The 106003-nt window shown below is 38.2% G+C and overlaps 2 protein-coding genes across 8 annotated transcripts; one reads left to right on the top strand and one right to left on the bottom strand.

Moving 5' to 3' along the window:
• Nucleotides 1-1377: 1377 nt before the first annotated feature.
• RGS11 (regulator of G protein signaling 11) lies at nt 1378-21171 on the top strand. Of its 2 annotated transcripts, XM_012543205.3 has the most exons (17): nt 1378-1606; nt 4037-4133; nt 4979-5029; nt 8417-8523; nt 10776-10827; nt 11312-11370; nt 11608-11684; nt 12162-12243; nt 13263-13331; nt 15329-15358; nt 15650-15711; nt 16038-16151; nt 16430-16545; nt 16956-17043; nt 17719-17857; nt 19152-19234; nt 19731-21171. In XM_012543205.3, exons 1-17 carry the CDS (start codon nt 1544-1546, stop codon nt 19867-19869), a joined length of 1428 nt encoding a protein of 475 aa, XP_012398659.2. In that variant the 5' UTR covers nt 1378-1543; the 3' UTR covers nt 19870-21171. The 2 variants fall into 2 exon arrangements, with proteins under 2 accessions (XP_012398659.2, XP_031801555.1); XM_031945695.1 differs by lacking the exons at nt 4037-4133; nt 4979-5029.
• A 2037-nt stretch (nt 21172-23208) lies between these two features.
• Nucleotides 23209-94376, bottom strand: FAM234A (family with sequence similarity 234 member A). Of its 6 annotated transcripts, none has more exons than XM_031945692.1 (13): nt 94180-94265; nt 90817-90922; nt 54928-55215; nt 52578-52700; nt 51037-51225; nt 42408-42538; nt 41409-41541; nt 38154-38283; nt 34833-34973; nt 33846-33921; nt 27743-27883; nt 27406-27508; nt 23209-25144 (listed from the first exon to the last, which is right to left on the bottom strand). In XM_031945692.1, exons 3-13 carry the CDS (start codon nt 55190-55192, stop codon nt 25029-25031), a joined length of 1548 nt encoding a protein of 515 aa, XP_031801552.1. In that variant the 5' UTR covers nt 55193-55215; nt 90817-90922; nt 94180-94265; the 3' UTR covers nt 23209-25028. The 6 variants fall into 6 exon arrangements, with proteins under 6 accessions (XP_031801552.1, XP_031801549.1, XP_031801550.1 ...); XM_031945689.1 differs by lacking the exon at nt 23209-25144 and adding an exon at nt 25388-27214; XM_031945690.1 differs by lacking the exons at nt 23209-25144; nt 90817-90922 and adding an exon at nt 25388-27214 and having other exon boundaries at nt 94180-94376.
• Between the last annotated feature and the right edge of the window lie 11627 nt (nt 94377-106003).

Genomic DNA, 106003 nt, shown 5'->3' with positions numbered 1-106003 from the left:
TCCATCTTTCTTTCTTTTTTTTTTTTTTTAAAGCTTTTTATTTTCAAAACATATGCATAGATAGTTTTCAACATTCATCCTTGCAAAGTCTTGTGTTCCAAAATTTTTTTCTCCCTCCCTTTCCCCACCCTGTTCTCAGTCTACAAGTAATTGAATGTTAAACATGTGCTATTCTTCTATACATATTTCCACATAAATCTTTCTGTCTGTGTCTGTCTACCTATTTATTTATCGCTCTCCTGATGTCTGTCTGTCTTTATCTGTCTCCATCTCTGTCTGTCTGTTTGTATCTATTTCTGCCTGTCTCTATGTACCGATCTGTCCATCCATCCATCCATCTATCTCTTCCTTTGTTCATTTCTTTAGGATGGGATCTCTGTTTTTACTGATCTAGCGAGCCCCTGGTAAGGAACCCCACCCCTGCTGAGCTAGGAGCACCTCCTTTGACATCTGTGCTCTTTAAAAAGCTGGCTGTCTGAGACCAAGGAAAGGTTGGATGCTCAGAATCATGCAATCAGGAGGCATCAGAGGCAGACTTGACGTCATGTTTTCTTGATTCAGAGGCCAGTTCTTTCTCTTGTTTCTATACGATACTGCTTTTCTCTGACATATTCTCATATTACAAAGGAGGTGACAGGGGTTGAGAGGGGAGCTGACTGGACCAAGGGGATGCACAAATAATAAATCAGGACTTGAATCCAGATCCTCTAGAGTCCTTTGGCTCTTGCCATCAGACCTCAGTGCTACATGATGGGGAAAGAACACCGGCCTGACTGGCCTCCAGGCTAGAATCTTGAGTTTTAGCTCCGCTTTGTCACCGATTGATTCACTGAGTGGCAATTAATTCCTCTGAGCCTTGGTTTCTTCACCAATAAATGAGAATTATAATAATCAGAAGAGCAGAAAGTCTCCCGTGGGTTGGATTGTTTTAGGAGGTAGGGGGCTGGCCGTACTGACCCCTCCATCTCCCTCCCCAAAGGCGCTAGGTGAGAAGGCAGAGATGGTGGGGAGGGAGAGAGACGATTATTTTCCTTAAATTGGTTCCGGACAGCACGACAGACAGTGCCTGGGCTGGAGTCAGGGAGACCTGAATTCAAATGCAGCCCCAGACACTTAGTAGCTTGGGACTCTAAGCAAGTCACTGATTGCCTCAATATTTTCATCTGTAAAATGAGCTTGAGATGGAAGGGACAAAGCACTCCAGTATCTTTGACAAGGAAACCCCCAAAGGCGTCGTGAAAAGTAAGTCATGACTGAAAATGACTGAATAACCACAACAAATGGGGTTCCTTTCCCTTCAACCGCCCCAATTGACCCATCGCCAAATGTCCAGCAGGTGGCAGCAGAACCGCAGAGGCCAGTGGGCGGGTGGGGCAGTAGGCGGGATGCCCCCCGGGGCCTCGGGCTCAGCGCTCAGCATCCCGGAGCTCTCGGTGGCTTGGGTTGCCTTCTTTCTCTCTGTCTCTCTCCTCCTCCTGCTGCTGCTCCTTCTCCTCCTCCGCCCGATCTGCCTGACCCAGCCCTGCCAGCGCCTGCTGGGGCCATGACCATCAACACCCTCCACCAGGCGGGCAGCTACAAAGTCCAGATGCCATGTCTGAGCAAGGTAAGGGAGCAGGGGCCTGCGCCCATCCTTGTGCCCGAGATCCCAAGGTCTCCCCCTGGGGTAGGATGAGCTCATCTCTCTTGCCTACGATTCCCTGATAGAGGGGTCTCAAGAGAGGAGCCGGGGTAGTGAGTTCTTTGTTGGGGAGAAGCCGTAGGTTTGGAGCACTTTGTGTCCTGGGGATGGGAGGGTCCCATGGCCCAGAAGGACTTGGAGGGGGTTGGAAGAGAAGGGATTCTGTTCCTCAGGACAGCCTCAGCTTGGAAGGGCCTGGGTGGGGAGTGCTTTGGGACCTCTAGACAGCTCAGAAATTCCTTCTGACTGGGACCGAACCCAGGAAAGGCTATCCTGTGCTCCAGAGGATCCCAGAAGGGGATGTGAGAGGAACCTGGAAAAAAACCATTTCCCTAAGAGGCCCTTGGAGGTAGCTCCCCCTGCTCTCCTTTTTGCACGAGGAGTCTTAGCTTGGAGATACCAAGCTTTTGGTCTCAATTCCTGCAAGATCCCTCCAGTGGCATCTGGCTAAGTGGTGCTGAGTGATCTTAATTAGCTTCCCAAGAGTCATTGCTCTATCCCACCCCCACCACTTGCCTTCAAATTGAGAGCCTTTCTCCCCTGTTCCTGCCCTCCCTTTTCTTCTCGCTGGCTCTGGGTTCCCCTTGAGCAGGTTGATGTGTGTGGGGGGAAAAGGGTTGCTGCCGCACCCCTGTGGGAATGGCAGTGTCATTCCTCTCAGCCCTGTCTCTGGTTAGGTGAGGGGCTCTGGCTTCAAACATCCTTGACAGAGGCTTCCATGGGTCCCTGATCTGGGCCCCTCCAGAAGCAATGAATTCCTGCTAAAGTCTTTCCGGGTCTTGAGACTATTCTTAAACCCTTACAAAACTGGGTTAGCTTTCATAAAACTTAGGGTGTTCAGCACTGGAAGAAACTTCAAAACATATAGCATCTCAAAGCTGGAAGTGACCTTAGGGCAGAGAATATAGAACGTCAGAGCTGGAGGAGTCCTTAGAACACAGAACATACATATCAGAGCTGGGAGGCACCTTAGGAGAAAGAATATACAATATAGAATATGAGGTGGAAAGCACCTTAGAACATAAAACACATAATGTCAGAGATGGAAGAATCTTTAGAATACATAACAAAATATTAGAGCTGGAAGGGACCTTACAAGAAAGAATATAGACTAACATACAACAAAGAATATCAGAGGTGCAAAGAATGTCACAAGTGGAAGTGTCCTTAAAACACAGAACATAAAATATCAGAGCTGGAAGGCTCCTTAGAATATAGAATATAAAATGTCAGAGCTAGAGGAACAGGAAATATTAGCTTTAGATGTGGAAGGATCATAGATACCATCAGTCAGTCCACCCTTATTTTTGCAGGTAAGTAAACTGAGGCTCACTAAGGACAAAGTTCCAAACTTCTGGTTTTGATTGGCCATTTTCCTACTCTGTGCTTTAAACAGCTGCTCCTTCTGGGTCCAGCTCTCTTGCTCTCTTTCCCTGGTCTCCTGAATCCTTTAGCATGGACTTTCAGGCTTGCCTGGGTTTCCTCAAAGTCCTCTCAGGACACTTTCCCAGAACCTCTCTGTCCCCAGGCCTCTCATTCCATTGGCTTTTTAGAGAGGCCTGGCTGTTGATCTCTGGGAAGGAATAAACAGCTCAATAGCAGAGCCATGGGCTGATCGGCGCCATCCTTCCCTTGGCCCTGGAAAGAGCCAAACTTCTGAGCTCGGAAGGCATTTAGTCAAAGTCTAAAAATAAAAATAGCCTGCTTTGTTATAGACTAGACTCCTGCCCCTGGCCCCCAGGAGGCAGGACTGGAGGAGGGGGACCCCTGCTCTTACTCCTGGGGGGGAATAGGGAGGAAAAGAGAACCAGGAGCCCTCCCAGGAGTTCTCAGCCCTAAGGACAAAATGTTAAAAAAGGAGTTTGGTGTTTCCTCCACCTCTGGCTTGCTGCCCAGCCCTAGGCAGTCCCTCCTCCTTTCCTCCCCCAGGAGCACAGCTCGGGTGTCCCCTGGAGAGGAGGAACAATTTTATACAGAAGCAAAAGATGAGAAGGGAGGGGGGTCTGGGGTGACATCAGAGACTCTGAAGCCCCTCCTATTCACCTCCTGCACCAAAGAGAAACCTCTCCTGCTTAGTATGTGGTACCTGAAATTCTATCATTTAACATTCATTCATTTGACTTGATTTGTAAGTTAAAATGCAAACATTCCTGGGAGCAGACTTGGATAAAGGAGAAACTGAGAGAATAGTGGGTCCCTAAAGTGCAAGGAGAGGTGGGGTCCACTGGGAGAGAAAAAAGGTGCAGGAGTGAGGGGGTTGAAGACTGAAGGCAGGCAGACTTTGCCTCCTTTCCCAAACTAACAGAAAGGAAGGCCTTCAGCCTTGGGGGACCCTCTTCTCCTTGTGTCCCCCAGATGGAGCGTGTGATCGTGGGCATGCAGGACCCAGACATGGGGGTTAAGATGCGGAATCAGCGCCTGCTCATCACTGTCATTCCCCATGCCATGACAGGTGGGTCCCGGAGTTTTGAGGGGATGGGGAGGAGAAAGTCTCTAGGACATCCAAGTCTCGCTTAAATCCTCTCTCTTTGAGAGGGACAGCAAAGGGCGGAGGGGGGGGGGGTGTCTGTCACATACACTGAAACAGACCGGGACCCCGCTGCTCAGTGAAACCCTAGTCTGAAGTCCCTGGGGCTGGGTGGCCCATCCCACCAGCCCCCACTCTGAAAGGGCAGCTGCTCTGCCCTTCCCCCATAGCTTCTCTCCCGTTAATGCACTTGGTTATCAATTATGTATCACGGCGGGGGCAGGGATTGAACTGAGGAGAGCTTGGGGTCCAAGGCTCCATCTTCCCGTCTCAGTGGAGAGCAGCGCTGCCCTCATTCCGCCCCATTCTCCCTGGCTTTTTAACCCCACCCCATCCCATCTCCATTTTGTGCTTGGAGCCTCGAGGCTCTTCGCCCAGCTAACAGAGCAGGGCAGGAAGTTTTCCTCCTGGAGCCTCCCCTGGGACCCCGGGGAGGAGAAGTCTCCCCTCTCCGGCTGTGGCTTTGGGCAGGGGATGCAAGGAGGTGCAGCAGTGACGTCGCCATTCCCAAACCCCTGCCCGGGGCCTGGGTACTTGCTTTGGCGGAGGGGGCCCCAGCCCTGCCCACACCCATGCCATCCTTCCCCTGCAGCCGCCCCTCCCCCGGCCTGCCTGTTTCCCAGCCTTATCCGGGCTGCCAAATCCTCACTCTGCACTGAGCAAGCGGGGGAGGGGGACAGAAGGGGAACCGAGATGGGACCGGGCCGGCCTCGTGCCTCCTGACTGGGCTCAGGTTCATTTTCTCCTTCTCTTTCTGTCCCTCTCAAAAGGCAGTGACATAGTGGAATGGCTCATCCAGAAATTCTCCATCTCGGAGGAAGGTAAGAGGGCGTCCAGGAAGAGCCGTTCCCTGCATCCCGGGCAGGAGGGCAGACTGACCACTGCCCCTGCACTCGCCGCACGCCGGAGCGCGGAAAACCCGCTTTCCTTCGCCCGTCACCAAGGCCCGAGCCGGGCCAGCCCCAGCTGCAGTCGCCACTGCCGTCCCAACACGGCCCTTCCTCCGCTCTTGCCTTTCCTTCCCCACGAGGAGGAGGAAGCCTCGGCCCCACCTTTGGGACCTTGTTATTTTCTAATTTAATTCCTTGTTAGGAAGTGTCATCCCCGAGGCGGGCAGCTGGCCGCCACGGTAGTGAGTGTCCCAGCGCTGGGGGCACTTGGCAAAGCCGGACGGCAGCTCGGGTGGGTGGGCTGGGGGGAGATGCCCCGCAAGTCCCAGCTCTGAGATCCCTGTAAAAGGAGGGGGGGGGGGGCAGATCGGCAGGAGGAGGGGGCGTCCCCGAAGGGCCGGGGGGCTCCTGTGGGGAGGGGCCTCCCCCGGGCGGCGGGGGCCATGGCCCTGCGACCCCCTCGGGGAGCCCGACGCCCTCCCTCCGGCAGCCTTTAATGGGAGCGGGAGGCAGCCGCATCCCGTCCCCACGGGGACCAGAGCTGAATCCGCTTGCTCTGTGCCCACTGCCGAGAAAACAGGCGCTCCTCTCAGGGGACTGGCGGGCAGCGAGGGCCCGAGTAAATAGCAGCAGGGCGCTGGGCTGGCACAGACGCTCTCCCTGGTTCCCCTGAACTTTGGGATCACCCTGACAGAGCTCATGCCCCGTCCTCTTCTCCTTTCCTCTCCTTCCTCCTCTTCCTCCTCCTCCTTTTTTCTTTCTCCTTTTTCCTCTCTTCCTCCTCCTTCCTTTCTTTTTCTTCTCCTATTCCTCCTCTTTCTCTCTTTTCCCCCTTTCTTCTTCTCCTCTTTCCTCTCCTTTCTTTTCTAACTCTCCTCCGCCTCCTCCTCTTCCTTTTCCTTCTTCATCATTCTTCCCCTCTCTCTTCCTCCTTCCTTTCTCTTCCTCCTCTCCTTTTTTCTTCCTTCTCTTCCTCTTTCCCTTCCTTTCTCTCCTTTCCTTCCTCCTCCTTCCCTTTTCCTCTTCTCTTCCTCCCCCTTCTTCATTTCTTCCTCTTCTCCCTCATCTTCCTCCCCCTCTTCTTGTTTCTTCTCACCTTTCATCACCTCCTCCTCCTCCTCCCCCTTCTCCCCTTTCTCTTTCTCCTCCTCCTCTTTCTCCCCACTCAAAGCTTACAGAATCATGGGATTCAGTGCAGACACACACCAAATGCTTCATCTAACAGATGAGAAAATCTCATTTAGAATCCCTTGTTTCCAATCTCAGCTCACTCTGGCATCTATACAAGGCCTCTCTTGATTCCCCCTGGTATCTAATGCCTCCCCACCCAAAAGTTACTTTGTGTGGGTTTTGTTTTGTTTTTTTTCTTGCATTCTAATAACATTTAATTTTTTCCCCATTACATGTAAAGACAATTTTCAACATTCATTTTTCATATTAATAGCCTTTTATTTTTCAAAATGCATGCAAAGATATTTTTCAGCATTCACCCTTGCAAAACCTTGTGTTCCAAATATTTCTTCCTCTATTCCCACCTCCCCTTTCCCCTAGACAGCAAGTAATCCAATATGGGTTAAACATGTGCGATTCTTCTAAATACATTTCCACAATTATCAAGCTGCACAAGAAAAATCAGATCAAGAAGGGGAAAAAATGAGAAAGGAAAAAAAACAAGCAAATAACAACAAAAAAGGTGAAAATACTATGCTGTCAACCACATTCAGTCTCCATAGTTCTCTCTCTGGATGCAGATGGCTCTCTCCATCACAAGTCTATAGGAATTGCCTTAAATCACCTCATTTCAATTCATTTTTAAAAAAGATTTTAAGTTTCAAATTTTTCTGTCTCCCACCACTTCCTTCCCCCTCTCCTCTTCCTCCCCAAGATTATAAGCTCTCTGATAGAGGTTATATATATGCAATAATGTAAAACATATATATATTTTAAATAGTTATAACTTTTTATTGACAGAACCCATGCCTGGGTAATTTTTTACATTATCCCTTGCACTCACTTCTGTTCCGACTTTTCCCCTCCCCCCCTCCACCTCCTCCCCCAGATGGCAAGCAGTCCTATACATGTAAAACTTATATTTTTAAAATCGTTTTGATGTGTACATATTTTCTCCCAATAGTTTGTGAGCTCTTTAAGGGCAGAAATTAGACAGCTGGTAGAGTGAATTGTGGGGGATTTGGAATAAGAAAGACTTGAATTCAAATTCTGATGTGGTAACCTTCTAAATTTATAACTCTAAACTCATTATCTAATCTCAGCCTCAGTTTCCTCATCTGTAAAATCTGATATTAATAGCATCTACCTCACTCAGTTGTGAGGATCAAATGAGATAATAAATTATAAAGTGCTTACAGTGACTGACATATAGTATATACTATGTAAATATTAGCTGTTGTTATCACATGGAATATTATAGTTATTTATATCATATATTATTTATATATTATTCAGACATTTACTGGCTGTGTGACCCTGGGCAAATCATTTAACCCTGTCTGCCTCAGTTGCCTCATCTGTAAAATAGACTTCAGAAGGAAATAGCAAATCTGTTATCTTTGCCAAGAAAATCCCAAATGGGATCACAAAAGATCAACTGAACAACAAAGCAATATCATTATTAGATAATGTGTCAAATGTTTTCTGAACATTTAATGTCCTTTATAAATGCTAGATGGCATTATTGTGTCTGTAGCCATAGTGCCTGTCACATAGTTTTTTTGTTTTTGTTTTTGTTTTTTGACCAGAGCTATGATTTAGTCAGGGCAAGGAGTTATTAAAACTTAAATAATAATCTGCATGAGGCTTAAAATTGCATTAAAACTTTTGGGACATCCCGTATTATGGTTTTCTTTAGAATTGAGGAATATAGTGTGGGTTATCTATACATTGTTAGATTTGTCTGAAGGACTGAGAAAGAATTGAGAAATAGACACATTTATAGAATTACATATATAATATCTTTTATACACAGATATATACATATATATACTACACATATATTTATCTCTAATCTCTAGGGTAGAGAGAGGGAAAAAATAAAAAATAAATTTACATGATAACTTTATTATATTTTTTAAAGGAGCAGCAAATTGTATATAATAGATTTGCAGTTTCGTCTGCAATCATTTTTTATTATACTGTTATAGAAATGCTGATTTTATCCAATTATATATATAAAAAAAAAGAACTGAGGAGAGGGATAAATTTGTAAATGAAAGTTATGTAAAAATCAAAGGTGTCAACACGAAAAAAAAAGTAGATATATTTTCCAGAAGTGGTCCAAGCCCAAATCTCCCTCTGCAGAGTCTCTCCACCTGGGGAACCTCATTGTGAAACACGGCTACATCTATCCCCTGAAGGACCCTCGCTGCCTTGTACTCCGAGCAGATGATTCCCCTTACAGGTTCCAGGTGAGGCTGCTGTCCAGTTCAGCTCATCTTTGTATAATTAAGGGGATCAAACCCCAAAGATACAGCAGATTTTGAATGCTTTGGTGGGGAGGGTGGGGGGTGTCCAGACCTCGGGTGGGATACCCTCCAGCCAGCCAGCCTGCCAAGCTGGCAAAGGACCAGGGGACCTAGTTCCTGGATTGAGCTTCAGGGAGGGAAGGGCTCTCTAGGATTAGTGCCGCGGGGGCTGGGGCTAAGACTGAAGAAAGGTACAATTCAGCTCCTCTCTCCCCCACCCCTTACTCAGGCCTCCTGGATTGCATCTGGCCCCTCTCCCAGTTCTTCACTTAAAGCCAAAGACCTGATTTGCATTTTTCACATATTATTTTTACTTTATAAAAATGGCAAACCAGAGGGAATGAGGTGGTGGTGAGGACAGCTTATTGGAAGTTTGGGGCCCACCTCCCCCTTCCTAACAGTGTATGACTATGGCCTTGTCAGATAAAACTCTTGGAACCTCAGTTTCCTCCTCTGTAAAATGGGGCTAATATTTGAGCCACTTATCTTATGGAATTGTTATGAAGCAAAGAATTCTGTGGGCCACAGAATACAGAGAAAAGTGAGATTTGTAGTCTGAAGTTCTGGGATCAAATCCCAGCTTATTATATATTATCAAGGTGTGACCTTGAAGAAAGCAGTTTACTTTTCTGGGATTTGTTTCTGCAATTGTTAAGTGAGGTCCTGTCCAGTTTTGAATGTGTGACCCTATTATTATTATTACTACTACCTGCTCCTCTTCCTCCCTTTTCCAATACCTTTCAGCCTCGGTGCTAGGGTGGGAGATGGGGAGGTTCCTTAGCTGGAGGTATCTCTAACGCTGACTGGGGAACCTATTTCCAGACAACTTTATTGCTTTATTTAATAGTGGGCTGGGAGGGCACTTAGTGAAGAAGGGTGGGGGCCAGAGTCTGCCCCACCCTCTTGTTGTGGGAAGGGAGTGGTAGCCATAGGATGTGAGTTGGGAGGGAGATAAGGAACCTGATTGTTTTAGTGCCAAAATAAGCTTTTGGGCCTCCCTAATAGGAAGGGATGAAATAGGCTGAGACTGAGTTTGGGGTCAGATGGGTTTCTTTGGGACTTTCTAGTTAAAACAATTCATTTTACAGATGGGAAGACTGAGACTCAGCTAAGTGAAATGCCTTAGGGGTGGACAGAGACTCAAACCTAGAACTTGTAACTTCAAATTCAATGTTGATTCCCCATTCTTCCATTGTCCTTGGGCTAATTAATGTCCTCCACTGCACTAGTGCACTCCTAGGAGGAGACCAAAGGACTTGTAAATCTTTTCGAGTCTTAAATACCAGCCTCTCAGAGCTTTCAGAGCACATTTTGTGTGTGATCACTACAACCTTGTGAAGCAAAATGAGCAGGTATTGTTGTTCCATAACATTGTTGTTCGGTCCATTGTCGGACAGAATGAAAACTGAGCCCACGGAAGAAAAGGAATTTGAATTAATGGCAGAGTAGGGGCCAGAGCTTCATTTCTTTGCTCTTTTCTTTGCCATGTTAGGGAAAGGACACGAGCAAAGGCAGGTATTCAGAGAACAGAAAGGATCTGTCTGCTGTGGTGGTAGATAATATTAGAGGAATAGTTTGGGGCTCTAGTCTGAGTGTCAGAGGGCCTTGAAGGCCACAATTAAGTGAGTAGGATCGAGCACACATACATGCTCTTGAAGAGGCAGGGATGCTGTCCTTAGAAAAGAGCATCCTTCTGCTTCTTCCTTCTGCTTCTTCCTGCTTCTGAAAGAGCATCTGGCTTCTCCCTAAGGTTTAGGTTTAATTTTTCACTAATCCTATCTGTCCACAGTAGCCGGCTCTGTACTACTGTGTACAGTTCTAGGAATCGGTATGTCATGTTATTTGAGAAGCCCTTTCCCTTCAGTGCGGGGGCTTTCCCTAGGAGATTACCTCCCAGGTAACCTGTAAATAACTTGTAGGCACATAGTCATTGGTCCGTTGTTTCTATATTAGAAAGTAAGCTCTTTGAGAGCAGGGACAGTGGGGTTTTTTGACTTTCTTTGTATCCCCTAGCCTTTAGCACAGGGCCTAACAAATAAAACTTTAAAAATAGAGTTTCTTGACTTGATTTGGCTACAAGTTTGGAGTAAGGTCTGGCTTCCTCCAGAATGGCTTCCTGGAGAGGAAGGGGGTTGGGGGAGTCTATTCTGCTATTTCCACCCATGATGTCCTGCTCTCCACCCCTTCCCCCCTAGACACCCTATTTCTGGATGAGCACTAAATGGCCAGCTGCTGAACTGGATTATGGTAAGTGGGTCAGAGCCAGGCAAAGCTGTGGCTAACAGATTTTTGAATGATTTGATAGTGTGTGTGTGTGGGGGGGGGGGGGGGGGGGGGGGGGGGGGGGGGGGGTGGTGGTGACCAGAGACTGTCAGATTCACAGGAATACAATATCCCAAGGGGCCCAGGAGGTCAGGCAGTCCAGCTCCCCTTGCTACAGTTAAGGGAAATCGAGGTCCTAGAGAGGGAGAAGGACCCTAACCCGCCCAACTATTTCCTGAAAGGCTCCTACTCCATGGGGTCTCGACTGTTCTCCCTTGATTCCTCCCACACCCTTAGATGGTCACAGTAGGTGGGGAGGGCCCAAATTCAGCACTCCAAAGTTGGTGTGGGATTCCTGGCGTGATTGGTGCTTAGGGCACTGCTTTTCTCTGCCTATGGTGCATGTGCATGTGTTGGCAGGTGCACGTCCATGCACACGTGTTTGTGCTTACCATATCTGCCTTTCCAGCTATTTATTTGGCCAAGAAGAATATACAGAAACAAGGGGACCTGATTGACCATGAAAAGGTAGGGCAGCCCCAACCCTCACCCTTGGAGCCCCTAGCCCATAGGGGCTTCCTATTGATGGGGACCCTCACGGTGGAACATAAACTGCCTTCCCTGCAGATGACACACTCCTTCCTCTCTTGGCTAGGTGCTCTCGGGATCACCTCAGCGAAAGCCAGGGGGCATGGGTGGGGCTGGGGCTGGGGCTGGGTAGGGGGTCTCCTGACTGAAGCCCCTGCCTTCCTCTTCCTCCTTCAGGATTACTATAACCAGCTCCACAAGAAAATCAATCACACATGGGACTTTGTAGTGATGCAGGCCCGGGAGCAGCTGAGGTGAGCATCTCTCTGCCCTTCTTCCTCAGCCCCGCCCCCCCCCCCCAGTACAAACTCTGCCCCACACTGACCACAGTGCCTGAGTCTGGTCCAGTCCAAGGACTTCCTAGCTTATCTCCTGCCACTGCTGGGGTCGAGGCTGGAAATCGGGAGGGAGGGATCTCTGGAAAGATACAGAATTAGGAGCTAAATCACTCAGCTGGGAGAGGAGAGGAGATAAAATGCAGCTGGCTCAGGCTTTCCAGATGTTAGGGGAGAGTGTCAGCTAATCCAACAGCCCCTTGTGCTAGCCTGCCCTTAACTCCTCTGCTTAATCTTCTCTGATAGCTGGGATTGGAGTCATGCTTTCCCATGAGATCCACATCTCCCCAGCCTGCTCTGACTGACCCAGCACCAACCCGGCCTGATCCCTGACTGACCCAGCATCCCCCCCTCCTCTCTGTTTAATCTCTCACTAAGTATCTTTCTTCCCTTCAGAGCAGCCAAGCAGCGCCGGAAAGGGGACAGAATTGTCATTGAGTGCCAGGAGCAGACTTACTGGCTGGTGAATCGCCCCCCGGTGAGAGATTTCCCCCTCAGACCAGGGAGCTTTGTGATGTTGGGTCAATCACTTGCCCACTCTGGGCCTCAGGATCCCTTCCCTATGAGGGGAGGGATCTGGACCTTAGAAGGGATGAAAGTGGAGAAAAGGCCTGGCCGGCAGAGGGAGAACTGGAGATGACCCATGGGGAAGGGGATTTAGGCGAGGCACTCAGAAGACAAGCTTTTTCTGAGACCACCTGAGTAGGGACAGGGGCTGTCAGGGAAGGGGCGGAGACAGGGCACAGAGTTAGATGGATGAACTTTGGAATAGCATCTGCTTCCTTCAACCCTCAACTCTTCAGGCCAGTCTGCCTCAGTGCTACTCTCTGTCTCCCTCTGCTGTGACTGAAGGTAACCACAGTCTCTGCGAGCCGTCTGGCAGGGTTTGGGGAGCTGGGACCCAACAGCATCTAGTTTTTAAGTGGTTCCCTGCCCTGCCGCCACCCCCCCCCAAACCAAGTCAATCAGGAATCTCGTTCCCCTTTCCCTCTCTGTGAAATGAGGGTTTCTTGGCTTGCAGCTGACTTCCTTCCCGCCCTCCACCAAAGGGCGAGGGGCTGTGTGCCTGGAGGGACGCTGCCCTACGGTCCTGGTCCTGGGGAGTGGGCAGCAGAACCTAAACTCTTTGAGCCACAATATGAAGGATAATTAAGTTGATGATAATGAGTATCTTCAGGAACAAGGATTACAGAGAATGAAAAGGGACCTGGGTTGCCACTTAGTTTAACTCCATTTTCAGTTGGGATAATTGAGACCTGGTCTTGATCATATATCTATATCTATATCTATATTTTTTGATATTATATATATATATATATATATATATATATATATATATAGGCACAGTTCTAGATCTCCTGACTTCAGCAACAGTGTTTATTCCACTGTTCTCCAGGAGCTAGGATGTGGAGACAGAGGGTTTGGGGAGGGTAGACAATAGGAAGCTGAAAGTTGACTACTTCTCCTCCACCCCCCCACCCCCCATTTCTCTGTCAGCCAGGAGCCCTGAATGTGATGGAGCAGGGACCTGAGCGGGGTAACTGCTATACCACCAGAGTACAAATGGTAAGTAGCCCCTCTTTGCCCTGGTCTCCTCCATTTGTTGGAAATTATAAGTGTCTTCCCAGTAGAGGAATTATGAGGAAAGCTGACCGGCAGGATTTCTGGATCCATACTTAGAGCTGGACTTTTCCCCTCTGCTTCCCATCTCTTTTCTTTCCTCTTCAGTAGGTTCCAGTTCAGGCTTTGGATCAAGACCTCATATACCACTAGTTCCCTCCCCAACCCCTGACTATGCCTAAAGAAGCCACATTGTGAAGGAAGATTAAGAAAATGAGAAGCATTTTCAGGAACAAGCATCCCGAAGATTATATATTCTAAAGCTGAAATACCATTTGGGCTAAACCCCAATTTTACATTTACATTTCTACATTTAGGGAAGCTGAGACCCAAGTCAAGTGATTTGGCCAACACCACACTGCTAGTACGCGTAAGAAACAGGTTGTAAATGATGTGATTTGAGAGGCAGTGCCGAGTACCCCAGGGACTAGGAGCTATGAAGCCCCAGATGGGAACAGAAGGTTTGGGGAGGGATTGGACAACAGGAAATTGTCTCGTGGCTGGTGATGGCTGATTGCTTCAGAGAGGCCTGGAACGGCCTGAATTCCTAGTCTAACTTTTTTCTTTTTTTTAACCAAACCTGTGATTTTTATTGGCACATGATACTTCTAATGAGAAAGGCCCTGGAAAGTAGAAACTTCCCTCCTTTCTCCCAGAACCTTAAATTAAAATTTAAAAAAAGTCCCAGAAACTTCTTCCCTTGCAGCCAAAGTCAGTCCATTATTTATTTATTTAGTGCTGGAATCTGAGACCTTGGGATAGTAAATGGTGGACCCTAAAACTAGATATATTTGATTCTATGGCCTTCAGCTGTAACTAGATACTGGACTATTCACTGCCCCCCCAGTCGCTCTCTGGAATGGAAGAGCTGAGATGTGACTACAGATTCCTGTTAACACTTGATTTATTTGATTTGACTTTGATCCATGTGGATGGGAGCTAAAAACTTGGTCTCCAACCTTCTATGTATCTTTGGGCAAGTCATCTGAGCCTATTTGTCTCAATTTGCCCAGCTATAAAATGATCTAGAGAAGGAATGGCAAACTATTCCAGTATTTCTCCCAAAAAAAACTCAAAGGGCTCACAAAGAGTGAGACATGATTGAAGTGACTGAACAACTATCACAAGGTTCTCTAGAGTTCTGAAATTACAGAATTTATTCTGTACATACAAATTTATATATGTACATATATATATATCATATATACATACATATATATTTGTATAAATACAAAATTTATATATATCATATATGTGTATATTATATATATATATATAAACACATATATTTGGACTTGTATATGTGTATGTCTATATATACATATACACAAATACACACAGATATATATATAGATATCTATATATATCTAAGGCAATGACCTCAGATGTATCCCCAGCTGCAGGGGATGGCCTCCACTGAGCTAGCCACACTCTCTCCTGGTCATCTTAATGATCAGAGGCAATGGTATAGGAAAGGCTGGTAGGATTAGGAGTCAGATGGGGCTTGGGGGTAGGGAAGTGATCAGAAATGAAAAGAATACAAGCTTTTGCCTGCATCAGCATTTGTGGGGCATTCTATCCAATGATCACTATAAAAATAGCTAGCATTTATTTTAATCTCATGAAAATCTGGTGAGATAAGAGCTATTCTTATCCACATTTTGCAAATGAGGAAACTGAGGAAGACTGAGCTTATTTGTTCAGGATTCTGCAGCTAGTTACTCTAAATCCGAATTTGAAGTTCTCCTGAGTCCAAGCCTATCACTCTATCCACTATGCCACATGGGTAATTCATTCCCTAATTATGCTCACTTCTCCCTGATTCTGGTTGTGAATGGGAGGGAAGGAAAGAAAAGCTATTCTCCTTTGAGGTCTCTCATGTCCCCTCCAATCACCAGACTGCTCTGCCTTCCCCTCACCCTATTTGTTTTTATCTTTTCCAGACCAAAAATATGGACTTTTATAAGCGAGAGGTAAGCCCTTAGAATTTCTTTTGATTCTAAGGAAGTGGGAGAGGACACATTGTGGGGATGCTTTAGCCTAAAATCTGCTGGGAGAGAGAGGACAGCAAGGTTATGGGAGGAATGCGGTTACCTCCTGGTTTTACTACTCCACTTTACAAATTTTGAATTGGGCAAATATGGACAGAGATTAAAGGGAGGTGCTACTGTCTCCATCCATCCAGCTGGAAAGTTGTCTCTGGATAGTGTGGCAGTTGGAACTGATCCAACCCCCCCCCCCCCCCCCTTTGTGTTTCTGCCTAGATTGAGTATTGTAAGAAGGCCATGGGTAGAACCAGAGTGAAGTCTTCTATCTGCCTGGAAGCGTGAGTGCCTTCGCATTGGGAGGGTCAGGGTCTGGTCAGGGTGGGTACCTATGTCCACCTCAGATCTCTCCCAAACGCTCACCTTGTCCCCACTGCCCATCACCCTGGTTCTCACCTGGGATTCCCCGGGCTTATTCTCACCATGGCAGCTCTTTCCTTTCTACAAGGCCTTCTTGAGTGGTGAGGGTTCCCCCAAATCACCTGAACTCTCTGGAGCTGCCTTTGTGGCCACCCCTTAATTTCCTTATCTGCACTATTTGACCTCCAAGTTTCCTTCTGGCTCTAAATTCATGTTCCTGTCATCCCTGTGGGCTCTCTCCATCCAGATACCTTAAGTTCAATGAGCAGTACATGCCCCATGACCCCATCATGTCTGGCTGCCTGCCCAGTAACCCTTGGATCACTGATGATACGGACTACTGGTCGATGAACGCACCCACGTGAGTACCCTTCCTACCTGTTGGGGGCAGGTGGAGAGGGCTGGGCAACCCAGGCATTCTGCTGGTCTTGGGGGGATCATGGGCAGACACAGGGAATTTGGCTCCAGATTTCCTCCTCGCTCAAGCTGGGTAAGCCCTAAGGAGGCTTGACTAGTAAGATTCCTCTGATTCCAAAGGGCAGGAGTTATGGGCAGATACTTGGGTTTTTTCCTCCTTGGGTAGGGGACAGAAAAGGAGCCCCCCCCACCATACCCACCACATACACATTTATTGCCTAGGGTGGCTATACCTACTAAGCTGCGGGTTGAGCGTTGGGCCTTTAACTTCAGAGAGCTAATGGGGGATCCTCTGGGCCATATCCAGTTCATGGAGTTCCTCAAGAAAGAATTCAGTGGTAAGACAGCTCCCCCCAGCTCTGCACTCTGGCAGGAGCATCCTGGATTATAACAGCTAGCATGTCTAGGGGATGAAGGTGAAGTATCAAAGGTAGGATTTGAATTCAGGTCTTTCAGTACTTTCCTTGGTCACTAAGATGCTATCATGGGGGGCATGATGATGATAGTCCTTCCTGCTCCAGATTCAGCACTTTTCTTCCCAGTTCCCAAGAGCCTTGTCTTTTCAGCACGACATTGAGAGCCAAGGACTCCTTATTCCTCCCCAGTCAGTGGGGGAGGGTGGGAACACAAGGATATTCAGGAAGACTAGGGATATGTAGTCAGGGGCTCCATTTCACTCTGCTAGGGGCTTCTTCCTGAACATGTTTCCCATTTTGTCTCTGGTCACCTCCTCCTCCTTCCCACCCAGCTGAGAATCTGAGCTTCTGGGAAGCATGTGAAGACTTGCGATATGGGGAACAGTCCAAGATTGCTGAGAGTGTCGACGCAGTCTACCAGTGAGCCTCCCCTCTTCCCCCACCCCCAGATGCCGTCTCTAGGTCCTGAGCTCTTGAGCTTCACTCCCGGTGTGAGGGCCGGGACTAGACAGGGTCATGGTGTTTGGGCAGAGGATCTTCTGGTCCATTCCTCAGCTGTCTCTGTGTCCCGGTCTCCTGAGATAAGGGTGGGATGGGATATTTCTGACACTGAGTCTAGGGGGCAGACTGCCTCTCCTCCACTCCACTGAGACCAAATTGGCTGTTTCATCCTTCCTTTTGGGAATGGTACCCAATTTTCACTTTCTGATGAAGGGAGAGGGATTAGCCAGACAGGGGTCACTGGATGTGATGAGGTGTTAAGGGATCCAGCTGAGCTTGCTGAATGGTGGTGGGATGGAGTATACAAAGACACAGCATCCTAGCAATAGAATAAAAGGGTACTCTTTTGCTGAGACCTAAACTCACCTAAAACTATGGGAGGATCAATTTAATAGCCAAAGAACAAGGAGCTACATAATAGGTATTTAAAAGTGGGGAAGGAAAGAGACTGATCAGAGGAGCAGAAGAGCACCAAAGATAATTTTTGAATTTTTTCGCAGTGCCCTGATGGGCAACAGTATCTTAAAAGGGCAAGCCATAGGGTGCAAGCCCTTCTGCTAATTTGTCCATATTTCTCTATCTGTTGGGACTCAGGCAGTTTCTTGCCCCAGGGGCCACACGCTGGGTCAATATTGACAGCAAGACTATGGAGAAAACGCTTGAAGGGATCCGCAGACCCCATCGCTATGTCATGGATGATGCCCAGATGCATATCTACATGCTTATGAAAAAGGTGCTGGGGCTAGGGATTCAGTGGAGTTGGGAAAAACAAAAGGGCTCCCCTCTTAAAGCATCAGCTCCCTGTTAGGGCAGTGAAAGGTAGCTGGCCTGAAGCTAGAAAACCATGCACTTTGTCTTAAGAGAAACGTAAAAGGGGTTCCCCATGGATCCTCACCCTTGCTGATCTTCATGCCTGCAAGGTCAAGTAGCCCACTGGCAGAGAACCTTAACTAAAAAAACTAAAATGCTTGGGGCTTGGAATATATGCATTCATTCACTTATTCACTCACCAATTTCCAAGAAAGTTTTAAGTTGCCACTATTTACTTGTGGAAACACATGACAAACGGAGCACAAAACCCAAACCTAAAACAAGGGCCAAAATCAGTTATGACACGAATAGATAGGATTGGGCATCTAAGCTGAGTTGTTGTTGCATAACTGTTAAGTCATTTCAGTCCTGTCCTACTCCTCCCGACCCCATTTGGGATCTTTTTGGCAGATACTGGAATGGCTTGCCATTCCCTTCTCCAGCTCATTTTACTGAGGCACATAGGTGAATTGACTTATCCAGGATCATAGCTAAAAAGTATCTGAGACCAGATTTGATTCCAGGCTTGGTACTCTACTCCCTGAGTTACCTAGCTGATGAGATGTTAGATTCAACTGTAGAGCAGAAAATTATAATATGAAAAGCACAGAGTAATGGAGCCATTAATAGGCTTTCCTCATAAGTTGTTCCTAGAGCCTTTCAAATTGGGGAGTGAACGGGGGGGGGGGGGGGGGGGGGAGGATTATCAACTTGAGGAGGAAGCTGTGAACTTGGACAAATTTTTTTGAAGGCATCTATCTTAAGGAGCTAAATACTTTTATAAAGGACAGCATGGGGTAACAAGACCTCTGAATTTGTGTCTTCTACTACTTCCTATCTATAACTTTGGGCAAGCCATAAATCTCTCTGAGCCTGTTTCCTAAACTTTAAAATGAAGGGATTAGAGAGTAGATCCCTAAATCCATGATTCTATAATTATTCAAACCATCTCTTTTTGACAGGAAAGTACATTAACTACATTTTTTTTTTTTTTTTGCTGAGGCAATTGGGATTAAGTGACTTGCCCAGGGTCACAGAGGTAGGAAATGTTGTGTCTGAGGCCAGATTTGAACTCAGATCCTCCTGACTTCAGGGTACAGGGTTCTATCCACTGTGCCATCCAGCTGCCCCAGGAAGGTACATTTATGGTCCTGGTAAATAAAAGTACAAATTTCACAACTGTGTTAAATAATGCTATTGGAATAATGTCTTTTTAGGATTCCTATCCCAGATTCTTAAAGTCTGACATATATAAGACACTCCTGGCAGAAGCTGTGATTCCACCAGAGACTAAGAAACGGTGAGCTTCATCCACCTCTCCTACCTCGATCCTATTCACTCTATTTCCTAAACCTCCAAAATTTTAGAAGCAAGTCTTTCTCTTGGTCTTGGACCACCAATAACTATTCTACCATGTTAAAGAACTAGAAATAGGAATTATCATTCAGGTCATAGTCACCCTATCTTATTCCATGGAATAGGTCCACTTGGAGAAGTCTCTTATTGAGCCAAGAGAATGAGGATAAAAATGGACAACAGCCAATACTCTCAACCATAGTCCATCCTGAATATCCTTTTCCTCCTCATAGCAGCTCACAGGAAATAATTATGTACAAATTACCAATCTCTTCTCTCTGCTCTGACCCATTGGGGAAGAGAAATAGCAAACAAGAAAGTAGCAGCAGTAAAGCTAAAGGCTTTAGATGACCCAGACCCCATGCTAGGCCTCCATGTTTGTACTGCCTCTGGGGGTCCCTGCCTTCATTCTTTCTTCCTCTCTCTGCTTCTTTCCCCAGTGTGTTCCCATTCATGAGGAAGCAGCGCCACTCCAGCCCTAGCCCCGCACTGCTCCTGCCCTCTGAACAGGAACCTAAGGGGGAGGACAAGGGCAAGAACCTGACTTCTGGCCCCTCTCCTGGGGAAGAGCAAAGCTAGCAAGCAGTCCTCCCTTCCCCTGCTTTTCCCTCTCCTCCGGTTGGCAACCTGGAGGATGTCACTCAAGTGGGAGGGAGGGTGGGGGTAGGTGTGGGGAAGGGAACAGTGAGAAAAGCTTTTCATTAACTGAGATGGTTGTGAGGGCCCCCCTTTCCCCGCTCTTCAGTCCTGCCATCTCCAACATCCTCCTTACCCCCAACTCTAAGTCAGTCCTCAGGCATCTCACCCAACCTAATCTTGGGGAAAGGAAGCAGGATGCTGGTCTTAACTGTTGCTAACTTCAGCCTAACATGGGGCAAGCCACCCTTTGGGTCCCAATTTCCTTCCTTCCAAGTTACTTAAAGCATACAAGGACTTGGATGAAGGTTTCTCTTCTTGTTCTAAAGTTCTACTATTTAAACTCTAGTCTGGCTTGGTGACTTGAAAGTAGCTTTTCCATAGGCTCCCTTAGAATGTTCCTGATTCTGTAGGTGAGTAGTACTTATTTTTTAAAGCTCTTTGAGACCAACTCATCAGGGAGCAACTGTTAGTTACCTGAAAGTCTCCAGGTACCCTTCATATCTTATGTGTGCACACGAATGAACACCCAGGAGCATACTTCAGTTTCCTGGATAAATAGCAGCTTCCTCCTCTCCCTTCCCATAGCAGGCTCTCATCATTCCAAGAGGTGGCGAGCAAAGTAGCTTTGTTTAGCCACTTTCCACAGTAGGGTAAGGACGCTGGGTTTGTGGGGAAGAAAAAATAGGGCAAAATTTCCTGCTTCCTCAACATCAGAAAAGATTGATTTCTAGTTTGCCCCAAAGGGAAACATCTCCAAATGAATCTTGGATTTGGAAGGGAATTCAGAAATCATTTTTTCCTAATCCCTATCTGAACAAGATTCTGCTCTACCTATCCAACAACTGGGATATCCAGCCATTTGAACTTTGTTAGACAGAGGAGAGTTCACTATTTCCTGGAGTCCATTTTACTTTTGGATAGCTCTAATCTTTACAACACTTCAAATACTTGAAAACAGCTATGATCAAGCATTCTCCCAGCTAAATATCCCCAATTCTTTCCATACAACCAAACACACCATGATTTTGGAACTCTTTACCATCAAAGTGGGGCAGCTAATGGTGCAGTGGATAGAATGTTAAGGCCCAGAGTCAAGAAGGCTCCTCTTTCTAACTTCAAACCTGACTTCAAAACACTTATTAGCCAAGTGATCCTGGGCAAGTCACTTTACCCTATGTTGCCTGCATTTCCTTCACGTGTAAAAAAACCTAAGAGAAAGGAATGGCAAACTGTTCCAGTATCTCTGCCAATCCCAAATGGGGCCACTAAGGATAGGTTATGACTGAAAAACAAGTGACCCTCAAAGTTGTCCTCTTCTGGATAATCTTCAGCTTACCATTGCTCCCTAAAATGTGGTATTCATAATTGAACTTGATACCTTAAATGTAGGGTGGTCCCTCCTACCCAATAGTGCTTCTCTCAGTGCTGCCTAGGATTACATTTTTTTTTTTTAGCTGCCATGTTGACTTGTTGAACTCAGTACACTAAGATCCCTAGATCTTTTTCGGATGAACTTTTGTCTAGCCATACCTACCATCTGTAGCTTGCACTTATAAAGTTAATTTTCTGGATTCAAAACTGAAAACTTAATTTATCCCCACTAAAGTTTATCAAATTAGATTTGGCTCAGTACTCCAGCATGTCAGAACCTTTTTGGATACCAATATTATCATCCAACATGTTAGCTTTTTGAAGGCAAGCCAAAATAAGTGTTGGCTACTTTCATTTTTGGCAGAGCACACTAGCACATGTCTATATAATTGGAGTCCTCTGCCACTATTGTACCATGCCTCTCTGCCAGGTTTAGGATGTTTCTGAAATTTCTCATTTCCTTTTTGTCCAGAAAAGATGTTGCAATGACAATATCAGTTCTGTTCCTGTCTCTGTTGATCTTTATGCAAATGTTTTCCACCATGTTTTCTTCCTCAAATTCCTGAAGTTTTAAAAATAGACATAAATATCACAATATACAGTGCTGTTCTCTATCCTGCCCTCTATCTCCATCCCTTTTTACCCAGCCTGATCCTCTTGAATCTTTCCAAAAGCTGTCACAGGTCTCATTCCACCAAGTCTCAGTAGTGACCCATAAGCAAATTTTGCTTCCTTTATTATCACTTTCTTGTCTTTGCCCCCAAAGTATCTGATTTACAAAAGCATCTGAGCCCATGGATCATTTCTACTCCTTTTTTGGATTTTACCTCTTGTGTACTTCTGGGTAGCTCTACTGCTGTTATTGGTAATTAAGGGATTTCCTCCTATCCTTTTTTTTTCTTTTTTCACTTAAATCTCTTTTGAGAGAGGCAGCATGGGGTAGTACAAAGTATCAAAGACAGGGAACTGCAGCCCAACACTCCTCCAAACCAGATTAAAATGGAATCAGGAAATATTAACAAAATAAAAATACATCAGAACATAAATAATGTCTATATGTATTTTTCTAAGTGGATACAAAGCCCACAGGCCCTGTTTCTATTTACACCACTGTTGTAGTGAATAAAGCAGGCATCTGAGCCAGAAAGACCCAAGTTTAAGTGTGACACATACTGTATGATCCTGATCATTAATCACTCAGTGCCCACAGGCAACTCTCTAAAACTATAAAATGCAGATGATAACCTACAATGGCAGAGGGAATTTCCTTATCTCGAAGTTACCTATGTAAATGAAATCACTGGTCTAGTTCCTGTCTCTATTAAGTAACTAGATCTACAAGGCTCCATTTTTACTAGTCTCATTAGGTCAATTTCATCCTTTAAAAGAGCCCATCATTCCTATGTTTTAACCTGTGACCCAAAAATCTAAATCTATTTCTACCTTGCCAGTTGTTTACTTTCTAAACTTACCTGTTTCTTTTTCCTTCCACTTAATAGTATTTTTTTTTTTTTTGACCAATTACATGTATGGATAGTTTTCAACATTCACTTTTATAAGATTTTTAAGTTCCAATTTTTTCTCCCACCTCCCTTCCCTTGACTCCCTTTTCTCCTACCCTTCTTCCCCTGATTCTTCCCCAAGACTGCAAGCGATCTGATACAGGTCATACATGTGCAATCATGTTAAACATACTTCCACATTAGTCATGTTGTGAGAGAAGAATCAGAACCAAAGGAGAAAATAATGAGAAAGAAAAAACAAAAAAGGGAAATAAAAGGGGAAATATAGTATGCTTCTGTATTTGGAAAAAATAAAATACTACTAAGAAAAAAGAAATAAAGTATGTTTCCCATCTGCATTTGGACTCCATAGTTCTTTCTCTGAATGTGGATGGCATTTTCCATCATGAGTCTTTTGGAGTTGTCTTGGATTTTTGTATTGCTGAGAACTTACCTTTTTCTTCTGAAGGCTTTACCTTCTATTTATTGGCAGACAAATGAAAAAGACCACTCACATTTGTGCCTGTCAAGTTATCACTTTTGCAACCTCGACTCGGTAGTCCTTAGCAATGAATTCTGGTGGCACCGTTAATTGGGTGGTGCAATCCTTGGGTTTGACAGCTTTGGGGAGGTTCTCAACGTTTCAGACTTCTCTAGGACCAATGGCAAGAATCACTAACCAATACTAACATTCTCTCTTTCCTATCATTGCAGCATTTTTTTCAAGTTTGCTCACTACCTTTTCTTCTAAGGAAGATCTGCTTGCCCTTTGAGCATGGATAGAAGTTATCTTTTCATGACAGGAAGATAAATATTCTATGAGAGTTTTGCATAACTCACATTTACCCAATGATATAGAAAGTTTGCAAAAGCATAGTACAAATCTCACACAAAGACTTTTATCACCCACGTTTTCCAGATGAGAAACTTGAGATTTGGAGCAGTAATTAGCCTATGTTAACATAGGTGGGTTATAAATCCAAGTTTCCTTGACTTTATCTACTACCCCAGTTCTCCTCACCCTGTACAACTGCAAGGTTTATAAAGTAAGGTAAAAGTTGGCTTTAGAGTTAGGAAGAACTTGAAACTTTTGGTGCTTTAAGCTGCAATGAGTGCTGATCGGCAAAGGTAAAGTATGTTTGTCTCATCTGGAGTTGCCTATTGTAATTGCAATCCGACTTCCATCCCTATCCTCATTCTCATTCTCATTCTCCTTACCACTGCTCACCTTCATTAGTAATTACACCTCATTTTGTGGCTTTCTGAATTGGGCTTGAAATCAGGAAGTCCTTAGATGCTTACTGTAAGACCTGGGAGGTCACTTAACCTGTCTGCCTCATTAGTTTTTTCATCTGCAAAATGGGGATGATAACAGGACCAATCTCTTGGGATTCTTGTGGGAATTAAATGAGATAACTGCAAAGCACTCAGGACAGTACCTGGCACATGGTGAGCACTATTTAAATATCAGCTATTATCATCATTTATCCCTTTTCACCTGAATTCCCTTGTGAACAACATGGAAGGTGATTAGCAGAAAGAAAGCCTATAGTTTATAACTCAGGTTGTGTATATGAAGCCTCAGCCTTAGTACCAAGCAGATCCTATCCCAAGCTGACTAAGGCCCACTTCGAAAAGTTGCATGGAACCCCACCCCTCCACTCCCGGCTCCAAGTCTCTACACTAAGACGTAGAGTTCCGCGTATACCCCTACATTTAAAGAGCCCTGTTCTGCTCAAGGGAAAAGCAGAATGGCAAGGTTTGGGGCAGAGGCCTATTTCCAGCACTGGGTATAATGATGGATATAAAGCACCTAAAGCTCAGCAGGAGGAAGCCAAAGTAATTTGTAAGAATGAACAAAAGGATTCACAGATGTGGCAAGTGAAGCATAAGCAAAGCTGAGTGAGAAGCCAAGGTGGGCCTTGTCCTCCCTGGCTGGAGCAGTGACTGGGGAGGTGAAAGGTGGCTTTTCCAGGTAACCAGCTGGACACCTTCTCCAAGGTCCTCTACTTGAATTTAAGGCAGTAACAGGGGAATTCCTAGAGTCTGGAGTGGGTGACGGGGCACAAGCACTTCTAAGAAATTCCCTCCTCTTGCTTCTGTGGGTCTCTTATCAGAGGAGAATAATTCCAGGATCAGTTCACTGTTCAATTCAACAATTTTGCAGGAGATGCTGAGTGGATGAACACAGACCTGTAAACATCCCAAACTGTGATTCAAAAATCTTTAGATGAGAGTAAGACATGCACACGAATAAGTGTACTTTGAGACACTTGGGGATGATCCTCTTTGGCTAGGATCATCACAGCAGGCTGTAGAGAGGGAACAAAGCCAAGGTAGACCTTAAAGTAAAGAGAGGATTTTAACAGTTTATGAGTGGGAGTGGGGAACATGGACCTGAGAATATTTTCAGGAGGTAATTTATCAAAATTCATCTGGGCTGAAGGGCAGGTCGGCAAACAGTGAGAGCTGGGCCCATATCTTACATCTGTCCCACTGAAAGACAGTCCCAGGGAGGTCCACTTCCACAATGGGGGCATTTCCAAACAAAGCAAAAACACTGACTGAAAAAGACCAATGGAGACTGCAGTGTTCAAATAATTTGTATTAAGTTATAAAGGCCAAGCTCTGTGATCTAGGGCATGTCCTAAGCTGCCCTGAGAGGGGCACCTTAGTCAGTCCTTCATTCTATAAGCCACTGAGTATGGGGGAGGAGGCCATCATCTCAAGCCTCCATGCAGAAGTGCTGCTCCGGCCCTGAGGGACTAAGGAAGTGGCCATTATTGACTTCACGTTTCTGACTTCAGCAGATGATTAGTCCAGTTCACTTTGATTTCATAAAGAAATAAAACAGCCAAGAAAGCCACTGTTTCCTATTGATGCTGGTGTAAAGAATTTTCCCGAATGTGTGTCCTCTCTGCTGGGCATGATTTGGAGTTTATGGCACAAGTATCCTACATGTATAGATTTAAAACCACTGAATTCTGTGAGTAACTGGCTTCACCTCAGTGCTTCACCACAGCCACACAGAGACTTATCACCTCCTGCTCATCAGCAAGCTGATGGGAACAGTGCTGTCCCCTGCAAACTGTAACTTTGGAGTTTCTAGAGCCCTATCTCCTCACCGCCATCTCAGAATCCCCAGGACTGAGTCCAAGGAGTTCCTGAAGTTTGCCACTGGACCAAGCTAAAGAAAGCTCCCTGCATGAGGGTTTGGGGGTGGGATGAGGTTCTTGAACAGAGGAGCTAATGCAACAGCCACCAAAATAGAGTCCAGGGCCATCCTGGAGGTGAATACAATCTAAAGGGGCTATAAACAGGAGAGAGGGCCAGGTGTCTCTGCTGACACCTACTCACAGGAGCTGGATGTTCAGATCTTAATCAAGAGGATGCTGCTGTCTGAACAGAGGTACTTCCACAGCAAGTTTGGGAAAGCTGGAGAAGGGATTATCATCTGCTTCAGAATTTCCTCAAAGCATCAGTACTTGTCATTCTATGTTACCTTATTTCCTTTCTCAGGACTCAGGGACTTGGCTACATGGAGATGCTCCTTGACAGAGATAGGAAAATCATCAGGAAAGCATCCCACCAACCCCAGCCTAACTCAGGAGCCCCAGACTTTATATTCTGTCAAGGAGGAAATCTTGGCAGAAATGGAATAAATTGGCCCCAGTAAAGTAGATGGCCTCATCTTTAGCTTGGAGGGCTGGGCATGGCTGTCTTTAGGAAGTTTTGGCCATGGCTGTGAATGAGAAGATGGGAGGGAACCCGTTTGGAGAACTGGTAAAGCCTTAGAGAGAATCAAAAAGAGAAAAATCCCCCTTCCCTTACCAAAGGCAAAGGAATGAAGATACATGAAGAAAGTGGGATTAAATACTATTAAAGGTATAATGGGTTAAACTTTCCCTGAGTTACCTTTCCTAATTGTTCCTTACAAAATGCCATCTAAACTCTGAGGCTCAGAGTAAGGCACCCGGAGAAAGATGGGATAAATGACTCCAATTCTGTCTCCACAAGAGAAGGAAAGTGCACTTCTGGCCTATGCACATGATAGGTCAGTTTGGAGAACATGTGAAAAACAGAATTTTCTTGGATTTTTATAGCTGTGTTTTATAGCTGAAAAGTTTTCAGTTGATTTCTGAGGGAGGAGGAAGAAAAACAAGAGGGGAAAAACAGATTCCGTTCTCACTGCTGAGGAGAAGTTCATGTTTCCCTCTTGTATCTCAGCTCATAAAACCGGTCCTTAATGGTCTGGTCATTCTCAGGCCTCGTCTGCCCCAGCCAGATCACCTTAGCATTTAGGACGCTCTCTTTCAACTTTTCCTTTGATAGAGACACCTGGCCAGGCAGGTCCGCACTGGTAGGCCCAGTCAGCAGCACATAAGAAGCATGGTGCTTCTGCTCAAATATCACTGTAGTGGGGGAGACATGAGGGGTTGGGTCTCTCTGAGGTCCCTAGAAAACCAGCCGTCCCACCAGCCCTGCACCAAAGGCCCTTTGTTTTCTCCCTGGAAAGCCCACCATCCCAGGTTGCCAACAATTAAAACCAAAGGGGAAATGAGAGATGAGCATCCAGGTCTCTCGAGCAAGGGTTTCTACTTACCATTAAAGGCCACAATGTTTTTGGTAGTATTGGTAAGTTCCAAAAGGACATAGGGTAAAATTGGGTGGAACATATACAGGGTTTTCCGATAGTCACCAGTTTCCTATGAGAACAAAAGAGTCAAGAGATAGTTAGTGTGCTGTCCATCTTGGCATGCTCTGGCCTCCTGGGCACCTCTTGGGGCCCCCCTTTTGCTCCCTTCCTGCCACCCCAAAGAAATCAGATACTTTAGTTAGAGGGAACCTTAAAGATAATTGATTTTGCACAAGAAAAGTGGCAGAGTTGGGACCTGACCCATGGCCTCCGAGGCCAGGCCCAGTGTGGGCTCTGCTCATACCGTCTGGTTCCTGCTGTCCCAGAAGAAGAAGGCAGAACGCTGATCTATCGTTGTTACGCTGGTTATCTTGGGAATCCCTGGGAACGAGTTTAGAGTGAGGTTCCAAAGGATCTCTCCTGAGGTGGCGTCCACAATCAAGATCTGAGAGAAGAGGAAGACGCACTGGGGGCAGGTACTACACAAGATGGGAGGGGGCAGCTCATGGGGCTTCTGCCAGCCTGGGCCAGTGACTGCCCACATGGAGCTGCTCCTGACATGTTAGAGATCAGGGTGGGGCTCTGGGGCAGAGGATAGAAAGTTGGGATTAAAATGGTGATATTAACTCTGCAAAGTAGGATCTATTATCACCTCCACTTTATGCAACAACCCTGGGAAACAGGTACAATTACTATCATTTCCATCTTACAGTGGAGAAAATGGAGGCAAAAAGGGATGAAGTGATTTGTCCAGGGTCATGGAACTAGGAAATATATGAGGGAGGCTCAATTTGAATACAAACTTCTGATTCCAATGCCTGAGCTACGTCTGCCGTAAGGTAAGGCATGACCTTCTGCCTTCATGGGATTTACTGTGCCAAAAAAGGCGATGACACATTCACAAATAATATAAAATAACGTGGTAGGTGGATCTTGGGATCTATCCATGGGCACAGAGGGATTTCATATAGTAAAGATAGAATTTCCAGGTGGAAAGAAAGTCCCTCCACCATGACAGATCAGTGTCTTCTCTGCAGCAGAATCTAACAGAGCTGCCAGAGGAGCACTGAGAGGTTAAATGATTTCTGAAGGCAAATAGTCTTGTCTGTGTCAGAAAGGGATCTCTAGCAAGGTCCTCCTGGGTCTGAGGCCAGTTGTTCTGTCTCCTATACTGGGATGCTTTTTAGTAAGGCAGGGAATTAGAGAGCTGGGAGCAAAGGAGAAAGAAAGAGGTGAGAGAAAAGGACAGAGGAAAGGAAACTTCCTGGAAGAAGTAGCATTTGAAAAAGTGGATTTTAAATGAAGGTAAACAAATTTCTTTTGTGAAACAGATATGATGATGATACCTAAAACAGGAAGGGCCAAAACAGAGAAAAAAATTACAATTTCCCTAATGAATATTGATGCAAAAATATTAAATAGAATATTTGCAAAGAGATTACAGCAACTTATCACTGGGATAAAACACTATTACCATAGTGGGATTTATACCAGGAATATAGGGCTTGATTAATATCAGAAAAACTATCAGCATAATTGACCATATCAATAACAAAACTAATAGAAATCACGTTAACCTCAATAGATGCAGAAAAAGCATGTGACAAAATACAACACCTATTCCTAATAAAAACATTATACAGAATAGGAATAAATGGAATTTTCCTTAAAATGAAAAGTTGCATCTATCTAAAACCCTTAGCAAATATTATATGTAATGGTAGTAAGCTAAGAAGCATTCCCAATAACTTGAGGGGTGATTGATACAAGGTTGCCCATTATCACCACTATTATTCAACATTGTACCAGAAATGTTGAATAATAGTTACTGAAATATTCTCAAATTGAAGGAATCAGAGTAGGGAATGAGGAAAAAACTTTTTATAAATGATATGATGGTATACTTAGAGAATCAATTAAAAATCTACTAGAAACAATTAACAACTTCAACAAAGTTGCAGGACATAAAATAAATCCATAGAAATCATTGACAGTTCTATATTTGCCAAAAAAGCCCAGCAGCAAGAGATGAAAAGAGAAAACCCATTTAAAATAACTGTAGACAATATAAAATATCTGGGAGTCTACTTGCCAAGACAAAGTCAGGAACCATATGGACACAATTACAAAACACTTTTCAAACAAATAAAGTAGGATCTAAACAACTGGAATTGTTCGTGAGCAGGCCAAGCTAATATAATAAAAATGACAATTCTACTTAAATTAATCTACTTATTCACTGCCCTATTAAACTCCCCCAAAAACTTCTTTATAAAAAATGAGAAAATAATATGGCAGAAACTAGGCATTGATCCACACCTAATACCCTATACCAAGATAAAATCAAAATGGATTCATGATTTAGACATAAAGAATGATATTATAAGCAAATTAGAAGAGCAAAGAATAGTTTATCTCTTAGATCTGTGGAGAAGGAAGGAATTTGTGACCAAAATATTGGAGTTCATTATTGAACACAAAATAAATAATTTTGATAACATTGAGTTAAAAAGCAGACAAGATTAAAAGGGAAGCAATAAACTGGGAAAACATTTTTACATTCAAAGGTTCTGATAAAGGCCTCATTTATAAAATATAATTGAGAACTGACTCAAATTTATAAGAATTCAACAATTCTCCAATTGATAAATGGTCAAAGGATATGAACAAATTTCAGATGAAAAAATTGAAACCATTTCTAGCCAAGAAAAGTTGCTCTAAATCACTACTGATCAGAGAAATACAAATTAAGATAACACTTAGATACCATCACACACCTGTCAGATTAGCTAAGATGATAGGAAAAGATAATGATGAATGTTGGAGGGGATGTGGGGAAACTGTGATAAGTGGAACTGTGGACTGATTTGACCATTTTGGAGAGCAATTTGGAATTATGCCCAAAGGGCATTCAAACTGTGCATACCCTTTGATCCAGCAGTGTTACTACTAGGCTTATATCTCAAAGAGACCTTAAAGAAGGGAAAAGGACCCACATATGCAAAAATGTTTGTGGCAGCCCTGTTTGTAGTGGCAAGAAACTGGAAACTGATTGGATGCCCATCAATTGGAGAATGGCTGAATAAGTTATGGTATATGAATGTTATGGAATATTATTATTCTATAAGAAACAATCAGCAGAATGATTTCAGAGAGGTCTAGAGAGACTTTCATGAACTGATGTTAATTGAAATGAGCAGAACCAGGAGATCATTGTATATGGCAACAACAAGACCATACAACAATCAATTCTGATGGAAGTGACTCTTTTCAACAATAAGATGATTCAGATTAGTTCCAATGATCTTGTACTGAAAAAAGTCATCTACACCCAGAAAGAAGACTATGGGAACCGGTGTGGATCACAACATAGCATTTTGATTCTTTTTGTTGTTGTTCTCTTGCATTTTATTTTCTTTCTCATTTTTTCCTTTTTAATCTGATTTTTCTAGGGCAGCAAGATAATTGTATAAATATGTTTGCATATACTGGATTTAACATATATTTTTTACCATGTTTAATATATATTGGATTACCTTCCATCTAGGGGAAGGGGTGGGAGGAAAGGGGGGAGAGGAATTGGAACACAAGGTTTTGCAAGAGTTCTATGTTGAAAAATTATCCATGCATATGTTTTGAAAATAAAAAAAACTTTAACAAATCTTTAGAGAGCTAGAAAAAAATGACAAAATTCATCTAGAAGAACAAAAGGTCAAGAATTCAAGGGAAGGGAGCCTATTTGTACCAGATCTAAAACTAAATTATAAAGCAGTGTCCATAAAAACCATTTGGTACGGGCTAAAAAATGATAGTGAATCAGTGGAATAGGTTAGGTTCAAAAAACACAATAGTCAATGACTATAGTAACCTAGTATTTGATAAACCCAAAGACCCTAGCTTCTGGGATAAGAACTCACTATTTGACAAAAATTTCTGGAAAAACTGAAATATATGTAGAAAGTAGGCATTCATCAAAATCTAATACTTTGTACCAAAATAAGGTCAATATGGGTCATGAGTTAAAACATAAAGGATGATTATACAAGAAACTGGAAATTGAGTGGATGCCCATCAGTTGGAGAGTGGTTGGATAAGTTATGGTATATGAAGGTAACATAATATTATTGTTTTCTAAGACATGATAAGCAGTCTGATTTTAGAAAAGCCTGGAAAGACCTATATGAACTGATGCTGAGTGAAGTGAGCAGAACCAGATGAACATTGTACATATTAACAAAAAGATTATGTGATGATCAACTGTGAGGAACTTGGCTCTTCTCAACAATGTAGTGATTCAAGGATGGAAAATCCCAATTGCATCCAGAGAGAGAACTATGGAGACTGAATGTGGGTCAAAGCATACTATTTTCATCTTTTCTTGTTTGTTTTTTCTTTCTCATGTTATCTTTCCCTTTTTGGTTTGATTTTTCTTGCACAACATGACCAATATGGAAATGTTTAAAAGGATTGCACATAATGAACCTACATCAGACTATATCAGAGGGGGGATATAAAAAAGAGAGGGAGAAAAATAAAAAATAAAAATGAATGTTGAAAACTATCTTTATATATGTTTGGAAAAATTAACACTAAACACGTACTATTAAAGAAACATAAATGATGAGCAGGAATTCAACAGGAAGAAAAGGGGAAGAGGGCATTCTGAGCAAAGGCCAGGTATGACAAAGAAAAGGTTATGTTTGGCGAAGAGACTATAAAGAGCAATGGTCTGCATAGCCATGCAAGCCTTGAAAGGCCAGGCCAAAGAAATTCTGTTTTATATAATGGACAACACAGAATCTATATAAGTTTTCTTTTCTTTCTTTCTTTTCTTTTTTTTTTTCCTGAGGCAATTGGGGTTAAGTGGTCACACAACTAGGCAGTGTTAAGTGTCAGAGGTCACACTTGAACTCAGGCCCACCTGACTTCAGGGTTGGTGCTCTATCCACTGCACCACCTAGCTGTCCCACTTAAAAGTTTTCTAAAAAATCCTCAGCTTCAGCCCTGCATCACTAATGACCTATTGAGCATTTCAAAGTCAACATAGCCTACAATTGACCTGGACCTGGATCCCGGAAGACTGGAATTTAAATCCCATCTTAGACACCAGCTGTGTGATCTAGGCAAGTCACTTAACCTCTGTCTGCTGATTTCCCATTTGTAAAATGAGGATAAAAATATCAAACTACCTGCCCAGAGATAATGTTTGTAAAGTGATTCATAAATGCTAAAGTACTATATAAATGCTACTGGTTATTATTAGTCACCTCCCTATTCAAAAAACTCCAATGGTTCCCTATTATCTCCAGGATCAAATATAAAATCTTTTGAATGGCCTTCAAAGCCTTCCCTGGACTCTTCACAAACCTTCCTCCTTCCTGCAGGCACTTTGTGATGAATGACAAGGCATCCCAGAGGGTACTCTCAAACTCTGGGCATTTTCACTAGCAGTCTCCATCCCTTCGATGCCCCCTTTCTTCCTCTTCAATCTCCCACTTTGCCTGAAGTTTCAGCTCCAGTCCTTCCTTCTCCATCTCCAGGGAAGGCAGCACAATTGCACTGGTTTCCCAGGTCCATAACCTGGGCGTGAATCACGCCTCCTCACTCTTAGGAACCAGACAAAGCACTTGACAGACAAAGCACTTGACATTAGTTAGTCCAGGACAAAGCCCTTGACCTTTCTCTCCTTTGGGTACCTCTTTAAAATGCTGGTAGAGAGAGTACCTTATGACAATAAGAACACAAGTCTAGTTTATATACCACTGCACTTCCATTTTTGTTTTTTTTTAGTTATGTCTAATTCTACTAGAGTAGTTTGCCATTTCCTTCTGCAACTCATTTTACAGATCAGGAAACTGAGGCAAACAAGGTTTGCCAGGGTCACTTGCCCAAGGTCACAGAGATGGTAAGCAAATACTTACTATTTCCCTCACTAAATGGACACACCTTGTTAGGAGACATTGTTTTATTTTTTACATTTGTCAAGAGAGACCACATGAGACCTAACAATATTTCTCTTATTCCTCTAGTTTCTCCAACTTAGAAGCAGGAAAGACACAACCTCCATATCCCCTGACCTTTGTGGATGTGTAAATCATGACTGGGTAGTCCCAACTGGCACCAAGACCCACAGGAAAATCCTGCTAACAGAGGGGACTGTCTCTGCCCATCTTTATGTTCATCCCAAGAGGCACAGCATGACAAATCCTTCCCTGACCCTGGGTTACCATCTTTTTTTGCCTTTTCTCCCTGGCACCTTCCTCCATCACCCAGGTCCCTCTTACCCCAGAAGGTCTCTTATTCCTTATCCAATGAATATACTGGATCCCATCACACTCTGGCTGCCCAGATTTATCTGCCTCAAGCTTCAGAGAAAAAGAGGACTGAGCAAAGGAGTTGGTTCAAACCTTTCTTTGGAAACCGGTTCCAGCTTCAAGGACTATAGCATGTTCCCCTGGTTTGTAGTAGCCAAGGACTGGTTTTCTGGAAGGATAAAAGAAGGGAGCTCAAAATTGAGATTCCTAAAGAAGAACAGAGAAGTAACTAACACCCAGGAACACACAGCAGATTCTCATAGCCAGCCTATACTATGCCTATACAGCAATTTAAAACAAATGCCCAATTGCAGTGAATGCCCGAGCTTCCACTGCAAAGAGATGGTTCCCTGGGCAAGATAATGCAAGATTCGTTGTTCCTAAGCAAACAGGACTCTGGCAGCAGAACTCTCTGGTTAAGTTGAACCTGAAAAGGCAGCCCATGATTAGACATCTTTAGGCAGCAGCAGGTTTAATGGCTTTCCTTTTTCCACACTTTGAGCAGCAGTCTAATGAATAGGGTGGTGGCTTTAGAAGATCCAGGTCTAATCTGAGCACTGCCACTTCCTAGCTAGGTGATCTGTGGCCTATCATTTAACAAGTCTCATTTCTCATCTACAAAATGGAATAATTCTTTACAAAAGGACCTAAAAATGTTTGTAAATAGAAGCGCTGAACAAAGAAAAGGTGATAATGTTATTGCATAAGGCTTCTTTCTCTTAATAATCAAAGGTACCTCCCTCCCTAGAAAGGAAGGAAACAAGTACTTATTAAGCGCTTACTCTGTGCTAGGCACTGTCCTAGGCTTTAAAATGATCTCATTTGGTTCTTGAGGCAACCCTAGGAGGGAGGTGCTACTATCATTATCATCATTCCTGTTTTACTGCTAAGGAAAAAGAGAGAGGTCAAGTGGATGGCCCTGTGTCACCCAGCTAAGTCAGCACAGACAGCTTCCTGTCCCCACGCTCAACTCTATCTAATGCACTGCCCTGCTGTCTCAGGATACAAATGTGTTCCCGGTTTTTTGAACAATCTCACAGATAGAATTACCAGTCCCATGCTTTAAGAGGCAAAGGATACCTCACAACTTCAGATGCATTGAGGGTCCACTGCAAAGAAAACATCTGCCCATCGAATAGCTCACATCTATCCGTTTTCACAAGGAGTATGTCTTTCTTCTTAAGCACTGGAACATTTATCAGGTAGCGGATGGTTCCCGAGCTAAGTATAAATGTAAAGGGAAAAACCAGTAAGACAACAGGGGTAAGGTTTCTTGGTTCTACAATTAGATCAAAATGTTTCCAATTCTGACAAAACTGAATTACAGAAGGTGAGAGGTGCTCATTCCAGTGAATGATCAACGACATTTTAAAATATAGAATAAAATTATCGTGCAATCCCCCCTCCCCTTTTTCTTCCCTCTCCCTGAGATGCCCTGGCCTTTATTACACACACACACACACACACACACACACACACACACACACACCCATTTATTACTTCTTTCTCTGGACACAATTAGCATCGTCTTTCATAGGTCCTTTGTAGTTAACTCAGGTATTTATTCAAATATTCAAATTTGGGTATTTAATCAACATCACTTAAGACACTCAAAGTTGTTCTTAAGACAATATTGCTGCTAATGTATATAATGTTCTCTTGGTTCTGCTCATTTTGTTCTTCATTATTTTGCACAAGTCTATCCATGTTTTTCTAAGATCTTCAACCTCATCATTTTTTATAGCACAATAGTATTCTATCATGATCATATACCACAGCTTGTTCAGCCATTACCCAACTGATGAGCAAATCTACAATTTCTAGTTCTTTGCTACCACAAAGAGCTCCTATAAATATTTTAGAATATAGAAGTCCGTTTTCTTATTCTTTCTTTATCTTTGGAAACAGACCTAGTAGTATTAGTTCTGGGTCAAAAGGTATAACCTTAAAGAGTTATTAAACTGTTTCCTTTTTTAAAAAAATCAATTTATTACACTGTTATGCACGGTATTACTATGGAGAGAAAGTGTTCCTAATCCGATGGGGAAATATTTCTATTTTTATAATCAGAATCAGGTACCTGGGCATAGTAAACTTTTTCTCAGGAGCATATCTATTCTGTAAAGTGAAGTAGATTTGGTTCCACAAACAACTTATTTCTTGATACTTTCTCATTCCCTTAAAAGACAATATTTTAAAATCAGGTATTTTAAAATGCCTGATACTAGGTATTTTATTTTATTTAGAAATTAGAGTTTATTTCAACTTAAATTACTGAAGGATTTAATTTCACACTTGGTTAAACTCTTTTGTATGGGATAGAAAGTTAAATTATCATTGCAAAAAAAGGGAATATACTACTTCCTCTGAAATTTTTCTGAGCCAAGATTAACACCCTATAGAATGATTCCAGACAATGAATAATGAACTGCATTGAGACTGTTTTCAAATCTTTGGTAACTATTTCTTACTAACGTGATGTAGGAGGAAAAGTGCTGGATTTGAAGTCAAGAGGAGGATGACACAGCCATTTGAAACTGTCCCAGTTCCCTCTGTGACCCTGAGAAGTTCATCCAATATTATTAAGCTTTTTTCCTGACCTGTAAGTGCTGTCCTGTCCATTCATCTCATTCAATTTGCAAGAGAAAAATAACTTCATTTACATGGAAAATTTGGGATTTATCTGCTATTATAAAGCAGATAAAGATGATTATCATCTGCTATTATATCTGCTCTTTATCCCTTTCTGCTATTCTTCTCCATATTTTTTACCCTTTTCAACTGCTATTTTCAGTCAAGTATAAGTACCAATATTAAACAGGCCAGGCCCAGCATGGGATCTGATCACACAACTCCCCTATGCCAGACTCCCCACTGATCAGCACAGGATTTTACCCTGCAGACAAGCTCTGAATACTGCTACTGGAGGCTCTTCCCAATGCCCCCAACTCTTGGCTTCCCTTCATCCTTCCCTCAATATTACTTCACTTCTCATTCTATTCTCTTCTGTCAGGGCTTACAATGCCCTCTGTCTCTGAAAAACACCTCCACTCCAAGCTGGGTGTGATCTTTCTCCAAATTTCACATTTTATACTCTTTTTATTTATATTAGATTTGTGTGTAACCATGTTTTATCACCTCCATGAGATTGTATGTTGTTGATCACTGGAACACATCTCTTGTATGTATCTCCCTTTGTGCCCAGCATTACATATGGTAGGTACTTAGTACTCTAGATGGTCAATTCCTCTTTATTTATCTTTTTTTATTTTTATCTCTACTTTTGTTTGTTCTTTGTTCCTTAAGCCCTGAATGATACATAACCTCTTTCCTTTAAATTGCTTCACAACTTGATCTCTCCATGGTCTTTCATGTTTTTACATAGGCTTCCATATACACCAAAATATAGCTGCACTTTTTGTGGTAACAAAAAAATGAAAACAAAGGAAATGCCCACCAATAGATGGGTATAGCACTCTATGGTACATGAAGATACCATAAAGTAGGACTTGTTAATCTTTTTTAAGTCTTGGATCCTACCCTTCTGGCAATCCATTGAGGTCTATGAATAAGATAAACTACAAAGAACTTCAAGAGAAATCAGCCAAATTCCAAATAATAATGGAATATGATTATACCGTAAGGAAAAAAAAAGAAATGATGACTCTAGAGCAGAGCTTCTTAAACTTTTTTTTTTTTTTTTAATAATTGGCGACCCCTTTTTGCGCAACCCTATCTCAAATGTGAGCTAAGGTGTTTCTGGCAACATTCGTGCATGTTCAGTGCAAAGTATACCTATGTTCAGAACCAAGGCCGTGTTGAAGTCACAAAATATAACATGGGTAAGCATAGGAAGAAACATCTTGAATTAATTATGCATTTGATTTTGAATTAATTTTTGATCTTGTATTCAAAAACTTTTTACTGTTGCCAAATTTTTCATGACTTCCACATTTAGTTATGTGACCCCATATGGGATCACAACCCACAGTTTAAGAAGCTTTGCTCTAGATGTAAACCAACAAGAAAAGAGAAAAAAAAAAATCAAATTGAATGTTATGGGACTGTAATGTCTAAGCTTGACCTTCAAGAAGGCACTTTTTTTGCAGAATAAGAGACCTGAGGTATAGAATACTTTTATTATAACATCAGACTTTTTGCTAAACTATTTTTTCCTTTTTTTTTTTTAACCCAGTCATCATAAGGGATAATTATTTGGGAATGGGAGGGGAAAATATATTGGGAAATATAGGCAATGTAAAATAAAAACTACCAGCAATAATTATTTCAAAAACATTTGCATAAGCTAATAACTGTCTTCAGCAAAGAGTTCTCCTCCTTCACAGAGAAGTATCAACCACACAATGGAAGTACAAAAAAATGTGACTACACAAAATGAACCTGAAAGGAAGTATTCTGTGGGTAATATTGTCAATCATTTTCTGCCAGTAATTATCTTCCATAAATAAATCTTTTCCTCCAGTCATTTCCTCATAAAGATCCTTCAGAGGGTATGCATAGATATAAGATGCTGAAAAAGACAAAAATGAATGAAACATCTGAGTCTAAGAAGTGGCTTACAGGATCTGGGGCTAAGGAAAGCCAATCTTCTACCAAAACACATGTACCAAAATCTTAAGGGTCTTTGGGTTGGGGAGCACAACATGTTTCAGACAACAAAGAATAGCGAAATTAACTCTGGACTTAGGAATAAAAAGGACTGGGTTAGAGTCAGGGCTTTTATACTTTACTAGCCTTGTGATTATAAACAGTTCATTTTTAGTTTGAGTCAATTTGTTTCTCAACAAAATGGAGATAGTAACCCGTTTTGATGGGGTATTACAAGAAAAGTATTTTGTATTAATAGGAATTGTCATTATTATCATCATCATCACTCCAAGAGGTTTTAAAGAATTTTTACACAATTTACATCAGAAGAATCCAGGGGATCTTTTTCAGTAATGGTCAGAAAACCAGCAAAGACAGAAGAGTAGGAAGAAGGAATATAATTGAGCTTTCTCCCATAACTACTGAATGAGAAATAGAGAAAAAAACCTAAAACCAAAAATAATTTGAGAAGTTTTTCCAGCACATTTTGTGAGCAGGAAACAGGCAGAGAAATCTGCAAGATCTGGAATGGGGTCTAGCCAGGAATGGCCACAGCCTAGTCCCTGAGAGAAAGCCTTCATGTGACTGTGTACAAGGGTGAAAAGGAATTGAACTAGGATCGAGGACAGATTGAGGGAATCTATACACAAGGGTGGCATTTTAGCTTCAGCAGCTGATTCAGGACCTTGGCTATTCATTTAGTGTAGAGCAAATACAAAAAGCAATCAAGAGCTGAGTGGCTCTGGTCCCAGAAGAGCAGTAGATCTAGCCCTCATCCAGGCTGAAGCATCCAAGGAAATGATGAGTTCAGTAAACCAAACCAAAAGATAAGTCATTTGCAGTTCTGCTTTTCAGTTGACTGATGGTTCAGACCAACAGGGAACTCCAATCAAGGGTATGCCTATGGTCATACCCAAAACAATTTAAGGAACTCCTAGAACTTGGACCAAGAGGCCAAGCAACTACACTTTATTTTAGATCAGACCATTTTTGGAAGCAAAGTTAGAAGGTCCCTAGCCTAAACTATTCCTGAGATCCTAGAATTACATAATACCCAATAACTTAAGAAAGCAGCCATAGGACCAAATGGACACAAAAAAGGATTAAAGACAGCCAGTCATTTCCTCCAGAAGCACAAAGCATCTGGCCCTAAGACAAAATCCTAAGTCAGACTAGAAGGAGAAGCAACCAAAAAAAAAAAAAAAAAGAATTTCACCATAAAAAAACAGTGACATAATTAGTCATGGTGACAGGAATCCTTAAGACAAATCCAGAAGAGGAGAATAACTCCAAAAAGTCTACAAGCAAGCCTTAAAGAAAAGGCCCAGGTAGAGAGAATTTCTTGAAAAGATGAAGCAAGAGTCTGAAAAATACTTAAAATCATTTGAAAAATAAAATGAGTATGCTAGAGAAAACAAGTGAAAAAGAAATGAGGGGCAGGGAGAAAAACTGGAAAAGAAATGAAAACTATGGAAGAAAGAATTGGAAAGAAAATTAGCAGTTTGGCACAAGAAATGTAAACCCTTATCCAAATGAGATGTCTTAAAAATTTGAATGGTCCAAAGATGAAGTAAATGATTCTATAAAATCAACATGAAACATTAAGACAAAGCCAACAGACTGAAAAAATAGAAGCATAAGATATTTCATATCAAAAAGCTTACCTGAAAACAGAACATTGAGAGGCATATTTAACAATCACTGGATTGATTAAAAGCCATGAACCAACAAAACAAAACAAAATGCCACACAAAAAAAACTAGAGAGCAAAATAAAACTAGAGAGAATCCACTGTTTATCTCCTCAGAGAAATACAAAAATGAAAACTCTCATCAACATCATTATAAAATATAGAGTTTCCAGGTCAAAGAAAAAAAAATATTGCAAACAACAAGAAAGAATGAATTCGAGTATTGTACCCAAGGAGCCAATAGTCAGGTTCACACATAATCAGCAGCTACCTTGATGAAGTAGCAGAGACTAGAATATTCCAGAAGGTGGAGAATCTAGACTAATAACCAAGAATAATTTACTCAACAAAAATGAATATAATCATATAGGGGAAAACAGAACATTAATGAAATTGAGCTTTCTTGATGAAAAAATCAGAGCTGTGTAGAAACTATGAAAAACACAAAGGAGTCAAGAGAAGCATAAAAAAGGTAAACATGAACAAGCAATAAAGGATTAAGCAAGGACAAACAGATTATATTCTAATAGAAGATAGGTAAATTTTTCCTCAGAACCTTACTGTCATCAGGAATTACAAAGATAATTTAATAAGACAGAGGGCTTCATAATGGTTTTTAATGTTTTGATGATCTTAAAATAAAAAGGAAAGGGAAGGAAAAGGGAATGCACTAAAAGGGGAAAAGAGAGAAAAAGGATGAGGAAAATTAACTGACATAACTTGGGGTGCACAAATAAAAGACCACACAAATGAGGAGGGAAGTCGCGTTTTCATCTAAACTGGAAATGAATCATACAGTTGGCTGAAGAAATACATGCCACTTAACATGGACCAGGAAGGAAAGGAGAGAAAGGAAAGGGAAGGTAAAAAGGAGGTCTAAGGGAGTGATTAATTCCAAGCTAAACAAATTTTCACTAAAGAAATGATATGCCCAGAATCAGAGGAAAGGGTTTTTTGTTTTGCTTTGTTTTTCCCCCGAGGAAAGGGTTTTAAAAGGAAAAAGCCATGTGACTGGCATACAAAAGCAGAATGTAGCAAAAACCTAGACCACTGATATTGAGAATGTATCTTTTCTCTTATTATAAGGGAAAGGGGGAAATTCTGATCAATGCAATAATCAACCAAAGACTCAGGATGAAACATACTACTGTCCTCCTGAGGCAGAGGTGTTAGACTTAACATGCAGAATAAGACATTAATTTTTACATAGCCAATATGGGAATTTGTTTCACTCAACTGTGCATATTTTCAATAAAAGATTTTTTTAAATAGGGAAGTGAACATAAATGCTTGTTAATTGATTTTTTTTTTTTTTTTTAAACAGAACGGACCCGTAAAAAACAAAGTAAAAAAAATACCAGAATGAAAAAGAATGTAGTAGGCTCCGGTGTATGTGATATGCATGAGATAACCAACTTCTCCTTCTAGATTTAGGTAACTCAAGGAACCAACCTGGTCACCAGTATTGCTTGAAAAGAGGTAAGTTTTAATCTGGAAAACAAGAGAACCCCCCCCCCCCCAAAAAAAAAATCAGGATGTTGCAATCACTCCTATGCCACTGGAAAGTCAGGTGGAATAGTGGATAGAGTGCTGACTCTGGAAGATCTGAGTTCAAATCCAACTTAAAGTGCTGAAAAATACTACAGGTTTAGAAAATCTTTCTTATTTAAGAGTTCTACCTCATAAATATTTCTTTTAGAGGCCTGAAATAGAAATGGAATTATTCTAAAATAAAACACCTTGAAACCAACCACCTTGGTAGCTGTGTAAATGCTTTGGCAAAGGAAGGGGCACATTTCAGAGGCAATTATCCAGCAAAATTTGAGAGAAGAAAAAAAGATTATCCTATCTTCACTCCCTACAGAACCAGACAATCTCCCCCTCCCTCTGCTGTATCTAAGCAGGGCCCTGAGCTTTAAACTCAAGAATCTATCACTGAAGAAAAGAGAAGAAAATACAGAGGAGAAAATAATGGGAGGGTGTGTGTGGAGGAATAAAGAGAAACTAGAAATTACTAGCTAGTTTTGACTAAAGGCCACAGAAATAGTAGAGAAATCATATTTGTAAGGCTCTTAGCACAACAATCTGGCATATACAAAGCACTATATAAATGTCAGTTACTTACTCTACAACATAGGCCTGTGGGAACCAAACCCAAAGCAGTCAGTACTTAGTTTACTGATGAAGTTAAGCAACAGTTAGATCTGGAAGGGAAGCAGTCAAGATAGGGCTGGAATGAGGGGAAAAAGGAGAAATCTCACAGAATTATAATAATGTTTTCTATCACAGAAAAAGTATTTCATGGCCTGGAAGAAGATGCTTTCTCATACCACAAGGTATGAAAGAAAAGTTTATACCCGTCTCCCTGACTTGGTGAAGATTAGCAGGTCTTGAATCTCATTGCCAGTCAAATCAGGAATAGTCAGGAAGGGAGTCAGTACTGAGTCATTATCTCCAAAGGGCCAAGGCTGATTCCACATTATTTCCCCTTAAAAGAAAAAACAAATGTATTTAATGTGAGCAACGGCTTTAAAAACCAACTCTTACTTCAAAAATCAATATTATAAGAGATCCTAAGATTTTTTTAATGTTTTGATTATATATGTATATTCATTTTTTTTTTTACATATTTCCATATGAGTCATTTTGAGAGAGAAAAATCAGAACAAGTGAAAACACACAAGAAAAAAAAAAAGGGGGGGGAGGTGAAAGCAGTATAATGAAATCTGTATTCAGTCTCCATAGTTCTCTTGGGATGCAGGTGGCAATTTTCATCCAAAGTTTATTGGAATTTTCTTGGATCACTAAATTGCTGATCAGAGCCAAGTCGATCATAGTTGAACATCACATAATTCTCTTGTTGTTGTGCACAATGTTTTCCTGGTTCTGCTTGCTTCACTCAGCATCAAGTCATATAAATCTTTCCAGATTTTTCTAAAACCAGCCTGTTCCTCATTTCTTACATAATAATATTCCATTACTTTCATATACCATAAACTGATTTAGCCATTTTCTAAGTGATGAACATACACTCATTTTCCAATTTTTTGCCACCACAAAAAGGGCTGCTACAAACATTTTTGTTACATATGGGTCCTTTCCCCTCTTTTATGAATTTTTTGGGATACAGACCCAGTAGTGAGACTGCTGGGTCAAAGGGCACACAGAATTTTATTGCCCTTTGGACACAGTTCCAAATTGTTTTCCGGAATAGTTGGATCCGTTCACAACTCCACTAACAATACTTGTTCCAGTTTTCCCATTTTCTCGCCAACATTTATCATTAACTTTTCCTGTCCAATCTGATAGGTATGAGGTAGTACCTCAAAGTTGCTTTAATTTACATTTCTTGGTAATTTAGAGAATTTCTTTATATAATGATAAATGGTTTTAATTTCTTTCATCTGAAAAGTTGTTCATATCCTTTAATCATTTATCAATTGGGGAATGACTTGTATTCTTATAAATTTGTGTCAGTTCTCTATATATTTTAGAAACAAGGCCTTTATCAGAAACATTGGCTGTAAAAATTGTTTCCCAGATTTCTGCTTCCCTTCTAATGTCGGCTGTACTGATTTTGTTTGTGCAAAACATTTTCCATTTAATGTCATCAAAATTATCCTTTTTTTTTACATTTCATAATGTTTTCTAGTCATAAATTCCTCCCTTCTACCAAGAGAGTTAGCTATCCCTTGCTCTCTTAATTTGCTTATCACCCTTTATGCCTAAATCATGTACCTATTTCAACCTTATTTTAGTATATGGTGTGAGATGTTGGTCTATGGCTAGTTTCTGATATACTTATTTATTTTTCAGTGTGTTTATCAAACAGTGTGTTTTTATTCCACAAGCTGGAGTCTCTGGATCAGGAGATTACTATAGTCAATGACTCTTATGTTTTGTGTGCCTAACCTATTCCATTGATTTACCACTCTATTTCTTGGCTAGTACAGATGGTTATGTGTTGTTTTCTAAGAGTTTTTGGTCTGGAATTGTTAGACCACCATCCTTTGCATTTTTTTCCAATAATTTCCTTGATGTTCTTGACTTTTTGTTTTTCTAGATGAACTGTGTAATTATTTTTTTTCCTAGCTTTTTTGGCAGTTTGATTGGTATGGCACTTGAATGAGTAGACTGATTTAAGTAGAGTTGTCATTTTTATTATATTAACTTGGCCTAACCATGAGCAATTGATATTTTTCCAATTGTTTAGATCAGACTTTATTTGTATGAAAAGTGACTGCGTTCATATAATTCCCGGGTTCCTAAGATTTCTTAGTAGAGATTTCATAGTGCCTGGCTCACAGCAGACACTTGTTAAATACTTCTTAATTTCAGGACTTGCTGGTCCAATTTCAGGAGTAAATGATATACTTGTATAGTATATTACACTTTTCAAAGGGGCTTTTGAAAACATTAATTCTCTTGCATAGGTTTAACTTATTGGATTACTTGCTATCCAGGGGAAGGAGTGGGGGAAAGGGAAGGAAAAAAATTTTGGAACACAAGGTTTTGCAAAGATGAATGTTGAAAATTATCTATGCATTATCTATATCTATATTATCTATGCATGCTTTGAAATATGCATATTTATTAAAAATTAATAAAAACTAGAAAAAATAACTACAAAAAAGAGGAAAATATTCTCATCTCAATTCACACTCAGAATACTAAGTCAAGCATTTCTTAAGCACCTGCTCTGTGCCAGGCACTATGCTGGAGCTAGGGAAATGAAGGAAAGCAAAAAAAGGCAGTCCTTACTCTCAAGGAGCTACCAGTTATTGAGAAAAACAACATGCAAAGTACTATTTACAAACAAGCTGGATACAGAGGGCAGGCACTAGCAGTAAGGGAGGTTGGAAAAGGCTTCTTGAAGAAGCTGGGATCTCAGCTAGGACTTGAAGGAAGTGAGGAAACAAAAAAGGTAGAGAAGAAGAGGGAGAAATCTGCAAGATAGTGAACAGCTATTAAAGGTTTAGAATACTGGAAGATGGAGTATTGTGGGTGAGGAACAGAGTGGAACATGCAGGCAAGTGAGATATAAGAAGAATAAAAGAGAAGGAGGGAGTTAGGCCGAATGCCAAATGAGATTTTGTATTTGATCCTACAAGTGCTAAGGAACTGTGTGTGTGTGTGTGTGTGTGTGTGTGTATACAGAATGATTAGACCTGTGTTTCAGGAGGACCAATCAGATAGTTTAAGTCAAAGATGAAAGCCGTCAGAAGTCTCCCTAGAACAGCCAAGAAGGGAGATTACGAAGATAATATTGATATTGCTTCATTATCTATGCTACCCTTTAGCAAGATATAGTGCCCTTCCTTACCTCTTTTAATTGGATCAATTTTTGCTTTTGCTTGATCTGAGATCAGGATGGCTACTCCTGCTTTTTTGACTTCACCTGAAGCATAGTAGATTTTGCTCCAACCTTTTACCTTTACTCTGTATGTATCAACCTGCTTCAGGTGTGTTTCCTGTAAACAACATATTGTAGGATTCTGGCTTTTAATCCATTCTGCTAACTGCTTCCTCTTTATGGGGGAAGTTTACCCCGCTGACATTTATGGTTAAAATTACCAATTCTGTATTCCTTGCCATCTTGTTAACCCCTGTTTATGCTTTTCTCCCTTCTTTCCCCCTTACCCCCCTTGCCAGTATTAAACTTGTGAGTACCACTTGCTTCTCACAGCCCTCCCTTTTTAGTAGCTCCTCCTTCCTCCCCCCCCCAGTCTTAGAGTGACTCCCCCATCTTACTCCTTTTCCTCTCAGTTTCCCTATTCCCTTCCGCTTAGCTTATTCCTTCCCTTTTCAGTTTTCCCTTCCCCCTTTTCAATGAGGTAGGATTAGTTTCATCATAAATTGAATACGTTTAAAATTTTTCTCTTAAAGCCAATTCTGATGGCAGTTAAGATACCCACTATATTCATCCCCCTCCATTCGTTCTCTCAGCTATAAGTTTCCTTTGCCTCTTCGTGAGATGTAGTACCCCCACTTTACCCTTTCCCAGGTACAATTTCCTTTCAACCTCTAGTTTTTAGAACAAGGTATACATGTATTCTTTATACATCTTTATAGCAGAAATATAGTTCCCAAGATTTCTTTTTACCTTTTTAGGTTTCTCTTGAGTTCTATATTTGTAGATCAAACTTTTTCTGTTTTTTTTTCATAAAAAATAGGTGAAATTCGCTTATTTCGTTGAAAGTCCATCTTCTTCCCTGGAAAAAGATGCTCATTCTGGCTGGGTAAGTTATTTTTGGTTGCATACCAAATTCCTTAGCCTTTCAGAATATCATATTCCAGGACCTTCGATCTTTTAATGTAGATGCTGCTAGACCCTGGGTGATCCTTATTGTGGCTCCTCTATATTTGAATTGGGTTTTTCTAGCCGCTTGTAGTATTTTTTCCTTTGTGTGAGGGTTCTGGCATTTGACCACTATATTTCTTGGTGTTTTGATTTTAGGATCCCTTTCAGTAGGTGATCGAGGAATTCTTTCAATGTCTAGTTTACCCTCTGTTTCTATGACTTCTGGGCAATTCTCTTTGATCATTTCCTGGAAAATAGTGTCCAGGCTCTTTTTTTAATCATATTTTTTCCAGGAGTCCAATAATTCTCAGATTGTCTCTCCTAGATCTATTTTCCAAGTCTGTTTTCCCAAGAAGGTATTTCACATTTTTTTCCATTGTTTTGAGTTTTTTGGTTTTGCTTGACTGATTCTTGTCTCCTCAAGTCATTCAATTCCATTTGTTCGATTCTGATTTTCAATGAAGTATTTTCTTCATTCACTTTTTTAATATCTTTTTCTAATTGTCCAATTGAGTTGTTTTGTTCTATAGAATTTTTTTTCCATTTCACCAATTTTATTCTTTAGAGATCTATTTTCTGTTTCCAGTTCACTAATCCTATTTTTCAAGGATTTTATTTCTTTATCCACTCTGTCTTTAAATGAGTGGGATGACTTCTCCAGACTCTCTTGCCAAGCCTCCCTCTCCTTTTCCCATTTTTCTTCTAGCTCTCTTGTGAGAGCCTTTTTCATATCTTCTATAAGATTCATCTGTGCTGAGGAACAGATGATCTCCTCCTTTGGGGATTCACCTGGAGACAGTCTGCTTTTAGTTTCCTCAGGGTTTAGAGTCTGCTCTCTGTTTGTATAAAAGCTGTCAATCGTTAAGGTCCTTTTCAATTTTTTGCTCATTTTGTCAGAGAAGAATCAGAGACAAACTAGCAAAGAAAAAAAGAAAAAAACCCCAAATTGAATCTGCTTTTTTCGGGGGGAGGGGCTGGGTGGTGTTACCAAGCTTCCTCTACAGACTGTGGGGACAGCAGTGAGGCACTAGCAGGACAGCAATAGCTGTGCTACGTCTGAGACTCTGAGAGCGTGCTGAGTCACTGTGGGGGAGGGGTGGCCAGGTCTCGGGAAACTCCAGCTGTTTGAGGTTGTATTCTTCACCCCTGGTGTTTTTAGCATCTCTGCTGGGCTACTGACGTGCTGCCAGGGCAAAGTATCCAATCCTGTAGTGAAGCTCTCCCTGCAAAGACGGCTGAGATCACACCCCAACCCCCTCCAGTGTGCTCGGCTGTGAGCTGCCTGCCGAGCTCTCGCTGCTGCTGCCTGCCCTTAGCCTGCACCTGATCTAAAATCATCCCCACCCTCTAGCAAAAACAGACCTTTCCTGTCGAATCTCAAGGATGTCTTCTCTTGGTAACTATTTGTGGGTTTTTTTTCAGTCAAGCATTAATTCAGAGGCTTGTAATGAGATGGATTCTGAGAGAAAACGCAGAGCTTACGCTGCTGTGGACCTCCTCTCTGCCATCTTGGCTGGAAGTCCGGTTATGAAGATAATAAGTGGAGAAGAGAACAGTACCAGAAAGCAGTTGGCACCAGACTGGAGAGGAGAGTGAGGAATTGAGACGGATATCCTAGTTTCAAACTTGGGTGATTTTGGAGAGGAAGGTAACTAGTTCTGTTTTGTACATGAGTATAAGATATTTACAGAACATCATTTCTAGATGTCCAATAGTTAACTAGAAATACAAGAATAGAGGTCAGCAAACTGAACCAGCTACACCCAGTGAAAGAACTCTGGGAGATGACTAAAAACCATTACATTGAATTCCCAATCCCTATATTTATGCCCACCTGCATTTTTGATTTCCTTCACAAGCTAATTGTACAATATTTCAGAGTCTGATTCTTTTTGTACAGCAAAATAACGTTTTGGTCATGTATACTTATTGTGTATCTAATTTATATTTTAATATATTTAACATCTACTGGTAATCCTGCCATCTAGGGGAGGAGGTGGGGGGGTAAGAGGTGAAAAATTGGAACAAGAGGTTTGGCAATTGTTAATGCTGTAAAGTTAACTCATACATATAACCTGTAAATAAAAGGCTTTAAAAAAAAAAAAAAAGAATAAAGGTCAGCAAAGAGTATGGGCTGGATAAGATTTGAGAATCATCAGCATAGAGATGATAGAGTCCCATAGGACATCTAAAGCTAACCATGACCATGATCTAGAGCACAGCTTCTTAAATTTTTTCCACTTGAGACTCCTTTTTGATCAAGATATTTTTAACATTGGGGATACAGATTTATAAAACAGGTATACAAATCAAACATTTACAAATCATTGCAAATAGCAAATCATAAATATTTGACTTCCCACAATCAGTTACACAACCACAAAGGGAGTTTTGTCCTAGATGAAGGTCTAGCAGAGGAGACTGGAAAGGAGCATTCAAAAAGGTAGAGGAGAAGCAGGAGAGACTAGTAGTTCATTGGAAAGGATAGCGGATAGGTATCAAAGTGCTCCTATCCTTATTTTCCATTTAAGGAAAAGGCCCAGGATAGTCACTTCATATTGTCCTACCAGGCTGCAGGATGTATTTCATCCTGGCCCTACCTCAGTATTCTTCTCTTCCTGATCTTGCATCCCCCATTCTTGTCACTTTTTAGTTAGTTTTGATACGCTGTCTTCCCACATCAGAATATGAGCTCTTTGAGAACATGGATTTTTTTTTTTTTTTTGGCCTATCTAAGTAAACCTAGGGCTCAGCATAGGACCTAATAGATTATAGGACCCAGTTTATTGACTGACTGAGCCACAGTGTAACAGGAAAAATAATACATATACTACTACTTGTACTTTATAGAGTTGTGGAGAAAGCACTTTGTAAAATGTAAGAAGTTATTTGAGTGTGAACTATAATTGTTATTCCTGGTGTTTTGCAGACAAAATGCTAATGGTTAGTATTATGTCATTTGGATCTATTGAATTTCTCAGTACAAAAATCCCTACATAAAAATGCTTATTCTAATACTAAATTTCTTTATCCACAAAGAGTTCTCCTTCCCCATCCCATAAGATTTCTTTATTCCCTGGAATCATTTCTACTTTCTGCTCTTGTCTACTCTTTTATATTTCATAAACTACAATTATCAGGGAAGTTCTGAATCAGCCAATTCACACAGATGGCATTTTGGAGCCTGAAAACCTGCTCAACTATCTCTATCAAAAAAGGCCAAGGAGTTTGCAGTTTATGAACCCCAAATCAGAATAATAAATGCTCTCCAATATTTTATCAACTGCTTTTTAAAAGTCAACCCCAAACCATTCTTAATTTCATACTTGGGGATAAGTCATTCTTATCCCATTATTTTAAAAGTACAAAATGAATTTCCTTTCCATATGTTTTTCTAGACTTAAAAGTATCTATTTTACAAAATCGATTCATAAGATGAAGAGGGAGCTCACTCATATCAAATTTTAATATATTGTCACAGCATGTCTGGTAAAGGTGCTCAATGGCCAAGATTATATAAAGAAGTTTATACTCTACTAGGTCTGTATCCCATCCCTAAGAGATCACACAAGACCCACAAAGGCAAAAGTATTTATAGCCCTTTTTGTAATAGCAAGGAATTGGAAATTGAATGGATGACCATCAGATGGGGAATGGCTGAATAAATTGTGGTATATGAATGTAATGGAATATTATTGTTCTATGAACTGATGCTAAGTAGGAAGTGAACAGAACCAAAAGAATACTGCACACAGCAACAACAAGATTATGTGATGCTCAACTGTGACGCACTTGGCTCTTTTCAATAATAAGATGATTCTGGCTAGTTGTAATAGACTTGTGATGGAATGAGCCATCTACATCCAGAGAGAGGACTATGAGGACGGACTAAATATGAACCAAAACATACTATTTTCACTTTTTTGGCTGTTGTTTATTAATTTAAAAATTAAAATTTAATTTAATTTATTAATTGGAGAGGAAGGTAACTAGTTCTGTTTTGGACATGAGTATAAGATATCCACAGAACATCATTTCTAGATGTCCAATAGTTAACTGGAAATACAAGAATGGAGGTCAGCAAACAAGTATTATTAATTTAATCTATTAATTATAAAAATAAAAAAGCATACAAGGGCATGCACATGAGAGAAGAGCTTGTATGCCACCCTTCTTCTCCTTCCCTTTTCTACCAAAGCTGAGACTTCCTAATGATTATGACTTATTCCACTAGTAGGTACAACCCAGAACTAAGGCAACCCCAAAAATGTTTCTGCTGAAGAGCTCAACCCCAGGATGGGTAAGATCATTTTGAAGTCATCATGAAAAAAGAAGGGGAAAAAAAGAAGAAACTAAGGGCAGCCCACCCAAAGAGCAACCTAATCTCCTTATACCTAGGTTTAGATTCTAGAAAGAATGTATTCTTGGCACACATCTTAAATTAGGTTGAATAAATGAAGTTATAGCACGATTCTTTTAAGAGGGTGCCGATTCCTTTTTAAAGATTTAATTAAAAATCTACAACACTGTAAAATCTTTGAAGTAGTAGGTATCTAATAAACATTTAATTGAACTGTCAGATTTTGACTTCATTGGACACAATTCTCCTGCCATCCTCTTCCTTCCCCAAAGACCGTCAAAATTTAGGAGAGAAAAGACAAATATGTTCCACCTGTTGCTCCTACCTATAGAAGAATCAACTGCAAGGAAAGAATGCTGCTTCCCTACAATGAAGCAGCCTGAGGGTGGCCCTTCCATCATGTGGCGATCAACACACTCCATGTAGGCAACATCTTGAGCAACAGGTCTCTCCCAGAGTACGCTGCCATTGGTGCCTGACAGAGCAGCAAGATAAACACATGGGGTGGAAAAGCCTAGGAGAGGAAACCCAAAGTCACGGTTTGCATACACTCTGTTACTTGGTCCATTTATTAGAAGGAGCACCATAATTGCCTCTTAATCCATTTTCCCCCCTTAGTCTCCTACTCCAGTTACTTTTGATTTTCCTTTTTCAAGTGGAGTCTTTAGTTTAGGTTTTAGACTCTTGATCCAGCAAATTCATGCATTTTTTCTGCCTGAAGACTTTATTTATAGGGAATATGCCCCAGGATTTTATTTTGATCTTGCTTTTCTCTCTGAACTCTGCCCACTGACAATCGCATCCAAAGGATTTAGAGCAGAAAGGAATGTTAGAAATTAATCTATGCTAGAGTTCTCTAATTTAACAGGAAGAATCTGAAGTTCAAAGACCAGTTATATGAGCAGCATAAGGTAACACTGCTGGTGCATATCCAAGTCAGGCTTAAAAATGCATATTCTGACTTCAGATACAGTGTTCTTTCTATTATACCATGCTGTCTATGGGCTACATGGCTTTCACTAACACTTCCATGCCAATGATTTCCAAATTTGTATCTCTGGACTCATATTCTTTTCTGAACACTGGTCAGTGTTCATAACTCTGCCTATATGTGATGATTTTGAGATTCTGACATTCTCATCTTCCCCACACTTTCCTATTTATAATGACAGCAGTCACCCAAGCAAATAAGAATAGTATCTAACATGTATATAGAGCTTATTATGTGTCAGGCATTATGCTAAGTGCTTTACAATTTTACATATACATATATAGGTGTGTATGCATGTATGTGTTGTGTGTATAACATTTTTTAAAAAAAGATTTGAGTTCCAAATTTCATCTCCTCCTCTCTTCCCTCCACCCTCCCTGCAATGATAAGCAATCAAAAATAGGTTACACATGTATAATCATGTAAAACATTTCTATATGAGTTATTTTGAACAAGAAGGCTCAAATAAAAGAAAAAAAGTGAAGGTGAAAAGTAGTGCTTTCCAATTATTATATCATTTGATGATCACAACTACCCTGGGAGGTAGGTGCTAGTATACTTTCTATTTTTAACAGATGAAGAAACCAAGGCAAACAGAGATGACATTTCCACACCTTAGAAACTTAAATATTTGTCAAATGACCATATCATGTATGCCTCCTCATTTTCCAGGTTTACGTCTTCAACTGATCAGTAGAAACACTGTTCCAAAATCATTACCCACAAAGTTAATCAATCTATATACTTGGTGCTAAACATTTTTTTGACTATTATGTGTCTGGCAGAAAAAGGAAAAGGGATTTTTCTATTTGATTATTCAGAAGAGTGAATGAGAAGTCACTGTAGGTTCTCTTCCTACCAACAAGCAAAATTACCTTGATTTGTGCAGGAATTGTTAGAATTGCTGCTGTCACCATTGCTGTCTTCTTTATAAAGAAATAGAATATCTTGAATTGTGTCTTCGCTTATATCTTTAAATGTCATGAAGTCATAAGTTACTGAAAAAGAGTAACAAATAGGCAATGATATCCACTCTTGGCTGAGCAAAGCACTGGTGAGGACTTCATTGAGCATTGAATTCATCCCCTCTCTATTTTAGAGATGAAAACATGGAAGTGACTTAATAACTCAATCTGAAAAAGGACTAGGTGATAATATTCTCCATTAGAATATACATTCCTTTTAAATTTACTGTTCCCCTTCTTTTTTTTAATATTTCATTTTTCACTTTATTATCACTTTCAATACCCATAAACTCTTTTGCTCTCCATGCCAAACAAATAAGTATGGCCAAGTACTGCCATAATAATAATAATAATAATAATGTGCATATGCACATTAGCTGTGTCTTAAAAATGTATTTCATTTCATATCTCTACTCTATCATTTTTCTACCCAGAAGTGGGAAGAATGCTCCATCCTTAGTTTTCTGGAATCATGGCTGGTCATTTGAATTAAGAAGAGTTCTTCAGTCTTTCAAAATTGTTTTCCTTTAGAAAACTGTAATCAGTTTTTTAAACAATTTTTTTTCAATTACATGACAAGACAATTTTTAACATTTACTTTTATAAAATTTTGAGTTCCAAATTTTTATTTTCCCCTTTTTCTTCCCTAAGATAATAAGCAATTTGATATAGGTTAGTTACATATGTACGATCATGTAAAAATATTTCCATCAGTCATGCTGTGAAAGAGAACAAAAGAAAAAATCCACAGAAAAAAATAAAGTGAAAATAGTATGTTTTGAGAAACTCTGGTTATTGTAAAAATGATTCTGTTTTTGCTACTCGTTTCATTCTGCACTGCCTCATACAAGTCTTGCTAATTTTTTTTGAATTCATCCTTTTCATCAATTCTTACAATACAATAATATTCTATTAATTCATATGTCATCATTAGTTCAGGCATTCCCCAACTGACAGACACTCACTTTGTTTCCAGTTCTTTACTACAACAGAGTTCAGCTACAAAAATTTTTGTCCATATGGGTCCTTTCTGTTCAACTTCCATGGCTACTGCTTCAGACACATGCAGTAATACATAAAGGGAAAAACAGGCTCTAATATGAACAGAACAAAAAACTTTTCAAGAATATCACTGAAGTTTTTTTTTTTTCTTCTTCCAAGTCTCCTTTCTACTCTCTTCATTTCCTAGCACTCTGGATGGAAACATGGAGCAAAGAAAGAGGAGGAAAAGCTCTGAAATGTTAAATCTCTGTGTTAATAACCGTATGAAAGGGGACAGATAATTAGTGATGGAATAATTAACCAGATCTATAACTTTTCCATTATATTTTAGTAGCACTTTGCTTAGGAAAAAAACAACCATGAACTATTTCTGTTCCTTTCTTTTTCACAGAGGGACCCAATGGACATAGAAATGCGTTTAAAGGTCAACAACTCAAGTTCTAATTGTGAAGTACATAATCCCCAAACTCAAGAGCAATTTATTCCTGAAGTTGCTTGACTCAATTTCTGACCCTGAATGATCTTCTAGAGTTCAGTAATAATTCACATTTATACAGCATGTTGTAGCTTACAATGCTCTTTACATGCACTATCAAGAAGCCCTCTCACAACTGAGCACAAAGAAGCATTCTCAAAATTATTTAAATTCATATCCACTCAAATAGTACCACATGCTCCTGTTTTCCTGAAACAAGAAATGCAAGAAATGGAATATCCTGAAAAATCTGACTCAGTCACTGTATTTAATAAACAATTTAAGAAAGCTAGAAGCTTCCAGTTTCAGTGAGGAAGGAGTAAAGTATCATTTATGCTCTCTGATAATTGCAAGTGGAAACTTGGTCAAAGAGTTTGTAAAACAAAATTTACCAGGTATCATTCACTTTTTTTTGGCAGGCTTCATGTCTACTAGGTCCATCAGTAAGTAAATAAAAGAGGCCAATTGTATTTCTTTTAACACCTGGCTATTTACAAAAAGTTTAAGTCAGTTAAATTGGGGGAGGGGGGGAGGGATGATTGTTCCTCATTTCTTCCTTCCAGTGTTTTGATTTTTCTTTTTTTTTTTTTAACATGTTCTTGTGACTAAAAGGAAGCAATAATAATAGCTTAAGGACCCATGTTCTGAGCCATTCCTATATACAAAAAAGCTTAATTCTACCAACCCTGTACACAATATAAAATAATGGTTGTTTGGCTCTTCATAATAAAGTCCAGTGGAAGGAGAGCAAAACATAAATGAACATTCTTAAAATAGACTTACCTGCTGCGTTATAATTTATTCTCCACATTTTTTGGGATATAGACTTATCTGGACATGGGATGATGAATGAGATGATGAATACCACAAAGAGACAGATAAATAATGAAAAGAAAAAAATGACTGTGCGGCACTGGGCAAACCGGGAATGACGAGATGTTTTCTTAAAGGAACCATCCTTTTCAATTCCACTTTCCAAATTCCCCTGAGATTTTCTTTCATCAGCCTTCAAAGGGTGGATCTCAGCTTCTAATTCTTTCTCCATCATGTGGGCATTATACAGCTGCACACCTAGTCAAGACCAGTAACAAATCAGAATTAGCTATATTATCAACCAGCAAAGGGCTTAATATACAACCTTTTGGAGTACTAAGATTTGGATCCACTTAAGGACAAAGTTTTTAGATCAAGGAGCCCATTGGTATGATTTGAAAGGGCATCAATATGAAAGGGTTCCATCTATAAAGTTTTAATATTGATCTCTAATGACAGACTTTTAAAAGGCTCTTTAAAAAAATCCTTCTATTATCATTAAGACATTTCTGTTCGTCTGATTCTTTTTGTATATCAAAATAACGTTTTGGTCATGTATACTTATTGTGTATCTAATTTATATTTTAATATATTTAACATCTACTGGTCATCCTGCCATCTAAGGGAGGGGGTGGGGGTGGGGGGGTAAGAGGTGAAAAATTGGAACAAGAGGTTTGGCAATTGTTAATGCTGTAAAGTTACCCATGCATATATCCTGTAAATAAAAGGCTATTAAATTAAAAAAAAAAAAAAAAAAAGACATTTCTGTTCTATTCAACAGATAGAACAAATTCTATAAAATTTGAAAAAAAAAAAACTCACCCAAAGGTTAGATAATAACAAAGTACTTCTAGTCTCATCCTTTTGGCACAATTGCCTAATAAGGGTACTAGAGAAAAGGAGTTAGGCAAAAACCTGTAGACCCACCTACTCAAAATTTAAGAGTGGGAGAGGAAATGAAACAAAGTTCATCTGATGCTTGAGAGAACCAGAAATTTTCAAGCTTAAAATGTAGGGAATGAGGGTGTGCAAGGAAGGATACAAGGAGGTGAGAGAATGATAGCGGCCCATGTTTAAGTAGCCCTTAAGAGTTTTAAGGACAGATAGGTGGTATAGTGGATAGAGCACAGGATCAGGAATCAGGAAGACCTGAGTTCAAATTTGCTTAGACAGGTCACTTAACCCTGTTTGCTTCAGTTTCCTTGTCTGTAAAATGACCTGGAGGACGAAATGGCAAACTACTCCAGTATCTCTGCCAAGAAAACTTCAAATGGAGTCACAAAGAACTGGACATGAGTGAAACACAACAAAACAAATTAAGAAATGCAAAGCATTTTATACATATTTACATTATTATATATAGTATATACTAGATTAATAATATTAAACACATGATGCATTTATCTAGGTGCTTCACAATCCAAATTGTAGTCAGACAGAAATCCCTTTTTATAATACTTCTGACAAGCATCATTCAGATGCTGTCTAAAGACTTCCAATAAAAGTGAAGAAGCACTAGGTTAGGAAATCGGTTAAGAATGTGAAAAATTCACAAAGGCATTCTCATAGCCAAAAGGAACACTTAATTTCATGAAAGGCCCGTGGGCTAACTAAAAGGGGTCTAGCCAGGCTGACAGCGGGGAAGCACCACTTAAAAGTCAGAGGCAAGGAGGAAGAGGGGAAGCAAAAGTGGGATTTAGAGTTAGGGAAGATCCTAGGGGAGAGAGTAAACTTTGAATGTATACTCAAGTGTGCCTGAGTAGGAGGCAATGTGCTCAACCACAGAGTCCTTGAAACTAAGAAGTACTCATTATTTGGGTTCAGGTGTAAGACAGTAGCCCAGACCTGTGGATGACAAATGACACACCCTTGAAGGATAACTTAGTGGAATAAAGATATCAGGGCCAACTCCCTTTCCTGTGTATATATGTACATATATACTATAGGTGATTACTGTATCACTTCCAATAGCTACATTACTAAGATGACTACATTTCCAAGGCAGGATTGCCTGGGGGTTTCTTGAAAAGTATTGAAGTCTCTATCATTATTGGAATTTTTAGCACATCATTAACAAGGGCTGCACCATATCAACAGACCCCAGAAATCTTGGAGGAAGCTTATTCCAAAACTTTGGAATGGCTCTAATTATTTGGAAGGGTTTTTTTTTTTTGTTTTGTTTTGTTTTTTTTACTATTAAGTCAAAATTGACTTCTCTACAGCTCTCACTAAATGTTCCTTATTTCATTTTCTTTTATCTCAGACTATTATAACTAGGGTGATATGGAAAAGACCACATCTAAGTACATTTAGTGAGCATCTCTCCATTTTCTATTATTCTCTCTTATCTTGTGATTCTCAGGACAAGGGAAGTAGGCTGCAAATATCTCCCCTCCTTTTTTATAGGGAAGGAAACCAAATCTCAGAAAAGTTAACCCTAAGATCATACTAATAAATAGCAGCCAGAACTTGAACATAGATCTTTTACTCTAAATATAATGCTTTACCTTATCAGATTGCCATTACTGAAAACAATATACAAAAACCCAAGGATAAATTTCCACAAATTCAAAAGAAGTTTTGGGGAAATGGCCATGCAATGTGTTTTTTCTTGGACATAAAGAATCCAGTCAGTGAACTTAAAACTAAAATGTGTGATTTGGTCTTTCATGTTGATTCACCAATAATGGAACTGTTAATTATTCTAAATTATTCTGAAAAACAATTTAGAATTGTGTAAAAAGAGTTAGTTATCACTTTGATTTGGTGAACCTATTCCTGTGTTTATACCCCAAGAAGGTCACTGACATTAAGAAAAGTCTCATCTGTATAAATACCACATTCACAGCAAGGTCTCAGAATAGAAAATGCCACATACCTCCCTCTTTTAAAAGAAGTGTTGGAGGGTGGGGGGAAGGAGAAGAGAGAATATATTATACACATTGTCAAATCGATTCATAATGACTGTTTTTGCAGAATTGTTTTTCTTTATCACAAGGGAAGGTTTAATGTAGCAGGGAAAGGATTTCTTCCTCCCTAGAAATAACTATGACATAAACACAAACAGCATCAATTTATTTAAAAGAAGAGGGGGAAATCATAGCAGTACGTGCATAAGCAAAAAGTCGGAAATAAAGTGTGAGTGCTCAAAGATTGGGAAATGGATGAATTGTGGCATCTAAATGTAATGTAATATATTATAAATAATTAATATAGTGAACTAAAAGAATGATGGAAACATCTATTTAAAATATTGCAGAATATCCAATTGATAAATGGTCAAAGGATATGAACCGACAATTTTCAGATGAAGAAATTGAAACCATTTCTAGTCATATGAAAAGGTGCTCTCTACTATTGATTAGAGAAATGCAAATTAAGACAACTCTGAGATACCACTACATATATGTCAGATGACAGGAAAAGATAATGATGACTGTTGGAGGGCATGTGGGAAAACTGAGACACTAATACATTGTTGGTGGAATTGTGAACAGATCCAACCATTCTGGAGAACAATTTGGAATTATGCTCAAAAAGTTATCACCCTGTCCATACCCTTTGACTCAGCAGTGTTTCTATTGGGCTTATATCCCAAAGAGATCTTAAAGGAGGGAAAGTGACCCACATGTGCAAAAATGTCTTGTAGCGGCAAGAAACTGGAAACTGAATGGATGTTCATCAGTTGGAGAATGGCTGAATAAGTTATGTTATATGAATGTCATTGTTCTATAAAGAAATCAGCAGCAAGATGATTTCAGAGAGGCCTGGAGAGACTTACATGAACTGATGCTGAGTGAAATGAACAGAACCAGATCATTATATGTAATGGGCTGAGGTTTGAGTTGATGCACTGAGGTCCCAAGTACCTATACTCTATTAATATACATGATTGGATAAAGAATGGTCCCTCCCCACTCTCCTTGCAAGTCCTGATGTGTTGTATAGGAAATGACGATTTTGGTGGGTGGAGGCAGAGAGAGACAGGAAGAGAAGCGGGGGAGATTGGGCCTGGGTTCCATACTCCTAGCTGCTGGTCATGTGGCTGCTGTTCTAGCTAGCTTCTTGACTCAGCTGCACACATTGCTATCGCCGATTCTCTTCCACCTCTGATCCTTCTTCACTGAGAATAAAGATAGATGATTTTCCCCTAACCTGAATTCCTGACTCTGGCTGATTTTAAAATATGTGATCTTCACAATTATACATGGCAACAAGACTATATGATGTTCAATTCTGATGGACATGGCCCTTTTCAAGAATGAGATGATTCAAACCAGTTCCACTTGTTCAGTGATGAAGAGAGCTATCTCCACCCAGAGAGTGGACCACAACATAACATTTTCACTCTTTGTGTTGATGTTTGCTTGCATTTTGTTTTCTTCTCAGGTTTTTTTTTCCTTCTTGATCCAATTTTTCTTGTGCAGCAAGATAACTGTATAAATTATGTGTGTATATATATATATATATTGGATTTAACATATACTTTAACATATTTAATATGTATTAGACTACCTGCCAGCTAGGGGTGGAGGTTGGGGAAGGAGGGAAAAATTTGGGACAGAAAGTTTTGCGGGTCAATGTTGAAAAATTACCCATGCATATGTTTTATAAACAAAAAGCTTTAATAATTTTTTTTAATTGCAGAATAAAGAAAGTATATCCAAAAGAATATATACAATGTCAACAATGATATAAACTAAAACAACTTTGCACAGTAACAAAACTCAGATCAAAGAGATAGAGGGAAGCAAAGCTAGCTTTGGATTTAAAAAATTGGGAAGATATGTGTCCAAATTCCAACCCAGACGCTGACTAGTGGTATGATCCTGGGAAGTCACTTAACCTCTCAGTGTATCAGTTTCCTGTAAGATGAAGAGAGACTTGTGGTAGAAAGAGCCATCTACATCCAGAGAGGCAACTATGGAGATTGAATGTGCATCAAAGAATAAGTATTTTTTTGTTGTTTGTTTGCTTGATTTTTTTACTTTCTCTTTTTTCCCCCTTTGATCTGATTTTTCTTGCAAAGCAAGTACTTTAAGCTGTTGGGTTTGATTCCAATTCTCTTTGTGTATTCTTTAAATTTTACTTAACATTTTTTTTTTTGACAGTATTCTTTGATTCCTTTTAACATATCCATAGGTAAAGGAACTATATTATAAATATAGTTTACTAAATTTTAGCAAAACATTTGAGTTTTTCATCCTATTTGCACAGAAAAGGAAGAGAAATATGGGCTAGACAATAGTACAATTAGGCAGAGATCAAACTTTATTTCAATGGTCATTTGATGCTGTGTTAGGTGAAAGATGAAATGAGTAAGGAAGAAAAAAGTTCATTTTCCAAGAGTTTCGATTTATTAAACGATGCATTCCAATTGCTTAACAAACTGGAACCAGATCTCTAATACATGGGAAATAGAGGGGTTTTTTTTTTAATATATTAAGAATAATCAATCAAACAATGCCAATCAATTAAAAGAAAACAATACTAATTGGAGGAACTATTAGGGGCTTTACAAGTTGGGAGGGGAAGAGTGAACAGGTACAATTCTCTGAATTCAGAAAATTTCCTCCAAGGGTCTATAAACAAAGGAACATAGAAGTAATAATTGCTTGATCAGCAGTTTTCATATAAGACATGTGGGTTGCTTGAAATGTACACATGTAAGGAAATTCCTTGCATTAATTTTTGGATCTGAATGGGTTTCTGATCAGTATAACTTAGATCCTTGGTTAGGGTCTCTACAAAGCAGGTAGAGTTGGTCCAGTTTCCCACCCACCCAGGACTAGGTTCAAACAATATAATGCAATTTCTCCAAATTCCAACAATTGAATAATTTTCTCACAAGAGAAATTGGATTAGATCCATAACTGAATAACAACTAATTTACCTTCAGAACCCAGTCACAAGATATAAGTCAACATGATCCACTTAGTTCCCACAATTAACCATTTGCTGTTCTAATCCTCTCAATGTTAATTAAGAAGATAAACTGTGATAGAATGCCCAAAGTACCTATACTTGGCCCTGTGCTATTTGGACAGAGGAAGAGATGGGCATGATGATAAAATTTGCAAGTGACACAAAGGAACAGGTAGATTTAAAAAATATCTTGTGTAAAGGGCTGAAACTCTTGAGTTCATTCACTAAGGTTTGGACAACCTACTATGAGAGTGGACAATCTTGATATCTGAGGAAAAAAAAAACTGGAATAAAAAAATATCCTGATAGGCTCAATTTGAATTAAATCCGCTTAAATGAATTTAAGATCTCATTGGTATAAATACTTTCTCCAGTGAAATAATCTTAATGCATCCAAGCCCATGTGACTAACATCAAATTCAATGGGGATAAATGTAAAATTTTATGCTCTAAAAAACAAACAACTAAGGGGAAAAAAGTCTTGTCAGATAGTAGTTTGTTGGAACAGATATGGAGGGGTAGATGGAAAAGAGCTGGGATTTTTAGTAAATTTTATAAGTTCACGGTTTGATATGACAGCTATGAAAATTAATTTAATTTTGGTCCTCATTAAAAAAGACTTGGTATATACCATAACTATGACGGTGCACTCCATCTAGGTCAGATTACATCTACAACATTGTGTCTGTTTTTGTGCATCATATTTTAGAAAGGACACTGATGTTGCTGATGAGTATCCAGGGAAAGGCAAAGGTAAAAGACCTCAAAAGTCCATACATAAAAGGGATGACTGGTTGAAGAAACCAGAGTTGTTTAGCTTGGAGAATAAAAGACAACATTGCTGTCTTCAAGTATTTTGCTTGGCCTTAGAGGATAAAACTAAGAGTAATGGAAGGAAGTTGCAGGTAGACAAGTATAGACTTGATACATACAAAGAAAAATAACCAGAAGTCACTGGACTGGACTGAATGCAGATTGCGTAGTAGAAAGGGAATAGTCACATCCACAATTTAGGAAACTTTTTCAACCTTCTGAACACCTCCCCTTCAACTCCTCCCCCCCCCCCAACCCCAGTATAAGATCTTCATTACTCCCCTGTTAATCAAAAGCCCTTGGAGTTTGTATTCTGAGAGGAAAAATGTAAGAAATACTTTTTTCAACAATGAAGGGATTCAAGGCAATTCCAATACATTTGTGAGAGAAAGTGCCATCCACATTTAGAGAGAGAACTATGGAGTCTGAAATTGGATCAAAACATAGTATTTTTATCTTTGTTGTTGTTATTTGTTTGCTTCCCTTCCCCCCCCACCCCATGTTTTTTTTTTTCCTTTTTTTTGGAGGGGGAGCACAACATGAAGAATATGGAAATAAGTTTATATTTAACCTTTATTGGTTGGATTGCTTGCTGGATTGAAAAGGAGAGCGAGAAAGGAGAGGGAGAAAAATTTAGAACATGAGGCTTTGCAAAGGTAAAGGTTGAAAACTACTTTTGTATATATTTGGAAAAATAAAAAAGAAAGAAAGAGTTTCTCTCCTCACTACATCTGGGGATAAATGGGGCTTCTTGGAAAGAAATTCAATTAACAAGATCATCTTTTCCAACATGGGCCCAATAGGAGGCTGGCCCAAGCTATTTTCACAACCCTTTAACATTTTGATATTAGAAACTAAATTACATTTTTATTAATTTTCAATGTGACATTTCATAAAATGAGATGCCAAAACATAAATCTTGTTGGGAAATTTTAAAAAAAGATTTTCTACTGCTATATCTAGTCTTTTAAAATTATGTCAGTTAGGTCTAAATTCCTATTGATTAGAGAAATGCAAATTAAAAAAAACTTTGAGGTGCCACCCCACATCTATCAGATTGCCTAATATGACAGAAAAGGAAAATGACAAGTGTTAGAGGGGATGTGGGAAAACTTCGACATTAATACATGTTGGTAGACTTGTGAACTGATCCAATTATTCTGGAGAGTAATTATAGCCCACTCAATGGGCTATAAAATTGTGCATACTTTTTGACCAGAAATACCATTAACTAGATCTATATCCCAAAGAGATTTATAAAAAAATTTTTTTAAAGTACTTCTATGTACAAAAAATATATACACAGTAGCCTTTTTGTGGTGGCAAAGAACTGAAAATTCCTCATCTATTGGGGGGTAAACAAGCTGTGATAGATAATTGTGATGGAATACGATTGTGTTATAAGAAATAATGCGCAGGATTCTTTCAGAAAAACCTGGAAAGACTTGTATGAACTGATACAGTACAAAATAACATCAATACTGTATAATGATCAATTATGAATGACTTTTCAGCAATACAATGATCCAAAACAATTCTGAAGGATTTATGATGAAAAATGTTATCTACTTCAGGGAAAGAATTGATAGAGTCTGAATGCAGTTTAAAGCATATTTTTAAAACTATTTTTCTTGGGATTTTTTTTTTGGGGGGGGTCTGTGTTTTCTTTGACAACATGACTAATATGGACATATGTTTTACATGATCGCCCATATATAACCTATATACCTATTGTTTGACTTCTCAATAAGGAGAAAAGAGAAGTTGGAACTCAAAATTTAAAAAAAAAAAAGGCTAAGAATTATTTTGCATGTAACTGAAAAAATAATTTTAAACTGTATCAACAGGTAAGAGACAGTAAATGATTCATCATTTTTTTCTTTCACTGTCTGATCTGAATTTAAAAACAACACTGAAGAGAACAAATGCCATCCTATGTCCAATTTTGTAGTCTGATTTCAGAAAGGGGAAAGGAGAAAGTAGAACTTTTTAAATGCTAATGAGGGAAATAGCTAGAAAGTTAGCTAAGTCTGCCACTTATAAACAGTTTAGTTCTATTTTAAAAAGACACATGAGGACGACTGACATCTGGTAGATTATTGAGAATACCTCCTACTTCTATCAATTTTTAAGATTATTTCAGAAGTTATTATGATAAGATATGGGGAAAGAAACAAATCAACTGCTTCATTAGGGAAATGATTAGAGTACTGGTCTTAGAAATAGGAGACCAGGAAACAAGCCCTCATTCATCTTTTTAACAGCTTCATGACTGTGGAGAAGTTATACCATGCTAATAAGCCCAGTTTCTTCATCTCTACAATGAGAATATGTTATACAGTATGTCATATAGGGCTGCTGAGGATTTTAAAAAACCCATTTAAATAAACAATATATATATACTCTTATTATATCCCATTATCACAAGCAATTCAATGGTGTTTTTAAAAAGATTAACTTGTTCAAATGATTGTGATTAAAATAAGAAATATAAGAGATGAGAGAAAACCCTGGCCTTCAAAGCATTACAAGTAAATAAGCTGTATTAGAAATAGCTGTAGTTTTTTTTTTTTTTTTTTTTTTTTTTTACTATGAAGCCAACAAAGTACTCTTTGGAAATAACACTGAATAGTTACCATTTTAAATCCAGAAGCATTGGTTTAGGACAGTGTTGGTGTTTATGTAAAATGACAGGATGTGTTCGGAGAAGACTAGTACCTCTGGGATGAGGGCTGCTCTCCACCTTTGGTGTCCACCTGATCCACCTAACTCACCTGTGGCTCCAAGAAGCTGTGGCAAGCCCACTGGCTACACCCCGGTAAACCTTTTGGGCAGACGGGCTGGACGATAACCAAGGAGTCTCAAACCCTATGGTGAATTAGAGGGGTGTCTACCCCAGGCATGTATAGACTTCCCCCAGTGGAATGGGTGGATGAGAACAATCTGTTCCAATAGCCATGAAGGCAGGTGAAGCAGGTGTCTTAGAGCTTGGTTAGACATCAAAGACCCCAAGTTTATCCACTGCTTCTGGAGTCATTACCAGTCATTTTGACTTTGTCCTGCCACTAAACAGTGATGACACTGGAAGAGAGAGTGAGGCTGATGACTTTGTGCAAAATTCTGCCTCACTTAAATCCTATTTACCCATGAGTCAAAATGACAGTGTAGTAGGAAAAGCAATGAACTGGCTTTAGAATCATAAAAGCTGGATTTAAGCACGTAGACAGCTGCTAAATCACTTAACCTTTATATGCCTAAGTCTCAGTTGTAAAATGGAAAGGATAACAGAACCCTACCTGATCTGCTCCCTCCCTTTAGTTGGAAGAAAAGTCACAAGACAAGTTGCAAAGTACTATAAATGCACTCTTATTTGGCCCATGACATTATTATGATTAATAAAGCTTTTAAAAATCTCTTATTTTATCAGTGTAAGTACTATTTTCACTGTTGGCAACCTACTCATTGTTACAGATAATAAAAGTCAATATTGTAAATGAGCTACTAAGAAATGTTAAAGGATGATAGGATCAGAAGTGGAAAAGAATAAAGTCACAAGACTAAGATAAAAAATGAATGGAAAAACTAGATTTAAATCAGTTAAAAAAGTGCAAATTAAAATAATTTTAAGGTACCATTAAATCTTATTAAAAGTAGGAATACTGAAAATGACACTTCATATTGGGGTGGTATAGAAATTGCTATTTTTAAAATTGCTTTAATCTTTATGAAAGACATAAAATTTTGTAACAGGATTTAGGGAACTATTTCTATCTGGGGAGAAATATATGCCAAGGAAATACTGAAGGGAGAGTGGGAAAGTATTTATAAATGTACAAAGATATTCATGGCTGAGCAGCTAGGTGGCATAATGAAAAGAGTGCTAGGCCTGGAGTCAGAAAGATTTGTTTCTGTGAGATCAAATCTGGCCTCAGATCCCTTATCAGCAGTGTGTCCAGAGTCAAAATAAGTTTTATAATGTCTAGTTTTCTATATTATCTTTCCCCATCCTGGAAAGCAATACCATATAATAAAAAGTATTTTTTAAAAAGAAATGAAAAAGAGAAAAAATATATCAGTGTTACTGATCAAAACAATGAAAAATTCTGAAAGCATATGCCCTTGTGGATTTCCCATCCTCTCTCTGTAGGTGGGAGTGCTTATTCTTTCTCATTTCTGCAGAAGCCTCTTTAATGAAAATCCTATTCAAAGATATGTCAAAATAATTTTTCTACAGTAGAAGTCTAACCATTTTACTCTTCTACTCAATAAATTTCCAAGTTTGCTATTGATGAGGTTCAGTGTAGGGCAGAGAGCTATGGGAATTCCCTTCTGGTTGGCACAGGTCCTTCGTAAATGAATTTACGAACTCAAAAAGTTAAACTGGCAATATTCTAGGAAATTTTCAAAGAAAAATTTTCAATACTAGATGAAACAACTTAGTATATTGTAAAAATACTTTGTATTCATAGGATATCCATAGGAGTCAGACAAGGAAAAAGCCAAGATTTTATACTATTAGAGACATAATAAACTCCAACTTAGAAATATGTTGACTTTCAGAATTAATTTACAGTCATGGAATACAATTTATACAACATTAAAAAGAAGAGCCCAATTAACCCACTGTTTAGCAAAACAAAGTAAACTGTTTTGTGGCAAAAAGCAGACATTTTTCAAAAGACTTTTTGAAAAATTTGCAGAATTTGAAATCTGAGAGGCCCAGCTAAATAAGAGATAGGTACTTTTAAAAAAATCCTACTTTCAATATCAAGATAAGCTAGCAGCCAATAATGTGAAGATTCTCAGAGAAGTGTGTTATCTAAATAAACTAAATGTTTCAGAAAAGTGAGGAAGGGTGGGGAAGAGAAAAAGAGAAAAGTCACATAGGAACAAGATTATCTCCCAAGTGAGGTTCTTATTTTTGGTAGAGATCAGATTTTTTAAAAAATCTATAAGCATATTTGGGCATCTAGGTGATGCCATAGTGCACAGAGCATTGGGACTTTAGTCAGAAAGACATCTTTCTGAGTTCAAATTTGCCTTCAGGCACTAATTGTGTGACCCTGGACAAGTCAGTTAACTTTGTTTCAATCTGTAAAATGAACTGGAAAAGGAAATGGAAAGCCACTCCAGTACCTTTGTCAAGAAAACTGTAAATGGAGTCATAAAAAGTCAGACATGACTGAAAGTGACTCAACAACAACAGGCATACTCATTTGAGAGAGAGTATTTTGTTTAGGCTGGTTTTTGTTGATTTTTACTAAGTTCAGGTTAACAACTGAAAGAATTTTAAAAGTGTATCTTTCTGATAAAACTATTGGGAAAAAGTTGTAAAACTGTAAATTCTCTAATCAAAACTAAGTAACATTTTGCGTCATCTGAGTTTCACAGAAAATTGTGAAGTAGATACGAGGGTTTTTTAATCCTCACTTTATAGATGAGGAAACTAAGGCTCTGAGAAGTGACATGATTTGACCAAATTATAATAATTTCTTAAGGCAGGATATGACCACTTAGTCTTCATAACTCCCAGGTTCCTAGGGGGCGGGAAGAAGAAGAAATGTGCCAAGTAGAACATTTTTGTTAAACAAATGGAATAAGGCAGAGAGAGAGAGAGAGAGAGAGAGAGAAGGAGAAGGATTTAATTACAGGGATAGGAACTCGAACAGTGCTACAGGGAACTCTGATGAGGAAACTCCCTTTGGAATGCACCTTTTCTGAAATTGGGTCTTGGTATAGAGCAGAAGGATCCAGCCTGTGGTTCCCAAAACTCCCTATCTGCAGCCTCAATTACATTAAAATGTAATGGGGAAATATTTAACAAAATAAATAAAATTATGGTACAACACAATGTCAATTTGTGGTTTCCTAAGATTTAAATGGCCTGCAGTGATCCCTTTCTTAAAGTTTGTCACCATTGATCTTGAGCACTTGCCCAAAGTCACACAGCCAAATGTGAAAGTGGGATTTTAACTCAGATTTTACCTGGTTTTGAGGACAGCTGTTCAATACAATGAAAATCAAAGCCTATATAAAAATAAATGGAAAAAAATGGAAGAAATATTTATTGTAAATATTCACCAAAAAAAAAAAGGTTCAGCATCAAGAATCTATCATCACTGACATTTACTCACAACTTAAAAGTTTGCAGCTATTTTATATACTTAATCTCATTTGTGATTGTTTATTAAGAACCATGATCCTTGGCTCTAGATCACTAACAGAAAAAGTAATTTCAAATCTTATATTTAAAAGGCCAAATTCCAAAATTTCCCCCAAAAAAGTTCATCATTTCAACCAAGCTCTCTATATTTTCTACTGATAGGAGAACAAAGCAGGAGACTTACATCAAGAGTACTATATAGAAAAAAAAAAAAAAGATATATTTTAGGATGCTTAGCTAGATGAAAATATGGCCCCTCGCCCAAGCAGAAAATAAATGCCTTCTTTTTTTATACCATATGTTTGATCTGTCCAAATTCTAGAATGCTGGTCAAAATCAAGACAATTTGCTCTAAAATGCATAGTGAAATTTGATTCTCCTTGAAACAAACTCAATTATTTGGCAAAAATTTAAAAAAAAATTTTTTGGATCCCTAAATCCAACAACATTTTTGGTTTTTTGAGAAGCAGGGAAGTGGGGAAGGAAGCACCCTTTCTTTGAATATTGATCACATTAAAAGATGAATTCATAATTTAAAGATGTTCAATCTTTTATTTCTATACTATCTTCATGTTCAAGCATTTCCCTTACTCATCCCTAACTCCACAATCACATCTAACATACAATTTTTTTTTTTTTGGGGGGGTGTGTGGAAAAAAAAGGCAGTCCAGTAGATCTACCCTTGATATCAACCATATCTGACAATATTTGAAATGTTTCATACATACAGATTCCCACCTTGGAGGGAGGGAAGGGAGATATATTTTCTAATGTCTTCACTGAATCTAACCTTGATTATTCTAATTACATAGCAGTCAGGATCCTGACTTTCCCGCAGTTTACACAGTAATTGTGTATATTATTTTCCTGATTTCATTTATTTAACTTTGTACCAGGTTCATATATGATTTCCCATGCTTTTCTAAATTATTCATATTAAGATGAAGTATTTTTCCATTATGTTCATTCATGTACCACAATTTTAGTTATTTCCCAACTGACAAGCATATATTTTAAGTTCCCTAACAAAAAATGCTGCTAGAGAAATATACAATGTAAGAAAAAAAATTCATGACATTTGGTGGTTTTTTTTTAAATTAAGGTACTAATATTTGAGATTCTAATTTATTTTAAAAGCTTCCTAAGTATATGTTGAAAAAAATTATAGAAAAGTGATTCTATAATGAGAAAAATTTTGTTAAAAACTTATAACAAAATTCAGAAATTAGTTTCATAATTTAGATAACTAGAATGAAAATCTTTTAATCTCCTACATTTATAAACAACATCATTTAACATATCTGAACTGATATAAGTCAAATCTAAGTATTATATTTTAGCAAATGCAACTTTAAGTCCATAATGCTATAGGTTCTGGTACCATAATACAAGCTCAAAGAAGTAGGTCATTTGCATTTTATCTGATTAGGGTTGATATCCAAGTATCTAGTTTTATATATCAGTGAGGTGCCAGTAAGGCCCGAATGACAATTTGTTAATATCTTTTAGAGAAACTCTTTATGCAGTAAAATTCCTATCAAGAATCTACATCAAAAGTATCAAGTTAGACTTTCTCATAATAGGCAAAAGTTCTTTAGACAGCTATGATCACATTCCTTTTTCTCCCACCAGCCTATGGCACAGTTATGTTTGGGTCAGTTGTACCCAGCACTGAGGTAAAAATGAATTGTTGTGCAGCTATACTCTGTGCACTACTGAAAAAGAAGCCCATGTACCACACATAGAACCACACCCTAATCTTAATCATCTGGAGGCTCTGCTAACTGAGAGCCATATTCTCTCACTGGCTACACCTTTGGACTCTAAACTAGTACAATTTGCAAGCCATTATCAATTACCCTCAAGGTGGTCAAAGTCTCTGCTCACAGAATCCTATTTTACTGAGAAATAGACAAGTCCAATAGTCAATTTTGCTGCTATAAAACACAAAAGCTCCTAATTCAAAAATATCTAATATCAATATTTAAAATTGCCTCTTTGGCATATTTCTTTTGAAAAAAGCATTGGTGGTCTCTCCATAATACTGCTTTTAAAATACAAATATTCTTGGAAAAGGTAGTAAAACAATATCATAATCAAGGGGGAGGCCCACTGCAGAGCTCAACTAGTCCAACCCTGTCCGTTTACAGATGAAGAAAGGGGGGGCCACTTGATTTGCCCAAAGTTAGACAACTATTCCCTTTCATTTACAAAGTGCTTTCCTCTGAAACCACTGGATGACGTCTGTAGTGCAAGAACCATTATTTCTATTTTTCAAATGAGGAGACTAATGTGTTTGGTCCGTTTTCAGAGCAAGATTTAATTTCAGGTTTTATGACTTCACTAACGCATTTGGTACTTCAAATCATTAATATGAAAGTATTTACGATATGTTCTCATTGAGAGTAAGTGAGACAGCAAAATAATGTTTTGGTCATGTATACTTATTGTGTATCTAAGTTATATTTTAATATATTTAACATCTACTGGTCATCCTGCCATCTAGGGGAGGGGGTGGGGGGGGGGTAAGAGGTGAAAAATTGGAACAAGAGGTTTGGCAATTGTTAATGCTGTAAAGTTACCCATGTATAAATCCTGTAAATAAAAGGCTATTAAATAAAAAAAAAATAAAAAAAAAAAAAGAGAGTAAGTGAGGAGGGACAGCTGGCACAGAGCCACAAGGCATAAAGACATGAGTTCAAATCAGCCTCAGACACACACTTACTACCTTGTGTGACCTGGACAAGTCACTTAATCCTTTTGCCTCGGTTTCCTTATTTGTAAAATGAACTGGAGAAGGACATGGCAAATCACGGCCAAGAAAAGCCCCAAAGGTATCACAATGAGTCAGACATATCTGAACAACAATTTGAGAATAAGGAACTTTAAAAGAGGGAATATGTCCTAAAATAGACTTTGTTCATAACTTTGCCTTGGTTTAGTCCTGGTCATAATACATATAGTTAACTATATTTGCAAAGTACTAAAACTATATACATTAATGAAATTTTAAAAATCACAATTCACTTTTCTGTGAAAGGATCCTCCAGGGGCACAGATTTAGAGCTGGAAGCGCCCTTGGAGACTCTGAGTAGTATTCATACATTTTATAAATGAGGAACCAGAGGCCATGGGAGTCTAAGTGAACCCAAAGTCTCAGACAGAATTCAAACCCAGACGTCCTGAGTCCTCATCCAGCACTCTCAGGTATCCTCTGTGTAGCCCATGTATCCAAGTAGTAGAACATAAAAGTTTGACAAAGATGCCTAAGATACACAATCCCTTGACTTTCAGGAATTTATAGTCTCTTAAGAAAGAAAAGACAAAGAATTTTAAGATGGCAGACTATCAGGTTTGGAACAGACAGTATCAGGAGACCTTACAAATAGGTCATCAATCCAAATCTTTCATTTTAGAGAGGAGGAAATGGAAACCCAGACCTTGCTGAAAATATTATAGCTAGTAAACAATCCAGCCAAGGCCTGTGACTGGCACTCTGGTGCTCTTTCCTGGATACAGCACACTGCTGAGAAGTGACAAACACCACCGGGCAGTACATAGTTAAGAGGGACAAAGAGGGCTGTGGAAATTCTGTAAGATATCTGACAAGAACCACAAAGTGGTCAACAGAATTCTAAGTCTAGGTTTCCAAGCAGTTGCTTTCCCTCCAAGTTATGCTGCTTCTTATAAAAGATCATCAAAGGCCAATGTATACAAAACTTCCAAATCAGAAAGAAAAGACAAAACTTCCAAATCAGAAAGAAAAGTTAAAGTATTTATTATTATCAGGATATGGAAATATTCATTTGCCATGTTCTGTCACATACCTTTAACAGAGCAAATACTCGCAAGTGATTGCTATCAGTTAACAGCTACATTACCTTTGTCAACCTTTTTTGTTTTAGGCATTACCTGGGATCCAAATGTGATTAAAGATTTAAAAAAAGACAAAAACTACTTAAGAGAAAACAAAGGAGAGATTAAGTGGTTTGCTAATTCCTTAACAATTTCTGTTCTCTATGGAAGAGGCTTCAGACCTCTTCTAAATATCATCCATGTTTCCATACCCAACACCAAGTATAAATGAAGAATGCTTGATTTTTCCTTAAAAATGGCCTTGAACCAGATGTGCAAAAATGTTTGTAATGGCCCTTTTTCTAATGGCAAGAAAGTGAAAACTGAGTGGATGCCCATCAGTTGGAGAATGACTGAGTAAGTTATAGTATATGAATGTTATGGAATATTGTTTTTCTATAAGAAAGAACCAGGATGATTTCAGAGAGGCCTGAAAAGGCATACATGAACTGGTGCTAAGTGAAGTGAGCAGAACCAGGAGATCATTGTACAAGGCAACAAGATTATGTGATGATCAGTTCTCTGATGGACATGGCTCTTTTCAACAATGACTAGTTCCAATGATCTTGTGATGGAGAGAGCCATCTACATCCAGAGAGAGGACTGTGGGAACTGAGTGTGGATCACAAGACAGCATTTTCACTCTTTTTGTTGTTGTTTGCTTGCTTTTTATTTTCTTTCTTGTTTTTTCCTTTTTTATTTGATAATTTTTGTGCAGCAAGATAACTGTATAAATATATATGCATATATTGGATTTAACATATTTTTAGCATGTTTAACATATATTGGATTACTTGCTGTCTAAGGGAGGGGATAGGAGAAAGGGGGGAATTGGAACACAAGTTTTTGCAAGAGTTAATGTTGAAAAATTATATATGAATATCTTTTGAAAATTAAAAAGCTTAAAAAAAAAAGGCCTTGAAGAGTTTGGTGGCCTAAAATGATCACTAATATGAAGATGTATAAGTATAAAAATTAAATTATCTATGCCAAGAGAGGCAGTAAATTACGAAAAATACTGAAGCCTTTTATCAACAACCTTGTGAAGTACACGTTGATATTGAAAATATTATTAAAAAGAGAAAGTATTATATAAAAGCTATTTTATTCAAATAATATTAACCTAATGATGAAAGAAGTAGAGATTAATTGCAGACAGGAAATCAGATACTTTTAAAAATAAATCATTATCTATATAAACCATTAAAAGTTTTAGATAGGAAAATTTCAGCCTCAGAAACATTACCTATGCCAGTTGATAAGCAAATTGATTCAAGATTATAAAGGAAGTGAAATTGAGAATGCTAAGTGCACATCATAAGGAACATTAAAAAGAAATAGACTAGTGGTGAGAAAGTTGTGTTAAAAGATGTCTTTAAAAAAATTCAATTACAACAACAAAACAAAAAACATGACTTTTAAAATAGTAGGTACTCCCTAGAATCGGGAGGACCTGAATTCAAATTCAACCACAGACAATAGTTGTGTGACCCCAGGCAAGTTAATTAACCCCAATGCCTTGTGCAAAATGTGTGTGTGTGTGTGTGAGAAAATGGTAGGTACTTAATAAATACTTGTTGATTGATAAAAGCCCTGGTTAGCATCCAGTCAAAAGCAGCCATTAATTCAACAAATATTTAAAAAAATAAAAAAAAAAAAAAGCACTCAATATACCCTGTGTAAGGGGGGGCACAAAGAGGGAATTTCAGGTTACTGCAAGGGTAAGGAGGTTGGGTAGGTTGCTGAAGTATGACCCCATACAATCAGAAAAACTACAAATGAAAAGCATGAGAGACTCTAGGTACTTCAAGGTAGAGGATGAATGATAAGCAACTTAATACAAAGTTTCTCAGTTATAAACTGGCTCTTCAGAGAAGGGGCACAGAAGGTATTATGCCCTATATAAATGGAAAATCAATTAAAAAAAACAACAAAAGCCACATGATATCTGGTCTCTAGTATTTCAAAAATTATTAGTTGGTGTTTGAAACCACCTATTGTAGTCACTTCCTTTTTGTCATTTTTGTACAAGAGAGATGGGTATTTATAAAATTACTTGAAACCATTTGTAGAAAAAAACTGTAAAGTCAAATTCCAGCAAAGGTTTGATTTTACCTAATGAAATTACCCTGACATTGAAACTTTTAAGGGTGAACACAAGGCAATCTTTTCACAAATTAATACACAATGATGAAAGGCTTTTCATTTCAAATGTTTAAAAAGAATTATCAAAACACACTGGTTGCTCTATTTTATAAGTATCAAGCAGAAATTTCTCCTGAAAGTTTAAGTTTATTTTCCATAGGGAATCTTTTGACATCTGTACTCATAAGGTTATTAATTTCATTTTTTCTTTTTCTTTTTTTCTTTTGCTGAGGCAATTGGGGTTAAGTGACTTGCCCAGGGCCACACCGTTTTAGGAAGTGTTAAGTGTCTCAGGCCCAAGTGGAAATCAGGTCCTACTGATTTCAGGGTTGGTACTCTATTCACTTTGCCATCTAGCTGCCCCTTTCTTACTTTCTCAGTGGGTGACAGAAAGGGAGAAAGAAAGGAGATTCCAAACTGAAAATAAAACTGAATTAAAAGAAACTAATTTTGAATTAAAATTTAAAATTGGTAAGGCAAAATTAAATCAAAGCCAGTTTCTTCATGCTTATGCAACAAAAACAGAACAAAAGGATTGGCTGATCCTTGGATAAACCTGAGGCATGTTTCCTTCTTTTCTGCTGCCAATACTCCAATTTACATGATGTGGATCATTAAAAAGTCACCAACAAAAATATTTAAAAGGTTTAGGGTTTAGTATATTGGCCAGAGGAAAAAAAAATATTTTGCAGCAAGTCTCTCTGATCCAATATATGTAAACAACTAAACCAAAATTATACAATTAAGAACCACTGGTTCTAGAGATGAGAATTCCATGAATGTGATATATTGCATACATTTTCAGACTTTTCAATGTACTGGTGGGTTTTATTGATTTTTTTTCTTTCCTTTTATTCTTTAAACATATTTGCTTTATGGAATGGCTCTCTAGGATGAAGAGGAGAAGATATACTGGGGAAAATTTTGGTGATGGAAAAAAAAAAAGATATCAATAAATTTTTTAAAATAGTAATCATTCTCGAAAAGATAAATGGTCAAAACATATATTCTTCAAAGGAAAAAAAAAAGCTATCAATAACCATAAGGAAAAATGCTCCAAATAACTAATAATTAGAGAAATGCAAAGTAGAGCAATTCTAAGGTAAATCTCAAACTCACCAGATTGGCAAAATGACAAAGAAAAAAAAAAAGACCAATGTAGGAGGGGTTGCAACGAAAATAGGCACATTAATGCACTCTGACTGGGACTGTGAACCAGACTAGCCATTCTGGACAACTGGAAATTGTCCAAAAAGTTATCAAACTGAGTACACTCACTATTACAGCTATAAACCGTTATTAGGTCTATTATTCTTCCCTTCCCCCTTTGCTAAAGTGATTAAAGAGAAAGGGAAAAAGACCTAAAGGTACAAAAATATTTATAGCAGGACACAAGACACTCTATTTGGTTCCTTTAAGAATCAGCTAAAGTCTCAGCTTCTACCGGTTTTCCCCGTCTTCCTTAATCTTAGTGTCTTTCATCTGAAATTATCCTCACTTTATCCTAATAATCCTGTACTGTCAGAAAGGAGGGGATGTCCATCAGCAGAATGGCTAAACAAATTATGGTATATTAACGTGATGAAATATTATTGTAAGAAATAGTAAAGAGAGTGGTTTTAGAAAATGCTGGAGAGACCTATATGATCAGTATGAAATGAGCAAAAGCAGAACAATTTATACAATAACAATAATATACTGCAAAGATAATCAACAGTCCTTTTGTTCTGATTTTGTTGCATAAGCATGAAGTAGCCATTTAATTTTACCATTCAGTTTTTTTTTTTAGCTCAACATTAGTTTCTTTTAATTCAGTTTTATTTTATTTTTCAGTTTTAAATCTCTTCCTCCTCCCTCTCTGTCACCCATTGAGAGTGATATTACAATGTGCAGTTTGTATTTTCTCCTCCCTTCCACTGCCAGTGCTTCGAGAGCAGACTGCCTTCTGTCTTCCTTGTATCCCTTAGCACAATGCCTGGCACATGGTAGATAACTTACATGGCAGTTAGGAGGCACAGTAGACAAATCACAGAACCTGGGGTCAAAAGACTTAAGTTCAAATGCAGTCTCACTCATTAGTTGAGTGTTTCTGGACATGTCCCTTAACCTCTGTCTGCCTCAATTTCCTCAACTACAAAATGAAGCTAACAATGTCACCCAATTCCCTGGGAGAAAATCAAAAACAATAATATTTTTATTTTGCAAACCTTAGACAATTATATAAGCATTAGTTGATCCTTAATTTCACATTAGTTTTACTATGCTGCTTCTGAGTTTGTCATATATTAATAGCTTCTCCTACTACAGAATATTCCCTTACATTAAAATACCACCGCTTGTTTAATCATTCTTCAATCTAATAAAGTTGTATATATAGAGAGAGATATATATATAGATGTGTGTGTGTGTGTGTGTGTGTGAGAGAGAGAGAGATCTTTCCTTCTGTCTTTGATCTTCTTGGGGTATATACCTTACCAATGGAAAATCTGGATCATTTTTAGTCAAAAATTTTTAGCGTAATTCCAAATTCTCCATGGTTTTTCAAAAAAGTGATTCCCCAGGGCTCCACCTGAACATCTTTGGTAATACTAACCTAAGGATTAGGGAACTTACAATAATATTTTTTTTTAATTAAATAACTTTTTATTGACAGAACCCATGCCAGGATAATTTTTTACAACATTATCCCTTGCACTCACTTCTGTTCCAATTTTTCCCCTCCTTCCCTCTACCCCCTCCCCCAGATGGCAAGCAGTCCTATACATGTTAAATAGATTACAGTAGATCTTGGATACAATATATGTGTGTAGAACCGAACAGTTTTCTTGTTGCTCAGGGAGAATTGGATTTAGAAGGTATAAATAACCTGGGAAGAACAACAAAAATGCAAGCAGTTTACATTCATTTCCTAGTGTTCTTTCTTTGGGTGTAGCTGCTCTTACAATAATATTCTATTCCCAGTAAGAAAAAACGTTCTGTTGACCAATTCTATTTTCCTTCAAAGTTTGGGAGAAGGGGAGGGAATGTGTCAGATAAAAGAAAAAAAAAATCTACTCTAAAGTATGAAGGAAATACTGTTCAACTTAAAATATTATTGTCTTATGTTATCAACTTCATTTGTTCTCTATGTTTTGCCTAGATGATGCTGAGTATTGCCAATATCTATACTTTAGACAACACAAAGCATTAGGGGCTTTTGACTAATAACTAATAATATGCCTGACTAAAAATATGTTTTACACTTCTGGAAAACTCTAGGGGTATTATTGGTTATCTATATTATCAGTTCAGGAATGAAGGTGGTTTGTGCTACTAGGTCTGTGTCCCAAAGAGATCAAAGAAAAGGGTAAATGATCCATGTGTGTACAAAAATATTTATAGTAGCTTTTTTGTGGAAATTGAGGGGCTACACATCAATTGGGAAATGGCTAAATAAATAAGTCATGGTATATCAATTACAATTGAAGCACCATTGTGCTATATGAAATAATGAGCAGAATGATTTTGGAAAAACCTGGAAAAGCTTATAAGAACTGATAAAAAGTGAAATAAGTAGAACTAGAATCAAGATAATGATCCAAGACAATTCCAAAGTACTATAATGAACATCTACAGAGAGAGACAACTGTAGAGTAAAGTACAGGGCAAAGCATGTTTTGTTTTGTTTTTTTTTAACTTTCTTTGGATTTTTTGTGTTTTCTTTTGCAATATAGCCAATATGGAAATATGTTTTATAGAATGTGGAATTCAAAAAATTTTTAAAGAATCTTAAAACATTTTAGGTGTTATTGAGAAATATTTAACTAAATAAAAATGTTTTTTAAAAAATGAAGGTAGTTCAAACATATGACCTTGCTTAGGATATATATAAACTTCTTCCCTAAACATCCATTCATTTGTGTGGCTTCCTTACCATCTTAAGAGGGAATACTTATCACTTCTAAACCTGTTTCTTTGAAAAAAACAGATACTGGGGCAGGTAGGTGGTACAGTGATTAGAGAACCAGCCTTGAAGTCAGGAGGCCCTGAGTTTACTTCCTAGCTGTGTGATCCTGGGCAAGATACTTAATTAATCCCAATTACCTCGGGGAAAAGAAAAAGATAGATACTATCACTGGTTATTCAGACATGGAAAAATAAACATTTTCAGAAAAATTTTTCCCTCCATGACACAAATGAAGTATCTATAATATATAAATACAAAGAGAAAAAAAGCTACATCAGCTTTGCATATGTTCTAATGCAGGGGTCCTCAAACTTTTTAAATAGGGGGCCAGTTCACTGTCCCTCAGACTGTTGGAGGGCCGGACTATAGTAAAAACAAAAACTTTGTTTTGTGGGCCTTTAAATAAAGAAACTTCATAGCCCTGGTTGAGGGGGGGTTAATCATCCTCAGCTGCCGCATGTGGCCCGCAGGCTGTAGTTTGAGGACCCCTGTTCTAATGGGTATTTTGTACCATAAATATCAGAGGATCAGTGGATCTTAATATTACAAAGGATCTCAGAAGTCAGCTAATGTGTACCAGATCTAAAATTATATTATAGAGCAGCAGTTACCAAAACCATTTGGTACTGGCTAAGGAATAGATTAGTTGATCAGTGGAATAGGTTAGGTTCAAAGGACAAAACAGTCAACAACTATAGCAACCTGGTGTTTGACAAATCCAAAGACCCCAGCTTTTGGGATAAGAACTTACTGTTTGACAAAAATTGCAGGGAAAATTGGAAACTAATATGGCAGAAACTAGGCATTGATCCACACTTAACACCATACACCAAGATAAGGTCAAAATGGGTTCATGACCTAGGCATAAAGAATGAGATTATACTGGAAACTGAGTGGATGTCCATCAATTGGAGAATGGCTGAATAAATTGTGGTATATGAATATTATGGAATATTATTGTTCTGTAAGAAATGACCAACAGGATGATTTCAGAAAGTCCTGGAGAGACTTACACGAACTGATGCTGAGTGAAACTAGCAGGGCCAGGAGATCATTATATATTTCAACAACAGTAGTATATGATGACCAATTCTGATGGACTTGCCCAACCTCAGCAATGAGATCAACCAAATCATTTCCAATGGAGCAGTAATGAACTGAACCAGCTACGCCCAGAGAAAAGAACTCTGGGAGATGACTTTTTAGTCACCCATTTTTAGTCACCATTACATTGAATTCCCAATCCCTATATTTTTGCCGACCTGCATTTTGGATTTCCTTCACAGGCTAATTGTACAATATTTCAGAGTCCGATTCTTTCTGTACAGCAAAATAACAGTTTGGTCATGTAAAAAAAAAAAAAAAAAGAATGAGATTATAAATAAATTAGAGGAACACAGGAACCTCTCAGACCTGTGGAAGAGGAAGGAATTTATGACCAAAGAAGAACTAGAGATCATTACTGATTACAAAATAGAAAATTTCGATTATACCAAACTGAAAAGTTTTTGTACAAACAAAACTAATGCAGACAAGATTAGAAGGAAAACAATAAACTGGGAAAATATTTTTACAGTAAAAGGTTCTGATAAAGGCCTCATTTCCAAAATATATAGAGAATTGACTCTAATTTATAAGAAATCAAGCCATTCTCCAATTGATAAATGGTCAAAGGATATGAACAGACAGTTCTCAGACAAAGAAATTGAAACTATTTCTAGCCATATGAAAAGATGCTCCAAGTCATTATTAATCAGAGAAATGCAAATTAAGACATCTCTGACATACCACTACACACCTGTCAGACTAGCTAGAATGACAGGGAAAGATAATGCAGAATGTTGGAGGGGATGTGGAAAAACAGGGACACTAATACATTGTTGGTGGAATTGTGAACACATCCAGCCATTCTGGAGAGTAGTTTGGAACTATGCTTAAAAAATTATCAAACTGTGCATACCCTTTGATCCAGCAGTGTTACTACTGGGCTTATATCCCAAAGAGATCATAAAGAAGGGAAAGGGACCTGTATGTGCCAAAATGTTTGTGGCAGCCCTCTTTGTAGTGGCCAGAAACTGGAAACTGAGTAGATGCCCATAAATTGGAGAATGGCTGGATAAATTGTGGCATGTGAATATTATGGAATATTATTGTTCTGTAAGAAATGACCAACAGGATGATTTCAGAAAGGCCTGGAGAGACTTACATAAACTGATGCTGAGTGAAACGAGCAAGATCAGGAGATCATTATATACTTCAACAACAATACTATATGATGACCAATTCTGATGGACCTGGCCATCCTCAGCAATGAGATGAACCAAACTAGTTCCAATGAAGCAGTAATGAACCGAACCAGTTACAACCAGCGAAAGAACTCTGGGAGATGACTATGAACCACTACATAGAATTCCCAATCCCTCTATTTTTGTCCGCCTGCATTTTTGATCTCCTTCACAGGCTAATTGTACAATATTTCAGAGTCCGATTCTTTTTGTACAGCAAAATAACGGTTTGGTCATGTATACTTATTGTGTATATAATTTATATTTTAATATATTTAACATCTATTGGTCATCCTGCCATCTGGGGGAGAGGATGGGGGGAAGGAAAGGAAAAACTGGAACAAGAGGTTTGGCAAATGTCAATGCTGTAAAGTTACCCAATCATATAACCTGTAAATAAAAGGCTATTAAAATTTAAAAGAAAAAGAAGTCAGCTAATGAAATTCAGATTACCCCCTTCTAAACTGCTATAATTATTCAATTAGCTGGCTGATCTATGAATATGAAGACTAGATTTAAACTCTTCTAGTGATGGGGTATGGAATATACCCATCTTCCATGTAATAAAAGGTATACTTATTAAAATCTATCAAAGTATGGTGCTCAATACATCATCTCTGATTTCAAAGAGCTTTATTTTCATCTAATTATTTGACTGTTTCCCTTTTATTTAAGAGAAATCATCAATCCTCTATTTTCCACTTACTGATTCTAGTGATGTTCCCTAAGAAGAATGAATCCTAACATCATTTCTTTCCAAGTCTGCAGGTGACAGCAGGGTGTTTTTAGTCATTTTTATGACCCAGATACCAACAAAACTATGTCAATTTTATGTTGTTAAGTTCAAAGATGAAACAAATGAGATCATTAATTTTGGCAAATATCAAGATAACCCAGACTTACCAGATGCAAAAATTTCTTTCCAATTTTCTGTGTTATATGAGCTTAACACGTTCCAAATATTGCCAATGAATGTTTAAGAATTAATAATCTTTTTGGAATACAAATTTAAAGAAAAGTTTTTTTTATTAAATTTAAAGAGACATGTACTAAAGGGGAAAAAAGTATCAGACAAGAATTCTGTATGTTTTACTTAGTTCTAGTTTGAACAAGTCTGTGACCAAGATTTTTTAAGAGCTGTACTAAATTTCTAAGATCATGCCATGATAGATGTCTATTATTGGAACCTATACTTGAGGCAACTGGATGGTGAAATAGATGGAGCATTGGGCCTGGAATCAGGAAAACTTGGGCTCAGGCCTGGCCTGAGACACTTGCTAACTATGTGAGCCTGGGTAGATCACTTTGCCTTTTTGCCAGTTTCCTCATCTGTGGGAGTGGGCTGGAAAAAGAAATGGCAAACATTTTTAATTAAAAAAAAAATTTCTTCAATGGGATGATACTTCTTCCCTGCAGTGGCCCCGAAATCCCTGCTCCCTTAAAAATGACAGGCCCACCCTCTCTTAACTCTAGGGCACTCTGAGGATGGCCATCTCTTTTTCCAGAATGACTGTATCCAAGGTTTTTGAGTGGTCACTGTTACGACCCACTACCATCCCTAAAACTTTTTTTTTTGCCTCAAATAAAATAATTCTTTATAGTTTTCTAAGGGATAAAACAAAGAATCCTTTTGGCTTTTGATCCTCTCCTTAAATTATCTCGTTGGGGACAGGAATACCAGTAGCTCTACCCAACGGAGATCCCATCCCTGACTCAGCCAGAGAGAATATTCTTTCATCCTAGATAATTGAATACGTCTTGACACATTACTCTGGCAAACCAGAGACTACCCTTTATAAATGGCTAACTACAGTCATTCCATTCAGGATAGTACATCTAATTAAGGACAAAGAATAACTGGAGAGATTCAGAATAGTTTTTAAACTGCCAATTGACATTCCAAAGAAAAATAAGACTGCTATGTTGCTTGGAACTCAACCAATATTAAAAAGTTTACTTAAATTTTAGAACTTTCAGTCATTTCTCCCTCTAGACAACACATTAGGATTCTAGTCCTTGTGCTTCTCTTTCCATATGATCAGTGAAACTTTTACTTACACTGACAGAAATATAATTTTATATGTAATGTTTCTGAAGTGAATAAGGGAGCTGGCCTGAGTTCAAGTGCTATTTATAAGCCATTCTGTTTGTTTACTTACCTATCAGCGCTCTGACTACTCAAGGGGCAGAGAAGGTACTGACTATTATTGGCAGAAGTACCCATAATAGCAAATGCTTAATATATATTTATTGATTGATTTGTACTGTCATTTTTATTCCCTCCTGAACTATAAGATCCTTGAGTGCAGGGATTATATCTAATTTCTTGTTTAACTTTCTATCTTCCCAAGCCCTTCATATGATATTATGCTTATAGTTGATGTGCAGCTAAAAAGATACAAATGTTTGTTGAATTTTTCTTCTCTACTTCGAAGAAGAAACTCAATTAATATTATAGTAGTTCTCATATAAGAGTTAACATTTCAAAAGATAAAGAGATAACAGGCCCAATGCCAAACAGTACACTACATGGGTTCAGAACCTACTAAGCTTGTTAATTCTTTTCTCTTTCTTTTCTTTTTTATGGCAGGAAAATACATATAGCAAGGTGAATCTAAGAGAGAAAATTTTGTAACTGCTCCTTTTGTTTTGTAAGAGGAGAAGCATATGAGTGAAGTGAAGATAAGCATGAGTGAAGTGAGCAGAACTAAGAGAACATTGAACATTGAACATAGTAACAAATTAATATGTCCATCAACTGGGATAGACTCAGCTCACACTGAATGTGGATCAAAGCTTTGTATTTTCACTTTTTTTGAGATTGTTGTTCATTAGCTTGTGTTTTTTCCCCATCTTGTCGTTTTTTCGCTTTTAATTTGATTTTTCTTGCACATTATGATGAAATATATTTAAATAAATGATGAAATATATTTAAAAGAACTGCATGTGTTTAAGGCTATATTGAACTGCTTGCTGTCTTGAAGAGTGGAGAAGGGGGAAAAGAGGAAGAAAAGTTTGGAACATAAGGTTTTGCAAAGGTGAATGTTGAAAATTTTGCATATATTTGGAAAAATAAAATAATATTTAAAAAGAGAGAGGTGTGGTGTTCTTCTTCTTTAAAATAATAATGGTTCTCTGGGAGCAGGTTTCTTGGGGAGGTAGCCCTAGTATCAGTTCAGATCAATAATCATCCCAAACGCAGCCAGCTGATAAAATCCAAACGTTTATTTCTCATCTCTTTCCTTGGGCCTGGTTAGCTTTCTTAGAGAGGCCTATCTCTCTGCTTGGTTCCAAGAGCCCTTGCAACTTGTCCTTTTGCCTCTGCTTTCTTCAGCCTCCAGCCAGCACAAAGGTGGAAGATGGCATGGATCTGACTCTACCTCCTAGAGTGGGCTTGTGGGCTTCCTCCCAGAGTGCTCCTCTCCAACCCCTGGCAATGTTCCGAAGTAACTAACTTGAAGCTCTAAGAGCTTCTATATATGTGATTTCCCAAGGGTTGACTCTGCCTCTGAGAGAGTTGGATTATGGGATCTGAGAGTGGGATTATGGGTTTCCTCCCAGAGTGCTCTCTGGCCCTAAGAGTTTCTTGCTTATATGAGCTCTCTAAAGGTGTGAACACAAACATTATTGTCTATCAGTTCTACTTAGTACCTTGTTTCTTCTGGCCCATAACATCTCCTTGTAAGATCAGATCAATCATTCTGAACCATGCTAAATTAGATAATTATTGTCTCTATCAACTCTAATGACTTAACACTCTGTAAGGATTCCAACAAAGAGGGAACATAATAAGAAAAACTACCAAGATACCAAGAATAAAGAAAAGTGATTAGTTTAACATTGGGTGCTGCTGTACATATTTAAAGGGAGTAAGGAAGATGGGGACAGGACTAGAAAGAATGGCAAGAAAATGAGTTTATATATATATATATGTATATATATATATATTTTTTTTTTCTACCATGTTTAACATTTTTGGGGACTACTTGCCATCTAGGGGAGGGATTGGGGTAAGGGGAGAAAAATTGGAACCCAAGGTTTTGCAAGGGTTAATGTCAAAGGATTACCCATGTATATGTCTTGAAAAATAAAATGCTTTAATAAAAAAATATGTGTTTATAAATAGCTAAAAAGTAAAGAGAAGGAAAATGTAAGCCAAATTACAACCAGCTCAACAAATACTTATTAATTGCTTACTAAATACATAACATTATATTGTGAGCTAGAGAAAACACAAAGATAAAGAAGAAATAAGTCATAGTCCTTGCACTCAGGGACCTTAGAATTGAATGGGGAATAGAAATACTTATACAAATCAATCAACAAGCACTTACTAAGATATGTATTATTATATGCCAACTATCATTGGGTACTAGGGATATAAAGACCAAAAAATAAACAAACAAAAAAAAGAAACCCACTCCTTGTTCTCATAGACCTTATATTCTATAGAGGAAGAAACCTAAATGAGTATTACTAGGCTTGCTTTCATGACATATCTCAAAAATAACTTTCTATAATAAGTCCTTTCTGTCCCTCCTGGCATTGATCCCTTTCCCCTAAGCTTATCTTCCTCTTAACTCCACCATTAGAATGTAATCTCCTTGTGGGCAAGACCTATGTCTGTTTAGTTTTTCTCTGTATTTTCAGGCATTTTGCACAGTTCCTAATACACACCAACTAATTAAACAAAATTTGAGGGTTAGGGGAAGGAAGTGTATGAGATGTTGGAGAAAAGATGAAAAAAGGCTTCATGCAGAAGGTGGCACTTGAACTGAGCTTTGGAAGAAACAAAAGATTCTAAGAAGCTGAAGTGAAGAGAATGACTGTTAAGCATGGGGCCTAGTCACAGGAATAATAGCATTACAGAATCATAGATTTAGCACTAGAAAAATCCTTAGAGAGCATCTAATAATGAGATTCTAGTGCAATCCTTTCCTTTTACAGATATGAAAAGAGTGGCCCAGAGAGGTTAGAATTCTAGTTCAAATCTCTTAAATTGGGTAGAAATCCAGAGGTCCATGAATTGAATGATGAAAAACCCTAGTTTGTCTAGAATATAAGGGAGTAACAGAAGGGGTGATATGCATTTCCAATGGAGCAGTAATGAACTGAACCAGCTACGCCCAGAGAAAGAACTCTGGGAGATGACTAAAAACCATTACATTGAATTCCCAATCCCTATATTTATGCCCACCTGCATTTTGGATTTCCTTCACAAGCTAATTGTACAATATTTCAGAGTCTGATTCTTTTTGTACAGCAAAATAATGGTTTGGTCATGTATACTTATTGTGTATCTAATTTATATTTTAATGTATTTAACATCTACTGGTCATCCTGCCATCTAGGGGAGGGGGTGGGGGGATAAGAGGTGAAAAATTGGAACAAGAGGTTTGGCAATTGTTAATGCTGTAAAGTTACCCATGCATAGAACCTGTAAATAAAAGGCTATTAAATAAAAAGTAAATAAATAAATAAAAAGAAGGGGTGATATGTGTGAAAAGGCTGGAAAAGTTTATCTTCAGGATCAAACTGAGATCTCTGAAAGATGGGAATTCTAGCTTTCACAATGAGTACACTGAAAATTATTTAAAATTACTGTTAAGGTTGTACCTCTATCAAGCAGTATAGCTGTTTCTAATAAAAAAACAAACTGTAAAACTATTTTAAAAGCTATTTAGATAAAATTATATTTATAGGATTCTTTTGTTAACATCACTCCCAAATCTTTTTTTTCACTTTTTATACTATTTTATTTTCTAAATACTTGCAAAAATAGTTTTTAACATTCACTTTTTTCCTTTTTAAAAAAAATATAGTATTTTATTTTCCCAAATATATGCAAATATAATATTCAATATTCACCTTTGCAAAACCTTGTTTCAAAAATGTTTCTCCCTTTCTCTTCACCTCTTCTGAAGATAGTATATCAAATATAGGTTAAATATGTTGAGTTCTTCTAAATATATTTCCATATTCATCACGCTGCATAAGAAAAATCAAATCAAAAGGGGAAAAACACACACAAAAAAGAAGAAACAATAAGCAAACAACAATAACAAAAAAAGGCAAAAAATATTATATTTTGCTCCAAGGTCTGCATAGTTTTCTCTCTGGATATGAATGGCACTTTATTGAAACTGCCTTGACATCACTTCATTGTTAAAAAGAGTCAAGTCTATTACAATTGATCATCCCATAATCTCATTGTTATTGTGTACAATCTTCTCTTGATTCTGCTCATTTCACTTAGCATCAATTCATGTAGATCTCTCCAGGGCTCTCTGAAATCATCCTGCTGGTCATTTTTTATAGAACAATAATATTCCATAACATTCATATACCATAATTTATTCAGCCATTCTCCAACTGATGGGCATCCACTCAGTTTCCAGTTTCTTGCCACTACAAAAAGGGCTACTACATACATTTTTGCACATGTGGGTCCCTTTTCCTCCTTTAAGATCTTTTTGGGAGATAAGCCCAGTAGAAACACTGCTGGGTCAAAGGGTATACACAGTTTGATAGCCCTTTGGGCATAGTTACAAACTGCTCTCCGGAATGGATAGATCAGATCACAACTACACCAACAATGTATTACTGTTCCAGTTTTTCCACATTCCCGCCGATATTTATTATTATCTTTTTCTGTCATCTTAACAAATTTGAAAGGTGTGAAGTGGTACCTCAGAGTTGTCTTAATTTTCATTTCTATAACCAATAATGATTTATATTGTGTGGGATGTTCGTCAGTTGAGAAATGGCTGAATAATTTATGGCATATGAATATAATGGAATAATATTATTCTATAATAAATGACAAGGCAGCTGATTTTAGAAAAGCCTGGAAAGACTTATAAAGAATTATTGCTAAGTGAAGTGAGTAGAACACCAAGAGAATGCTGTACACAACAACAAGATTATGTAATAATCAACTGTGACAGACTTAGCTGTTTTCAAGAACAAGATGATGCAAAGGTGATTCCAATAGACTTGTAATGGAAAATGCCATCCACATCCAGAGAGAACTATGGAGATTGAATATGAATCAAAGCATAATACTTTTTACCTTTTTTGGGTGTTAGTGGTGTTTACTTGTTTTTTTCTTTCCTGGCTTTTTTCCACTTTTGATCTGATTTTTCTTGCCCAGCATGACAAATATGAAAATGTTTAGAACAGCATATGTTTAACCTATCATGGGTCGCTTGCAGTTTAGAGGAGGGACAAGGGAGAAAAATTTGAACACAGGTTTTGCAAAGGTGAATGCTGAAAACTATCTGTATATGTATTTGTAAAAATAAGAGGCTAATTTTTTAATTAGTGATTTAAATGTTTAATATATATTGGATTTCTTATCATACTTACTATCTAGGGGAAGGGGTGGAAGAAGAGAGAGGAAAAAAAAATTGGAACACAAGGTTTTACAAGCATGCATGTTGAAAATTATCTATGCATATTTGGCATGTATTGGACTGCCTGCCGGGTTGGGGAGAGGATGGGGGGAAGAAAGGGAAAATTTGTGGCAAGGGGTTATGCAGGGGTCAATGTTGGAAAAATTACCCATGCATATGCTTTGTGAATAAAATGCTTTAATAAAAAATTATCTATGCACATGTTTTGAAAATAAAAAAAACCTTAATTAAAAAAATTATAAAAATAGTGATTTAGAGCATTTTTTCATATGACTAGAAATGGGCTTTAATTTCTTCATCTGAAAATTTTTCATATCCTTTGACTATCAATTGCTTCCCTTCTAATCTTGGCTGCATTGGTTTTATTTCACAAAATATTTTTACTTTGATATAATCAAAATTATCCATTTTACATTTCATAATGCCATACATCTTTGTATGTATGGCCATATATCCTCCCTTCTGCACAGATTTGAAAGGTAAGACTATTGTTTGTATTCCTAATTTGCTTATAATATCACCCTTTCTATCTAAATCATAAATCCATTTCAACCTTATCTTGATATAGAGTCCAAAGAATTCTTTAATTATAAATTTGTTACAGCATTTTTTAAAGACAGCTTCATGATAGTAGTACACTATGCCACTATTAAGTTTTCAGCCATCTGCAAACCAATCAAATCAAAAATAATATTCTCTTTCTTAGTGGGCTCCCTTTTCCTTTTCTTTGCTGATGTGTGGGGTGTGAACAAAAAGGGAAGATGAACAATGAATTATTCCTTAAAATGTACTAAGTCTAAGAAGTGACCAGCAGGATGATTTCAGAGAAGCCTGGAGAGACTTACATTAACTGATGTTAAGTGAAATGAGCAGAACCAGGAAATCATTGTACACTTCAACAACAATAATATATGCTGATCAATTTTGATGGACATGGCTCTCTTCAACAATGGGATAATTTAAACTGGTTCCAACTGTTCAGTAATGAAGAGAATCATCTATATCCAGAGAGAGAACACTGGGAAATGAGTGTGGACCACAACATAACATTTCCACTCTTTCTGTTGTTGTTGTTTGCATTTTTGCTTTCGAAACCTCTCAGGTTTTGTTTTTTTTTTAACAACTCTTTCTAGATCAGATTTTTCTTGTGCAGCAAAATAACTGTATGGATATGTACACATATATTACATTTAACATATACTTTAACATATTTAACATGTATTGGACTACTTGCCATCTAGGGGAGGGAGTGAGGGGAAGGAGGGAAAAATTGGAACAGAAGGTTTTGCAAGAGTCAATGCTGAAAAATTACCCATGCATATGTTTTGTAAATAAAAAGCTATAATAATAAAAAAGAACTAAAGTCTACCTTTTGGTTTAACAAAAAATCCATCATTACTATTAATATTTTTCCTCTCAAATTAAAAAAGCAGCATCCTGAGTTTAAAAAAAAAAAAAAGATCTATGATGAGATGATTGAACCTTAAAGAGGTCCTCTTAAAATAAACAACTGCCTATATAGACTTACCAAATATGTATTAAGCAATTACTATGTGCCAAGCACTGTCCTAGGTACTGTCAGAAAGATGAAATAGTCCCTGTACTCAAGTATCTTACATTGTATTAGGGAAGACAACAAATACACATATAAGAGCATACTAAATACAATTGTGGGGTGGAAAGAATACAGGCAATAACAAGAAAGATCACAAAAAGGAATTAATACTAAGGGATCTTAGAGGTTAAGATGGAGCCAATTAGGAGACCACTGCAATAATCTAAGTATGATATGATAACTAGGAATGATAGCCATGTAAGAAGAAAGATGTGATGTTGTGAAGGCAAAATCAAATTAAGCAAGATTTGGCAATTGGCTGCATGGGTGACAGAGTAAGAAGTCAAGAATATATTGAGATTTTGAACCTTGATGCCTACAAGTGGTATCTTTGATAGAAATAAATACAGCAAAAGGGATAGGTTACAAGAAAGATGAGCAATGTTTTAAATGTTAATTGTGAGATGATTATGTCCAACAGACTCATTTATGACTGAAACTTAGAAGACAATAATTTGATATGTAAATTTAGGAGTCATTTGCATAGAGATTAAATCTACAGCAGCTAATGAGGGTACCAAGTAAAAGAGAGTAGCGAGAGAAGATCCAGGACAGAGACTTGGGGTATACACACAATTAGGGGGTATAACATGAATGAGAATCCATTAAAGGAGAACCAAGGAGAAACAATATTATGAATACCAGAGAACTCTTAACCTTAGTTCATTTTAGGCATTTCACAAAATACTTTATATTCATTATTTCTTTTGATTCTCATATAACAGTATTAAGAAAGGATCTAATTTTGGTATTAGATATTTTATAGCTATAGAAATCAAGATTAAGTCGAACTAATTTACTTACTAAATCACATGACTTGTAAAATATTTAAAGTGGTAAACCAAGGCAGGAAGTTCTTAATTCCAAGTCTAAAATTCTTTGCTTCTCATTTCTCTTTTATTTGTAAACAGCTTGTTTCAGTTTTTCTAATACATTCTACCCTTGATGATCAATATTTATGGGGCTGAAACCCCTTTTATAAGGTCACAGCTCTAGCCATGGAAGGGGCCTTCTAGTTCAATCCTCACTTTACAGATGAGGAAACTAAGACCTAGGGGTGTTAAGTGGCTTGCCTAAGGCCACAAGGGTAGTATTCCAAAGGATATCTGAACTGTGGCCCTCTGACTTTCGGGCCAGCATTCTTTCTACCATATCGTGCAACCTATTCCTCCATCAATTTCCTCAATTTTTTCAAAAGAAAACAAGTGCTTTTTCATATTGACCCTCATTTTCACAAGGGAGAAAAAAAGTGCCAACACATAAATAAAAAACAGGTGACAGCTCTCTGGAGGGAGTGCACTGGTCTTTTTAATGGAGAAAGTCTTCAGGGAAATCCTAAGGTTACAGATTAACAATAATATCTTGTTTCCTAGTTAGCAAAAGCACTTTGTTAATAGATAAAAAGGTCACCTAGTAGCTATGGCTACAAATCAACTGACTTTAAAAGTAATAATCAAATATTTAAGGAAGACTTAAATAAGGTCTTGACATCATCTTTAAGTATTAGGTTTCAATCAGTTACTTAGTTGTGCCCCCCACCAAAAGTCACTGTTGGATTACTCTTCTAAGAAAAGGCACACAATTACTTCCAGCAGCATGAATCAGGTGAAACAGTGGGAAAATGGAGTAAAGACTATGACCTATGAGAAGAAAAAGAAAGGAACAACAGAAACAGGAACTGTTTTAAGAATACATACCTGTCTGAAACAATTTTAAGATGTCAGTCCTAAGGCAGAGAAGGTGGACAGGTCAACTGTTTGCTGGTTTCCCCTCCATTTCATTTCAGGCTTATGATTTAAAGCTCTAAATAATATAAGATTACACAGAATAATCTCATAAAATATCTGTTTCTAAAGCTGAAAATCTTCTGTACAAACATCTTAAGGAATCTTCCCAATCCACTCTTTGACCTGTTTACATTTGTTGTTTACTCCTATTAAATCCACTTTGATGCAATAAACATTACTAACCACCTACCCAGTATAAGAAACAATGGAAGCATAGGGAACACAGCAAAAAAATTAAAGAGGCCTGACCCTGAGGGAGTTTAATTCCACCTTTTATCTCAAGTTGTGTTCCTTGGACAAGTTCATACCTCTGTCAGCTTTTCTCTTCCTTTGTAAAATAAAGTAACTCTTGCTCTGCTTTCCTTACAGGGATGTTATGAGGAAAGCACTTTTGACCATCAAAAGAACTGTTAATGTCATTAATAATAATAGCTAACCTATATACAATGTGCTATGCATTGTGCTAAATGCTTTACAATTATCTCATTTGATCTTTACAACATCCCTGGGAGATTATAATCCCATTTTATATACGAGTAAACTGAGTCAAAAAAAAAAATTTAAGTGTCAAGAGAGGTTGTGAGTAGTTACTATGATCACAACCAAACAAACAAAAAACAGGAAAAATTAAGGTTTTTTTCCCCCTCTTTTTATCCTGGAGAAATTCTCTCCTCCATTACCAACATTCTCAACTACTTTCCTCTCTCAGCTCCAACCTCCTAATTTATATTTATTAAGCCAATTACTATAATGATTTTTTAAAAAACTATTTAAGTAAAACAATAAGAAAAACAGAGAGGTTGGGACATAAATAGCTGAACATGTTGAAAAAAAAATGTAAACCTCCTTCTTTTGAATAATCGAAGATAACAAGAAAGAATTTTTTCTTTAATCTAAAAACCCCTCGGGACTTTTTCCTTTAGGAAATAGGGTAGAGGTTCAACAAGAAAGTTTCAGGAAATGGATTATGGATGGAAAACAAATTTAGGACAAAAAGTAGTACTAGTCTAATTAAGCTCTTAGCTTTCTCCATCTCCAAGAGGGTATAATGGCCCACTCTGGTGAAGATCCCATTTCCCAATTCAGAAAGGATTAAGAGATTTATCACAAGGAAGAAAAAGTCCTTTCAACAAAAAAAAGTTTCCTCAATCAGAGGAGCGTGTAAAGGAAAGAAGGGAATAGTTTCAATTGAAGATTAAGTAACTTGCTGGGGTATGTTTCTTCCAGACTCATTTTAACATATGACCTTTTGTTTGTTGTGAGATTCCAAGAAAGGTTACCTCAAGTTTTCCTGGGGTAGACATGTCTAAAATGTGGGATTACATCAACTTGGACATTATTCTTTATAATATAAATGCCTAGTTTTAAAGTTAAATTAATAAAAAAAAGTTTGTCAGATTTGTGCCTAAAATGAAAAGTACAATATTAATATTTTTCTTCACCAAGCCTTTTAAGTATATACATTTAGTTAGTTATGAGACTGGAACCCATGTTTCCTGAGTCTTAAATCAGTGTTCTTTCATGCTCTTTTTATATCCTCACTTCCCTTCTACATCCAGTGTTTTTCTTATAGGGAGTAAGGGTAAATCCATTTTTCAAATAAGATATATAGTTTATTATGCTGTTATCTCTATAAAAGTAAAGGTCTTAGTATTACTTATTCATGAGTCACTATTGTGGTAATTAAGACTATTTTTAGATAGTACACTTTCATCCCTTTTCTTAATAGAAAGTCACAGATGCCTATAGAAAACAGCAAAGAATGAAGATGTTTCAGGGGAGATACTTTTACATCGAATAAATTATTTGATGTACTTAGAAAGGAGCTTGGATTAAGTATCCTATCCCAAATTTCAAACCACATTATTCTTCCTACAACTCTATCTTCACCTATTTTTATTTTAAATCAAAATTAGTCTTCATTCTTGACTTGATTATTAGGAAAAGGCAGTGGTGAGCAGAAGATTCTTAAAAGAATGTACATACTCTAGAAAAGATTTCTCTATAAGCATCTCACAATCAGCAATTACTCTCTATTGAGAGTGAAAAGTCTCAAGGAAATAGTCTTTTTTTTCTTTCCCATGATTTTGAGATTAGTTAAGCCTAAAACAAGTAGAATTTTTAAGGGTTTTGTTGCGGCTGTTCCCCAAAACAATTCTATATTATCCTAGATTATTTTTTCCTCAATATTGTTTTATTTTCCCAAATACATGTAAAGATAATTTTTGGCATTCATTTTTCTAAGATTTTGTGCATCACATTTTCTACAAGCATCTCAGAATCACCATAATTTTTGCTACCAATGCACATATTCTCATAGTTTAAAGAATTCTCTGTAAGCATCTCAAAATCGGCAACCGCGTTTTGCTATGCGTGTATCTTCACAGAAGTCAACTGAGTCGATAAAATATTTGATTCACACTGCAAAGAGTTCTCATAGTTTTAAAAAAAACAAACCTTTAACGTAAATATTTCATATGAAATTAGAAAATATTTAAAACAAGTTCCACCCGGAGGAAACTCTCGGGAAGAGCCCGTGATCAAAAACTCTTGCAAACCCCAAAACCTTCCCTTTAGCAGCTCAAAGAGTCAATCTTATAACCAATGACACACTGCCCAGTTGGTCTAGCTTTGGGTTGGCCAAATAGTTATACGAGCAGACGCGACTCTAGCTGGGGTAAGATTGCAGAGAGAGAGGAGGCAGAGGAATAAACATTTCCTACGGAAGTTACTTCTTATCAGACACGGACGCAAAAGGCATGGAAATAAATATATACACAAATTGTGTGTGTGTGTGTGTGTGTGTGTGTGCATTTTTTTTTAAAGAAGATGGAACAACGACCATCCCAGTAATGTAAGGGAAGTCCCTTGCAGAATTAAGGGAGTAAAGGGCTGGGGAAGCCCCCCCCCCTCCCCGCCCCCATCCGCTCCGAGCCTGGCAAGTTTCTGAGGTAGCTGCAGAGTTCAAGAACCAGTCTTGAAGAGCGCCTCCAGGCGGCCGTCGAAGGCGAGTCCACGCCCAAACTGAGGACTGGGGCTTGCCCTCCAGTTGGGGGTTACTTAGGGACGCGGTGGGGGGGAGGGGGGAACACCGTAGGAAAGCAAAGAGTGAAGGGGGAGCGGAGGCAGAAATAAGGCACTCCGGGACCTTGCGAGGGATAGACAGGGAGACGCGGGACTAGAGGACACCTGGAGGGGAAAGGAGCGGGAAGGGGTGTGTAAAGGCGGCGGCAAGAGCAGAGTGAAGACAACGAGGGTCGCCGACTCACTCACCTGCCAGCAACTTCAGCCCTCCAGTCAGTGCGCCCGAGTCCCGAGCCGGTGCAGGTCGCTCCCCCTGCCCCGCCCGGCTCGCGTCACTTCCGCCCCCGGAGCCCCGCCCTTCATAAAAAAGAGGGAATACGCGGTGGGCCCGGCGTGCTTTAGGTCTCCCTGCAGCGCTTAGCAACTGTTACTACTCCGCGCCTTTGTGGCTCCGGCGCGACGCCCCCGCCCCCCACCTGGTTCTCGGAGCTCGGCTGTGGGCGTGGCCCCGCCTCTCTGCGTCCCAAAGGTGGGGCCGAGGCCAGGGCGGCTTCCCCACTCTTTCTAGACCCTGCCCCCCTGGGACAGGTGGAGCTCGGGATGGCGCCCCAGGACCGGCGAGGGAAGAAGGCCCTGCGGGACGCCCCGCCTGCACCGGCAGCAGACGTCCAAAGCCGGGTGCCGCGCAAGGGGCACCCGAGGTCCGCTGCGTGCCGCCTTTGACACTATGGGCAAGTCTCATCCCGCCTCTGGATCCCAGTTTCCTCCGCTGTCCCAAGAAGGGCTTGCACGAAATGCTTCGCAGGTTCCTTTCCGGGTCAAAAATCCCGTGAACAACGAATCGGGACGCATTTCCCAGCCTCTTGAGAGATGCTCAAGAGCTTGCTCAGGAAAGGGATACTGCAGAACACTGATGCTGATGCACTCTCTTTGGCACCTACTAGGACCTCGGGTCCGCCTTTCCCCAATTTTTTTTGCCTTCAAATTGTTATTTGTAAAATGAGGTGGTTGAAAAAAAGAACCGAAGTCGACGTCAAAGAACCAAAGAGTTTGGGTTCGATTCCAAACTCTTAATACTTTAAATAGGTCTTCCTTCCGGGTCCAGCCCCTTTTTTCACCATCCCACCGAGTGTCATCTGTCAAATAATGGATTTAGACTAGTTGATTTCTGAAGTCCCTTCCAATCTTGGCCCCCGCCTATAATTCTGGTGCTTGGTAAATGGAAAAATCAAGGAAATAGTCTTTTTTTTCCTTCCCATGATTTTGAGATTATTTAAGCCTAAAACAAGTAGAATTTTTAAGGATTTTGTTGCGGCTGTTCCCCAAAACAATTCTATATTATCCTAGATTATTTTTTTCCTCAATATTGTTTTATTTTCCCAAATACATGTAAAGATAATTTTTGATATTCATTTTTGTAAGATTTTGTGTATCACATTTTCCTCTCTTCTTCCCCCCTCCCCAAACAGCAAGCAATCGGATATAGGTTAAATATGTGCAATTTTAAAAAAACATTTCCATATTAGGCTCTTCCTCTCAGGTCTGGATTAGTGGAATTCAGTCATTTTTCATTAATCTGATTCTTTGTGATTCCATTTCGGATTTTCTTGGCAAAGATATTAAAGTGGGTTTGCTATTTTCTTCTATAGCTCATTTTACAGATGAGGAAATTGAGGTAAATAAACAAGGTTTAAGTACCTTGCCCAGGGTCATATTTAACTGGAAGATGATTCTTCCTGACTCAATCAGGCCTATCCATTCTGTACTGGGACACCCAGCTACTCTAGAATTAATGGAATAGTTTAAAACTAACATTTTTTAGCTTCTCTCCCTACCCTAATCTATCTTGCACATAAACATCAAGATAATTTACTTTAATCCTGCTGATTCAAGAAAGGCCTGAAGAGACTTACATGAACTGATCCTAAGTGAGTAGAACCAAGAGAACTTATACAGCAACAAGAAGATGTGATGATCAACTCTGATAGCTGTGGCTCTTTTCAACAATGAGATGATTCAAGCCAATTCCAATGATTTTGTGATGAAGAAAGCCATTTTCACCCACAGAGAGAACTGTGGGGACTGAGTATGGATCACAACATAGCATTTTCATCTTTTTTGTTGTTTTTTTGCTTGTTTGTTTGTTTTTTTCCTTTTTGATCAGATTTTTCATGTGCAGCATGATAAATGTGGAAATATGTTTAGAAGAATTTCACATGTTTAACCTATATTGGATTACTTGCTGCCTAGGGGAGGGGAGGAGGAAGAGAGAAAGAAAAATTTGGAATACAAAGTTTTGCAAGGGTGAGTGTTGAAAATTATCTTTGCATATATTTTGAAAATAAAAGGCTATTTTTAAAAAGAATTATATTCTGCTTTTCTGTAACATTTCTAGTTCTCAGACGCATATCCTTAGATGGATTGGAGATGAAGTGCATTCACAGAAGGTTTACTGAGTTGTATAGGAATTACTATATTATAGGCATATCCTTTTTTATTCAGAATTGAACCACTGCAGAACATATTAAGAACAGTCACAGTATTCAAGATACATTTGGGTTTTAGGGAATGAGTAGAATAAATATCAATCATTTGGCAATTCTATTGACATTCCTACTTCATCACCATACAGAAATATCTAAAGCAAGTAAAGATTACCCAGCTCCCTACTGCATTACCCTTTAATTCACAAATCCTGGTCCCTTTGAATTCCAATAAAAGATCCGGACCTGTCCCAGCCCCTATCCCAGCCCCCATTCGGATCTGAGCCAACTTTGGGGCTACACCCAAAAGCCCCTCAAGCTCAATTTCCCATTATAAAAGGGAGACCCTGGGACCCCCTCTTGGCAGAGATTCCAAACATGCCAGCCATGTGAGGACCCTCTGTCCACTGGCCCTTCTGTCCAGTGCCCTCCTTATCTCTACCTTCACCTATCTCCTTACTTCCAAACCCAATAATAAACCTCTTTTATCAATCTACCTCTCAGGCTAATAAATTCCTTTATTGGAGATTCCTGCAGCTACTAGACCTCATTACCGCCATATCCTTGTGCCGAATCCAAGGGGGTTCAGGGCATTTGACTCCCTGTACCCCAAACCTGCCACTAGACCTCAACTAAACCCTAATCTCATTTAGGTACCCCAAATCTAGACCTCAACACTATGTTCACTTCTTTTTTCTGTTGTGTTTTGTTGTTTTTTAATCTCCCACAGTTTTCCCTTTTGCTCTTGATTTTTCTCTTCCAACATGATTCATAAAGCAATGTGTATTAAAAATAAATAAATTTACTAGAAAAACAAAACAAAAAATCAATGGCTTTCTTGAGGTATTATAATCTTTTTAGTCACTTAATTTGAATAATTCCAAATTGTTTTCCAAAATAGTTGGACAGATTCATCATTTCACAAGCAATACATCAGTATGTATATGTTCTCACAACTCTTCCAATATTTACTATTCATATTTTCTTATCTACTTGACAATTTGTAGGACATAAGGTGAAACTTTAGGGTTATTTCAATTTGTTATTTCTTTTATTATTAGTGTTTTAGAGCATTTACTAGGTCCAAATGTGAATTCTACCCTTAAATAATTGTATTATTTGAATTTGCACTGCATATTTCCTTAGGCTTGAATTAATTACCATAACTAAAAATAGTTCTAACAGGAAGCTGTTTCTGGGAATTCATTATTCACACTAATCAGGACCTAGCTGCATTCTCTTAATCTTTCTCTCTCTCTTTTAGTACTGCCTGTTAAGTTGATATCCTTTGAACGCTATTTATTTGGAAATGAGTTTTTCTGGTCTTTTGAGTATACACACACACACACACACACACAGAGGCACATACATATGTAGGTATGCATGTGTATATATGTATGTATGTTAATTTTTTATATACCTTGGACATCAAACTATTATCAGAGAAAAAACCTATAGAAAGATAAATACAATTAAAAGCTGATTCTCTGAAAAGACCAATAAAATTGCTAAACCTGTACTCAGCCTAGTTAGAATACTCAATATGCTAAAAATCAAAAACAATGAACAAAATTTCTCCAAAGTATAAACATAGAGAAGCTTTTTCTAATGTCATGAAAAGTATCTACCCAAAATCAAAAGCAAGGATTTTATGAAGTGAAGTATACTGAAGTAAAAGGATGCCTGCTCTTCCCACTATTATCTGACATAGTTTCAAGAAATGCTAACAAAGTAATAAAAAAAAGAAATTTAAGATATAAAGATAGCTTAAAAAGAAATAAAACTAACCCTGCTTTCTGATACATGATGGTTTACTTAGAAAATTCTAGAGAATAGGATTTAATTTAATTTAAAAGATAATAATTGAGAAATGGATAGCTTCAGCAAAATCACAGCATACAAAATAAACCCACAAAAAATTGCGTTTCTATATAATAACAAAATCTAAGAGGCAATAATAGAAAGGAAAATATTCTAAAAAACTTCAAAATGTACAAAATATCTAATAAATATTTAACAAAACACAACTTATTTGAATAAATTTAATTATAAAATGTTCCTTAAATAAAGAATAATTTATAAATCTGGAGGAATATTCAGAACTTTGAGTTATGGCAACATAATAAAATTGACAATACTACCAAAATTAATTTACTTTAAATGCTATAACAATCAAATTCTCAAAGAATTACTTTCAGAATTGATAAAATAAACAAAATTCATTTGGAAAAATAAAAAATCTAGAAAATCAAGAGAAATAAAAGCAGTAGACATGAGGAATTACTATTTCCAGATTATACTATTTGCCATACTCATCAAAACCTTCTTGTATTGGTCAAAAAACAGGAGACCAATTATGGAATGGCTAAATAAATTATGATATATACATGTAACATAATAAGAAATAATATATTATCATATATTTCATAGCTACATACTAGACCTGTAAATAGGTACAAAGTGAAGTAAACCAAACCAAGAACTTTTTTTCTTCCTTTTTTGAAAATTCTTTATTGATTTTTTGCTTTTGAGAGGGCTGCTGACCTCATTTTATTAATTATTTGCTAGTCATAATTAATAAATTGTTTATTACCCAGAAACTATGTCTCTTGGACTTTTCACTTGTTACAGTGATTTATCCAAGAATGCACTGCTATCACAGGCTACTAGGATTGGAAAGGACCTCAATGATTATCACCATCCAACTCACATCTAAAGACATCCTTCTACATGGTATCCAGAAGGTGATTTGGCTTTTAAATAAGCCAGATCAAATCAAATTTGGTGATTTGAAGACCTCCAGCTAGGAGAAAACGCTCTCTTGAAACAGTTCAATTTCAGTTTTAGATAGCTCTAATTTTTCATTCTTCAGCTGCCTTTTCCCTGCTCCCACTGAACTATATCCCAAAGAAACTGAAGAGAGAAAAGGATCCATATGTACAAGAATATTTATCATAGTGCTCATTTGTGGCAGAATTGGAAACTGAGGGATATCCATCAACTGGGGAATGGTTAAACAAATTATAGAATATGAATATGATGGTATACTATTGTGGTTTAAGAAATGGTGAAATATATGGTTTCAGAAAAACCTGATGCAAAGTGAAGTGAGCAAAACAAGAACAATTTACACAATAACAGCAATATTGTAAAGAAAAGCAACTTTGAAAGACTTGATTTCTGATCAATGCAATGACCAATACAATTTCAAAGGATTCATGATAAAATATATTTGCCATTTCCAGATAAAGAAAGCTGATGGACCCACAGTGAAAACTGAAGTATATTTTCTTTCTTTTTTTGGGGGGGGGGAGAGGGGGAAACATGGCTAATGTGGAAATTTATTTTGCATGACTACAGTAGGACACTAGTTGTATGACCCTGAGCAAGTCACTTCACCCTGTTTGCCTCAGTTTCCTCATTTGTAAAATGAGTTGGAGAAGGAAATGGCAAACTGCTCTTGTATATTTCCCAAGAGAACCACAAATGGGGTCATGAACAACAAAACATTGTAATTATACACCACACAAAACACACATATACACATCTTCTACTTTCTTTTTATCACTCTGTGCAAGTCTTCCTCTCTGAATTACTCATATTTGTTATTCCTTATGTATAATATTCCATTATATTCACAATCTACATTTTGTTTGTAGAGCTTTTCTTCAATCAGTAGACTTCTATTTTTTGTCCTTGTTGCTAGTTACTGCAAAAAGGGTGACAATGACTATGAAAGTTTTTAATCTATTATCTATCTACTTATACATAAATATCTATCTACATATCTATTTATCTAGAACCTTTCTGGGACATTTGACCAACAATGGAATGGTTAGCTCAAACTATAAGAAGAATTTTGCAAGTTTTCTCACATAATTGCAAATTTATTTCCAGAATTGAAGAACCAATAATCAGTGTGACTTCATCAACAGATTTCCAATTGTCCTTTTAACAGTAGATATTTCCTTTTTGAAGTCCTAGATAAAACCTCACACTTTTCTTACCATTAGTAATTTGGAGTGTCATTTCATATGCTTGGATAGTTTCCATTTCTTTATCCATCCATTCTGTAACTGTGCTCAAAGATATATCAAACTGTGCATACCCTTTGACCCAGCAGAGTTTCTACTGGGCCTGTATCCCAGAGAGATCTTAAAGAAGGGAAAGGGACCCACATGTGCAAAAATGTTTGTGGCAGCCCTTTTTGTAGTGGCCAGAAACTAGAAACTGAGCGGATGCCTATCAATTGGAGAATGGCTAAATAAATTGTGCTATATAAATGTTATGGAATATTATTGTTCTGTAAGAGACAACCAGCAGGATAATTTCAGAGAGGCCTGGAGAGACCTACATGAACTGATGCTGAGTGAAATGAATAGAAACAGGAGATCATCGTTATATACTTCAACAACAAGACTATATAATGATCAATTCTGATGAATGTGGCTCTCTTCAACACTGAGGTGATTCAAGGCAATTCCAATAAACTTGTGATGGAGGGTGCCATCCACATCCAAAGAAAGAACTATGGAGACTGAATGTGGATCAAAGCATAGTATTTTCACCTTTTTGTTGTTATTTTTCTTTCTCATGTTTTTTTTTTTTCTTTTTGATCGGGTTTTTCTTGCACAGAATGATGAATATGAAAATATATTAAGAACTGCACATGTTTAACCTGTATAGATTGCTTGCTGTTTTGGGGAGAGGGGAAAGGAAAGAAGAAAGAAAGAAAAATTTGTAATACAAAGTTTTGGAAAGGTGAATGTTGAAAACTATCTTTGCATGTATTTGGAAAAACAAAAGGAAAAAAGAAAAATTAGTTTCCATTTCTTATTTTGAAAACTTTTCTCTTGCTTTTTGCTTATTAATCTAATGAAAAATAGCTCCCCTTGAATTTATGTCAGTTCCCTATAAATCTGGTATATCAGAGATGTTATATCAGAGATGTTTGAGTCTTCTTAATGATAATGGAATTCAGTTTATTAATACAAAGGCTTATAAACTTTATATAATTGAAATTAACTAATTTTGTCTTTTGTAAACTATTTCAATCCCTTGTTTCATTATGAAAAGTAATTCCTCTCATATTTTAATCTGCTTGGAATATTACTTTTTATATTTAAGATGTGAATCAATTTGGAGTTTATTGTGTTTTATCTAAATTAGTGACCTCAACAGTTCCTATGGGTTCAATTGTGATCTCTTTGCAAATGTCTCCCAGATTAATATATACAACCTTGTTCTTTCCCATGAGCTCCATTCCCATATGTACCACCAACTACCTATTAGACATAATAGTTAACTGTGAAGATCGTGTGTTTTTAAATCAGCAGGAGTCAGGAATTCAGGTTAGGGGAAAATCGTCAGTCTTTATTCTCAGTGAAGAAGGATCAGAGGTGGAAGATAATCGTCGATAGCAATGTGTGCAGCTGAGTCAAGAAGCTAGCTAGACCAGCAGCCAAACAACCAGCAGCTAGGAGCATAGAACCCAGGCCCAATCTCCCACAGCTTCTCTTCCTGTCTCTCTCTGCCTCCACCCACCAAAATCGTCATTTCCTATACAACACATCAGGACTTGCACGGAGAGTGGGCAGGGACCATTCTTTATCCAATCATGTATATTAATAGAGTATACCCCAATTACTATTTAGCCTCACGTACTTGGGACCTCAGTGCATCAACTCAAACCTCAGCCCATTACAGATAACTTTGCAAGACTTTAAAAAAAATGAATGACTATTACTTATTTGGGGTAATACTTGTATGCACACAAATGATACTGTCACCTAAAAAGTGTTGCCAAAGATTATCAAATTCTGAGTAAGACATTGAAACCATAGACCAGAGAGGCACAATTTGTTGACATTTCATTGAAGTCAAGGGATGTAGAAGAGAAAAATTAATTTGGGAAATGATTAGTGGATTAAGAAAATGTGGCTGATATCTGCATTCAAAGAGATAACTATGGAGACTGAATGTGGATTGAAGCATAATATTTTCACCTCTTTTTGTTTGTTTTTTTCCTCATGTTTTTTCCTCCTTTGATTTTGTTTTTCTTGTACCAACATGACAAATGTAGAAATATGTTTAAATAAATTGCACATATTTAACTAACTTGCTCTGTTGGGGAGGGAGGAGATGAGGGAGGAAGGAAGAAATATTTGGAACACAAAGTCTACAAAAATGAATGTTGAACTCACTATTTGATAAAAACTGATGGGAAAATAAGAAACTAATAAGGCAGAAACTAGGCACTGACCCATACTTAACACCACATACCAAGATAAGGTCAAAATGGGTTCATGATTTAGACATAGTGATATTATAAGCAAATTAGAAAAACAAAGGATAGTTTATCTCTCAGATCTGTGGAGGAAGAAGAAATTTGTGGCCAAAGAAGAACTGGAGTTCTTTATTGAACACAAAATAAATAATTTTGATTATATTAAATTAAAAAGGTTTTGTACAAACAAAATTAATGCAGACAAGATTAGAAGGGAAGCAATAGACTGGGAAAACATTTTTACATTCAAAAGTTCTGATATAGGCTTCATTTCTAAAATATATAGAGAATTGACTCAAATTTATAAGAATTCAAGCTATTCTCTAGTTGATAAATGGTCAAAGGATATGAACAGACAATTTTCAGATGAAGAAATTGAAAGTATTACCACTCATATGAAAGTGTTCTAAATCACTATTAATCAGAGAAATGCAAATTAACACAGCTCTGAGGTACCACTGCATACCTGTCAGATTGGCTAAGATCACAGGAAAAGATAATGACAAATGTTGGAGGGCATGTGGGAAAACTGGGACACTAATACATTGTTGGTGGAATTGTGAACAGATCTAACCATTCTGCAGAGCAATTTGGAACTATACTCAAAGAACTATTAAAGTGTGTATACCCTTTGATCTAGTAGTGTTTCTACTGAGCTTATATCCCAAAGAGATCTTAAAGAAGGGGAAGAGACCTACATGTGCAAAAATGTTTGTGGCAGGCCTTTTCGTAGTGGCAAGAAACTGGAAACTGAGTGGATGCCCATCAATTGGCTGAATAAAATATGGTATATGAATATTATAGAATACTATTGTTTGGTAAGAAACAACCAGCAGGATGATTTCAGAAAGGCCTGGAGACTCATATGAACTGATGCTAAGTGAAGTGAGCAGAACCAGGAGATCATTGTACATGTCAACAATCAATTCTGATGGATATGACTCTTTCTAACAATGAGATGACTGAGGCCAGTTCCAATGATCTTGTGATGAAGAGAGCCATCTACACCCAGAGGGAGGATTGTGGGAACTTTTCCCCACTTTGTTGTTTGCTTTCATTTTATTTTCTTTCTCATTTTTTTTTCCTTTTTGATCTGATTTTTCTTGTGCAGCATATTTGTGGAAATATGTATAGAGGAATTGTACATGTTTAACATCCTCTCCAATGTTTGTCATTATCTTTTCCTGTCATCTTAGCCAATCTGACAGGTGTGTAGTGTGTACCTCAGAGTTGTCTTAATTTGCTTTTCTCTGATCAATAATGATTTAGAGCACTTTTCATGTGACTAGAAATTATTAGTTTTAATGAGAAGAGGGCCTAAATATTTGTTGAATAAAGTTGAAGATGAAAATTACAGGCCTTTGTCAATAAAAAGAGTAATAACATTTATTTAGCATACTCTGGTTTATACAATGTTTCTCTCAAATGAATTTTGTGAAGAAGACAGCATTATTATCCCCATTTCATGGGGATTTCATGATGAAACTGAAGTTCAGATAAATGAAATTATTTACCTGATATTCCTGCTGGATATTAGTAGAGTCTACAATAATACTAGTCTACTACCTGCTGGTAGTAAAGTTGGAATTTTCAACTTGATTACATATTTAGGGTGAAAAATAAGAAAAAGCCAAAGATTATCCCAGGGATATGCAGTACTGGGGGAGATGGTGGGGCTGCTATTATGAGGGAGAGATTGGAGGATTTGAGATAATAATAGTAAATTCAGTTTTAGACATGTTAAGTCTTGGAGTGTTAGTAGACATTCTAGTGGAGATATTTGAGAAGCTGTTAAAACTTGGCACTGGAACTCTGAGAAACGGTTGGATGATAGCTATAGATTTATCATTATGGATGTAAGATAAGTGAGAAAGGAGTTTAGAGGCAGATTATCACAGAGCCTGGGATATTATTTAGAGTTCTATGCTTAAAGGGTAAAATAAAAATAAGGAGGTAGCAAAAGGGGTAGAGGAAGAAAAGTCAGGTAGGAGAACCATGAATGACAAGTGTCAGCAAAGTTAATTGTGGGAAGAATATATAGAAGGATGTGAAGTTCCATTAGGAGTTAAGAGGAATTCAGCTTAGAAAAAGGTCTGGCATTATCAAGGGAGGATACATCTTCTTCTATGACTAGAGGGAAGAGATTGTAATTGAGGAAATTGATTTGAAGAGAAAGCAGGAAAATGATATTATGATTTTGAATCTGATGTTTAAAGAACATTAGCAGCTTTGTGAAATGGCTAGAGGTTGACTCTGGAGACAGGAAGCCATAATCTCAATTCAAATCATGCCTCAGACTCCTACTAGCTGTGAGTTAACAAATATGTGAAAGAATATGAAATTGAGGGGATACTTATCAACTGGGGAATGGTTGAACAAGTTGTAACAAATGTGGGATGCTTTCAGAAAAACCTGGAAAGGCTTACGTGCACTGATGCAAAGTGAAATCAGAAAAACCAAGAAAATATTGTACATACTCTGTACACACTTTCTTCAACACTGAGATAATTGAAACCAGTTCCACTTGTGCAGTGATGAGGAGAGCCATCTACACCCAGAGAGAAAACTATGGGAACAGTGTGAAACACAACATGGCATTCTCACTCTTTCTGTTATTTGCTTGTATTTTCTTTTCTTTCTCCGTTTTTCTTTTTCTTCCTTCTTGATCTGATTTTTCTTGCACAAAAAGATAATTGTATAAATATGTTTACATATATTGGATCTAACATATATTTCAACTATTTAACATGTATTGGACTACCTGCCAGTTGGGGGAAGGAGGGGAAAATTTGGAACAATAGGTTATGCAAAGGTCAATGTTGGAAAAATTACCCATGCATATGCTTTGTAAATAAAAAGCTTTAATAGAAGTGAAAAAAAAAGCGAAGGGAAATATTGTACACAGTTACAGCAATGTTGTATTATGATCAGCAGTGAATGACTTGGTTGTACTCAGCAAGACAGTGATTTAAGTGTTCCAAAGACTCCATGATGAAAAATGCTTTCCACCTCCAGAGGAAAAAACTCATAGACTCTGAATGAAGATGGAAATATACTTTTAAAATTTTCTTTATTTTTCCTGTGTGTTCTTTTTTGTCTGTGTTTTCTTTTACAACATGACTACTATGGAAATATGTGTTGTGTGACAGCACATATAACCTATATCAAATTGTTTGTTTTCTCAATGAAAGTGGAAGGAGTGAGGGAGAGAATTTGGAACTCAAAATTTTGAAAAGAAATGCTAAAAATATTTTTACATATAATTGGAAGAAAATTGAAAAAGTACTACATGATCCTAGTTTAC

The sequence above is a fragment of the Sarcophilus harrisii genome, chromosome 1 (assembly GCF_902635505.1).
Source record: "Sarcophilus harrisii chromosome 1, mSarHar1.11, whole genome shotgun sequence".
NCBI classification, from domain to species: Eukaryota; Metazoa; Chordata; class Mammalia; order Dasyuromorphia; family Dasyuridae; genus Sarcophilus; species Sarcophilus harrisii.
Note: the sequence above shows the minus strand (reverse complement) of the source record. Positions and strands in the feature narration are given on the sequence as shown.

Coding starts and splice junctions, on each gene's coding strand:
- RGS11 (XM_012543205.3), top strand. CDS start 1,544: ATGACCATCAACACCCTCCACCAGGCGGGCAGCTACAAAGTCCAGATG. Junction 15,359..15,649: donor TGGACTTTTATAAGCGAGAG/GTAAGCCCTTAG, acceptor GTTTCTGCCTAG/ATTGAGTATTGTAAGAAGGC. Junction 16,546..16,955: donor CCTCAAGAAAGAATTCAGTG/GTAAGACAGCTC, acceptor CTTCCCACCCAG/CTGAGAATCTGAGCTTCTGG.
- FAM234A (XM_031945690.1), bottom strand. CDS start 55,192: ATGATGGAGAAAGAATTAGAAGCTGAGATCCACCCTTTGAAGGCTGAT. Junction 52,701..54,927: donor AATAAATTATAACGCAGCAG/GTAAGTCTATTT, acceptor ACTCTTTTTCAG/TAACTTATGACTTCATGACA. Junction 51,226..52,577: donor CAATTCCTGCACAAATCAAG/GTAATTTTGCTT, acceptor TTCCTCTCCTAG/GCTTTTCCACCCCATGTGTT.